The sequence below is a fragment of the Camarhynchus parvulus genome, chromosome 1 (genome assembly GCF_901933205.1).
Source record: "Camarhynchus parvulus chromosome 1, STF_HiC, whole genome shotgun sequence".
Lineage (NCBI taxonomy): Eukaryota > Metazoa > Chordata > Aves > Passeriformes > Thraupidae > Camarhynchus > Camarhynchus parvulus.
Genome location: NC_044571.1, coordinates 23,442,157 through 23,586,335, shown reverse-complemented (window position 1 = coordinate 23,586,335; position 144,179 = coordinate 23,442,157). Strand labels below are relative to the sequence as shown.

Below are 144,179 nucleotides of genomic sequence, written 5' to 3'. Positions count from 1 at the left end.
GATTTATAAGGGATGAGATTCACAGAACCAACTCCACAAAACAGAAGTGGGAAGAGGACTATCTACATCTCTTGAGAAATGCTGTGCTGAAAAAGGGACTAAAATCATATCCTTTTTCAGTGTTTGTGTGTGTGACTTGGGTACTGGGAGGGGTTATACTGCCTAATCAGGATACGATTTTATAGGTGTAGACACCTATAAAACATTATCTGAAAAGTCAGTGATCTCTTCTCTAAGATATTGATGTTAAAGCAATAGAAAATTATGCCCTTTATTCTTAAAAGCCCTTGGTGAGAGTACTTTAGGAAGTGGCAAGCCAGAATTCAATGCCCTTTTTATCTAAATTAGTCAAAAATGTACATGTTGTTCTCCCAGGAAATAAGACCTAACTTATGGGATCTAAGTCTGGATATCAGAAAATGGAAAAAAAATTGTTTTACTTCAATGTCTGTTCAATTTAAAAAAAAAAGTGCGAACGGTTCTGGGAACAGGGACAGAATACAGACATGAGTTGGAAACAGAAGAAAAGCAAATGAAATTGTACTGGAGTCAGGGATCTGGTCTCAAGATTTGCCTTTGAGTGCTTGAACTGCACAGGCACAGCACAGGCTTCCATCCCAGGATGGAATGGAGGAAAAGTAGGAACCTGTGTGCTCACACTGGGACAGTTCTGAGTAGCTACAGCAGCAGAAATACAGCTATAAGTGAATTTTTAGGTGAAGAAGAAAGATGCTTAATGATTTCACGTGACTTCTCTGCCAGGTGGCTTTGGATCATGCTTTTGCTTGCATTACTGTCTCAGCCTTTAGTGCCTAAAATTAATTAGCTGGGACAAAAAAAAAAAATCTTGTTAAGAATTTGAATCCTCAGATAAGGGCACAATCACATTACATGTTGATTAGAATCTTCTTTTAATCTCGTCAAATCAATGGGGTTGCACAACTGCAATGAAAATAATGTTGTGCTTAGTTATGCAACTGATTTGGCATTCAGACTTCTTTCTGTCCATTCATATGTAAAACTGGAATGAATTCATGATTATTCTTTTTGTAAAATTGAAGGTTTGATGACTTTGCATTATTGTTATGAGAATAATTACAGAAGCCAAACAGTAAATTAGTAAGAAGTAAGTTGCATTGATATGGAGGAGTTCACCCATAAAGACATTTATGCATCAAATGAAGAGCAGTAGCTCATGAACCCAAAGTGTAGTCTGAAAACAGGAGCTCATACAGCATTCCTTTGTTTTTTATATCACCTTATATTCCCAATGCTCTTTTTGAGCAGTGACTTCTACTGTCCCAGAACTTTTGAAAGTCAGCAAAGTAATATCAGCAACTGAAAAAAGCAATAACCCTCGAAATTTTAAATGTGAACCAAGGCTCATGATAGCTATTGAAGTGTTCCTTCTGTTGCAGTAAGCATTGCTATGCATACCAAGGGATTTTGTCCTGTATGTGCCACAAATCTCCTACATGTAAAAAAAGAATAGGTAATTCTGGATATGCAATATTCTGTGAAATGCTTTTTGCCACCCCAGGCACATTTACTCCCAGCTTTCAATCTTAGTAGTGGAATTTTTAACAGTTATAGGTTTGGGGTATTTTTCCTGACCCTGTTTACCCCATAGCCACAATTAGATATTTTCCAATTGTGAAAAGTCCTCAAATGTCCTGGAAACAGATCAGGTTCTGACAAACAAAAAGTAATCCCTAGAGACTGAATTTTCATGCTCAGTGGGCATATCCAATAAATTTGTTCATTGTCTGTGCAAAGAAGTTTGACAATGGCAGAATAGCTTCATGAATAGCATACCACATGTTAAGTTCATAAACATGGAGTTGTCAGAACCAGAGCAACTAGTCTAAGATTACTGCTCTCCTTGCCAGTTATACACATGTATGATATTTTTTGTACATGGCCTGACTGAAGTGTCTCACAGTCTAGTTCTTGCCTCAAGCACTACCTGCATTTTTTTGCTGCCCACTGTTTGAGAGGGACCATGGTCCTATTTGAGTATTTGCATTCATATGTGCAGTCCTTAAATCACACAACTGCCCACCCCCTGCAGAATGCTAATAACTGGTGCTGTTCAATACACTGATAGAAAATGTACCATAACCCAGGGAAAATAAACACCAATTAGGTACAACATATAGCATGTGAAATTCATTAGTGAAAATTATCTCCAGATCAAAATAACATTGGGAACACCTTTTTATCTAATCTCTAACCAGTTTAGCTCAACAACCAAACTTACTTAATTGAGGAAGGGAGTTTCATGTAATGGTGTAGTATTAAAACCAGCCTGTTATAAACAATCTGATATAAATATATGTAAAGCTTCAGCACTGATGAATGTACATAGCTTGACATAATTAATCCTGTCTGCCAGCTTAAATGCATAGGAATTACAGTTCACTCCCCAGGTGATAACAGGATCTTGCCATCTTAACAGCTTGTTGTGAACATGGTGTTCAACAGCAAAATTTCATTAATTCAACACTCTTCAAATCTGCAAACTTTGTCTTCAATTTCAGGTGCCAAGAGCTAAGAGAGGGTGAGCAAATTTGTTATTTGTTGGTGTGCCATTTTTTTCTTTCTGCTCTTTGTGTTTTTATTTATTCAGTGATATATGAATATAAATTTTAGTGGTTCTTTCTGACATGAGCTAACATACCAGCATAAAGCAGATGCTGTAAGCAGCCATCATAGCCACAATGACCATAACCTCTGCCAGACACACACTCTTTGCAGGTGACTTTTTCTCAAAAAGAGTCTAAAATAAAAGAAAAAACTGCAGATGAGCAAATAGAGGGAAGGGAAGGGAAGGGAAGGGAAGGGAAGGGAAGGGAAGGGAAGGGAAGGGAAGGGAAGGGAAGGGAAGGGAAGGGAAGGGAAGGGAAGGGAAGGGAAGGGAAGGGAAGGGAAGGGAAGGGAAGGGAAGGGAAGGGATTTACTTTGTTACTTTCTCTCTCTGTCTTACCTTCATGCTTTTTGCATTAGGATACTTAATCTTTTTTTTTTTTTTATCTAGCTGATAGCTTCTTTCTAAGAGTGATTTGAAGGAATACCACAATTTATTATTAGTTTTTAGTGCAGAAAGAGTCAAAGCAATGTTGGCCTCCTGAATCAAGTAACACCGTAGGATTTTTTCCCCCTGGGAGAGGTCCTGTTACGGCTGCTCAGCCCTGGCAGTGGCACCTGATGGGTCCCAGCTGCCCACAGCAGCAGGGGCTCAGATCAGTGTGTGGGAGGTGAAGGGAACACATGCTGCTCTGACAGCAGTGGAATAAACCTGGCCCCAAGGCTGGCTGCAGTGGTACGGAACTGATAAATCAGATTTTGATCTGTGTAGAGATGAATGGAAAAAAAGGAGAAAAATACTGAACTTTTTACCTCACCAGAGGGGAGGAAGGAGCTGATCTACATCTCACATTCATCTGCTCTACAAAAATGTGAAGAAAATTGTTACTTTGCAGGGCCTCATCCCTATCTAAAACTGCGAAGTGATGCGAAGAGAATATGTGAACACAGCAGAGATAAAACTGCATCTAACAGTAGGATATCTTGTTAGCCCCTGCCTGTATCACACACAGCCTTGTTCCACATCTTTCTCCTGCTGTGAGCACTGTCAGTATCCACTCACATGGGCCTAGAAACAACCTTAGCAGCTGATATTTGGGCCCCTGGGTTCATCAATGGAAAAACACAGACATCCTGCAGACATGTGTGAGATGTGGCCACAAGTGAAGCAGGTGACTGAACTTCAGAAAGGTCAGTGTGAGTTTTTTCCAGTCCAAACTACAAACTTAAATCCCTGAAAAAATGTGGATTTTGATAACCAGCTTCTGAATCCAGAGGACTAATGAGACAGATTGTCTCCCGTGTCTGTAAATACGGAAATAAAAACTATGTTGTTTACCCTCCTCCTGTTTTGACATCTCAGAATAGCACAGCATCCATTCCTAATAATACAGTAATCCCCCATCCTTCCAACCAAAATATCCAGAGGTGGAAACAACTGGCAGCTTCTCCCTTCCCTTCATTATTATAACCTGTCCACTTCCTCTGGGAAACACGAAAGAGGATTGTTTTGCTATGATTGTGTGAAAGGGAGCTCCAGCTTGCTGCTTGTGGGTCAGAGGGTCATCTCACCCTTCAGGAACAGCAGCGAGAGGGTGGGGGAAGTTGGTGTGCAGTGAAACACTGAGCAGAGGAGTTATTCAATGGGGGCAAAGAGGCAAAATCATTCACTGATCCTTACATCAAACCTGTGCAAGTTGTTGGAATCAGAAAGAGAAAATTTAGTAGAAACACATAATGGTGTACACAGACAGGTAAGACAAAGGGTCAGTCTGGGAAAAAGGAATGTCAGGGAAGTAAATGAGCTGAGCAGTTTCTGGTAAATAGGGGGTAGAAAAAGAATAAAATGTTCTGCAGCAGAGGTTATACATTCATGTGAAGAAAAAAAAATTCACTGAAAAATGATGTCTGTAGGAAACATTTCAAAAACAAAGGCTGCAGGAAGTTGAGAAAAAACAAGACATAGAAGGTGTCATTGAAAATCTAGTGAGCAAAATTTCTGTTATTTGCTTTTCCCACAACTATTCCCTCACATATATACCCTTTCCAATATGCAAGCAATATTTGGTTCTTAGGGAAGTACAGTCTTCAAATCCTGCTGAGCCCTTTCAAGAACTTGATGCTTAATATCCAGAGGATCCTTTGAAAATCCAGGACATAATTTCTGATAGATGTACTATCCCACTGAAAAACAGCATTTACTCTACAATAAATCATAAATGCTTTTGCTGCCCCCTCTTCTGATTTATGCCTTGAATGGTATCTTATACCAGAAATCACCAGTCTGTAATTGTCCTGGAGTAATACACCTGGCAACAGTTTAATGCTTCTTACTCTTAGGCTGTGATTTAACACTGAGGTTCTGACTTTTGAGACAATAAGGAACATGCAGAAGCAATATTTGATCTCTTTCCCTCTCATGAATCACCCACTCTTCTTAGAGGCAGCCTGTTCTCATTCTATTTGATCCTTGAATTTTACCTGTGAGAGCACAGACCACAAATGTGAGGATGTTGCATTGTAGAGATCATCAGTGACTTAACAAAGCCTTAGTGACTAAAAGCTTCTGTACAAGTATAGAATTTTCATTAATTTGATGCATTAAATTTTTCTTACATCAGGAGAAACACAATAAATATTAAAGAAAATTCACTATCCTCTTTGACCATCTCACACTGTCAAAGGAGTGGCAGTTGAAAACTGATATACTGTGCAAGTAAGAATCATAGCATAACAGCACATCTCAGCCCCTAAATAAATGAACTTTTGTCTCCAGGATTCTCCAGTAAGGCAAAGGCACTGAAGGCTGCTGTGTTCTGCAAAGCAGTTGGTTGAACACAGAGATCAAGAAATAACCAGAAGATGGGTAGCTTTCAGTTAAAGAACTATTTTTTATAGAAAAGAAAAAAAAAAAGAAAGGAAGAAATTAAAAAATTCAAGGTTTATCCTTATATTAATAGGGGTCTCATTATGACTTCAGTGAATCCCGCATGAGCTTACTTGAGAAATATTAATGGATAAAAATTAGTACTTTTAAAACTTCCACTGTGGCTAAGATCTTGCCCTTAGCGTAAGAATTCTGAGAATGGAAAATCTGTGCAGGATATCCCAAAAGGAAAAGGAAAAAGAAAAAAGATTGTATCTGGTGTCTGAATTCCAGTATCTTATATTAGAAATTTGCTATAATTTCTCACATGAAACCCATAAAGAAATGTGAAAGTAATCAGAAATCTTAACTGATGTAGATGATTTTTTTTGGTCCAATGGAATCCTACTGTCAATATAGATACGGGCTGAATATCTGCCCAAGTATGCAGCTATGCTTATATATGTAGATATAATAATGCTAAGTGGTCTACTGGTTAAAACAAATTCTTTCCATTCAGGATTTCAGGGATCTGCTGTTTCTAACACTAACAGATGACTCAATCTTACAGGATGCTCTGTGTTGTCAATTACTATTCAACTGGGATTATTGTGTGGGTAAAGAGAAGGGGTGGAGATGGAAATTATGTATATGCAGCTTCTGCCAAAGAAACAAGGTCACTTTTTAAATGTTATTTTTGCTGTGATTCCTGAAGAAATTGTAACTACTATAAGTAGTTAGCAGTGATGGAACCAGACGTTTTACTTGAAAATAAGTTTTTACTTGATAACAACCTCAGGTGAAGACCCAACTCCAATGAAAGTATTTGCAATGCCTTGTAACTCCAAGTACACCTTCAGCATAAATAATTCCTTGCTGAAATCATATGGCCTTCTCTCAAAATACACCTATTTGAAAACACAAATCAGACTACTTTGCTATTTTCATAACTTTAAAAACAAATGCTGAACACAGTCCATCTTATCCAGAAGTAGTTCACAGAGTGAACTAACTAACATGGAATCAGTTCATCACTTAGTGCTTCCCAGCCTTCTGTCTTTTGTCATGAAGATTTATACAACTCTGTCAATGGAAGTGAACGAGATAGAAAGGAAAACTTAATTACCTTATTGCCTTTTTAAAAACCATTTCCTTTCAAATTTTGCAAACTTTAAAACTAAATTTCATGAGAAATGTAAAGTCAGTTACCTACAAGCAGAATGTGTCTTAAGATTTTCCCCTGGGAAAGAAATCCAATTTTTCTGAGGTGTGTGGTGGCCCCTAGTGGCCCCGGTCTTCAGACCAAAATGTGACAGCTGTCATGTTTTAAAACATGCTTGTTGGGATGATTTATTTCAAACATATTATGTAAGTGCAAATGACATATTTATTAGCTTTGTTTATTTGCAACTGCACGTAAGTGCCTGACATTGTTTATCTTCTGGAAGGAAGCATGCCATAAATAAATAAATATTATATTTATATATATAAGTATGTATATTAAGATATATTCAAATCAAAGATTAGCTTGAATCCAATTCCTTAATTTAAACAACCTTGTGACAAGATAAGAATATTAAGTTCAGTTTCAAAAGGTTTTAGCTCTAAATATCTTCCCTGCAAATAGGTTTTTGATATTTCTTCATCTGAGTTTATTGCAATGTAGAGGATAGTTGCATAGAAAAAAAATTGCTGGTACTTCCAAGTCCAAGTATAAATCCTCAAAGTTTGGTTTTGTCTCATCTCATTCAAGAGGTGCATAAATCTTGGGAGAGCCTTAAATCCTTTAATATTATGCATTTTAAGGATTTTTAGAATTCTGGTTTGAGGCAACCCCAGAGTCACCAATGTCCTGTGGTGCTGAGAAGCAGAAGAGCATCACACACCAGCCATGAGGGTTTCAGCTGTGCTTTGGTCTAGAGTTGCTCTGCGAAGAGCCAATTTCATTTCTTCTTGTCCTCTAATCCTGAATCCTTCATGTGTCAGAGATCCTTATAAGAAGAACAAATTACAGATCTAGAACTACAGATCTTGCAGATTACATTACAGGATCTCTTCTGCCTTGGTTGGTTGTTTGTTTTATGATGACTGACAAGTATTTTTAGGTTTAAAAATTCTTTAGTTTAAAAATTCTTTCCCAAGAAGATATTAAACAACACAACTGTATGATCATTATAATAATGGGCACTAAAAGAGTGAAACAAATTGAGTTGAATGAGCTGTGGGAACATTTGTGTTCAAAATGGATCCTTTTGTCAGCAGTATTATTTTCATATAACAATGTGAAAATTCTTCCTAGGCTTTAAAAGACATTTTTATTGCTTCCTGCTGCCTGATGAAGACCAATCAATGCTTTGAAAATAATGTGATATGTCCTGAACTGACTGTTATAGTGCTTTATAAGTAAGCATTTAATATATTCAGATAATTCATAATTTTTCTAAAATACTGGTGGCTTTGTAATTGGTTGTATTTAAAGCTGGTTTGTATATGCTGTGGTATCTCTCAAAAAGCTTTCTTACTGAATATTTAGCAGGTAAAATCATCTTTGGTTATCCTGCTAGCTCCAATAACCGTTACCTCAATTTCAGAGTCGCAGCATGGAAATAACTGAAAATTTAATTTCACAGTAGAATCGTTTCCATGGCATTTAACATATCATGAATAATTGTGAAACAATAAACTGGGAAATGAGATGCGTCTATGGGGAGAAACTCATCTGCAGAGAGAATGAAAGAATGTCCCTCTCAGTGCACACCAAATGGCAAATCATTTACTGCCTTTTTACTGAGCTCTGATCTGCTGGGCAATGACTGTCCATATATTTCTGAAAGCTGTTGTTATCAGGACACAGCTGTTAATGACAGGGGCATATAAATCCTAGAACAGCAACAGAATAATCCCAGAAAGTTGCATGCTGACCCTCAGGAATTTCCCCTTCCAGTTTCCATGTCATTGCTGTCTGCAGACATCCCAGATTTGCATTCATACTCTAAACCTTTTGGGTCCTTCATACTGAGACAGGCAGAGCTTTCTCTCTTCCTTCTTTTCTTTACTCTCAATCTTAATCATTTAGTCTTCTATCTATGGACTCCTGTCCTATTCGTTTTGTGCCAAACAAATGTTTGTCCTCCAAGTTTTTCTTTTTAAAAAGTGCCCTTCTGTTATGTACTGCTACCTTCCTTTTCCACGTATCTCTCCTAAAGTTTTTTTGACCCTGCTATATCCCTATATACAGAAGAAGAGGAAATTTAAAAATCTAACAATAAAGGTCAACAATTCACATACTTTCCCACTATAAATAAACCAGATGATCTGAATTTTTAATATAAAAAACTTGTCTTCGTGACCTCTAAAGTAAGACTTTAACTCATCAAGGTCCTCATCCTTCCAATCCCCTAAGCTTGATTTACTGGGATTGTTCAACTGGGATCTACGGTGCTGAGAAGCTTTACCTTTAGAAACCAATAAAGTGGTAACTTGTTAGTGGCACCCTGGAACTTTATCAGCCCTTGGCAAGGTGACAAAAATTAGCCCCTGGGAAGTTTGTGAGAGCTGCATCCTTCACAGTGGATTCATGTGCATCCTTCACAGTGGATTCATGTCTGTTGGACCTTTTTACTTTGAGGCATGAGTGCCCTGACTTTGTCTCTGGAAGCCCAGGGGTGGCTGTGGCCATGTCTGTGTTTGCTGCTGTTTGGAGGGGTTGGTCACCTGCAGAGCCCTGTACAGAGGATGCCATATGCTGCCATATCTCTCCTGACATCCCCCACTCTCCTTTCCCACCTCCCCTTTGCAGAAATGGGTGAAAATTTCTTGACTTTTTTTTTTAATAGAACTTTAGAAGTCTGCTTATATCTGCTCAGTTGCACCACTTGCAATGAACCCTCTTCCTCCCTGAGATTTGTTTTGTGTACATATGCAATCAATTATCTTTGTAGGTCAATATTCTCATATAAACAGCCCTAGCATACGTCCATACTGGCTATCAATTTCTCCATAAATACATCTTCCCAAGGAAACTCACTTTCAAACTCCTAAGCCCTGAACACTCTGCAATGCTCATCAGTTCTCTGTTTCAACAGAGAAACTCTCCAGCTATTCTGAAATATAAGCCTTTTCTGTATACAAACATGTTTGAGATTAATTCATATAGTCACTAACCCTTGTACTAAATGAACATACACACTGTGTTACCCTGTACCACATTAGCAGGAAAGTCAATAAATCATGTAACAATTTCAAAAAAGTATTGTTGCCACAGCCCATGGTGTCACTACCCTGAATTATTTACAGAAACAGACCCAGGGAGGGTATCCAAACTTTTTTAAGGAACACAAGAAAGCAGATTTTGGACATACCTTGAATGAAATTGTAACTGCTTATTGCATTACAACTTTGCATCTTCCAAACAGAAAATTGAAATCAACAGTCAGGAAAAGCTCAGATTCAGAAACTACTGGTAAACTAGGTTTCTAGCGCATGCTGAACCATATAACTCAAAAGTGGTCTCTTACACTATTTAGGAAACGTGGAAAATGTTTCTGGCATCCTCGAATGGAAATTCAATCACTTTGAGTAAGCTCGCTCAGAAAAAATATCTTGGTCTGAAGTGTCTGGGTGTGTCTGCTTATACACGAATTTTGTATTTGCAAATGTCCAAATTTAAGTGTCCAGTGACACAGGCACAGAAATACTAATACTGAAGTCTTCTATGCAAACCTAGCTTCTACTCTTATTATGTTCAAAACCATAACATTTAGAGGTACTGATTAAAAAGCTTCAAGTCTTGAAGAATTTACCCAATTTCTGAGGGTAAATGCATGGCCAGGCCTTGTAACTTTCACAATCTGCCATTTGCTACTATTTCTTGTCCAATATCTTAAAAATACAAACTTGATTGTTTAAAAGCAGAGTGGGGGTAAAGATAAATATAACTTAAACAAACATATACAATAAATTTTTGATGGCTTATATCTACTCCACACGAGAACTTTTATGGTGCAAAAATACTATTGTTTTCTATAAATAAAAGCACAAAGCCTGATTCTTTCCCTGCTTTCCATCTTATGGTACTGTGACTTAAAATGAACAAGGAGAAAGTGTCAGACACCACTGAATCATGATAGGAACACAGTGAACTTCCTGCTGAGTGGGGCAATGGCTATTCCAGGTAGGCATAAACATGGGATCAAATGACCATCAGTCCACCACGCTTATCTGAAATACCTCTGAAGGAATTCTCTATTAGCTGTTGCTCTGTCACTCCTCACAAGTTGGAGTGCAAGGAGAATCCCATGTAGCCCATTCTTTGCTGGGCATATCACCTTCATAACTGCTGAAGCAATAACATGGAGCACTGTCACACATCATCAGCTTCATCCAGCTCTGAAAGCCATGTGCTGGCCAAGCGCACAGTAGCTGCTGCCACAGACAAGCAACTTCAATGGCAAACAATTCTTGTGCATTGCCACACTCCTCAGCTAAAGGTCTCACTTCATAAACAGTCAGCCCTCAAAACTGACATTTTACAGAAAATGATTTTGCAAAGTTACCAGTGTTGGCCTGGGAGGGTTGTGTGGATGAAAATTCAAATTCAGCATCCTTAGAATGAAACTGGAATTTCAGAGTTTACCATACAGAGAAATTCTGATTCATCATTGTTTAATTTAAGTTCAGTAAAATCCAATTTGGGAAGAAGGGACTTATAGTAGAAGTATATATAATTTTTATAGTAGTAGTTATATAAAATTTTATATGTATTAAAAATTACAATAAGCCAACCTCTTCCTCTGCCATAACAAATGCACACAGTTGGAGGTTCACATATGCTGAAAGAAAAAAACACATCTGTTTTACTACAGGGCTTGACTGCTTAAAATATATCTATGTTTTAGCCCTGTTAAAAGGTCTTATTATGCAACCAAAGCAAGCGTACATTTCATTTACATATTATATTTTGAGTGTTAGTATTGAGAAAACAGAAAAAATATGTTAATTTCTTCTCAAGAAAAGTTTCTGGCCTTTCTCATTCTCTCCCTCATGTCTTAGCAGTGTATAGTTTCTTAAAAACCAAAAGTGAAAACAAAACCTCTCCTGAGATATTAGCCTGAAAGCTGCAAATGGTTTTATGAGCCTTGTACATTGATATTCCACAACTGCTGCTATACAACACCTCCACAGAGTTACAATGATTTCTTTCTGTCAGTCTGTGGGAGGATGAGAAAGAGAACAATGAGGAATGCTTTTTTCTTCTCAAAAACATCACAAAATATTTATGAAATATTTACTATGAAAAATATATCTATTTAGCATTTACTTCTTTCAAAAGTAATCTCATAATTCCTGTTAAGACAATTCTATTTTTTTTGCGCAGTCTGCTAAGGTGTAATGTGCCAAATACATCAGATGGTCCTACAACAACACAGAAGATGTTTGAAAACAAGCCAGTTCTGAAGAAGTGACACAACTTTCTAAGCTTTCTTCTAGGTTAAATCTCACCCAAGTGCTTCCTAGGCCCAATCTAACCTAAATCCTGAGCTTGTGCAATGTGTGACTGGCTTCTCCTGACACACGTCTTATCTGTAGGGAACTGAAGTTCTAGGGTCTGCTTACATGGTTTTTGTTAAATTCAACCCAGGTTCATCTAGATCACCACTGAACTGACAGACTACCATAAAAATGTGCTTTGTCCCTCTTGCAGAAGCCAGTCTCCAATAAATTTATCATGCAGTCATACAGCCAGATGTATCAGGAAAGAATAATGGGCAGTGCTGGAGAGAGCTCTGGGTGATACTGAGATCAGTCTGCTTCCTCCAGCTGCTCCCACTTTACCGCTATCTTATGCTCATCTAAACTGCTTAGTGTCTCTCAGGACCTACTGCAGTGCTCTAAAACCTCCCTCTGTTATTCATGTGACATGCAGGGACATGGGAGTGATCTGCAGCAACCACTGGCAGACAAAAAGGTAGCAGGGAGCTCAGCAGGTATGGCCAAATGCTCAGCAGTAGCACACACCAGACTTGCAAACAGCCTGTTCTCAGAGCTGCTCCTTCCCCTTCCCATATGGACACAGACAAAAAAGCCAGCTGGAACAGCTTGAGATTTTATGCAAAAGATCATCTTACAAAATACTGAGCTGTCATACCTCTGCCAGCAGGGCAGACCTCTACTGGGTCCTCCTGTTCCAAAACATCATCACGGAGCAGACTTTTGAGAAAATTGTGGTTTGTAAGAAGCAACTGCACTTCACTTTGCTCCAGAAAGACACTGAATAAAAAAGAGTAAAGCAATTAATTAATTAATTAATTCACTTGTAGAGTCTGAGGCAAAATCAACTTAAAGCTCCTGAAATAGAAAGTAGAAAAAAACTCCCAAGAAGTTAATAAATAAAGCAAGACTTGTGTGTGTGTATGCTTTAATTGAGTCAAATAATCTCTTTATTGCTTTGAAACAATTCACCCTGCACTTGGGGCTTCATCAGGGAGAGGAAAGGATAAGGGCTGATCACAAATAAAAGGGAGGAATGAGAAAGAAAACATAATGAACAACTGCTGCTGCTTCCTCAGTCCAGACACTGAATCCAAATCTGAAACTGGATTGGAAAATAAATCAGTAAGCCAACACATTAAAACAGAAGGAAGAGACTGTAAATTCATGCTGCTCAATAAAAGTTTATTCTAATTGCCTCACATTCACAGTGAGTACAGTCTGAGCTGTGAAGGTGACCCTTTTGGGTACAGGAGGGGTTCTCTGACAATCAGTGCTTCTAAGGGTGTTTATCGAACAATTCAGCAAGTTTGGGTGTGGTCGTGAGACTGACAGAGTACAGGAAAACACAGTGTGACTCCCGACTTCTCATGTTTTCTTTTCCTTTTTGCCTTTTTCTTTATTTTGCAAGATTTGGAAGAATTTCTGAATTTCTCCTATTTATGCCTCTGCAGTTTCTACTCTGAAATGTAGGAAAGGGACAGCTTTTGCCTGCAAAAAAGTTCTCTGCTCTGAGATGTTTTAATATTTTTTCCTTTTTTTTAATAAAGAAATAAAAATGTTGCCTCTGCAGTTTATTGCAGAGGAAAAAAATCACTTCTATTTCTCTATTCTTACCTCCTTTCCCCCCCATCCCAGTAAAACCTGAAACACATTTACAGTCCTAAAAACAAATATCCTTTTTTCTTTCTTCAATTCAGTTCACGCCATCACCTTGTCTTTGTAATGGGCCTGAGTTGTAAATGCAAGTACAGATCCCAGATATCTGGGAGTGGGGAGTTTTTCTGATTTTTTTTTTTTTTTTGGTTTATCCTTTTTTCATGTATATATCAAATCCATATGGAAGTCTTGCCAGATGTTCCCCTTTAAATGCAAAGCTGTCTAAGTCATTCAGCTCCTTGCTGTGTTTTGAATGTTAGAGTTGTCTTTGTTTGCCACAGAAGAAACCAAGAATCTTAACCTCAGATATAAGCCAAGTAAAAAGGCAACAACATCCCTTTAATATCTTCATTTTAGATCACCTTTTCACATCTCTAGATTCAGCCATGTGAATATAGGCTTTAAAAACTTGTGCCATTTCTATAATTTGTCTTTTAATAAAAATGAAAAGTCTCCTTATCACAATTTATTAGAAGAAGTAAGATTTGGTAGGAAAAAAGAACTGAAAGAAGAGTGGGAAAACTGACTATAAAATTCTAAAAAACCATGAAAGCTAGTGACAGAGAATCACTATCTTAGTAATTTAGAATGTGTGGAGGAAAATTGCTAGAAATATGTGGTGCATCTAATAAGACTTTGGCCACAGCACTGGTGCTGCAATAGGGCAGCCCATTTATGTCTTAGTATCCTTATCTTACTTCCCAGACAGTTCTCTGGAAGTGCAGACTCACACAGAGAACTGTTGAAATAGGCCAGGCTCACTAAGAAAAATGATCTGTGAGAATTCTCCATATTTTCAAAAGCAAGTTTGATGTGAGCACATGATTTTCTTATATGACCTGTGTATACAAATAGGGGTTCCCATAGTTTTAAGGTTGACCCACTTGGCAAAACCTATAGCAGCTGCCTAAATGGGTGTTGCCATTTCTCCATGTTTAGTGAATGATTTAATATCAAAATATCCAAAATTGTAAAAAGAAAGACCAATGGTGATATCTTTTCCAGACATATAATACATCAGTGAGCCTAGGTCTTCCAGAAAAATTATAGTGTCCAGTTTAAGATAAAACCAGCTGCTTCCAGTTTTTCCAGAAGTTCCAGGGTGTTTTTAAACACTTTTTCAAGAGATAGTACATCCTCTACTTTCACTGCACTGACTGTATTTGTCATGAAAAAATGTACAGTAGTCAGGCATTGGCAGGATACAGGAGAAGAGACAAAAGACAGTCCACATAACAGTCAGGAGAAGATGCCATATTAAAAGAAGTTAATACCAGAATTTGGCAATAAAATATTTATTTGTTCAAACACTAACACGAGCAACAAAACAAATTGTGTGGAAACCAAACTTTATAAATATGCAGCTGTATAAAGTTTTCTTCCTTTTCCTCTTGTTAAGAATTATATTCTTAATAAAACTTTTGTGTCCAAATATCTTTTTAATCTAATACCTCCTCAAACTTTTTAATGTGTCTTAAAGATTTTAGCTGATGTGTACATAACTTCACACAGCTCTACCTAGAACAGATGAAAACAGATAACTTTTAGATTGCTAAAATGTACAATAAAATGTTATAGGAAAAGAACAGGCTTTTTGTTTTTATTTCCTCAATTTTTAGGAAAGGAAGACTAATGAAATCCAATTATATGCAGCTCAGTCCCTGGGATTAAAGCCAGCCAATCGCTCTGTCTCTTATCTTCTCCTTTGACTTACAGGGCTTTGAGATTATGTCTGTGAAGAATTAGTAAGAAACTTGTATGCTTTAATTTAGCTTTCTATTTATTTTCTCTACAAAATGCTGCCTCCAAACCATACCTGTTTTCTCACACTGCTATGGTGGTCTTGAAAAAAATTGTAAGCTCTGTTCTCATTTTATTATGGTCTACTTCCCTAATCATAGCAATAAGTTACACAAAAACTCCAACATCCATATAATTTATCTTTTCTCCCACATACTTTCTGAGATATTGATCCTTTTAAAAACAACAAGAGAGAAAAGAAAACCCTCAGTTTAAAATTTTCAGAATCAGACAACCACTTCTGTCTCCTGTAATAATAATCTGAATTCAAAAAACTTCCTTCTACTGAAGAAAGTCAGCACATCAACATTCTAAGAAACAGCCTCTAAAACAAGGTATTATGTTCATTGAGCATCACTCTCAGCAAAAACAATTTTAAACAAAGGCAGTACCAAATGGCAAAACTGTCATAAACTCTGTCTAGCCACACTTTCTTAACCTGGAATACAAACCTTCAGTTTCCTCTAAAAACATCAGAATAATTTTATTTAATCCGATATCAGTAGAGGTGCTGTTGGTCCCTAACCACACACATAGTAAGGATATCTGAAACTACAATACAGCTTTTCAGAGAAAAGCACTACTGTTTCTATGTTTATATGAACACCTCCCCTGAGCCCTACCAAACTTAGTTTGAGTAAGTTTAACTGGAAGCATTTCAGTGTCTTCAGTGAAGTTCAGCACATTTGCAAGAGCAGAGAAGTTGGTCATGGAATGCAGATCAACAACTTATGTGGCAATATTTTTAACAACTCATGAAGAATAATTTTTATATGACAACTAAGACAATTAGAAAATTGAGAGTCCCTTTCCACAAATAAGAGAGAATTACTGCATAATGACAGTTCAGAGATCCTGGGTGGATGCCCTTATAGAAACTACTTAGGGAATACTCCCAGAAAATCAACAAATGCACTGATCGTCAGAGGTAATTGTATGAAAATTGGTGGATTTTGAAGACTATAAATGTTCTCATTCCTTTTGTTATTCTTTTGGAGGCCTTATTTCCTCTCTTTCCAATTTCCCGAGTTTCAATGAAGGGACATCAGAAGGTGAAGCAGTACATTCTACTAAAATACCATTTTCTGGATGGCTTCATATAAAACAGGCAAGAACTTATTGCTAGCAACAATATCCTAACAACAGACTCTTCTGTACTTTCATTCCCCCAGCTTTCCCCTTGATGTAGCCACATTCATCTGCCAACCAGTCATTCAAATGGGAAAATTCATTAGAATATGATTTATAGTTCATCCACTGAGATCACATTCATTACTATTCTTGGGAGTTATTTCAGCAGTATAAAGCAGGCATCATGCTGACTTACTCTAGTCCAGTATGTTTTGGGGTCTATTGTATTATTAAAGCGGTGGAATGTAGTAAAACCACACCTATTTTAATGTTCATATAAAATATTCATCTCTGTTGGATAAAGGTTTTCATTTTTAATGCATTACATAACATTCCTAACTTTAGTGGCAGAGGCTATAACTCAGGTTGTTTGAATTTATTTATATTTTTTCAAATGAAAAGAGATTTTCTCTTTGGTTTCTGTAAAAACAAGCAAAACTATTGAGTCTACAGCTTCTGTGCTCGATAAAGAGTCAGAATGTCTGTTTAATAAAAAAGGCAGTTTTATTTAATATCTGGTATGTTAAAAGTACAGTTGTCAGTTCTCAGATATAGGCAGGTACTTTAGTTCTACTCTGGAATAAGATGCAGATATATATAATTTCCCAAGAGCCTGACTCCTGTAGGAAGGTAAATCAACATCTCCAAGAGATCTCCAGGATCAGAAGCCCGAGCCTATAGAGAATGCTGAGAGGTCACAGCCCCATCCCATCAGGGACAGAGACCAGCTTCTCTGAGCACTGTGCAAGTACCTGGGTAAGAAGCCCTCCCTGCTATCTCCCCTCTCTGCTTGAAGCTGAGGACACCTGGGCTTCTCTCGCACAGCTTAAGGATGGAACGAGTCCAATAATCCCACTCAGGAAGTGGACCACAGATACAGAGGATCTAGAGAAGGGAATTAAACAAATCCTCATATTGTGAAATATGCACCCCTTTCAACATATTCCCAAAATCCTGATCAGGATTTTGTAGCCTTTATGCATTACAGGCTCCCATTCAGCCAACATCAGACAAACATCAGGAATCAAACTATAATGATGTTAAAATTAATTACTTTCTTTTACCCTGTAATTGAGTCTATCAATTACAGTTAATGACAAGCAAGGATTTGAAGCTAATGCTTATGGAGAATTGGCCTCCTCTGTGTATTCTGCTTATTTTCTCCACTGGAATTTCCATATTTATGTGCTCCCTTTATGTAGCTTTCTTATCTGTACATGAGTGTAGGCTGTGGACTTTCTAGGGTGAGACAATTTGTATATGAAACTTAGTAGAAGAGGGTCTAGCCAGGATTTGTAGTTCTACTGTAAGAAAAATAAACATTATTAATAAAATAATTTAATTTTATTGAATTTTCCAACTTAAGAACCAAGAAATTGATTTCATAAACTATTCTGTTTACCAAATGTAGTATAACCAGAGATAGATTTTTTTCATCTCTGACATGTATACTACTGCATGTGCTGAGATTCCAGAAATATTACAGTAAAGGACAGGTTGCTTTTGATTTCTTCAAGCTATTTAATGTGTTCAACCCAACAGGATAGAAGGAATTTTTAAATCCTGAAATGTATGTCTGGTTCTTTACATAAAGTTCAACATCATACAACTGCATCTAAGGAATTTACAAGGTAAGAGGGAGTTTCAGAAACTTGTTTTGAGATAAAGCTGTCATGTTAGAAGAGAAAGATACTTCAATACACACACATGTGGTGGAAATGTGGCAGCATATCTGGAATATGTCCTCATAAATACCATTCTGTACTGACTGGGTGAAAAACTCTATAACATCAAAGGATGCTTTGGGAGAACATGGTTTCTAGGAAAGAATAGATTACTGACTTTGGATTTTAAGTCCCAGAAAAAAAAATGTCAAGATGAGGAAGGAAATTCGTGATACCTTTGCAATGTACTCAGATCACTTAAAGACTCCTTCTATTTAAAAACAATTGCTTTTGAATAGGTTTGAGTTTCCAGTATTGCAGTATTGACTTTTATACCTTTTTGCTTTGTGTTCATTATAGTGGTCATTTCTATTTAAAAAACAAATGACATGGAAGAGTCTGGTAACAATATGTCTAATTTGTATTTCATATTTTTTGCAGTGTCCTTCTTGCAGAACATGATTTTGGAAAAGAGGTTGGTGTAGAGCAGGTCAAAAGCTCCAAGATGGGCCTGAGGAACTGTAGCACAATGGGGTCTCCTTGGGGGCAATGATAATATAAATAATAATAAAATTATAACAATTTTGCCTGCCAGGCTTCCTTCTTCAGGATATTACTGCAGCGCATCTGAATGTGCTTTGACCTGCCTAATGCTTTTTGATTCCCTATCCTGGGAACTATTTGCTCCTTCATGCATATTTCTGACTTTCTTTTAGGAGAGACATTAAATGATAGAACAGATTTAACCCAATTTTTGGTCAGCAGCAGTCAATGAATTGCTGAATATTTCTTTTTACGTCTTGGTTTCACAGAAGCTTCAGATCCATCAGGATGAAATCCTATACAAAACTTTCCCTCTGAAATCCTGGGAAATGCCTACTTTTAGTCACTTACCTAAGTACTATCCAGATGCAGTTTCTGTAATACTTATAACCAGAACCTACCTTTAATTAAAACCTTATTGCAACCACAGAGAAACAGTGGACTTTTCCACCCAGTCAAGTGGAATCTGCACATTTTGTTTTATAATTCAATTTTTACAGTGCCCTTTCCAGAGGACACTCTTCTCTTTCCTGTCTGTCTTTGATTAATGCTGGGCTGGTGCCACTGTCATGGTCTGTGAACCGCAAGGCCAAATCTGAGATTTTGCAGCACAAAAGAGTGGGTCCAGCTCCTCAGTCACTCCAGACTTGTATCTGACAGCACTCTGGAAGCACAGACCTTGCACAAACTGCCAATAAAAGCCAACCTTCCCAACTACATTCCTTTAAAAGCCACTATTGTTCTCATTCATGATTGAACAGCTCAGCTTTCATTTCAAATGAAAAATAAGAAGTCCAGGCTGCATTGAACAACTTCCAGACATTTCCTATACCCTCAGAGCATGTCAGTACTATTGTAAGGCTTTTGACTGTAGCCCCCCTGAAATGGTGATGGGTTTTATTTCCAATAGGACGAAATCTCTCTGATTAATGCCAGCACAATATTTCTATGATCTTTTAAAAGAAATTTTCAGTATGTATTAACTTGCAGAATTGGAAGGGCAGAGCAGTAAATTCATGCAAGGCACAATTTTACTGGCAGACAAATAGATGATGGATTAAATCTGGTGTTACTTCAGCTTCTTCAGTAATGAGCCATCTTCATTGTGATCCCAAAATGTTTTTCTAAGTCACATTCTGGGCTTCAAGACAATACAAGCAGTAATAAATTATTTTCATTTTGCTCAGTGTTTTGGTAGAAAAACAATGAGCTCTGGGAAGATGTCATGAATGGAAGCGTTTTTAACACAGATGTCTTGGTAGCCTTTTTCATCTATTTCTTGATTATGTTTCTTAATTTATCCCTTTACTAGAATTACTACCTAAAAATGAACTACAAACTTCCAGTGTGCTAAACACCAAAAAGAGGGCATGGTCCCTTACCCAGGAGACATTATGATGTAAAACACTAGGCAGCTGGCCAGTCAAATTAGTGAGCTATAAAACAAACATCTGTATATTTTTAATATCGATATATTTTTAGAAAAGGTATAACTTGCCTCAACTCCTTTCATATTCTGACACATATATTTTAGGGAAGGACAAATAGAGATAGAGATTATTTATATTACACAAACAGAATCACAGAATGGGTCAGGTTGGAAGGGACCACAGTGGATTATCTGGTCCAACATCCTTGCTCAAGCAGGGTCATCCCAGAGCACATGGCCCAGGATTGTGTCCAGACGGTTTTTAATCAACTCCCATGAGGGAGACTCCATAACCTGGAGTCTCTGGGCAGCCTGTTCCAGTGCATGGTCACCCACATAGGAAAGAAGTTCTTCCTCATGTTCAGGTGGAACTTCCTGTGCCTCAGCTTCTGCCCATGGCCTCTTGTCCCATTGGTCAGCGCCCCCGAGCAGAGCCTGGCTCTGTCCTCTGACACCTCCCTTCAGATACTGACAGACACTGATGAGTTTCCCTCCCAGTTTTCTCTTCTTGAGGCTGAACAGGCCTAGCTCCCGCACCCTTTTCTCATACAGCACACCCCAGTCTCTAAACCATCTGTGTTGCTCCCTGCTGGACCAGCTCCAGGAACTCCATGTCTCTCTTGCCCTGAGGAGCCCAGAACTGCACACAGGACTACAGATGTGGCTTTGCCAGGGCTGAGTAGAGGGGCAGGATCACCTCCCTTGACCAAATGTCCTTCCAGATGCACTCCAGGATTCTACTGGACTTCTTAGCCACAAGGGCTCACAAGTTCATTGACATCTTGTAACCTGATATTAATTTAAATTTTATTCATATTAAGAAAACCCCAACACACTGCTTTCTCTATGATGAACTAGCAGAGGTGGAAATGGCCAATATCTATGGGCAGGTCAGACAGACTTTGGTGCTTTACTTTCTAGTGGAACAGGGAGCAAAGTACTAATGCTTCCCTCCATTGTGCAAGGGAAAAAATAGTTAGATTGAAATAAAATCATTTTAAAAATCCAAGCCAGTGAGTAGGAAAGTATTTACATGAAATTGTTAAGTAGGAAGGTATCTTCAGTCCTGCTTTCTGGTGTTTAAGTGCCTTTTTTATTAAAAAAATCAAACAAACAAACAAAAAAAAAAACCCCAAAAACCCCATTAAAAAACAAAAGTCTCTGCTAAATGTGAGCCTAGGCACAGTTTTTCATTAAGAATGGTCCATGGAAGGTATAAAGAAAGAGTGCTTCTCTTGGGCACACTCCTGTACAGAATTTCCATTGGTACTGGAGCAGTGAAAATCTCTGTCCACTTAGAGGGATTCAGACTCAAAGTTCCCATGAAGCTGGGGTGGCAACTTGCCTCAGATACTCCAGTGAAGCTGCACATGGAAGTCCCTTGAAGCTCGCTCGAAGAGGAAGCAGAGAGATACAGCGGAGGTGGGAATCTATAGCATCCTGATAGGATATTCACCTGGAAGCAGGAGTCTAGCACCAGGTGGCAAAGCCCAATCCATATCCCCAGCAAACATCATTCCTAAAAGCACAGACACTCAAGCAGGAGATCCAAACAGACCTGCAGTGAACTAATTTAGCTACCCAGGAATCAAACCCAACACTTAGGAGCTGTCCCCTGGCATTGGAAGCACCTGTTCCAGCTTTCTTACATAAAAGCAAATAAGATGGATTCCATTCCTCGTTTTCATTGATATGAAAGAATTTTATATCAAGTGTAAATAGCATAAATTTGTGAGCAGGAAAGGACTTTCCTCAGTGGTACATTCACTGGGAGAAGAGATGATGTTTGTTCACATTTGACAAGAAGAGAAGACACTGAATGGATCCTGCACAAACTGGATGAATATTCTCTCTACAGAAATACTAGGAAGCCAGGACCCACTGTTTTGGGCACAGTCCTATTCAATCTAGATACTCAGCATACATCTGTAAAATCAGTCCCTTGGACAGCATTAGCAAAAACATACTGATTACTGTGTCTGCTGGGGCTGTAATGGACCAAATGTAGCTGCCCTGTTTAGGCAGTGGCAGTTGCATGTCTGAGATAAGGTGGCAGCTGAAGGAAAGATTCGTACAGCTCAAGAGCACGTGATGCTGATGTAAGTTCTGTCATGGTAAGGAGGTGCAAGTTGGCTGGGGAAGTCTGTATGCAATGGGATGGATAAGATCTGCTATCCTAATCTCTCCAGACAAATAGAATAGTAAAGCATTGTCTAGATACATCTAAATTTAACATGAGTCTTTATTGTTTTTACTTAGTGGATTAGCAGCGACCTTATCCAAACATCCTCTTCCCTCTCACTGTTTCCTTCCCTATTGCCTGTTTCTCCTCTACAGCTGGGAGGAAACAAGCCCCACAGGACTGTTCACTGGGTCACACTGCAGTTGCCCAGGGCCCCTTGCCCCAGCTGAAGCTGAACACACATATCTTAGAGGTGTTAGAAAACTAAAATATATGGGCAATGGTAAATAAAGATTAGGCACCAGGAAGCAGGGAGAGATGGAGGAAATATGTAATAAAATTCCTTTCCTGCCACCCACATCCAGCTCTCCTCTAGGTGCTGGAAGAGGATGAAGTGTTTCTTTCTTGTTCCCTTTCTCTCTTTCCCCCTGCTTCCCTTCCTACCTGGACAGACATCCCCTGGCCATTCTCCCACCTGAGCAACCTTCAGCAAATCCTAGGACTCGTGCTCCCAGGTCACTGGCACATGTGAGGGACTGGCCTCTTTCAGAAAATCCTGGTGAGATGTGGCCAGCCATTCCACACATAAAACTCTGGAAGTTCCTAATGTGTTCAGCATGTGCAAACTGATTAAGTTCTGACTACAGGGAAATATAATCGTCTGCATATAGTTGGAGGTAGTAAGAGGAGAAGTTATTAAACATGGTAGGAGGGAGTTTATTAGGAGTAATAGGATGGAACTGAGAAGGCAAACACTTGAACATATGGAAAAGCTGCCAGACAATGAGATCAACTCAGTATGAAAGACTAGTTCAAGGAGGTGGAGGAAACCACATTTAAAATTAGACTTAACATTAGAAAATGTGCTGTGGGGAACACGCCTGCCTGGCAGAGATGTGCAGAACCTTTTTCTCTCCATCCATAGCACCCTTGGATCTGAAAACAGCCCCGAGCACAACAGATCCAGACTCCCAAATATGAGGCTTCATGCCACCTCTGCTACCATCAGAAGAAAAATATTTTTAACATATGTTATGAGCTACTGGAAACTGTAGCTGAGTTGATAGTGACAAAGATGGAAAAACCAAACAAGGGATATGAGGACATCTTTGCGCTGATAAAGGCCAAAGAGGATGTTACAGGATTGTGATATTTATTTCCAGACTTACTATCACCCATGTCTTTGCCTAAAAATTTTCCTATGCATCCTGTATTTTCTGGGTAGAAAGGGGGTGAAAGGAAAGTAAGATGTATGAAATCAAAGAAGAAAGTCCTTGAAATTATGTCCAGGGTGTGGAAAGTTCAAGCAATATATTTTGCCTTTCAGTGCAAGGGAAAGAGAGCTGTTGGGAAAGTCTGGCATGGCTATTTTTACAGCTCCATGACTATTGCTAAACACAGCTTTGTAGACACCACTGACTGGAAACACCCACCCACCAACTACGTATTTATTGTGAAACCAAGGCAATAGCAGAAGGCACCAGGGCTGCTGTTATCAAGTCAGCTGGGAACACCAGCAATTCTCATGTCCTCTCAGCAGCCAGGTAATCCTGGAGCTCCAACTCAGCAGCAAAACATTGCTTCTCAGCTGTTTGAGCACTGCATATATGGGACTAAGAAGGCTTGAATTAACTGTCAGACATTGCCTCAGGACACAAAGATGCATAGATTTTTCCATTCTCCTTTTATTTGCAATCTCTCTGCTTAATCCCACACAGCAGTTTCAGTGAAACCCAATAGGTCACTGGTGGGCTGCTTCCCACAGCTCCTGTTTTCTTCCTCTGCAGACAGTCTCAAACAGAGCAGCTAAAACAGGTTTAAGTGTCTGACACACAAATACCAGAAAAGAGTAGAGATTTGTGTGGATATATTAATGAGCACATTGATTTGCATGACTGAATAGTGCCTTTTAGGGGGTAAACATAGAAATGGCTACAGCTACTGTTGCAGTTTGGTATTTTTGAAGGATATTCTGGTTTTAGAGCTAAAGACTTTTATTTCTAAAAATAGAATAGAGTCTGTGGCTCTACTCTATATCATGTTGCAGTTTTACACCCTCATACATGGTCCCTTGGTGGTGTCTTTATACTCTTGCACAATTTTAATGTACAAATCAAGAATATTTCACTGTATAAACACACATCCTAATGAGGCAAATGAACTATTTCTGTTTCCAACCAGCTGCTCTGTCTCAGAGTCCTTACAAGCAATTACACAGTTGAATATAATGTCTTTGATGCTTTTTCATTAGAGTGTTGGCTAAAATATTCTGAGTTTGTATTTATCTTCATTATTGTTAGAGACTTTGGCAGCAATACATGAGGAAATCAAATAAGGTCATTTTCATTATTTCATCCAAGTGATAAACATTTTCATCATGTGGCTTGGATAAAATACTGTAAGTACAAAGCTGTGGGGAGCTGATGAAATACTTATTAATCACAATATTGAAAAAAAATGGCAGGCAGATACTAAAAAAACATTAAGGATTATGAAGCTGTGTAACTTCACAGTTGAAAAAAACCCCAATAATATTTCCATTAAACTCAAACATTATTTTTCTCAATTATACCTCATACTCAATTGCATAGTTAAAGAAAGTCAAGAAACACTACAAGTTTGTGTTTGTTTTTCTGTAAGTGAGAAAATAAAACAGTGTGTGCTCACCCCAATCTTTTATGTTTTCAGACAGCCTGTAAATGCAAGGGATTTGTCTTCACTTCAAAAAAATCTGAAATACTATTACTGCTGCAGAGCACCTTCTTAGAAGGCTGTTTTAGAAGAATTACCTCTGTCCTGAAGTCTTTTTTAACTCAACTCCATCATATTTCTTGCTTTTCATTATAACTTAGGTGGACATGAGCACAAGCTACACGGTGCCTGTTTTTTTCTGCTGTGCTCCTGAGTCATTGATATTACCAAAGGATCAGTTAGAGAAAAAACAGGCTTTGGAGGTCTGGAGTCTTGGATGGCAGGCTGAATTTGACCATTTAAGTGACCCCTAGCAGGTCATTTAATTTTGCACATCAGTTTTCCATTGTAACTGCCAATTGTAATATCCAGGACACTGAGATTTCTGGGTAAATGACACTTTTATTAATTGTTTGCATGACTCACATCTAAGAGGCCTGGTCACACAGTAAACTCATCTGCACTGACCACAGTACAAAACTGATAAGCACACATATACAGACTGTAAAACTGTGTTAGGGGCAGAGTAACAATAATCCATAATGGCAAATAACATTAAGATTAGCTGTCTTTTATGACTCTTGCCCATGATTCATAGAAAATCCCGATGGAAGCAGAGCTTTGAAAATTACACAAATTGATAAAACATCCACTAAAAATTACTTAGTCACAACAAGTTCCCTGCTCACCAGCAGATTGTTTTGACAGGCTGCTATCTGGGATATCTGAGGCAAGGCAGCTGTTTCTAGTCATCCCCCTCCACAGTGAACTGTGCATGGAAAGTGTTCAGTGAGTACATGTGGAGGTAGTGAGTGCCTACATGATATCACCCTGAGGTGATCAAACCTCTGAGTTTTGTGTTATTTCATAAGCCTTTTCTCATTAACAAAGCCAAATGTCATATTCTGTTATCCTAGTCCTTCCCATAAAAGGGTTATAGCTGTCTAGTTTATCAGGATTCATTTTTTGCTAACAATGGGCAGATTTCCTTCTCTTTACAATATAAGACATTAATCTTCATTTTTCTACTAATCAGTCCAAGGATTTTAACACTTAATACTTTATGCATGGAAAGCAAAAGAACTGTCAGCATGATATAATTAAATTCTCTCTCATTGACCCTTAACATATTTAACAGCACCTCTTCCAGCAACATAATTACAGTAAATTGGAAGGAAAGTTTCCAAATTCAGTTGGATCTCCTGAATAGTAACTGCATTCTTCATTCCTGAATCTACAGCTGTCAACACTCCCGTTGAGATGTATGTAAAGAACCTTCAAAGAGTAACAACTACATACCCATAACAATATTAGGTAGAAAATCCTACTTACATCATTGGTGATTTGTTAGATATCAAAGACCTTTCTGCAAAATGTCTGATTTTCCATTTAGAACACAGCATCCAGGATTTAATCAAAATAATTTAGTAGATGTCTCCCTGCTCTACATTCTCAATGACCAAAAGTACACAAACAGATATCAATTGCAAATGTTTCTGATTAGAGATACTTAGGGGAGTATCCATGTCCCAGGCCATGGGCTTCAGAAAAATGAATACCATCTCAGGTCAATTAGAGGTGAGATTGAGGAACAGATATAGAAAAAAAAAATATTGACGCAAGTTCTAAGTCTTTCTGCCATTCTGTCACACAGAGAAAGGCAGAGTACAGATTGCCTTGGTCCTGGGAGAGTCCACCCTTCAAGTTTGTGAGAGAGCCACCTGGTATGACTGTCACAGATACCTTAAATGAAGACTTTTCTTGTTGCTATTTTCTTAATGTAACTAACTCTCAGTTTTAATCCCTACATGTACAGGATTGCACAGACAATTTCAAACTGAAAAAACCCAAGCTTTTTTGTTTAGTCAAATGTTCTCTTTCACAAGGCAAAACTTGCATGCAGTGACAGCTGGAATCATTGTATACATCAAAAAAATCCCCCTGCCAATATTGTCACTGAAAATAACTCTGAGAAGACACTGGATTGCCATCTGCATCCTCTGCAAGTCCACTTCCTATTGATTTATCAGAATTCCCTTCCCTCCATGAGCAGCACAGACCATGCACAGCTTATTCACCAAGCAAGTGAAACAGAGGACCTGCTTTTCAAGAGACCTCACAGCTGAGCAAGAGCAGCCCCCCTTCTGATTCACACCAGCAAACCTCTGTTCTCCACAGAGGACCTCCCTAGACTTCTTCTGCTGATCAAAGTATTGCCCAGTGATAATGTGGAGCAGAAATGGAGGTTTCCTGGCTGCTGGAGGCAAACATGATAGCACTCAAGGTTAACATATGTTTTTGCTCTATCAGAAAATTATCTCAGCTTCCACCCCCTAAATTTCTTATGCTAGAGGAAAATCAGACAAAATCAATGTAGCAGATATTTGAGGCGTGGGAGGAGAGTTATGTTTCCTTTAACTTAAGCACCATCAAGAGCTCCATCCAGTTCTGGCACATCCATCTCCCCTTGCTGCTGTGAGCTTTTCAGATGGGCAGAAGGCATTTTCCTCTCTGTCTTGATCCACAGTGTGCTCAGGGCAGATTTCAAGGCTGTTTTATGCTTCCTCAGCCAGACCTGAGGAGCTGGGCCTGGGGCCAGGAGTACAACTCATTGTCCAGAAATGTGATTCTGATTTGGACTTTGTGATGGGTGAGGGAGCTGTGCTGAGTTTCCTTGGGGAAGAAAAGAGTTTGGCCTTTGTAACACAATACAAGTGTAAACCCCCAAGCTGGAGAATGCCTTGTGATAGAAGGGGCTTCGACCAACCTCACCTGCAGCACTCCAGGACCTGCTGCTGTACCAGAATTGTGCTGCATGTAAGTGTTAATCATCACTGTGCTCACAGCCATGGAAGGGCACAGCAACTCTTCCACATACAACCGAGCACAAGAGCACAAATGATCCACATTCTCCTCACAGCTGTTTGCTCCTGCTTTGGGAGAGGATTAAAAATACATGGAGGGCAAGGAAATGGGATTTGTGCTGGCATCCTGCTTTTCCTTCCCTCTTGGAAACTGTTTAGTGTGGAAGATCAGAGAGGCAAGCAAGCCCCCTTTCCATGAGAACTGTCTCATTGAAAACTCAGCTGGATGGAGACAGTCAAACTCACTAAGACAGAATGCCAAGGCTTGGCAACACAGCTGTAATTATCTGAGCTGTTTGCATTTTGTTTATTTACTTGATTGTTATATAATTGCAAAAAATAATCTGGTTTTCATTATTTATTCCTTATCCTTTCAAATTTCTCAGGAAAGAAAGGAACAAAACAAGTTTAATAAGCCAAGACAGGGACCCACAGTATTTCCAAAGTCTTCTATCCTTCAGGCTCAGGAATAGAAAGAGAGCAAATTCCTAAGAGTTCAACTACAAATTATGACTACTACAAAAGTAGGTCGGATGTTGAGAAAGAAGGGATGTGTGCTTCCCAGCTAGACTGGTTTACCTTGCACAGCAATAATCTCTGGTTTGGGGATGGAATGCTAGACTCCTTACCAGGCTGCAAAACCCCATGCATACTTGATCCTTGCCCCTGTAGCATCATCTAGCTTCAAGAAAAAGCATGGTGAGGGATGAGAAAGTAAACAGTGGTCTTTGAACTTCTGTTTTCTTTTTATATTCTGGTTAAATAACTACTATGTTACAGAAAAGAACTTAATTGGGAGACTGTGTTTTTGTAGTTGCCTTGTTAATCTGTAAGAGAGGATCTGAGGCTTTCACTCAGACTGAGGCATCTTATGAGCACATCTGTCTGCCTACCTAAGCTCAAGAAAGAAGAGTAAGTTCCTCTGCACTATTCCAGTTTAAAATGTATGCTATTTCACACAAAACTACAGTAATAGATAAGTTTATTTAGGTAAATCACTATATAATAGAATAGTATTCACTGAAAACAAAAATCAAAAAACAACAACAACAAAAACAACAAAAAAAAAAAAAAAAAAGAAGAAAAAAAAAAAGAAAAAAGAAAGGACTGCAAGGAGAGGACAAACAACTGTATATTTATATTACAGCCTCCAAAGCAAAAACCAGGGCTTCCCAGCAGGGCAATGAGCTTTGCTGAAATGATGGCAGCAGCCCCCAGGAGCAGGAGCCCTGCCTGTGCAGTGAACAGGACTGCAGCTCTGCAAAGCTGTTTGAGGTAAGCCAGGTCTGTTTTGACTCCACAGTCCTCTCAGGAGAAGGGGATTTTTCTGCTGACTGACCCAGGCTGTAAGAACAAGCTTATTGCTAGGGAGCAACTTGCTAAAAACCCTTAAATATTTTTACTTTTTAAGGAGGCTGCTTTTTCATCTGAGTGAAGTGAATGCAAGGCAAATGAAATCTCTCTATCCAAGTTCTTTCAGCCTCATTCCTTTTTAAATTAATTTTGGCAGTGTGACAGCTTCCCTTTCCTGTCCCGTTGTTCTTTCAGATCTCACTTTTCCCCCCACGAGCTGTCAGAGCTCTGTTTTCACTCTCTGGCTGTCACTTCTTAGTGCAAACCCCAGATCACAGACTCTACCCCACAAGCTCTTTTCCTTTCCTCCCCTTGGACTGTGCTTACAGCTCTCATCTTACTAAAACACAGTGGAAAAAGACCACTCCTCATTTTGACTCCTGTGTTTATGCTGCTGTTACAGAAAGTCTGCAGAGAGGCAGAGGAGACATGTGGCTGTTTGGATCTGCACGTTGAATGCCAGGATGCTTTGACTCCTCCACCACACTCACAGAGATAAAAGTATCAAAGAATTTGAAGTACTCATTGTACTAATTTAAGGACTGATTTGACCCCAGAAGGTCATTTTCAGTGACTGTGCTGGATAACCACCTGGAAGGTACAAAGCCTTGACTCAGGCTGAAATAGGTGACTCAGGGTGCCAGGCTCCCTGCTCTTGTGTCTGACAACAATCAAAAATCCAGCGTACTGCAGGCCTTCAGAGCTTCTCCCACTGTTTGGATGTGTCTGTAGGATACTATGGAAAGCTCATATTGTGACAGGTCTGCAGAAGTTCTTTACTGGATTGTGGCACACTTGTTGTACGTGAAGATGACACATTTCCAGCCTCTTGAATCACACCTTTTAAAGACTCCATATGGGACCTGGATCTGAAAATATTTTGGTGTATTAGTAAAATATTTTCTTGTCTGTGAAATCATGTGTTGAGGCATTCTCATGAATCAAATCACTTGAATCACTTTGTCCTTAACTTCTCTTCCAGCCATTCCTCTGTGAGACTATTTAAAGCAAAAAAAAAATAGAAATTTTTATTCAACTTTGTTTTGTTTTTTTTTTCCTTCACATTCTCTGGTGCTAGTCCACATACTATACCTTTTTCCCCTCAAAATACCTGACTTATACATTCAATTTAATAATGACAGTTGCATTCAATTAAAACAGAAATATTATGATGTTTACCTCCTATGACTGGCTTAAGGGAGACAGATTTGTAGACATACAAAGAAACTGATGTTTAAGTGTTTGGAAACTCCTAAACTATTATAGGAGAAAGAATCTTTCCAATCTCATGACCATGTTCAAGTATTAGCCAAAATTCTAGACATTAATGTGATGACAAAACTATTTTTCAGCAAGTGAAGGCAAACTAAAAGGATAGCAGAGCATAGCAACATCACAGCCTTCTTAAATCACAACAGAACTACTTTTGTGATCTTGGCCAACCTGAATAAGGAGTCTTTAATGGTTACTCAGTTAAACAGTTGCATAATTTTCATCTGGATAAACCTACAAGTGTCACTCTAGGCTAGAACTTCTTGGAAAATACCAGAAAAAAAAAAAGAAGAAAAGAAATAAAACACCCAAAGAAAAACAAAATTACGCTTGTTTTATAAAATAGTCCCATGAGATGCCCCTCAGTTAAATTCACTATGTTTTGTATTATTACCCTCACTGACCCAGTGATGTTGTATTTGCAGACATAAATATCATAAACTATATATTTCAATTCTGTGAAGTTTTTCAGACTCACAAGAACATGACAAAAACTCTTGAAACCCCCTATACTCCAAGTCCACATTTAATGTCCTAAGCCTGTGATGCCCCAAGCAAGCAGCCACAGTCCCTCCAGAACCGCGGAATCTCCTCTTGTCTGAGGACATTTTGAAGCTCCCTGGCCATTTACTTAAATTCTCGGGGCAGAGTCCCCATCTCCTGATCCGGTTACATCCCTCTTTTGCGAATCAGGACCACTGGGAGGAACCAGAGCACTTGGTGTGTGTCAGCTGATGCTCCTGTTATCTTGCTGTGATGATTTTGCTGCTGTGTATTACACTTCCAGCACTGTGATCAGCAGCGTTAGAGGGCAATGTATAACATATTCAACACAATGCAAGCTGGAATTGCAACTGGTTCCATACCCAGTGGTACAAAACTACTAAAATGTTTTTAATAGTTCATTTAAATAGGCTCATTTGTAAAGACAAAAAAAATTACATACTGGATTACAAATTCATGCTTTGCTTGTGAGAAGAGGACATTCTGTGATCCTTGACTAGAGGGGTTCATGGAGGAGCAATGCATGCTAAATTAACCAAAGAGCCCAAATTCCCATCAATTCAAACAGGAAATGAGAGAGGAAGAGAGTTTTGTTTTCCTGCACATCTTTTTAAGATCAATTCTTTTAACTCCAAATTTAGAACTGCTTGGAACAAGGCCTAGTTGAAACAATTAAATGATTTACTATTGTTTAAAAATAAATATGACTCCAGAGTATACTTTAAAAGTACTTCTGTGGTTATTTTATTCCTCCTAATTTTTTTTTAATTTAGAGGGAGAACAATTCTTCCTCTATACTTGTGTCACCAAAAGGACAAAGAACAACTCAGGCTCTGTTAATTAACAGTGGAAAAATATTCCTTGACTTTGAAATGATTTATTAAACTATTACATGGAATTTCAAAAGAGGAGGATTAAAAAATATATGGTGTTACTAATGTATGTACATAAACTGATGCTTAAGTAAATGAGGAGTGTATCACAAGAAAGGCATGACTTGGAAATGGCATCAGTTTCACTCTGTTTTCAATTACATGTATTCCAGGCCAATTCCCATGGCAGAGTTTTCAGGGGAGGAGAAAAGAAGATGTACTCTGTGCATTAGCAAAAGCCAAAATATTAAAGAGAATTCTTTTGTTGACATGAGGGCCTCTGCATGATCAATATGGAAGTTAAACATTTGTGGTGCTTGAGTAAAACCAGGTGGGAGCAGGCAAGTCTGTGTCTTCAGACCTATGGCACAACTCTGTCCCCCAGCCCCAGGAACAGACGTGAGGCTGCTCCAGCCCTCACCCTGGACACCTTCCCTGACCCAGGAAACCTCTTTCCCAAGAAGTCTTGCTGTGCCTCTTTCCCATCTGCCTGGGAAGCCAAACGGGATCATGCTTGGGCTCTTTTTTGTGGCGACACGTTCCGTCCCCACACTCCAGCCAGTCATGTAGGATCAGCATTTATTAACCAGACAGACTGTGTCTGGTGAAAATGCAAGCACAACACCACAAGATGTGATTATTTGTCAGCTTGTCACACCACGGCAGAAAGAACTGGCTGCAAGTTAGTTTCTTGTGAAATTTCTCTGTCTGATAGAGGCGTGTTTTGTGCAACAACCAGCACTCTTAGGATTGAGTGCACAACCAGCAACTTGTGAGCACACCAGGTTTTGTCCCTCAGTTTGCAAAGAACTGAGTCGTGCATTGACTTCAACCTGCCTCTGCAATCCACAGGAAGGACACACTAGCTTTCAGACTTGAGAGAACAGAGGTTGAATGGCATGGCCATTTAGAACACCTCTGAGGTACAAAGATTTATTGACTACTGAAAACTGTGGTTCTACACTTGGAAGTCACTGAGGTAACAATTTTTTTACCGTGAACTTGCTGACCAACAAAATCATTTTTCTTCCAAATGAAAATTCAAAGCTGTCTATAGGCAACCAATCCAGCATCACCTTTAATCAGGACTTGCTTGTCATGAGGAACCAGTGTGCAGCAGCTGGCACCAACACATGGTCCCTTTCACAACTTCAGACCCGAATTAAGTACAGAAAGGTTAAAAAGTCCTTCTGTAGCATTTGAGAACACAAGGAACTGAACACAAAAGTAATACTTTGTAATTTCAACTCCACTGAAGTTTAAGCTGTGAGGACAATGAATTTTATTAGTAATAAATAACTTGTTATTAGTGGCTGCTTAGAAAACTTTAAAGTGGGAAAAATATTAATCTAAAAATAAATGCTTTATTTTTCAGTGAAATACAGGAGAAAAAGAGCAGTGTATATTTTATCTTCTCAGCTTTTGAGGACGGTTCTAAGAATGTCACCTAAGATGAGTACAAAATTTTGTTTTGTTCCTTTGGCTCCAGATGGCTCTACCTGAGCAGGGGTGTTGGGCCAGCTGACCTCTGGAGAGCCTTTCCAACCTCAACCACCTTGTGCTTCTGTGAGATGGTCAAGTGAAAGTCAAAACTTTTCCCAAGTATTTCCTTCCCCTGCTTCAAATTAATCCACCTAATTTGATCCTTGAAGTCCTGAGCTCCTCTGGTGTAACATAAGGTACTTGCATGAGATTCTGACAGAAAACTTTCAAACCCAAGGATATAACACTTCCTCTCCCATTCCCAAGACATTGCTGTTCTTTAGTTTCAAGTCCTCTCTCCACCCCTAGAAACTGCATCTGCCTTAAATCAACTACTGCATGGGTGGTGGAGTTTTTTTAGTTGGTTTTGGTTTTATTCTCATAGAAAGGGATACAGTATCAAAGGAAGTAAGTACTGAAGATTTTTATTTCACATAGTCTTTTTTCCAACTTGAAAAAAATTAACCCCTGAGCAAAGAAAGATACACTGCCTAAATGTGCTGTGGCGATACCAGGCAATAAATGGAATGCAGATATACTTTTTCCCTCTTCTTGCCACAGGTAAATATTTGTTCTGCAGTGTTACATTTCTATTACAGCATTTTGTAGAAGGTAAGGTTTTCACATTACCCAGACACCCTGCCTTCCCAGACACTTACATACAGCCCTACTATTTTCCCACTATTCAAAACATGCAAACTGAGATAAATTGGGTAAATGGAACTATTGACATTAATAGGAGAAATCTTATTTATTATTTCTTAAACTTTACATCTGTAAGGCCTTGTTTGAAAGAATTTTAATTTAATCATGCTACTGGAAATCCTTTTAAATACTCTACCATGATAGGATATGTTCTCTGGTTTGTTTGTCTCCTCATTAATTGTCTTTCACAATAATTCATTGTTTGAATCTGTAATGTATTGCTGCTATCGCTCATAACACCTTGAGAAAAAAAGAAACAGGATCAGGGATTTTTTCAATAGAATAAACAGAAGTGAACTCCACTGAATGTCACCCTCGGGGCAACAGGGAAACAAGCTTGAACATGAAGCAAGCACTTGCAAAACATTACAGGAAAATACAGCTATTGATGCCTTTAAGAGGAACTAGCTAAGAAAAGTAAATGCAAGAACTTTATTGGCAATATATGAAAACATATTATAACTCGAAGCTGTGTCTCAAGGTGGCTTTTGTTTTAGCTTCCAATATATCATATGCATATGGCCCCATGCAGAGAAAAGAAACCAAAACTCAACAAAACCCTCACACTTTTGGACAACATATGTTCTAAATGTCATTGACTGTTTCTATATTCCTCTTGAAGATTTTCTTCTTTTAGCTGTTTGAAGTTATGCCAATCTCAGATCAACCAAAGAGATTTAGAGAGAAAACTTATGGAATGAATTATTTCAAGTAGGATGACATCTCCACTCAATGTACAGAATAAACTAGAAGCTTAAAGACAATACAAGGCAAATGACCCTTCATTTGCATTTTTTATTGTATTAATTACTATTCTTTTCGACAGTTTGAAAACAGAAAATCCAGAACACAGACCACAACAAATTAAGTAACTTTCAGTACTGCTCATGGTTTTGGCACTAGCATGATAAGAAAGTCAATTTAGTTTTAATTTTTAATTACATTGAAAAAATAATCATTGTTTGATCATTCAATCGTCTTACTTTATACTTGGAAATATAAAAAGTAAGAATTCACAGAAAAATAAGAGAAAAATAAAAGAAAAATAAGAACTCTAAATCTGAACACATTCAAAGCAGGAATTTATTAATCTGAAGAGGTTACTGTTTATGGATAATGCATTTACATGAGATTGCTATTCCTTGATAATGCATTTACATTATCAACTGAAAGCTCAGCTTTATTAACAGGGAAAAAAAATACCTACTTCTGTTTACTTACCTGCTTATTTTTTCGCAAAACTTGCTAGTAGAATAGGTAAAAGCTTGACCAAAAACTAAGAACAGAATGTTAAGTCATCTAGCTAACATGCATCAAAGGAAACTGGTTATCAGTACAAATGGAAGACATGCCACTTGTGAATGTTTTATTTACTGTATTAACACAGACTAGCAGCACTGCTTCACTTCAATGGTGCTTCACAACCATCTTGATTTAGAAGAAGGCCCAAAATTCAACTACAATTTCTTTGTAACTGATAAAATAAAAGCAGGCCAAAGAAGCTACTAGATATTATATGCACAATTTGAAACACTCCATATTTTTGGCATTTGTTCACCAAACTTCAGAAGCATATAATAGCACAGAATATTTTACTTTTGTATTCCAAATCAAAAACTGAGCTCTCTAATGCTTAACTTCTGAAGAGTTGCCATTGCAAAATGCAGAGTTTTTCTATATCTCAGTCTTAACATTTGTTAAGTTGCTCAATTATACTCTCTCAAAGCTGGTCCTTCAAGGTGAAAAGATTTAAGTTTAGGCTCTGCAGGCTCAAGCAAGCTGCTGTTTTCTTCACGTGAATTGCAACAGTATTGGCAATGAAAGCATGGCCACCTCCTCTGCACAGCTTACACTTGGGCAAAAAATGAGGAGCATGATGATTACAAAGACTGCCCTTTTCCAACTCAGGGATTTTAGTATCAAGGATTCTGCAAACTACACTGATTACTGACTTAAATTGAAATAAACTCTGACTCCCAAAACTACATTTTTGGATACAATATTGAGAAAAACAGGAATTTTAGCTTTAAAAGACAGCATAAACCTAAGCGGGCACCATTTTTTCTACAACATTTAGTGACAGAAATACAACAGTTAGTTATAGATTGCATTTGCAACTATGTACTGGTCAGGCATATCAAGTTTTTTATTGAATTAAAGCTCATATCAAGCTCCCCCCCCCCCGCCAATATTTTTCTCCCATTAATTTGCCTGCTTTATTGCAATTGTCCAGAATAGGGACAATATACTGAAGAGAAGAATTAAAACAAACAAAAAACTGCCAACAAACAACTAAAAAAAAATCTGAAGTTGGTTATTTGCTTAATCTGACAACAACTACACTTTTCAAGGTATCTATCTATACTCTGTTTATGTAAAAACAAGTACAGTAGAGACATACCTGCATGGCACTTCAGAGTTCTGCATACTAGAAGTAAGACAGGCCTGCATTTTTGGTCTTTAAGGCTGCATATCAGTTTTGGGATGTGACTCAGAGACTTCAGCAGACTGAACTACAGATGCAATAAGAGACGTCAGACTCTCAACAGCCCCAGACACTTATTAGCATTGAAACAAGTGCCGTGAATCAGATAAACCTACCTTAAGTCAAAGTTGGTGTAACAGCCCCACTGACCGCTGCACTTTTCACAGAACAATAGTTTGAAATATGATTGCACAAAACTGGAAAAGTATTTGGATATATGGAAAATTGTACAATTCAGCTTGCTAAAATTTTACAGTATTTCTGGTTTCAAGGATAAATACAAAGCTTGACATACATTCATACGTGGTGTTTTTTTGAAGGGTAGATGGAAAGGGGGCATGAAGGACAGAATGGAGTTGGTCTTCTACTGAGAGCAGCAGAGGAGCCTTTTACTTTCCCTGTGAAAAGCCACTTGAATTCTGCAGCTGAGATTGAAGCAGCTAGCAGGGGTTTGCATGTGGAAGGGCTTGATTTGTGAATTATGTAAGAATTCACAAAGTACTGGGCAGGATCCAGATGTAACAATGCCAGCTGCTTTCCACCATTCCTTATAGTATCATACCTTTAGTGGTTAACAGGGGATCACAGAACAGTGGGCTACTGTCAAATGCAGTTTTAAGAGTGTTTTGCCCTAAAAAGGCCTAATGAAGCATGAAGTGAGAGATTTGGTGGTAGTGAACAAAACCTACCTGCCCTGAATGAGTGAAAAAGTGTATTTTAAATGGCTTCTACTGGAAAAGATAAAAGAGTTACATGTGTATTCAAAAAAGGTGTAGCACTCAGGACAAACGAACAAAAACTCAGCCACATGGCTGGGGGATGAACAAGACACCAAACAAAATTCTTTCTTGTTGCCATTCAAAAATTTCTTGTGTTTTAACTGAAAAGTTATTCTGATTCATGACAAAGACACAACTAAAAGCTTGCCAGGCCTCATTGCAGTGTTCCTTCACTTTCCATTAGCAGTCTCTTGAAGAACATGACAGTGGTTTACAAGAGAAAAACATCAATGCACAGAATTTAGAATGAAGCCAGGGAGAAAAAAAATCCATCTTTAAAAAGTGAACCCCTAACTAGCCCAAACTGTATCCAGTAGGTTCTATGGTTATGTAATTATCACCATATTATGATACCTAGGAGGTAAGAAATAAAATAAATTTGACAGAAGAGATTTAAACAGCTAAACAAATTTTGTTAAAAATGAACTTTTCAAGTTTTGATGGAAGATGAAATAAAGGGTAAGTCAGGTAGACATTGTAAGAATATTTTTCAATGCTTAAAGAAACTGATTGAACTGAGTGTTCTGGACAGTGTTCAGGTCATTAAGTTGTGAAAATGCCAAAGGAATTAGGGTCATATAATCGAAGTTTGATGAGAAGTTCAAATTAACACTTTCGATTATTGGTGCACTACCTGAAATGGATTAGAAAATGTACTTTTTGGTGCTTCTTTGACACCACCTGAAATCTGTTCCAATACTTGCACCTTGTTCTGAAAAGGATTAAAATGTGAAAAGAAGTTTTTCTGCTTGTTTTTCTGCTCCTCTCGTCACCCCTTCACCATTTTCTTGGATGAAGAACCCCAAACTCCTTCCAGCATAAATGGAAGCAAACTAGGTTTAAACATTTGAAAAGATATAAAGGTTTATTAAATGAATCCAGATTTGACAGATATTACATTAAATTAAACAGCAATAAAGTTTTACTAGGGTTTATGTACAGATCACAGTGATTTTTCATTGTGCAATGAGGGCTGACTTTGTAACTTGAACAGTACTTACACGTGAGCTACAACAAGCAACCAGCAACACACATTAGCCCAAGTGAACCTCGCAAGTCGAGCAGTCCAAACTGATTATGCAGCACACAAATGCCTGCTACCACTATCACTACTTTCTACACAACAGAGTATTTATAAAGCAGTCAAGGTTTGCCATAGAAAAGTGCAAAACATGGGAAGTCTGTACACAGTACAGTACAAGAAGGAATCATGCTACAGTCATTGAAAGCTGAAAAATAATTCTATAGCATAGGAAGCACTGCATCACAACTCTTCTGAATGGCAAGCAGATGGGCTGAGGAACAGCCATATCTTCATTGCTTTCAAAACTGTAAAATCCCTGTTTATCCATTTAAACATAGTTTAGTACCTATATTTGATCTGTAACAATGACTTTCTACAGTGGAAGATCACATTAGTTAAAGCTCAGTAGCACACATATTCATTGATCAAGCTCATTTACAGGAAAATCTACAGCATGTTCTTCATTGAAATCATGAAGCATTTATATCATTTGGTTACAAGGCAATCGAGTTTACAATTCATATTTATCACTTAAAACCTCAGACTGGGCAATTAAAATATATATATATAAAACTCAAAAATAAAGGTTGTTTTTTTAATGTTTAACATTCTTGTTCACTGATGTAGAATATCAAAGGCCTATGGGCTCTCTTGCGAGACAACAGTCCTTATGCAACAGTCTATATGCAAAAGTACACATTAACAGAAAGAATCAAAATAAAATGAACTTCAGAGAACACCCTACTTGAATAGGAACTAAAAAAATCTTCTAGTCTTCTTTAAAAAAAACCATAAATCCAGAACTCCTAGTGCAGTGTTTACCTGCATGAGCACTCAGACAGAACTACATTAGCAGGCCATGAAGTCCCAGTAAAGACTTAAAGCAGACTCACTCGTGCAAATAAATAAAACAGCCAGGTAATAACACCTCATTACACCCAGGACTGTAGAGAAAATAACTGATCGCTTAAAATAATGCTTCAAAAATGTTTTTGTTTTATTTTTTACTTAAGTATTTTAATTTAAAAAAATTGAAAGCAGTTTTGTACTAGAAAGCATGCTGACGAGGTCAGTAGTTAGGTGTATGTACACATGGCTTGGAAACAATGTAAAGTCAACAGATTATCATTATTAATAACATTGTATTCACTTCCTTAGTCTCCATCATGAGTGTCAGTGCATCCACTGCCAGCAATGGATAAAAGTCATAAAAAGAAAATTCACTATCTCCTGTTGTTCAAGCATTCAAAACTTCTAACCATCACTGTGGCAAATTACTCAATTTCAACTTCATTTCCTCAGATCTGAAGAATTACAGAGCAGCTTTGAAATTAGAAGAAAAATCCAATATTTAGCACACTTTCTTGCAGTATGTAAATTTTCAAATAAGAAATTGATGCATATAGTATTCAGAGTCCATAAAATACCATACACTTATACATCAATAAAACTCCCCAACTGCTTGCTCCCTCTTACACAAAGTAAGCTGTGTTTTATGTGTTTCAGTTTTTCCAATTGAGTTAGAATAACTAATTCCACAGATACAAATATAGTGGGGCCAGGTTCATTTTTCCAAGAGAATAAGGTACTTAAACTAGGCTAAAACTGTAATTTCCTATGGATTGTCCTGTTTTTCATTATACATTCCTACTCAATATTCACTGAGTGGCAGCTGGGGCCATCAACTTGCATAACATCAAGACACCTTTGTGATATTCCAGAATTATCATTTTGAAATATCCTGATTTTGTTACACATTGTGCATTTTTGACAAGAGTTATATAATCTCTTTTAGTAAGACTTGCTTTAAGAAGAAATAATCTAATATCCTAGAAGTTACAGGTTCTCAATAGCACTTCGGTACTGTTTAAACAAAAAAAATTGAGATCACTTTTCCACAAGGAGACTCCAGTAACAGATCTGCCATAAAATCATAAATATGGTAATTTCAGTAGCAATTACTAGAATGCCTACTTGGTAGGCATCCAGGATTTAGTTTAGAAAAACAAATCATCGGCCTACACTTCTTATAGCTTTCAGATCAAAAATGTGGAGAGTAGTTTTTGGAGAATACTGTCTGTATACTCTAATTAGACAGTATTATGTAGAGCCATAAGTCATAGCAGTAGAACTCCAGAAAGCTGATGTGTTCTGAGAAAAAAAAAGGTCTAAATATGGTAATTTCACTAGAAGTTATCTAAACTGACAACATCCTAAAAAATGCCATTGTGTTTTTTGTAATTGAAGCACTTCAAAATCAACTTCCTTATATTAAGACAAGTATCACAATATGTAACATGAAAAAAAGACCCTAAAAAAAGAGATTCCGCCTAGTATTCAATCTACCTTCATGTTTCTGTGCATTCATATATAGAGATACATACTTATGCACATACTGATATTTAGTGCTACTTAAAACTAAGCAATATTGCAAATACTTCCAAAAAAGTGTGCTCAAGCTGCTAGAAAGATGTTAACACATGATGAAAAAAGAGACTCTGTGCATCTAAGGTTTGAACTCTGTACATATGAAATTGCTGGCAGCAGGGACTAGGACATTTGCAAAAGAGGAGGAGGAGAAAAATAAGGCTGTACTATATATTCAGTCTTCCCTCTGATATTCTGAAGTGTTCAGCATACAACAACAACTATTTCACTAATGAAAAAGGTCTGTTATGGCTCATGCTTTACATTTGGAGAAGACAACAAGCTTGTGAGGGAACAACTCCTGTCAGAGCCAGTTAAAGCCCTTTTATCAGGATGGACTGACTTGCATGTTTACAGTTACTTTTCATGTGAGGAATCTCATTTCAGACAGTGTATTATCACTCAAAATTCTGGTTTTCAAAAAGATGTAATTGTAACAGAACTTCATAAATTAGTCATTAAGATACATCTTCAACAACAATAAAACATGCCCTGGTCTTTCTGCTTTCAAGTACTATGGTTGTAAGTGTGAGGCATTGGAAATTTTAGGTACAAATCTCTTTTAAAACGTAATTATTTCTGTTTTTTACAAAGAATTATAAAATGTATATAAGATGATGAAAAACTCATTTATCCTTTTTTAAGACTTTTATTCCTAAAGAACTTCTTGAAAAACACTATTTGAAAAATAAAAATCATAGACTCTGCAAAGTACAAAAATTTACATCTTTGCACAATTCCTGTGCTTTAGTTGTACTGTATCCAATATATACATATATACTAATTTGTGCTTTTAATTACACAACTTTAGTATAAACTTATAAAATTAAGTCTATGAGTTAACTATGCAAAAAGGATCTGGGAATAGCAGGAAACTTAATTCAACCATAAGTTAAAAAAAAATCCTAAAAATATCATTTTAGTTAGTCTACTTCAGAGCAGACTACCATTATTACAATTTAATAAACTAAGGTCAAATGTTTACAGCAAAAAATTATTCCTGCCTGCCTCCATCTTTTTTGACATTTACTTATACACATATCTGAATGCAGTATCATTCTTAGCCACAAAGAAAATCTTCCTTTATATCTGAACTCCATTGTTCTTCAGACTTGCTCTTAGCACTTCAATTTCCTTCCAGTTTCTAAGACAAAAAAAAGAGAACACAAAACTCAAGGTTGAACTCAGTAATAAGTATCAACCTATCACATTTATAAGAGAGAATATCCAGGGTACAGAATTAATCTGACAATCTTATTCCTCTAGAGTAGTAAAACCTTACAGTCAAAAACTATCACATTTCCTTATCTGTCAAATCATTCTAGGTATTTATTTTTACACGCTATTTAAAAAAATTTAAGGACAGAAGGATTTAAATATTTGTATGCAAATAAACCTTCATTAATGTAGAAAACCAAATCCTGTGAGGTGATTTTTGTCACCTCAAGCCATTATAAATCACAAAATGTAATTCTGCATATGGTTCTCACTTACAGGTCTGCAATGTTTTCACAGGCACTCTTGACACTTGGGACATACCTTGTTGAGTGTAGATGTTACACTCAGAAGTTCTTGAAAATTTCTAGATCTTTAGGAGGTACCGGAGGTGTCTTGTTCCAGTCATCTTCAGGATAAGCTTCAAAATTGGAAGTATCCCCATCATTGGATACTTTGGGCACTATGGGAGGCTAGTCAGAAGAAGCACAACAAAAATGTTAGTAGTCTCCTCAATGAGCTCCTCTCCACCATACCATTCTGTAAGAGATCTATTAAACAAATGGAGTACAGATTTAGAGTTCACCTTTTCCCTAACAATGAATGGCATGAGAGAGAGAAACTTGCAGCATCACATACACATTCCTACTTTTTGTCAATTTCACACTTAAATAATGTGGTTAAAAGACACTTAGATAATTAATACACTAAATATAAATACCTATTTTATTCACTAGCTTCTTTTCAACTAAGAATTTTCATAGCAGCATGGGAAACTGCTACCATATTGAAGGAAAAAAGCCTCCTCTTCACTGCTTTCAAATAGATTGATTTCTTTTAAAGAGGTTGAAATTACTAACTTCTGTCTACCAACTGTGTTTTTTCCTAACTTACCAATAAATTCAAGCAGGTAAAGACATTGCTTCACCGTCACTCAGTTCAAAAGGATGGTAATAAAAGCATCTTAATTCAAATAGACTGTTTTTATGAAACTTGAAGGTGGCCAAGAGAAGTATCAGTTTTTGTTTGTTTTCACAGAGGAGCCTTTCAATTGCTAGTGTTACTCATCAGCTTTACAATACCTGTAGTTTTAACTTGTCTGAAATCTAACATTGAGAATGCTCTGTACTTCTGGCCACAGACTATGAGATAAAGATCCCTTCAGGAACACTTTATTAATTGCAGGTATTAATGAAGGGCAAACCCCTTTTCCTCTCTCAAGGGACATTCATCTCTCTATCCTCTTCTCAGCAACTGAGAGCTTAACTACCATGCTGAATCCAACAGAAAAATTTAGAATGAGAAAACCCTATGGATGATCACTGAACTGGCTCCAAGTTATACCACAGACAGAACTATAAATAGTAAATGTTTATTAAATGTTTAAATGCTATTCTGCATATCCTCAAAAAAGATAAAAGTCTGGCTTCCACTAGGTCACGAGATCTTATTTGATCTTTTGGGCTTTTCAAAATGATGTCATCATCAGTTGGTTTTCAATGGGAAAGACAAGTCCCTGTATGATAGTACTTCTAACCTTCAGCCAAAAGCAGAGTGTTCATTTTGTGTCTGGCAGTCACAGTAATACTGCCCAGATGCTGAGGAAAATGTGCAGAATCTGCTCTGCCCCTGAGAAATGTCTGATCCACTGTGGGCAGTGCCCGTTATCCCTCCCCCCATAAGCATTTTCGCAGTAAAAAACAGTTTTGTGAAGCGACACATAGAAAGAAAAAAGAGAAAGAAAGGATGATTAATGAAACCATTTTCTCCCTTTCAGCCATTGCTATTGTTTATATGATATTGATATTTAGGACCTTATTCGGACCATGAATGCATGCATAATTTATACAACAGACAAATACACACTTTTTACCAGGAAAATGGACCATTGTATGCATTATTTCATATTTTCAATCTCTTCATCAGAATGAAATCATGAAAACAAATTCTACAGAGGCAGCTATATTCTTCAAATAATCCAAGTAAAATTCTGATCCACTTCACGTTCCTACCCTAAAGTTTAATTAAGTACCACCTCATCTTCCAAGAGCTTAATGTAACCATCATAAAGGTTAAGAAACAAGTTTTGTATTTATAGTAATCTGAATGCTATGGTGACTTTTTTGATTAATTTTTAAAATAAAAATGCCACATAAAGGATGTTTGGACCTGAGACATTTGATTGTATATCTAACAATTTTTAGTACTATTTGTTTTTTATTGCTTTGGTTCTCAAACTTCTCAGTTTATATATTATTAAACAGGTTATCATTCAGTTTGTGTTCTTTGCAGGTTTGTTAAACAGAATTTATAGTAAATACCTAGAAAAATGTGACTTTATTACAATGCATATACATAAAAATATCAACTGGTTGCAATAATGATTAAAAATAAAACAAACCCACACATTTAAAACACTGTAAGCTCATTTTTCTTAAAGAGAAAAGCCATCTACAGCTTTGTATTAAATATTGTTTACAAGAATACATCAAGAACATTTTAATATTATCTCCTTTTTTTTTCTTTTTTGCAAGAACTCAAGGTATCTACCTGGAATTTAATTGGAAGAAACTAATGCAAAGAAAATAAAAACAAATGTTTAATTTGTACTTGATTGACTGCATGTGGTAACTCAACTTCTGCTACAGAAAACCACTGCTGTAAGGTATTGTACAAGTTAGAACTCCGAGGAAGGAAAGAAAGAAACCAGTTTTACTTCTAAAGTACTTTAAAAGCATTTTGTAGTGTTGGTAGCTTTTGCAATCATCTGCCCTCATATAATACTAGAATTCAGTGCTATAAAAAAGTCTGTTGGAATTACATTCATAAATCCCTCTCTTTCACCTTCCCTATTCCTCCTACTCCCACGTGCTCTACATTTTATTAAAACATTTACCTGAATTGAACTTGGTACAAAAATTTAAAGCTCAGAAAAAAATACTTCCATATATGTAAGGACAAGGAAAAAAGAAAAACAGAATCAAACCAACAAATTAGCAATCCCCTCCATGTCCCCAAATAAAAAACCACTTACAACAAGTAATCACTTACAAAAACCTAAACCTGAAAACTAAATTCTGTATTAACAAATCATCTTCAGCGAACTAAAGCAGGGATTTTTTTAGACAGTTCGTATATAGACAAAAATGCAAACAGACACACAATTAACTCCACATTGCAAAAAGGCCAATACACATTTAATTACTAAGTGTGCATATAGACATGTGCTTATACACACACAAACACACAGATGCAACAGCCAACAAACCTTCAACAGATCAGCTTAAATGAACAATGATTTGTCCTTGTGATGTCCTATACAGTATTTGCAGAATGTACCTTTAGTCTCCTTTGAGGTACAGCATCCCAATCTATAGACCTGAACCATCGATGTCTCTTCACATCATCTGCTCCATTCTTTAAGGAAAGAAATCAAAATTATTACTTTTTAAGCTTACATGTATGCCAAACCATGTATTTCATTACAAGGACTGTGATATCAGGTCTATCCTTTTTTCTTTTTTTCAGGTGATAATCATGAAAAGATTCTAAAGGATAAATTCATCGTGTTAATTCCCTAGTAGATCCTGAGTTCCAGCAATAAAACCCAAGTAATTTTGATTTGGGGTTTCTTTGGGCTTTTTTTAGCATTCTTCTGACACAATGGAGATCAAGAACAGGCTTTAAAGTACCCACAAAACCATTCATTACCGTCCTATTTACTTTTGTTTTCACCAACATTTTAGAGAATGCCTTTTATTCAGATATACTTTCTAATCCTTGCACTATAAAAAACTAACTGAGGGTTGATGGTGTTTTAAATAAAAATAATGTCTGGGAAGCATATAGGTTTTTTAAATATTACAGGCATTTAATGCTGACAGCAAGAGGTTCTCAGTACTGTTACGAAAGTAAATATATTAAAACATTTGTTTTCATTTTAGATATACAGCTAAAGGTGTATTTGCCTTGTAATGATTATTCTCTCTGGGGTGCCTGTTTTATTTATGTACATAAGAAACAAAAATGTCTCTTTTTTTCATTATTAAGCCTGTTTCAAGCACAGACTTGTTCTCAAGGCATTAAGCACTGGGGAAAAACAGCTGTTTCTCTGTCTCAGGCCTGATCAAAGCACAGCACTCAAGACTATAAGACACACAGCTCCACAAAACCAAGCATTATCACACATTTGGGTTTTTTCAGATTTATGTGGAGTGGAACTATCCATGCTCATATCCAATGAGGCATCAAGGAGAACAGTTCACGTAGTTCCCTCAAAAGCAGATCTGACTGAATGTTTCACCAGAAAATGTTTTGTGGGATTTACATATTTTTAAAACAATTTTATGACAATGGAAAAGGATCAGACACAAGTCTGACCTAGTGCTCCCACCCCAAAATCTGCTCTTAATTAGAACTGCTTTTGATTTAAGAATTTTAGTCAATTGTAGGGAAAACCCCAAAACAAACCTAAGCAACCATGGACTAAAAACATCCCCAGAAAACAGAAAACCCAGCCAAACACATTTACCAAAGCCCATGTTTGAACAAGTCAAGATTTGCTTTTATTTTTGTTTTCCTTCAAAACTGTCCAAACATATAAAAGTTTTCACTGGTAAATGAATTGAAAAACTTTCAGCCTAAGAAATTCTCCTGAAAAAGACTACAAAGTACTCTGAAGGATAAGAAAAACATTATTTCCTGTTTTTTCTTACCAGACTACCTTTGTGCCATAAAAAAGCTCCAAAAGAAAACACTGGAGAGCTGGTTAAAGCATTTATATTAATATGTTAAGAAAACCCTGGATGATTGTGCACCTTTTACCATTTTCACCTATGTTTACCATTCAAGGTGCTTCGGGCCAAAAAAGCAAACCTCTAACATCCCTTCCTCAGAGAAATAAAAATTTTAGATGTCTCCAAAGAGAAAGATTATACATGCTAATTTCAGTATCTATTGTCTTCATAAATCTATTTGGATTAGGGTAAATAATTCCTCCTGGTGGAAGAGTATTTGACTGCGCTTAATCAGCCCCACCAAGACAATGACCAGGTATCACTACAATCCTTATATTTTTAAAATAATTTTTAAACTTCAAGTTGGATTAGTGGCCCTTCTGGGATTATCACTGCCACAAAAAAGGAATCAAATGAGCTGGCACCCTGCACTACAGGACTTAATACCATGTTTCTGGTCTAATCCAGGTTTTCACATTAATGAACAGGGTGGTAGTGAGGAGAGAGGAAAACCACAATCAAGAGTAGCATTAATCCAAATAGGGGAATGATTTTCAGAAACACAGAAATACACAGGTAAATTTGCATTTAGGACTGCATAACCAAAATAATGTATGGGGAAACGTATGCGTTTCATGCTTATAAAACCAAAAATTCTATGAAGAGCTGGTCTATATCTTTCCTACAGAATTCTTTCAACCTTGTGTGTTACACTAAAGATTTTACACTCACCTTCATATTTCCCAGTCGTCTTGTTCTGTCCACCACAAGCAGCTTCTTAATAAGGTCTCTGAAGTAGAGAAAACATGTTCTCTGTTAAACAGAAGTAATTTATATTTGACTGTCAAGTGTTACAGAATATAGACATGCTTCCCTCTGACCATTCATTTCCGCATATTTTAGGACATTTAAGAGTAAGCAATAAAAAAGAATCTAACAGAATTCTTGCAGAGTTCTTTTAGACTCTTCCAATAAACAAAGGGAAAAAATCTCTCGCTCTCCTCCCCTGCCCCTTGCCATGTAGCACCATTTTATTCTTTGTATTTTTGCATTTTGCTCAGCATGCCCAATCTCAAAACCTCCATGTTTTTTCTCCAACAGATCTCCAATCTGTTTGTCAGAACTCAACACTAAAATATATTAAAAAAGCAGATAAAGCTGCACCCTTATCTTTATGCTAAATATCCAGGGAAGCCATGGAAGAGCTAGTCATCTGCTTAAAACTAGTAACATCTATAATTTAATTGAAAACAAAAAGTCTCACTGAGATACTGGCTCATTGAACAGTTCTACATAAAACTAAATCAACATTTTAGGCGATTAAAAGAAGTTTAGAGACAGAAAGCTCTTCCATATTAATAGCAAAGTACTTCAAATATTAAGCCCCAAACAACTATGACATAAACCAAAAGTATCATAATTTATGGAATTAGCTTGATTACTTGCGAGTTGAAAGAAAAATACGGCTTCATATTTCTATAAGCAGGTACATTTTATCTCAAAGATTATTTTGCTATTTGATTTTAGAAAACTGGCATTCTGGACTAATTGCATGAAGTACCAATGACAAGAAAGAACAAAAGTTTAACCATCCTTATTTCTATATTCTCAAGTATTCCTGAGAGATGACATACAGCATGAAATGGAGATTAAAGAGTATGGCTAGTTCAAATTTTCAACAATATCAAAGGTTAAAAAAAGTCAACTATTTTATTTACAGAAAAGAACACACACACAACAATGACACACCTGCCTCTCTCCATCCCTACCTGTAGTGTCTACTATGCCTCCCAAAAATAGCATTGTGTCACCTATCCTCAAAATCACAAAAGTGCGTGCAGAATGAACATATAAACTGAATATGCTAGACTGTTTGAAAAGCTGTTGCATTTGGCAGGAATACAATTCTAAAATTCAACTGGAAAAAAATTAAATTACTAGATATACGAATAAAAAAGTCCATGTAGAAAGCAGTTTTTAAAACTCTTGTGATTATTCCAGACAATCAATATTTCAATTAGATTAAATCATGTGACCAACTCCTTTCACAGTCACCTTTGCAGAAAGATCCCTTTCTACTTCACAAAGACCATTCATCATGGAAGAGGCTACAAGGAGGACTATAAGCACACTTAAAACAGAAGTAGGACTGAAAAGAAATCCAGAAACACAAAAAGAGATTCACAGAGTTTATGGGCAAAGACACTTTCCCATTCCTATAAAACCAGAAAACATTTCATGGATCATTCTTGGCTTGCTTCAAAAATTCACCATAAAACAGGCAAGGGATGAGCTTACTTGCTGATACAGTATTGTTACTAAATATGATACTTGCTGCATTGGACCAGTGAAATATCCATTGAATTGAAACCAATAATAGTTTAGTAGTTCTTTATTACATTGGTTCTAAATACTCATTTAAAAATTATGTTAAAATTAATTCAATAGATATGCTAGTGCATGTTTTTGAGAACCAAATTCTACATGAAGGTCTCTGCAGAGCAATGATCAGTAAAATGCTGTAACAGGGACATTTCGTTTGGAGGTTTCCAAAAGTGGTTTTGCAAAGAAAACTTTAAAAAAGCAGTAAGAAAGAGTGACATTCATGCATCAGGAGGGAAAGCAGAAGTGGTACAAATTCAGAAAGTAAAGAGTACAGGAGGGTGATAAGGCATAGGTGAGTAAAAAATGTAAATGCCTGTAAGCTCAGGGAGTACGTATCCCTAGGGAGAGAAGTGCTCTCAGAGTTCAGAAAGGGAAACAGTTTTGCTGCCTGAGAACAGAGAGTTAAAACTTTGTATAGCACTAATACTTTAGACAGAGTCTGGATCTGACAGGATCCTAGACAGCCTTCTTTCTGGCTGAAATACTGACTTATTGGAAGAAGAGAGAAAACAGGTGGGTTAGAAGGTAAGAAGAAGACTGCCTTCATTAGACAAAATAATCTCGGCACTTGCTTTAAGGTAATGATGCAGAGATGTTCAAGGACTATCCAGTTCTGCATATTGTGGTTTAAAAGAAGGAAGAGGGGCTGACATCCAAGACACTGTGTTCACAACTCACTGCAGAAAGTAAGTGAAGCCACAGGAGTAGTGTGGCCAGCAGGACAGAACAGTGATTGGCCCCCTCTACTTGTCAGTGGTGAGACCACACCTCGTGTTTCTGTGTCCAGTTCTGGGCCACTCACTTGAAGAAAGACATTGAGATGCTGGTGTGAGTCCAGAGAAGGGCAATGGAGCTGGTGAAGGATGTGGAGGGTAAGTCCTACAAGGAGTGGCTGAGGGAGCTGGGATTGTTTAGCCAGGATAAAAGGAGGCTCAGGGGCTATTAGTCTCTGTAACTGCTTTCACTATATTGGATGGATTGGTTGTTAGTGATGATAACCTAATTTGAGGTGTTCCCCCTTCTGATCACAATATTATAGTTCAGTGCACAGAATACTACAAGAGAGATAATCAGTTTTCTTTCCAAGACCAATTGGATTAGGAAGACTGGATTAGACTACACTAAACTGTAAACTGTGTGGAGCTACTAAGAAAACTGTTACTAAAACACAAGAATATGAGACACTAGTCAGCCTAAGGGGAAGCAGACATGCTTCATTCAGTGCATCCAATGATTCAGTGGAGACTTTAAAAAAAAACATAACAAAACAAACACTTTCTCAAATGATTAGTTTTGCTTGTATGTTTACCCAGTAGTGACAGTAAGCAAGTGCCTCTCTGAAGTCACCATCAAAACATCACAAGTGATTAACAACAAAGGAGTAACTTCCTGTCTTCACTCTCTCTCATTCTCCCAGCTGTCACTTAGAAGAAACTTCATGTTTATAATCACATTTCATCATGTTCCAATGTTTACTAAAAATTATTTCAGTTATGGAATTTTCAAATAGGAGAAAAAAAACTTATTTCATCTGCAATACACTTTTAACAATTGCTAAATACTGAAAATTAAACCCACATTACATGTGTATGTAATACTCCATATTGAACTGGGCCCCTGCTATCACAAATTTAAGTTGACTTTACACTAGAACTTCCAAAGTACCAGAGTTCACGCAAGTAATTATGCTGAGAGTGATTTAAGTGGTATGTATCTATGGATAGAAACAGTTTTAGTGTCCTCTTCCTGCTCTCCTAATTTTTGCTCAGATCATCTCCTCATATTTCTCCTCTTGACCTTCTTACAGGACATGCCAGTGGGGTTTCCACAATGTGGAAAAGCATTTAATAACCCATAATAAACAGAAAAATAGGCAGATACTATCTTACAACTGTATCACCACCTTGAAGTCTACAAAATATATAAGTTTATTTGCACTGAAACTGTAAATGTAATATCAAATATTTTCCAACATGATGTTTCAGAAAATCAGAATCTGAAATCAGGTCTTCTAAAAAGATTTTTTAGAAACAGTGCTCAGGAGGTATTTAGAATAGAAAAGACAGTGTTGGGAGTCATGGACTTACTTTACATATAAATCCAAATGCCTCGGGAAATCTATTTTGCCAGCAAGAATCTTCTGATATATACCAAATGGATTGTCATCAAAAAATGGAGGAAACCTATTTTAATATAGAAAATTTTCAGATGTTAGAAAAAGAAGTTCTAAAAATTTTATAAGCAATATTATGTTATAGCAATTCCCCTCAGAAATAATTGATGATGTTGTTATTTTTGGTAGGACACTACCAATCAAGTACTATCTTGAAGAATAATTTAAGGCTGCCATTGTAAAACAGAAAACATTTTTGTACGCAACACACTGAATGCAGAATTAGAATTTAAATATAACAACAGGACAGAAAAATATAAAATTGCTACACAATTGCCATAAAAATATAATTTTTGAAAAAAAAAATCAGTTTAAAAGTAGAAAATGCTTTGCTTTTATCTCTAAAACCCAGGGATATACTCTCCAAAAGAGCATCACCATTTTTGATCTTGTCCTATAACTGCCGGCACACCCTTATTTATCAGTTTCTTTCTAAAGCGTTAAAGGACCTTCACATGAACACATTATCCAGTTCAGTTATTTGTTGTACGTCTTGAATTCAACTATATGTTTCGCTAGATAAGGTTTTTGAAACAGTCAGACTGCTCACAACTCTCCAAGTGCAGCTGCCTTTCTGTGTGGGACAGAAAGTTTTCATTTCAAAATATTCGCCATGATGAATAGTAAATAATATGTAATTAAAATTCTACATTTATGTCTTCTATGAAGTTCTTCATGAAGTTATGAGCTAACAGAGAGACTACTTCTTGTTGTACAGCTACAGTAAGAATTGAACGTTTTCTGCTGTGCTTCCTTTATGAGTACAGTACATCCCTGATGGCTGCAAGTGGTGCATCAGTACAGCCAGTACAGGCAGCTGAGCCCAAGAGCCGACAGCTTTCCGAGTGTCACTCACGCTCTTAAAAGTAAAACAGGAAACCTTCTAAGGGAATGGAATAACTCATTCAGTAATCTCAGTCCTGCTTTGCCCTCTGTAATATGACCAAAACAACCCTCTTACTATGCTTCTGCCTCAAAATCCCCACAGAATTAAAAAAACCTGCAGCTTATGAGTGTTGACCATATTAAAAACATCCAACCACTATTACAGTTTAATTAAAGTATTTTCACATCTCCCTAACATAATTACTTTCTCAGAGAACTTAACTGTGTCCATACGCACACAAATACAGCGCTTGTGGCTTTGGAAATCACCAACAGCACAAAAACAAGGATGAAAACAACATTTCTTCACTTCAGGCTCTTTTTTTAAATTTTATGGTAGTCAAACGAGCTTACTCCTCAACAAGTAATATACATTATTTCCATTATGTTTTCAGAAATATTAATTTCTTCATTATTCAGCTGATGATCAAGTGCATTAGCATTCCCTTTGAAATACTGTAAATTTCGGCCACAGGAATAATCAAATTCCATCAAAATAATTAAGTAAAGGTATTTGTAGGCTTATGGTAAAAAAAAAACAATAATAATTCAAAGCACTGAAAAGCATGACTAAACTATCTGTTTAGGGAAAGACTAAAGGACATTTTTTGTTGGTTTTCACAAAGAGTACTTTCTTTATGAAAAACTACTTCCCAGCTAACTGGAAAGTGGAAGAATCTCAGGAATAATACTTGTGCTATTAAAAATTCCTGCTTTGACACTAAAGAACAAGGAAAACATGATTGCTATTTAACATGCACAAGTTTTTTCACCACAAGAAAGACTATCATATAGTTTCTTTTTTATTCAAGCAACATAAATATCATTCACATTCTCCACAGCAAGTTGACAAACCCAATTTTCTATTTATTACCTATTAGAATCTATAAATGCATAAAGCAATTAGAATATTTTTAACTATGTATTACAAAGCTACCAGCTGCAGTAAGCAGATGATTGTACATTACTGAGGTGTGAAATCAAGAAGAATAGAAGTATGTATAGTTTTTTCATATTTACATTGCACTGTTTTAATTTGCTTTTCCACTTTGAAAATCCAAAATTACTATGTCTAGAGTTCTTGTGAAAAATTTAAATCACAGTTGGCTATATAATAATTTTATGGCAATTAAAGTGCATTTGAACTCTATGCAAAATGACAACAGCTTTGAAAGATTGCAGTTTTCTCATGGACAAACCAAGTAACTTGATTTTGATGCTTTTTATAAATGTCCATCTTCTACACAGCACAGATTTTAAACAAAACAACACAAGTATTGTGCTGGAAGCTACCTAATAAATCAGCAAAAATCCCCGAGTTTCAGACCTTCTTCACACCACAACACAAATACAAACAGCTGCCTTTCCACCAACTGAAAAGAAGCTACAAAAAAATATCATCTCTGTAAACAGGAGAACAGCTGCAAACCATTCCTTTTGCTAACTGAAGCATAACAATGGCACAGACATAAGTTTCCAAGACAGTCTGAAGAAGAGAAGTTGTAAAACCTCAAGGGAAAATATACAGGTCTGAGAATATGGAACTGCAGACAGGAAGCATTAACCTACCTAAAATGCCAGATCACCACATCACATATGACAACCAAAGCAAAAGTAAAAACCACAAATCCATATTAATACACAAAATTTGTATTAGCTGCATACCTGATAACAGTACAATTACAACCTAAATTATCTAATGTTAAATAACAAGCATATTTTTCTTTGCATTAAATTGTAACAGAACTCATTTACTCAAAAAATTAGACGTTTTTGTTTCACTTGTTTAGATTAACTCAATGAACTTGGTGTTATTCATCTGTTAAGATTTCTTCTCACCCTTACTTCTCCCTGTTCATTCCCCTTTCTGTATCTTGCTATGTTAAACCTAAACAGGACCTTGCCCTAAACCCAGTTTGTGCAGAAGAATTCAATGGGCCTCCAGAGATTTAAGTTAGGGAAATAAGACACTGTGGAACAGGAAGGTGTGGGTTTGTTTGTTTGTTTGTAGAGAGGCCATTTCCTTACATGCACACCTACCAATTCTTTTCAATTGCTTTTGGGCTTCAGAGAGACTAACTTCAGGAAATAACTATCAAATGTCTTACATTAATTTACTTGCAGACAATAACTTAGTCTTGAAGTCAGGTTTTGTTCACCTTCAAAATATTTTCAGATTTCTTATATCTTCTTTGAATTTTGAATTATAAAGTTAACTAGGACTGCTTCTGTAATAAAAGCCTTGATAGTAAATATCTAGCCAGATCTTGAGCTGGTGAGGAAAAGTGCTGCAAAATACTATTGCCAAGAACAGTAAAAAGTTTATAAAATGCTAAAAGCATACATTCATTGTGACAACCTTCCTATCTAAAGGAAACACATATAAGCCATAATCCCTACCCTTCTTTAATCCCCTAAAAAAAACCCCTAAGAAAGTAGTATATCCCCATCTTAAAAAAGCCCAAATCAAACAAAAAAAATCCCAAAAAACAAGCCTCAAAACACAAACACCCCAAACATACAAGCTTGTATGGAGTCCCTATTCCAGCTTTGGAAAATGACTGAATGCTGCTGTGTTTAAGTTTTTAGTCTTGGATCCAGTCCCTATCCAAAGCAGCATTCAATTATTATAAAGAGCATGTCTATACAAGTACTGTAATAAAAAAACCTTAGCAAATCACACACAACACGCAGCTGCTCTGTCAATCCGCCTATATAAAACCTCACTTGACTTTCAGGACAGTGTAAGCTATCTCTATTGGTTAAAAGTCTCTAAAAGCTAAAGTGTTCATTTTAAGCCACCCACTCTGAAATCGAGGTCTCATCCCCTGAGCCAGACAGTGTCATGACACAGAAGATCCTACACAGAAACAACAGCAGCTGCTCCCATTTTTAATGAACAATATATACCAGTCATGTTTCAGTGGAATATACAGAAGTCATACTTCAGCACCCTGAGGTCTTGAGGTCTCAATGACTCCAAATATCTTGCTTGATCGCCACCTGTAGTCTTTGTTAACTTTGTAAACTACATTTCTATTAGTGATCTAGTGGAGAGAATCCTCCCAACATCTCTGTAAGGCATGCAATAAATAAGGTCCAATATCCACTCACACTGAGACCACACAGACCTAACAGAGAGTAGTCACACTGAAACCCATGGCAGGAAGGTAAATCACAGCTGGGTGACTGCAGCACCTATGCTCATATTACAGCCCAGACACTTTTATCTACAGTCTGCCTGCTGTCTAAGGCTAAGATTAGTGTCAAGAAGCTTGCCGGGAATCTCTTTTTTCTCTCTGAGAAGGACTCTTTTGACCAACTTGGGCTGCTCGCCTTGCAGGAAGCAATGGAAAAAAGGTGAAGCCTGGTCTCTACAAATCACCTACATAAATAACAACTTCATATTAGACCAGTCAGCCAAGCTTGCTTGGGTCAGCTAGCAACTGTGTTTATTGCTTTTCTGTCTACAAATTGCAATAGATTCAAAGTCAATGCATATGTAAGCCTTCAGGACACTAAGAAAGCAAGCAGTGGGTAGCAATGTTGTGCTAGGGAAAGGTGTGTTGCTATTGAGTGAACTTCACAGCAGTACCCCACAATGAAGTAGAGCTCTGAAGTGACCGTCCTTTCAGCAGGGGAGCTACTTGCTCACACAAAATTACAAAAAAGCTTGTCCAAACACTGGAAGAGTCAGCAAAGTCACTTTGAAATGACATAAATACACAGAGAAAAGGATGAATAAATCAAGCAAGGACACTGTTCTGATCATTCTACAAGGCTGCAAATTTGTAAGGAAAGGCCACAGAGGACACCTGATGCACCCGGGGACAAAGAAGGTGTAGAGCACAGGTACCAGGCAGAAGGTATGAAACTATGAAGAAGGTAGAACTATGAAATCAAACTCATTGAAATATCCTGTGTTTCTTCAGAGGCTATGAAAACCTTGCTTTCACCTGCATTTGTCCTATAGCACCCACCACGGCAAAGCCAATTGCTTTCAAAAATCCAAACCTTTTTTCAAGTACCCTCAAACAACACAGTCAAGACAAAAAGTAAGAGGAAAACCACAACGAGTAATGAACAGGCTATTATATTAATGCCAGAAACCATTTTTTCAGTTTGAATTTGTATGTTCTGAAGAAATTGCTTTATCACAAAAATTCCAAAACAGCAAAAGCAGCATTTGAGCAAACCAATTTCAAACAGACCTATAAAGCTTTTCACTATTCTTCTTCCTCGGGTTTAGAGAAAAGCAGTGCTCCGTTATAATACAAATTGTATTAATAAAAGTCTTCCTACTTGCCACTGTGCATTTTTACAGACTAAAGCTCCCACTGTAACTAGGATTTCCCTATGTTGGAAATTAATTACAGAAGTAGTCCTGTTCTTTACCCTTTAAATGTAAAGGACCTCGTGAATAAAAATCTAAACTTCAGCAAAACCTGAATTTCCAAACACATAAGGAAAAGAGAAGCTGTTAAAGTCTTAAGAAAAACAAAACAAAAAACCCAAACCAAACAGAAAATACAAACCCAAAACAAGAAACAAAACCAAAAAACTCAAAACCCTAAAACATTCCCACAACAAGTGATATATGTAGTTTTGTAAAGCTTCCCAATTCCTTTCTTTAAAGGCAGAAATTAAACCAGTAAATCAATAATAAATTTGGCCCAAATTTGCTTATCCCAATATTGTAAACAGAACTAGCAAATAATTCTGTATTACATAATATTGCTGTGATATAGTAATTATCACTTACCCTGACAACATCTCAAATATAAGAATTCCGAGGGCCCACCAATCCACAGCTCTTCCATGGCCTTTACTTTGTATGACTTCTGGTGCAAGGTACTCAGGAGTGCCACAGAGAGTCCACGTTCTGGTTGTAAAAGAAGGGGGGAAAAAAGCACAAAACAAACAACAATAGTAGATCAAAGTGGAACTGAAATAACAGTTACAGGAAAAACCAAACACACACATAAGAACTACCCAACATATACCTACCTATGTATTTACTATACAAAGGAGTAGAGAAATAAGAAAGGCCTGTACAAGAGTTAAACAGACTGCTTTGATGATGTTGTCCAATTCTCCTGGAACACAGATATGTGCAAATTAAGAAACCTCCTGTCTCAGAAAATACCTGTGCATAGAGTTTCCCAGCTGGAGCTGTGATACTCTGCCCATCAAGAATACACATTGTTTTGAATTATTAACAGTGTTTTTTGTAGACTCCTTCTGACAGGCCCAGCAGAAGACAAGCTGAATGGCTTTTTCCAGAAAAACAAAGTTTCATTTAGAAAAAAGAAAATGAAAGGAGGGGGTTTCTAAAGCAGTAGTAGTTTAAATCAGTAAATAATAGCACATATATGAAGATTTGTTTTACAATCTAAGTAAAGTTTTTCAAATAGTATTGAAATCTAACCTGTCATCACTTCCACAATATTCATTAAAAGGGAAACATTTGTATTTTTAGTTATTTAAAATGTTTACAAGGTGTAGTCAAGCAAGTGTGAGATAAGTAGGCAGTACTTTTTGATCTATTTTAAAGTCATTTTTAATCATAGCTTTCTATGGTAAGGTCAAAATAAAACTCTTATATTGCTAACTAACTGAAGCTCAAGTTATATAAAGACAAGAAACAAACTGAAGCTAAGCAGTTACATTTACAAATACCAAATTATATTTGAAAATAAGAATATTCTGATGTAATTTCTTCCAGAAATGTGAACTTTTCATTGTAAAAATGTGCATGTAGAATTTGCTTGGCTTCACTCCCTTGACTTAGGTTTAAATATACACTTGAGAGAAAAAGGTCCTCTCATTTTGAATAAATTACCCTTCCTTGGCAAGTCAGAAGATGAAACTTTGAAAATGTCCTCACCTATTCAAGAGAAATTGAAATCCCAGCACAGAATAAGAAAGAAAACTGTACCAGATTTTAAAAGGAGCTCTAGTAAAATATGACAAAGACTATAATCACAAATGGTCACCGCACGATTTCTAACTTGCGCCAAAAAAACCCGAGTGTTTGTTAGAGGAAGAATTTTCTCCAATCAAACTGGTAACATGCTCCTGAACAAATGCATTAAGATGAACAGCAATCACCTTTAGAAGTAATACTAATTCAATTTCTTTTTTTCTGAGAATGCAAGGAAGATGATTGTTCCACCCAACTCTGTGCTGATGCGGCCTCACCTTGAGCCCTGTGTGCAGTTTTGGGCACCACAATGTAAAAAAGATTTTGAGCTACCAGAGAGTGTCCCAAGGAGGGCAATGAAGATGGTGAAGGGTCTGGAGAAGCCTTATGAGGAGGGGCTGAGGGCACTTGGTCTGTTCAGACTGGAGGAGACTGAGGGGAGACCTCATTGTGGTCATCAACATCCTCACAAGGGGAAGCAGAGGAGCAGGCACTGATCTCTTCACTCTTGTGACCAGTGAGAGGGCTCAAAGAAACATAATGAAGCTGAGTCAGGGGTGCGCTGGCAGTTTATATACAGGCATGAACGGAACGGGACGGGACTACTGATGGATGTGTCGGAACCGTTTATTATCAGGAAAAGGTTCTTCACCCAGAGGGTGGTTGAGCACTGGAGCAAGCTCTCCAGGGAAGTGATCACAGCACCAAGCCTAAGAAACTTCAAAAAGTGATTGGAAAATGCTCTCAGGCACATGGTGTGACTCCTGGAGATGTCCTGGGCCAGGCCAGGAGTTGGATTTGAGGATTCTGATGGGTCCCTTCCAACTCCGCATATTCTATGACTCCTTGCAACATTTTAAAGGGAGCTTTTGGTTTTGCTTTTTTTTTTTCCAGTTGGTTGGTTTTTTTAAGCCTTGAACATTTGATTCATAAAAATAAGATAAAGGAAGGGAAACTGTACAGTCAGTTAAGGCTTTAGCTGAAGAATTATGACTTGAATTTCTTTAAGCTTCAGTTTACTATGGCAAAAGCCAAATTACTCCAGCTGAAATGTCAGAAGCCTTAGGCACACTTTGTGCTTCAAGGTTCTTGAAACTACATTTGTAAGTGTAAAGAATACACTTTTATCATGAATTTATCTAAAAAATTTAAACTCTTTTTTCCAAATCAAGCATACTGAATTTTTACATACAGTGCTGCTTTACACTACTGCCATCTAGCAGCTACCTAGATCAGGACTATGGAATCAAGACTAACAGCAAAGCTCTGTCATCTTTTAAAACAAAGTACTTCTCCCTCTCCCAAATTTAAAAAGCTGTATCTGTCATGTAACTTGATCACACTGATTTAGGCAGCTATGCAAATGGAGCAGCTGACAATTTTACCATGTTTTTATTCAAGCAAGAGGAAAATTGTGAATGTAACTTGCCAATGCAATTTGAAGTTTCGTAGCTGCACTAGGAAATAAGATTTATTACCACCACATTAACTACTTCCTTAATTTCAATCAAGAAATATATATTTATTAACTACACAAAAACTTGGAACTCATGTCCTTTTTTAAGATATGCATTTGTGCTGTAAGATCACGACTTGTGTTTCCTCTTTTGTTGGCCATGAAACAGACCACTTAGTATTTTGGAAAACACATCAAGTAGATGCTACAAAAAGATACTATTTTAAATTAATTTTTATCATTACTATTTTATGGCTACTCCATATTTATCTGAAATTCCAGATACCTTTTTTCATTGTAATTTGTCTTCAAATAAGTTAAGAATAGACTGTTCCCTTCAAGCTGCTACAAAATATTCACTCTTCTGAATTTTCAGGATAAAAGTTGAAGTACAAGAAAGTGCTAATTTATAAGCTTGAATATGTAATTTCAAAACATGAAATATAGAATCTACTCTGGTTAAAAAGGTAAGCTACAAAATAATTTTGTGAAACTATTAAAGTTTCTGTGTGAAGAAGTTCAGTCTTGATGGTTAATGTGTTTCAGCATTCTATACTATTCAGCATCCATCTGTGTACCTGACAAGCTTTTTGCATATGAACCAGATTTGTTTTGGTATTCTGGCAGTTTCTCCATAATTATATTTAACAAAGATTGTTTTGCATGCAGCCAACAAAAATTTGTTCTGCAAGGCATTCTTGCTTGCTTCTACAGTGACAAAAGGTACACTTTGCAAACTAGACTTACTATGTCTTACATAGTCTTTATCTCTTTAGTCCACTGTGTGGAACAGTCATGAGGCACATCCAGCCCATGCAACAACTCAGAACCTTCCCTAATATGTTTAAGATTAATCACTTTTCAAGTTTCTAGAAAGACTCACAGGTAAACTTCTTTTTTAGGAATGTAAACTGAATAAACTAAAATTAACAGTTCCAAAAAAAAAAAATCACTCGAGTCTTAATGTTACCTAAAACATTTATAACTTTCTGAGTGAAATCTGCCCATTAAAAACCCCATAAAATTCCATGCAGATTAGTTTTGTGCTTCTCTGAAAGAACATGGGAATTAAACACCAACCACCCAAAAATTCCCAAAACACCCAAAAAAAAACCCCCAAAAAAACAACATCCAACCAAAAATCACACAAAAAAGGGAAATCAGAACAGAAAAAAAAGTCAATAAAAATACTATACCCAAAAAGTGGTACATGCATTTCAGAAAGAGAAAGGTCTACCAATGTAACAGCTGTAAATTTCAAAGGAAAACCTTTTAACCTTTTTACCGTCTTCAGGTAACAGTAATTCATAAAAACCCCCTCCCCAACTTTCTTCTTGACATTGCCCTTTTTTAGAAGTAGTGGCACATCTATTTATATGAATGTACTTACAAGAAACTGAAAAGGTTATTAAGTCTTCAGTTAAGCAACCTCAAGGTGGAAAAGAGAAGAAATAAAAAGCAGCTGAGGCAAAGACACACTGTTTTGGAGAAAAATTCAGAATTTTTAAACGTACACTATGAGTGAAAAGGGAGGAACAAGGATAAACAGAAGGATATACCAACAAGGAACAGAAGGAGCAAAGAAAACCTCCTCTGTCTCTAAAAAAAAAAACAACCAAAAAACATTAAGAGTCTAGCCCTTCAGAAACTGTTGTAATAAGAAGGTACAGGTGCAGGCTGCTTTCCACAGTGGGAACGTGAGCTATGAGCCAGACACTCTTTCTGAAGAGCAGCTTAACTGTAGAGGGACATGGTGAATATTTCATCCCTTCACACATGGCAGTGGGAAGAAAGGAAAATGTCTACAGAAAAACCCCAATTAGGCAGCTACAGAATCATTCAGTGAAGTATTATGTATGTGAAATGTGGGATTGTATCCAAAGTCTTCTGCAGACCATGTTTTCATTTACATATTATGTCTTCTTTCTAGGGATGTCACTGCTGATCCTGAGAGCAGGTTACCTCACAATGTTTGAAGAACATAAATACTTCATGTCTTCTTATTGCCATTCATGTATGCTGCGTATATGCTCATATCTGTACACTCACTGACACCCATACACATAAGATTCATGTGTACAGATATTTGCCATGCATAAAAATGACAGTATCTCCTATAATTTTGAGCAAATAGGCTATGCCATAAACAAAAGCACCTACTGGAGGGCACTAGTGAATAAAGGGTTGATAACTGTGTATTTTTACAGTGACAAAACCAACATTGTGAAAATGACTTTAGCTAGTGGGGAGAATACAATGTAATTTCAAAAAAAAAAAAAAAAACCAGTAACATAAAAAACTAAACCAGATTTGCATAGGTGCAACCTGTGCAGTCTTTGCCACTTGTGCTCTAACTGATAATGTTTTTACTCATTTCAATTTTATGTTCTGCCTTTATGTTACCTGTTGTACATTTGAAGGAAAATCAGCTATGAATATAAAACTACTATAATAATCTATGATTCAACACAAACTGATCAACTCCACTGCCCCCAAACAATATGGAAAACACAAACCCAATTAAAACCAGTAGCAATAACTAAGTTTGATATCCTAAAATATATTTGAACATATTTACTCTTAGAAATTAATCTACCAGGTTGAAAAATAGACTCTGATATGAACTATCACCTTATTTAATGAACAGTTACTTCTCTTGTGCCTTAAACCCACAGAAGCACAAAACAAGAATTACCACTAAGTGGCAGTATATACATATAAAGAGCAAGTCACGAGTACTTGCATGAAAATGTCTTATAAAGAGATTGCACTACTTTGTTACATGGAATATGTTAGCACTACCTGCAAAAAGGTTTTTGCTTTAAAAACAAAGTATTAAAATGATAGTCCAGCATTTGTAGGCCGTTTTACTTGCCCAGTGGAAACTGAATTAATATACTCATAATAAAATCCTATGGTTTTAAAACAGGTTTTCAGACCTTAAAGGTGAATAGAACTTTTGATTCTATCTTGTGATTTCATTGGTCTCAGCTGACTTTTACTTCATAAGGGATGCATTAAGCAGCTTCTTGTTACCGATAAGTAAAACCTTACAAAAGGAAGGCCTTGTAAAATCATGGCTCAGGCCTGTTACTTTGGTTAACTGGAAAAGGACTGTGGGAAAGAGACTCAGCTGAATTAGGGGTAGAAAAACAAGTTATGTAACCATGGTGTGTTCACATCACGGTGTATGGTGGTTGAATTATGTTTGTTATGATTTAAAAGTACGTAGCTGATAACGTGCTAACTGCTCAAAAAGGCCTGTTTTTTGCAATAAAGCAGCTCTCCTTTGCACCTGCCTGGGGACTGCATCACTATGGACCCTCACCCACACACTCTCCTTTCAAATTGACTTTGTAGCACTCTCCTCTCACACACAGGCCCATTTGTTGCTAAAGCAGCATCAAACAGGTTGATGACTGAAGAGGATGAGCACCTATGTAGCACCTAACTCAGCACTGTGCTGCCTCAATCAAACAAATCAAATAGAGTCTCCCTCAAGAGATGACTCAAAGGCTTAACACCAAGCCTTGTCACACCACTCTTCTGATACAACAGGCTGGTTTTTACCTCCCTTTTCTTGAATCCCAATGCTATTGTTTACTCTTAAAAACATGTATTATGGTATTGAAAGAGTAGTCCAAACAGAGAGAAGAGAGAAATCATTGGGAGGGAGCCTCTGCATTACCAAAACTCACATACGTAACTAAAGCTAACAGTAATACAGAAGCTAGATTTAAATAAATCAGTTCTGCTGAAGCTGGCCTTATGGTTTCTGTCTAGGTTTTCACAGTTTCATTTTTGCCCCAGACTAGTGAAAACTCTGTATCCAGTTTTAAAATCACTCTTCAAAAATCTCTAAAAGGTAACTAGAAGGAAACATGAGTTATTAAACATATTCAGTATGTATGGAGGATTAATTTATGTATCTTAGTTCATATTATTTTCCTGAACTCCCTTTTTACAACATGACCGCTGAAAACTTAAATATACAAAACCAGCCATATAAAAATATTTTTCTGTCATTGCTTATGTGTGATATTGCTCCTGGTTATACCTAAGGGATAATACTGCTTTCCATTCAGCCATTTAAAGATTATAATTTCCTTCATATTAAGGGATTTGATATGTGTGAACCACATGGAGTGTTAAATCAAATGCTGAGCACCTGAAATCAAACATTTTTTTCCTAACTGTTTAGCATGCAAAATGTAATTACCAGAACAAAACCCAACTTACCTGTCCACCAGTTTTTTTGCAAATCCAAAGTCAGTAAGCTTGATATGTCCTTCTTTGTCTAGTAATATATTTTCAGGTTTTAAGTCTCTGTAAACTATTTCTTTGGAGTGCAGGTATTCTATTGCACAAATAATTTCCGTTGAGTAAAACAGTCCTGTGCTGTTGTTGAAACGCCCCATGTTGCGCAGGTAACTAAAAAGTTCTCCTCCTGGTACATATTCCATTAGCATATATAAAAAACGTTCATCGTGGTTGGTCCAAAATCTGTAACAAAAGTATTGTTTTACTGAATAAAGAAATTATGTCTTTGACTTGCTTTACAAGTAAATGTCTGTAAAATGGCCTCTGCTACCTCAACCGTGTACATAACTAATTTCTGATTCCTTGTCTGCAAACATTAAAACCTCCAAGAATCCAGCAGGATTATGTAAGACATTGGAGTAACCAACTTAAACTACACAACAAAACCAGATAGCTGAGGGTAAGTAAAGCACAGGACAAGAAAAAACACTAATTGATAGATTCTGTTTCATCATGCAAAACAGGTCTCTTCTAAGCACCAAATAACTGACCTGATATAAAGACCAGACATCTTTTACACACCTTGCATTTTATATTATCAAGCATTACCAAAGTGATGGGGGTAAGCAGAATCTGTTTTTTAGAGACTTCCATGACAATATGTTCAAAACCAGACATCAAAGAGTTGCCCTCCTGTCCTATGCCTTCCTCCTCAGAGATACACAATCCCAACTCAAGCATCAGATGACAATGTTTGATCTTCTATGGCATCTTTCACAAAAACAAAAATGATAGCAGAACAAGATTCATTTCTGTACCTCAAAATGAATCCAAGGATAGGTACCCTCCCATTCCTCAGAATATCACCTTTAATTTAAGAGCTATTTCTGTGGTAGCCAGAGAAACACAAAGAACCAGTATAGAGGAAAGAAAATAGTTATATGTGGCTTTAAAATGCTTCATTACAGAATATAGGACTCTTCTCTTCTACATTCCCCTAAACTATCTTTTATTTCATTCTACCTACATTAAACAAGTCACCTTACACCTAAATGTAGCTCAACAGTTAAGAAGAAAACAAATAGGTGGCAATATCTTGAAGAACACTGCCATTTAAAACAAAGAACTATCCCTAATACCGTAATAAAAGATAGAGAACACTGTATCCTTACCTACCTTATTGATACAGTGATACAAGGACTAAAGCTACTTCAGCTTCTAGTCAGTGCTTCTGCAGTATCACAAATACCTCACGGTTAATCAGGGCATAGAGCCTCAGGAAAGGTGAGCAGAAACTGAGCTCCACAACACATGAATGACTTTTACTCCAGAAGATTTTATTTTCGACAGTAGCACTGTGGCAACCAAGGAAAAAAGACAGACTAACAGACATAAGCTACAGCCCATCACTGATTCCCTCAGTGATGGAGAAATCGGAGCCCAGGCTTGTCTTCTGCTTTTATGGAACTTCTTCCCTATCACAGTCATCAACATCATTAATTGGCTATTGATGATGTTCACAGCATCTTTACAGACTACACAAAAACACTCTGTACTTTACGTAATTAGGCAAAGTTATATCTACAATAAACAATGAAAGAAGAGCAGAAATGGGTGAAACAAAGCAAAACACATATACAGAGGAAGAGCAAAATCTGACAATACAGAGGGAAAAAAAACTGGAACTTCTGCATCATTAAGCACAGCATTTTTACCAGAATTAATTTCTTAAAAAACTGACTCTTAAAGTTTTGTCTATCCACAGAAAAATGGATACATTATTTGGTATACGTGAAAAAGAGCAAAATGAAGAATTTCTGTACTTGCCATTCAGACTGCTTTAAATGGCAATGTAATACTAAAAGAAAAGGAAAAAATCACAGAAGCTGTGATTAGAATAACATGTGGTGTCATTAACTCTACAATTCAGCTTGCTACATAAACTTGAGATGCCACTGTGAAATCCTACAGAGAAACAACCTGTTTCAGCTCATACAGTTACAAGACACAGTTGATTTTTATTAATTCTTCCTCTCTTCAAAAACATGTCAATATTACATCTCACTAAGAAGAGCTGCACCACAGTGAATATGACACATTACTCAATTGTCAGTAAAGATTGCTTAGGAATCTCCAGTGATCAGTTGTTGTAGAAGCACTTAGGAAGCATTTAGAAAAAAATTGCTTAAAAAAATACATAGATAAATAACGCCAGTGTCTACAGAAAAACTGTACCTCCCTATACTTAGAATAGGTATTTGTCAAAAGCAACAGGTAAAGGAAAAAAACCCCATCCTTTACATATAGGAAAACTTATGGAATTTCCAAACACCAGAAAACAATCATGTGCAGCATTACTTAATAATTTTCCATCATAAAATCCTGAAATACTATGCTGCACTGACACCAAAGGGAAATGCTATCTGTGTTAAAGATGGTGAAGCTAACTAAAAACATAAAAACCAGACCATGTAGATAACACACTTTAAAGGCATTAAAGCCGTGCTATATAATTTTTCCCTGTTTTTGTTAAACACTTACAGTAAAATAATTAACAGATAAAAAAACCAAACACATATTGGGCAGGAGGTGGCTGAAAAACAACTTTTAGTTACACAAAAAACCGCAGAAAGTGTTATATGTCATACAATCTAGTGATAATCATCCACAAAGGTTTGTTTAACCTAAAGCACATGAATATCTTTGTGACTTAAATTTTAACTACCTCACTTCAACTATGTTGCTTGGAGTCTCCTCTGACAAGGGAAAAAGGCATCACATGGACAATTACATGAACACAGCTGCTGATGCAACATACCATTGTACATTTCAACAGAAAAAGCAGAGCTCTAGAAGACATGAGAAATGTTTGCTTTGCATACAAAGAGAACTATTTGAACTATGTCCTTTGGCAACCTGAAAAATCTGATATTTTGTAAATAAGGTGTGAATGAAATCTAGGAAAACTCCCCTGGTTTGGATTTTTGATGACTTCTATATGAACATGAATCCTCCCTGTCTCTAACATATCACCCAAATTTCTCTACTCCTGACACACAGACCTATCGACATGGGGTTTGTCTGGGAGTTTGCTTGTTGCTTTTGGTAGAGTTTTCTTTTCAAGAATTTCAAGATGTACATAGATATATATACAAAATCCTGTTCCCCCCATTCCATCCATACTTCAATCAGTCTAACCAGATGTACTCAGCTTCTCCATCTTGCATTCTTCCATGAATCTCAATCTCTACATATTCTAGAACTTGTCTTACTGCTACTATGCCACACACAGGATTTCTGAATGCTAGGTGGAAACTAACAGCATCATGATGCTGGGAAAAGCCAACACCACACCAGGGAAAAAGCCTCCTCCTACAGGGCTCATTCCATCCTCTGAGTGACTATCACACTGTTCCCTTCTTCTTTTCCCTCTGATACTTGCCTAACCCTGGCAGGAAGCTGCACTCCCTGCAGCTAGATTAACTAATGCTAATTTTGTCTAATTCTATGTAAAACTGATTAAGGCAGGTACATGGAAACAAATCTTAGTTAATAGCCAGCTGTGTATCCATGCATGAGAAAACATAAATGGAAATTAACCTGCAATTACCAGAGGTTTAGTTATGCTATTAATAGATACAGACTGAGATATACAAGAAGCATTGTCGTGCTGTGAACAGAACAGTATGATACCTTCTCTCTTTAACAATGGGACCATTGGGATCATCAGAGTTACTTCAATTCTACTAAAAAAGAAGTATTCTTTATGAACTGTGTTGAAATAATGCTTTTCAATAGGTTCCATCACTTAACAACCTCAAATACAGGAATACAAAGTCCAAGAAGTGCTGCAGTCATTTAAACTCTATAAAAAAAAGTTCGCAAAAGTTCACTTAAGTTTTTAAAAACTAGCTACTTAAGTCTGGGAATATCTTTAGCTATTTACCAATATCTACAGCACATACATGCAGAAATACTTTCATCACAATTCTAACATCAAGAATCATTCTAGAAGTCATTCTGATAAGCCAAAGCTAACAATTCTTCATTAGTATTTTCCTTTCACTTCAGAAAATGTCTCTTCTGCAGTGTGAAGATAAGAGAGAAAATACCTTATAATAAATTGTTTCAATGTTTAAATAATGCCTCTTTATTTTAAATTCTTGACTCTTCTGAATTATGTACTTCATTCCAAAGTCTATTTTAATCTAGATTACATATGAGAAATTAAATACTCAGTGTTGGTAAAGTACCTAAGAACTTGCAATGATATTCTGGAGTACTTTAACTGCACTTCCTGTATGAGTGAAATGAATTTAAAAAAATAAAACTACTTACAATCTGATCAAAAAAGGGTGGTTGACTTCTTTCAAGACAGACTTTTCATTGTGCACGTGTTGCTCTTGCTTCAGTCGAATGACATCAGGAATGCTCATTACTTTCAGTGCAAAGTAACGCTTGGCCATTTTTTCCTTCACCAGATGAACACGCCCAAAGGTACCTGTGCCTGAAAAGTTGGAGAAGAAACATCAACTCAGCATAAAAAGGGAAAAAGAACAATGATAATTTGCTAAATTAAAACCTACAGGACTCCAATTATTCAGGTGAGGAGATTATAAGATTATAAACTTAAATGTGCACAGAGAGGCAAAAAGGCACAGAGAGATAAGGAAGTGATGGCAAAAAACACATAATATTTGCTGATCAATCTAAAAATTAATACATTTTTTAAAATCTGCTTATAGTGCTCAGTGCTATATCACTTGGAAACAGCAGCTGTCTGGCATCCCTTTTTTTTACAGTTAATGTAATCCTTTTTGAACTCACTCTAAAAAATAAAGAAGGAAAATAAAAACGTAGTGACTTTTAAATAAAGCATTAGGCATTTCTCTATTCAGCAGTCATTAAAGTTCCTTTTTTTTAAGTACATTGCACTCAAGACAATCACATATAACTGAACTGAGTATCTCTTTTAGTTTGAAATCAAAGTTCATACTGGCACATTTAGCCAGACTGCTATTTGTTGGGCAGCAGTTTTACACATTTGAAGACCAACACAAATTTCAGCTTATTAGGTTATTGCTTACTGTTTTTCTGCTCATTAAACAATGACACACAGGTTCCATTACAACAGTGCACCTGTTATTTTTAATGCCATTCTCATGTACCACTGTAAAGGACACCTGGCATTAAAACCAAGCACCTAACTTGTGAAAGATCCCTCTCTCCAGAAAAGTCAAGAGCTTATAGTTCAGCTCACTATCATCCTCTTATTTGCACATACCCTAGGAAAGGCAGCACACAGACCTGTTACAGTATTATTCACTGCTTTGTTACTTGATTTCAGATTGTGTTGATCAGTTATGACCAATTTATAGTAAAGACAATTTCCTAAGATGTGCAACAGGTACAGGGAAAGAAGTGTGTATGTGAAAGGATATACGTTTTTGAGAGATAGGCAGGAGCAAGAAACCAACAAATGAACTTCTAAAATCGCATTATTGGGGAGATGCGAAAAAAACAAGGGAATTTTTGCTTCTGCTAGCTTCAATTTATGTTTGAAGAATTTGTTTTCTGTATGTGGATTCTCAGCTAAAAATTTTTATGTTAAATTTAACAGTTTTTCTTTCCAATCACTTAAAATGTTGTTTAAGACAGCATTTACTAAAAAACACTAAAAACTACTAACTCCAGCAATCCAGTTTTATTGAATTTGCAGCTCCACTACCAATACAGATTTCAAAGCCGGTTTTCAAGATAAAAGTTCTCACTACACAAATACATCAAGCATTACCATTGTCCAAGCACAAAAGATTCTATCAAAGAAGTTTTACATTCCCACGTGTCCTGCGTTACAGGTCTTTAACCATGAAAACTATACAGATCTCAGAAAAAGCCTGCTTTTATAGCAAAGTAAACCATCAGGTTACCCTGGAAAATTTATCATGCAATGAAATCCTTTAATAATGTAGTCACATTACGTGACTATACCTGCAAACAACTGTATTTGCTCAGGGACAGGCTTCTGCAGTAAAAAAAAACCCAAACAAATAACATAAACCCAACAAACAAACACCAAAAAAAGGCCCAAAAGTTTCCAAGCAGAAACGTCTGTTCAAACTACATTAAATATCGATTACTTACATTTACATTGCATGTACAGACAAAAAAAAAAAAAATTAACTCTGTTATTTCTGAATTAGGAGCTGAAATTTAAATTTTGAGTAAAAACATTTTGAAAAATAATGATAGTCATATGGCACACTAAAACTAGAAACCATCTTTCATTTTTGAGACTTCCAAATGTGGACTCAGGGAAATTAACAATACTAACCCCATAAGCAAATGTGGTTTTACATGCATTTTGATACTTGTACAAACAAAGTGCTTCTACAGACATAACAAACAGGAAAGTCAAAAGCGAACACATATCTAATTGTTCCTAGATCTCTAGTGATTACATGCTTCAGGACTTGTTCTACTTGTTTAAGAAATTTTTATTTTAGAATGCTTTACTTTTCCTTATGCTATTAGTTTCTCTTTACAAACCACTAGTCAGAAATAACAACAACAACAATAGAAATCACAAACGCCACCTAATTTCAAAGAAGAACCTGACAGAGACTTATTTAGCAATAGTTCTAACTTTGGAAACACTTCCTCCATAAAAACACCTCTGCCAGGAACAGCAAAGCCTGGCAGGCTATTCCAGAATAGTGGCAAGGCCCTAATCTACAAAGCCTCTGGGAAAACCAGACGACCACACAGACAGGCACAAACACAGAACCTCCTTAACCAGTTTTATTGCTGAACTGATCCCAGGCGGTCTATTTTCAAACATCTTGAGCACACTTGCAAGCAACTATGAAAATCAAGACCATAAAGACGGAGAAGCCATCTAACACTTGTTTTCAGACATGTCTTCTCAAAATATACATTTTCTCCCCATCAAATCTTCTAAGAAAATCCATTAAGCCTGCATTAGCTAGCAATACCCACAAACCCACCACTCTTCCATGGGACTAATTGCTATGCCTTTTTCTTGTTTCGTTTTATGTTTAGCCAGTCTTCAAATAACCAGATAAAATTTGCATAAATTACTGCAATTAAAAATCTCACTTCAAACCCGCTCATACTTTTAGCCATTTCTGCTAACATTTTTTAAGTATTCTTCCTTGCAATTGATAGGGAAGGTAGGAGGCTGTAACAAGATGTTATTGTGATTGTTTAGCATAGTCAAGTATATCTGTTTTATAAGAATAGATTGCTGCGTTGTGAGTAGATGGAAATTCTGACCCTCAGATTCATAAAAAGAAAACTAAAAACCTGAAGCAGTAAGTGGCACTGAGCAAGACAAAGGCCCAGCTCCATAAATTTGAGGTAAGATTATTGGCAGCAAAAGGCAGTGTTATTAGTCTTCCATCAAAGCCCCACTCCAGGTGAAGAGACACCTAACTCATGAAACAATTTCTGTTAATCCCTATGAAAGAACTGTTCAACAATTTCCCCTGATCACCTCAGAGTTCAGCTGTGTGAACCAATGAAGTTGACCTTTTGTGACAGATAAGTAAACATTCCTTATGATTACCTTAAAATGGAAATATTCTATACTTGTCTGCAAGAATTAAGGGAAACAGTGTTCACAGATTTGCACTTTAGTCTATTCATGTTTATTTCATATTTAGTTCAAACCAAGAGAACTCAATCATTGTACCATTCTGGATTAGCCCTGGGATCTACCAAGTACTATCCTGCTGAAGGAAGAGCAATGGCTTCACACACTCCCTACATACATATCCCTATCTGTCTGTTTGATTTAGCACATGTTACCAGAGTTTCAGAGCAAAACAAAGCACCTACATGATAAGATCATACCTCAAGAAAACAGCTGTTCTTACCAAGTCTGAAGGTAGAGTAGTAGTTAATTTGCACAGGCCCCCTCTCCCTGCTAAGGCATATGGTAAGTGAAGGTCTCTGGCCACCAGTAACAACAGCAAGAAGAGCGCCTGTGCTGTTTGCAACACAATTCAGGATTTTCAGGACTAAATGGGCAAACAGAATAAAATACGCAAAATGCTAACCACTAATCCAGTATAATCTGTTTACAACAGAAACAATAAAATTCTTGGATCCCATTGCAAATTTTATGTGGTTGCAGAGCTTGAAGGAATGCCTGCAATCTTCTCCATTAGGTAACCTTCTCATGTTAAACACAAAGAGATGAGGCCAAAATCTGCAGAGGACTGACTTGGCCTATGTATCAAACACAGTTGGGTATTTTCAGTCTTACAAAACAAGCTGGATTCCCTAATACCATTCAAAAACACCATAGCCAGTTTCCATTTTGTTCTCTTTGAAGCCTGGCAGAAAAGAATAAAGAATGTGGGAACATTTCTGATGCAATTTCAGATACTTTTGATGCTAGGTAAAACAATCCTGCAACTTTTGATCAGCTAAAACAATTTAGTGAGTAGTCATGTAGTGATTATTTTGCTATTCATGTAGATGACTAATTTAATGCTTAGATTGCCTCTTTATTTGCTCCCATTAATCAGACCCAGCTGTTTCAGTTTCCCATCCTTTTAATCCCTATCTCCTTCTTAAAACCAAGTTCGCCTTGCTCAGATACCATCTGTTTTAATGAAGAATAAACTAGGTCATGTGAGCTTTGTGACCCTGGGGGCTGCTTTCTGAGTCCCAGAAGGGTTGGCCCAGACTTCAACAGATGCCTACAAAAATCATCAGCTGCATTCACTTTTATTTACAGTTAGAAGAAACATTTCCTACTATGACACATTAGTCTTTACTAATAGCCACAAGCACAACAGACTTTATTCTGTTAAATATCAGAGATGAACTAAGTGACATGTATCAGATTGCAAACTAACTACTGAATGTCAAATTTTGTCTGCCATTTAATCGCTATCTTATTTTGGGATTGAACTTCAACAGCCTAGACCAGGAAAGGGGGTTTGCTAGTTCTTGATAAAAAAGTGGAAAAGTGGCAAAGGAAAACCAGCCTGCCCAAACAGACTGGTAATCAGAAGATTAACACTTGGGAGAATGATTTAGGGAAACCACAAGGCACAAGCAACTGTGGGCTTCTACAACAAAAGATGTGGCTGGTACATGAATAGGGCAACTCAAAATGAGGATGATGAGGATTTTGGACATCACAGTAGCGAAGTTCAGATTTTCATTAATGTGTCAACCCATCAACCAATGTCACTGAAAATGCCAAATAGTGTCTTCACTGTTCTGCAAGCCAGCTGTGGATTGTTCACTGTAAATCCCAGATCACTGCTTTTACAGATCTTTATTACTTTAGAGGGTTCAGATTTAACACTGAAAAACATATTAGAGAAACAACAAGTTAGAGGAGGTTTTATAGGATGCCCTTTTTTTGTCTAGAGCTGTGGATCTCATTATGCTGAATCAACAAAAGAAATGTCTGATCACAATTTTTGTAAAGGTCTTTTTGTATCCTTCAACGATACACACTGAAATCAGAGAGTCTGATTAAGACCTTAACAGCATAGAAAACAGAGATGCATGTGTAGTGTTCACCATGGGCAGCCCTGCCAGATGAGCTTGCTTCTATGCTTCTTATTCATTTGTTGTGTGTGATTCCATTTCCACCAAGCACCCCTTGAAGAGAGAAAATGACTTCCTATTTAGCAATAACTTGAGAGAGTACACAGCAAGAACTATGCCCATCCCATTCCAGGCACGATCACTGGATTACCTGTTCCACAAATTTTATTGGCACTGGCATACCACTGGTTTTCTCTTCTGTTTTGGATGACAGCCACACCCCTTGTCAAACCAACTGAAAGCTCAGTATCATTAATTCTTTATCCCAGCTCAGTTGAACTTAAGAAGAAAATAGCAATGCATGTTCAAAGTACAGCCTACCTTCTGACTCAAAGAGGATGCTGCAAAAAATTTCCAAAGATCCCAAAGACCTGGCAATTTTTAGGTTCCTTCTTACTTGGTATATAAGGAGCCTGTAACAACACACCACTAAAACTACATTTAACTGCCTGGAATTCAGTTTAGTCTCTTTTTAATTTCATGCAAGATTCACACAAGTATGCCAGAGAATACCAAGAAGTTGTGTCAACAACTCTTGTTGTTTACCCACTCATTTAAATCTTACTGAACTACAATCCTTAAGAACTAAGGACATAGGAATCACCAGGCTAATTAACACCCATCAGTCAAGTTTCCTGTTTTTCCACATAGTTCAGAGACATTTCTGATTTCCAGAAAGTGCCAATCAACTGAACATTAATGATGCAAGTTCCTCTGTAATTTCAGGTTTTTTACTTTTTTTTTCTCACAAACTGTCTCTCTACAAAAATATTGTAAATATCAGGATGCCCTTAAGCAAAACATGCACAATTCTTGAAAGTTTCTTCTGTCTCTTCATTCTTTCTTTTCTAATTTATTTTGAAATACTAGGGACCAATAAATAAATAAAACCAGAAAGTAACCAGATTGCTGGTTATGATAGCCATAAATCCTCTCAATTTCTAAGCAGCTTTTAGAACACTGATTCTAAATGCATCTCCCTTCTCAAAACTTTTAATATCCACAATCTTCAGAACAATTCTCATAAAATCAATATTTTCCTGTTTGGTTCTTCAATGGTATTTTTGCAGCTCTCTCTATAAAGTCTTCCACAACCTGCAATTCGTGACGTTGACCAAAAAAAAAAAAAGAACATTGATAAAAAGAAGATGAACACATAAGTGGATGATAAAGCTTTTCTTCCATATTGAAACTAGGACATCACAAAATCATTACTTCTGCTACTTTAACCTATTTAAGTATTACACTTGAAATACAGATAGATCACAACTTCAAAACTGGGGTTTTTATAAAAACTGCTAAAATAGAAACCTTTAATGATGAACTCCTTTTTTACCTAGAACCTAAGTTTTATACTACTTCCTCAACTAAATTAAGGAGGCCTATTCAAACAGCTTATTTTAAATGACACCAAACATTTGCTAGAAGTGAAGCTTATCAATCTATTTTAATATAATTTTTAAAAACTTGGTCTACCATGTTTTAAAAGACAAGTATATTTAAGCTAAGAATCATGCACCTGTCTAGCTAGTAACACTTGCCAAGCTAAACACTGATACAGAGAGTATCAATAAATTCTCTCTTCCATCTGATGAGAATTTCAGGTAATTAAAGCATTATCAAAAAGTGTCACATTTTAACAGCTGGAGAAGAATCTGTAAATTGGAAATTGTACAAGAAAGACAGACCTTTTCTGGAATTTAAAAAGTTGAAACATTCAAATCCTATTCACAGAATTCTTTCAGGTAGGGAGAGGTTAAAATAAGCATATGAACTACTTCTCGCAATGTAAATATTAAAGGGAAGAATTTTTAACCTATTGGTTTCTTTCCAAATAATTTCTCCCACATCTAGCCTCCTGTACATTAACTGATGCTTAAAATTCCCATCAAGTTTTGAGTAATTCAGGACTCTTTCTAAATAAATGTGTTCAAAGTAAATACTTTCTAGTAGTGTTAATTATCTTTAAGTGTTTAAACCGACTACGAAACAGCTTCCTTAAAATGGAAACTAACACAAACAGACATTTTGCACAAAAGTTACTACATTTAATTCAAGTGTGTTACACTTCAAGTTACCACAAACAAAATTAGATACAAAATAACCCACATTCCAGCAAAGAAGGAAAACCAACAAGAGGAGTGAAGAACTACGCCAGGTATCACAAAACCCCAAATTCTAGTCTACAAGATTTGTCTTGACTGTTTAAAAGAAGTAATAAAAAATGTTATGACAGAAACATTTTCCAATACAATTCAAAGTAATGAATCCTGATCTTTCTTCAAATACTCTTGAATTTTGTGTCTGTGAATAGATGTGAGTTGTGAATACGCAGCTCTTGCTTCTTGAGCTGGGATTAGAAGTACACTCAGTATTTTGAACTGGATGTCCCAGAACCAGTCTAAGGCAAAAGACTTCTAATTTTCTACCAGGATGAATAACTTGTAGTTTACCTCCGGTAGTACATAAAGAATCAATTCAAGCAAATCATTAACACACCATTTTCCATGTATTCTGTTCAGTTAATGAGAAGTGTTTCTCAGTATTTTTTTCCCCTTCCAAAAAACGGTAAGTAGGGAAAAAAAAAAAAAAAAACCTAAGCTGGGACAGTTAATATTGGGGAAAAAAAAAAAAATAAAAAAAGCTCTGTTTCTAAAGTTTGAGTCTCATAACCAATTTTTTAACCCACAAGGAGAGTAAAGCTCCCTCTCATAACTTATCAGCAGTTCTATCTTCATCTTCAATTTCCCTGGTGACAGGAAGTATTTACAGAACTGTTTTGGCTGGTTGCTTTACTCAAATTCAGCATGAAGAAATTCAGTTCATTTTCCACAAAAAAAAAAAAAAACAACCAAAAAACCCAACAAAACAAAACAAAAACAAACAAACAAACAAAAACAACAAACCAAAAAACAAAATAAAACAACCAAAGCTAAACAAATTGCCATGTCACACCAATAACAAGTTTTAGCAGACTAAAATCCTTTTCAGGTAACTTCAACTAAAAGAAACAGACATTAAGGTCTTCTAAGTTTAAAACAGAACCTCTGTAGGAGATACATGACTGTTCAGGTACTTGAAATATTGTTCCAACATCTTTTGCTCTTTCAGTTGCCACAGCTGAACTTATGAGGTCGCATATATCATCACCAAACAATTACACACATCATCGCTGTAAGCTTACAATTACCCCCAAAGAAAAAAGAAAACCTTTAAAATAAAACTGGCCAGCCAAACAACTACAAAACATGGCTCAAAACTCACGTTTACATCCCAGAAAAATAAATAAAAATAAAATTTCGATGACTAAGAAGCAAATGTAACAGTGTAATATTAACCAATATTAACTAATGTAATAATCCATAAAGGATTTAGAAGCATTTTGTTCCAAAGAAGTTCATGCTACATAAAGTCCCACAAAAATCAAATCCATGTAACAGCACAGATAGAAACTTTAGCAGCAACCCCCCCTGAACTTGGTTAAGTCTAAATAGGGGTATTTGGTATCTGACTAGCAACCTTTCTTTTCAACCCAGAAATACTTGTATCTACCTACTTGGATGATTTTACACAATCATCATCTTTTAGTTTCTCCTGAAACTCAGATTTTCCTAAACAGGTACTTGCTGCAAGTCAGTCCCATGTTAATGCAAAGAAAGCATGAGCTTAATACCCTTGATAGTGTCCTTTTAAAAAGCAAACAATAAAGTCTTGTGAAGTACAAAGGTTTATTACTGCTGACCCAAGGTAATAAAAGCCACATTGTTTGTACTTGACCGATTTCCTCCTTCACCAGTGCTGGACAGAAGCCTTTGAGGGACTAGTTCCTCTTATAATACATTCCTTTCAATTACATTTCACTTCCATCTTCACTGAAAGCAGTGCTAAATCAGACACAAATCAAGAGGAGGTATTCCACATAGTGCACAAAAACTGTATTTTTAAACACTTTTCAAACAGATTGTCTATTTATTACTTAGTATGTACTACAATGATCATAAAGCATAAGACTGGAATTAGGTTGAAGAGCTTCTGCTTGAAGACAAATAAGACTTACATTTAAGACTTAAAGTCCTGCACTCAGGACATTTTATTTCTCTCATGTGTTTCAGGAAATGAGTAGATAGGCAACTAATAGAAAAGTGTTCCAGGATTACCTATTTCCTGTTATTTTCTGTGTTACCACACAGAAGGCCCTAGTCAAGAAACACGCTTGAGCACACACATATCAGCACAATTGAGAAAGCTGGAAAGGCCAGGTTGAAAACCTGATACACTAATATTAAGAAAGCAAAATGAAATCAAAGTTCAGCTGTGGTCAACAGCTATTTTTCAATATTTTTTTCCAATCAGACTTTTCACTTCCATTTTTAAATTTTAAACTGACCTAGAGCTAACTCAGGATGTGCAAAAACAAAACAAACAAAAGCTCTGGACATTCCCACAGAAGACAAATCCTGACCACGGAGTAGTAGTTAAAGACCTCAATTCATCAGAAAGTTCAGTCTTCACATTATATCTTAAAACCTTAGGACTGGCTGGAGTAAAACTTCCACTTTCAAAGATAGATTACCACAAAGCACCATGTAACTCATACCATATTCTTCATGATTGCACATTAAAAGACACAGTAAGTGTATGTTTTGAAAGAAATACCATTATTCCTGGCCTGTTCCAATTTATGATAGAAACTCATAAAAACTCTTTGTACAATACAAAAAAATTAAAGTTGCAGGCTAAGAGTATGTAAGCTGTTATTGCATATATATGCAACCCAAACACAAGGTGAGAAACACATTTTCTCCCATCTTTTAGGCAAAGAATTAACAGTCTCCACACTCAGAGCTGGAATGTCTTCACTTCTTACACAGCTTAAATTTGGACCAGCCAAGTGAAATTCCCTGCAACTTAACAGAGGAGAAAAAAGGCACTTCTGTATTCAATAGAGTGGTTTTACACGTTGAGTTTATGAACACAGAAGTACTTATTTCCCTCTGCTAGCTCTACACATAGGTTTGATAGTTGTTTACAGGGCATAGGTTTACAGTCAGACAGAAGTGACCACCTAAAAGTCACACAGCCTGATAAGTGCATAATATTTATGGCACAGAAACTACTGAAACAGAATATGTTAAACTGTGTAAGGAAGTATATAAATTTGCAAGGCTTGAAAAAGAATTGTTGGCAACTCACTGAATTCTTCAGGCTCCATGTCATGAAACCTATGCCAAATGATGTGGCAGCATACACCACAGCATATGTTGCAGTTGAGAGGCCACAATGCACACAGTATCATCATGGAATTTCAGAAGACTCCAACCCATACAAAGTAACACCACACCACTTCAGAAGACTTCAAGCATCAGCCCTTCTTGTCCTTTAGCCCAACCTTTTATACCCCTCATGTTCATGCATTGCACCTGTGTGCCTTCCATTCCCTTCCGTGACTGGTCAGTGCACCTGGGCCCTCCATGTCTCTTTGCTTTCAGTGTTTCCATGGCTCATTGCTCTCAAAGCTTCTCACCTGCTTTTCACAGCTGTAGTCCACTGGGGATGAGGCTCAGCCAGAGCTCCACTCCCAACTACCACAAACTGTGTGCCTACAAAATGATACCTATACTTTATAATCTTCACTACTGTTACCTAACCTACTGACCCAGTGTCACAAATGTGGTATTCACAGTGTCAGTTCATTCATCTGGCATTTTTTTCAAAATATTGATATAGTTTAACATTGCACACAGGAAAGGATACCGTGTATACAAATAATCATGGTTCAAAGCACATCTGATTTGCAAGCTTGAATTTATCTCTATAGTCTGTAATTTTACATATGTTATTCAAGTTTATATAGCACAATAGTCTTAGAAGGTATTTAAAACACTGCTCTCAAACTTGAGCTATTATATCAGAAATATTTTTCTCTATCAGTATAACTATGACCATTTCTAAAAAATCTATTTCATTAGATCTTTGTTTTGAATGGATTGTAGTAAGTACTAGACATTTTATTATTATATGCACAAATGACTCAGCATTGTAATCACAGCAAAAGGAAAGCCTTTCAAAAAGATCCAAATAATTGCTGCAGTGCAACTACAACCCTGCATTCTATCTTCTGTAAATGAAATTTTACAAAAAAACTACAAGCCCACAAGAATTTTTTCCTAAAACACTATCTCAATCTGGAATAAGCACTGCAAATATACTTTTATTTGGTTAAAGGTTAATACACTGAGAACTCATGAGTGGAACAAAATATTCCTCAAAGGGAAGGCTTTGTTTATATTCAGAAGGCAGTATCAACTGATATTCCTAAGAGACTACAGAATAACAATGCCTTAGGTATCTAGAATTTACTTCATGTGTTCCATTACCTTTCCAAATTCTCACATAGTATACCTTACAAAATTAGTGTAACTCTGTACAAGATAAGGTGATGAAATCACCGTTGTTTGGCACTAGAATGAATATCGCCATATTCTCCACATAAAGAGCTTTTATCCAAGAAAGAGGAAGTAAGTCTAGAATATCCAAATAAAGTTGTATTTGATATGGAACTAGAACAAAAGCCCTAATACAAATATTAAGTTTCAAAATCCCAGTCTCCAAACTGCATTCTCAAATATCAATTAAACATATTGGAAAAGATCTTGATAGTGTCCAAGAATTACATTACTAATGGAATAAAGACTGCAAATATCACTTGTATTAATACCCAATGTTACTGAAGACATGCCAATGCCAATTTAACATTTAAATACCCTATCAGAAAAGGAACATGGTTTGAATTTTTCATGCTATTCAGGCTTGTATGGACCAGCCACTGTTTTTTCTTTACAATGCAGAAAAGTAAGGCTAAACTTAAATTCTGTTCTAACTTCATATCAGCCAGCTATGTGAACACAGAATGGATGTAGTAGTTTTTTCTGTTTTTACTGTGCAGTTCCTTAATAGGAAAGAAAAGCCACTCTACCAATCTCCCAGTTTCACCCTCCCCCGAGTTTTATGCACACACTTTCCATTCCTTCCTGTATCAAAACTGGGATCCAATCTCTCTCAGTTATTACACCTATCAATATCATGCACAAGGAACCCATCCAAATCAACAAATAAGACTTTAAATAGAACACTGTACATAATTGACATTATTTAAATGGACCAGGAGGAGAACATTTGAGAATTTGTGAAAAAGTAAAACAAAACAAGCTACAAGTAAATTCCTTTCACAAAACAACCCTGATTTTCCAAACTACTCTTAAGAAAGTAATTCTACCAGAAAAAGGAAATCAAGTCAATGTTAGAGTTAGTTTCAGAGGCTATGGCATATTTTGTAACAGTATCATTAATTCGGCAACAGTAAGGAAAGATATTTTGGCTGATAACCCGATGGCATTTCTGTGCTGGACACTGTTTCTGTACAATTTTTCCATTTGTCTTTCTTTAAGCATAACATCATATGAAGTCCAATATTTATTTTTAAAAAATTTGTTTGCAAAATTAAAAAAAAAAGTTTGCAAATTTCATACAACTGAAGAGACAGGTGGAAAGATGTAATATATCACAAGCAGGCAAGGATAGAAGTGAACTCCCTACACAATACCTTTGTTTCCACGCAAAAGGAAGATTGACATACAAGATTACAGAATAAAGCTCATTTGCAATGACTAGTTGCCCTGAACAAATATATTTAAAGAGTAAATATATGTGATTAATAAAGAATTGATCAGATTTGAAATTATTAACAAGAAATGCATGCTTGCAGCCCAGAAGATCAACCACATCCTGGGCTACATCACAAGCAGTGTGGGTGAGCAGATCAAGGGAGGGGATTCTGCCCCTCTAGTCTGCTCTGCTAAGAGCCCACTTGAGTACCCAGGTCTGGGGTTCTCAGCACAAGAGACACAGATCTGTTAGAACAGGTCCAAAGGAGACCTGTTCTGTTAGAACAGGTCCAACAGGGCTGCAGCACCTCTCCTGTGAAGACCGGCTGAGAGGGTTGCTCAGCCTGGAGAAAGCAAGGATCAGGGGAGACCTTACTGAGGCTCTTTGGCAGTTAAAGAGGGCTTAAAAAACCAAAATAAAGCACCACTTTTTACATGGGCAGATAGTGACAGGACAGGGGGAATGGCTCCAAACTGAAAGAGGGTAGGTTTAGGCCAGATGTTAGGTTAGATTACGCAGGCTGCCCAGAGAAGTTCTGGACACTTCATCCCTGAAAGCGTTTGAGACCAGCTTGGATGGGGCTTTCAGCAACCTAGTGAAGAAACCTGCCCAGAGCAGATAGGTTGGAACTAGGTGGTCTTTAAGGTCCCCTTCAATCATTTCAAAGCATTCTCTGATTTTATGACAACTCAAATCTTGAAAATAAAACCAAGTCCACTTTTTCCCTAAGAATCGACATTTCCTTTCAGATTTTCTGTTATTTCACTCAGCTATTTCACTCTTCATCCTAGGTATGTCTTCATCATATATTAAATTTCTCAGGTAAGCAACAGATATATACACATGCACCCATTTAACAAAACTCAGGTTAATTTATTCTGTTGTTTACTGCCATAGCTGCTTCTTACTTCTACTCTCTACAATTCTCTCACCCCATACAACCTCAGAATTACCTGCACCTCATCTGATACACTTAAAAACAAGACCACAGTCAGTAGTAAAGGAAGTAATGAATAGCAAATCCAACACCACTTTGATAGGATAGATTCAATTACAGCTGATTGAATTCATGAGCTATAGTTCACACGCCAAGAGTACTTGATGTGCCCTTTGCAGACTGTGTTTCTCCAAAATTGAAACATCATTGCTGAGGGTCACTCACTACTACAGCTGACACAGCACACAGCTCAACAGAAATATATTTGTTTTCAATTTAAGGAACAAACAGTTCAATATCATTTATAATTCAGAATCTACATTTCAGGAAACAGAACACAAGCTCAAAGCTGCTAAACTTAGAAGGCAGGGACAGAATTTAAGATCAGAAATAAACACAAATCTATCTGGGCCTGCTCATCAGCTCATATTTAAATCAATCGTAACTGAAAGCTACTGGTGATCTGATGGTGATTATATTATTATCCATTAACACTTTTTACAAAAGGTGAAGCATGTTAAGTTTTCGGTAGCAAAGCTAAAAGGCATATTTCTTCCCTGAAGACAGATGAAATAGCCAAACAAGAAACATTATCAGGCATATTAGGTATTTACTGTTACTAAAGCTTGTTTCAGATGCTTGCAGATTTCCTAGGAACAAGTCTCAGGAGACAAAACAGAGCCTGATGAAATTATTGTGTCATATATATGAGGTCCTCATACATCGCTAATGGAAGAAGAAACTTGCACTGCAGTATTAATATACACCTCCTCACAAGGTACCAGAGGAAAGCTCTGACAATGACTAATAAAATTTCAAACTTCTTGACATAAAAACTAAATGTTATCCTTTGTAGGACATGCCAGTACACAAGCTAAGTACAATCAATGCTTAAAGAGTCCCTAAGCGCCTGTTTTCACTATAGTGCCCTTTTAAGTCAAGTTTACTTTCAGTCTTTATTCAGTCTTTAAAATGAGGTCTGTGTACAACATACAAAACTCCTTAGAGATGACTGTACTTTATGGCAAATTATTAAATAGTTTCCACCTTCCGTCCCCCCCAAAAAAAAAACCCCTATAATTGTCTGCTTATAAAACTTACAAAACTATGCTGTGGAAGGCTCTCCAAAGTGAAGTGACCGAACGCAGTCTGGCTTTTCTCCTTCCCTCAAGTGGCCTTGCATTTCTAGGTGGCTCTTTTTTTTTTTCCTGTCCTATTATTACAATCAGTGTTTTATTCTATATCAAGATCCACATTTCAGAGAAGCAGAGGAGGCCAAGCAACAAAGTTGTGTTTGTTCTCAAACAATGCAGCTCGTAACATTTCTAACAAAAATGAAGCAAATCAGACTAGAAATCTCAACTACAATGGGAGGACCTGGAGTTCTGAATCTCTCCATAGGTATTATACCCAACTGCCAATAGGAGATTTTTCTCCCTTGTACAAATATTTTAAATGCCAAAACATATCAAAGATTAGAGAGAAGATTATCAATACATTTTATTACAGCCCATAAACCATCCATATTTCACTCAGGAGTGCCCAACTTGAACATATCAGAAAATCCATAAAAAAAGCACCACAGCTCACTCACTTCCACATGATTAGATAACACTGCACACCCAGTATAACCTAGCAAAAACTACATATTCAGATTCACTTATCAAATCTAGAACTCTAGAAGTTTCTTCACTTACAATCATCTAGAATATCCAACTGTGCTTCTAGCTACACTTTCATTCAGTTCTACTGGTTTTGCTCTGAAAAGAAGCAATTATGCAGGAAATACAAGCCCACCTAAACAAAATGGAAGTGTGTCAAAATGGCATTAAGCCTCCTTCTCTCTTCTTTTTCCAACATCATTTTTAGTAGGAATTTGAACATTTTGTACCAAAGGTATAGCCTCAGATATGCATTCATCTCCACTGCCTTCCAAACTTCTCTTATTATTAATTGATTTTGATAAGTCCCCATTTCACCAAGAACCCTCTTTTTTTAAAATGCAAATAGCAACCACACAAAGTCAGTAAAATTCTAAAAGAATATTTAACACAGAAGTGTAAACCCTGTCTCCAAATACTATGCCAAATCATTTCAATTGCAATTCAAAGACAAAATTAACTATATTGCAAGCTTTTATCACCCAGGTACACTCACGGGAAACTCTTAAAGCAATGTGAAACAGGTAGACACTAAGCTATGAAATTAATAATTATGAAACCAACTCCTGCCTTATCCTTAAGTTAGCTGGGTTTACCTGCAAACGTGTCAGGAAAAAAAAAAAAAAAAAAACAAAAGACTGCTTGCTGAGACACTGATTAATTAGTCACAAAACCAGTTGTCTTCCTCATTTATCATTTCACAGTGTTGCCGCTCTACCTACAATTACCGTGTATTGCAAGGTCTTCTTGACAGATCAAGAATTCACTGATAAGAAACATCCCTTGCAGACAGCAAAATCATATGTATTTCATGTTAAAAATTATTTTTAAAGAATTGTTTTCACATAATTATGCCAAATCAAACAAACTGAGCTGTACTCTGTCTAACCCTCAACCAACAGTAGTCTGGGAGCACTGAAAAATTTAGGTCTGCCTAAGAACCAAGGCAGCAAAAAATTATCACCACTGCCATCACAATAAATCTTTTACTTTACAGTACGTCATCTGTTGCAGATAAAGAGTTAAGATAAATCTAGAAACCCTTCACTTACTAGAACAAAGAACATAATTTATTTTCCTAAAATACTTAAAATGGATAGATGTCATAAGCTTTACAGCATCAGGATTGGATGTGCCCAAATTTGTATCTATTTTTCAACTGATGAATGTATAAAACCTGAATGTGTAAAACTGAAATGAAAAAAAAATTACAAAACCTCTTTTTTTTTCCCCCATAAGAAATATATATTAATGCATTTGAAAATATTTTGCACCAACTGTTAGGGGTTTTTTTTCAGATTCTTTCCAATTCTCTTCCCAATTACTTTTGCTTTTCCTTCTAATGGCTCTGTCTTGTAGGACACACTCTTTCTCACAGCTTCTTCCCAGCTGGCATTTGTAGAAAAAAAAAAAAACCAGAACAAAACAAACCCAACTTTAATCAAGAAAAACTTTCCATAAACAAATCCAAGGAACCACAGCTTTCAAACAAAATAATTTTAATTAAGGTGCAATACTGGGAAAATTTTAGAAATGTTTTTTAAGTTTATTATAACCCAAATTCCGCTATTTCCAAATATACGAAAGAATGAACAATTTCTACAAATATGGGAATTAAACTGTGCTGGTTACTAAAAAAAGGAGTAAAAAAAACATTGCTGCTTCACCATAAATTCTAAATTCACCACTTCTGAGTGTGACAACTGGCTGACTTAAACAAAGACATACTGCCAAAGTTTTTAAAGGCCTTTGAAAGTCACAGAAGTCAGGGAGAATTTAATGGCCTCAGAACACAAACTCAACATAGTGACATGCAACTTGAAAAATTTTCATGAAAGAGGGGACAAGAATCCCAATTTAGAAACAGACTGACCACCATTGTCCTCACTGTTCTCCAGGGACAGACAACAAGTTACCCACTAATTTTCCTGAAAACAAACAAAAATTTTACAATGCATACTCTGAAGCTACTTTTGGCAGGCCACGCAAATTGAAACTGTACAGGCTATCATCTCCTGCACCCAAGAGCTGCAGGAAGCCACTCCAAGCTGGCAGGGAAGAGCTCTGAGGCTAGAAGTCTGTCATCAGTTTTGGGGCAGGTGGCACAAGGAGTCTGCTACATATAGCACCTGAAGTTGAATACGAACACAGTCAGACACCAGCCCCTCCAAATTTTTCTATTTGCCATACATACAGCTATGACAGTGCATCCTCATTAGCAGATCAGCAACATAAAAATCTTATACCAGTTTAGCCTGTTTTTGGAAGAGTCTGTAGAGGGATAGTTCCCTTAACATCTACCTAAAGCATTTCAGAGCATTTAATTTACTGACTGGAGTAATACCTGAGAGGCATAAAAGGCAGTACTAACTAGATATTTTATTTCCATTCAGAGAGCACCCTGCGCCTTCAACAATAATGGCAGAGTAATTTCTATTAATATTTCAAATTGCTCTGAGTCACCATATTCCCCTAAACAAACATAACGACACTTGAACAAATACCAAGAATACTCTTTAAGAAGCTACATTTTAGCAAAGAACAATTCCAAAACTCATAAAAAACACAGCATAACGGCAAACTCAAACTGTCATTTTACAGGATTTTGGTAATCAGCCCTTACCTCTTCGGAAGGAATCATGAAGAATAATGAAGAAACAAACAAACAAGAAATCAACGAAACAGAAAACAAAACAAAGCAAAAAATCCCACACCTTGGCACCTTCACCTGATTTCCTCTTGTATTAGACAATGTCAGAGGTTCTATAATTGCATTTTCCAGGCAAAATAATTTACCACATTATTAGATTTAATGCTTTTAAAAACATGCCTTAGACAACATCAAGACTACATACAAAAAACAAGTCTAAGTCACAGGTTACAACTGTTGATAATTGTTTATAATATACAGCTCTTCTGCTCTGAGTTCCCTTTCTCCAGCACTCCAATAAATACAAAATATAAATAATTACACCTGAATATACAAATTGCATATTAGAATCAAATTAACAAATAATAGCTACATCATCTTTCATGCAAAAATAGCTCAGAACCAATCCTTTAAGGAAGTAAAAAACATACAAGATTAAAAATTAAATAAAAAACCCACTCCTACATATTGTAGGTACTGTATCAATAATTTCTAGAAACAAATATCTGGTGTGAGGGCCATTAAGAAGCCCAAATATGCTGACAGAAAATGAGCAGAAGAATTACATTCTTACTCTTCTTCTATCAAGCCGCAGAATAGTAAAACTTAAAATTCATGAGTTTGTGCAAACTTAAATATATATACATATTTACATATATAATGTATATATGTATATATCCAATATAGAAAGATGTGGGGATACTCAAATCAAATATCCAGGAAAGAAACAAGAGCAAAGATTTCACATAAAAATTAGTTTCTTGATATACAGACAAGATAGTGGGTTGGCATAAGGGCTATGAAACACTCTCCCTAACAAATAAAGAATCACACAACTAGAAAATCAGATACTTTGGGAATGGTTCCACTGACCAGATCAACCCAGCAGACAAGTCTCACGTTCCATCACCACCAGTAGCATACAGAAATAGGTTGTACCATACAGTTCAGTGACATAAAAAGGATGCTTCCTTCATTTATATTTAATATGCATCAGTTAGCAATAAATAACGTACACACACACGATTTGTCTGATTTGAAACATGTCAAAGCAGACCAATTGATTCCCTGAAGAAAAAAGACAACACATTTACACAAAAGTTATGGTCAATCAATTAACAGACCAGCTAGCAACTGCTCCAAGCTGGGGTGTGAGTAAAGAAACAGACCAGAAGAAAAAGGGCAGCCAAGTGGAAAGTTTTCATGACCAAATTCTACAGATCACCACCTTTGATCCACTCCACTATTAAAAATAAGGATTAAAAAAATCCATATTTTATGCAACAAACCAAACCAGTGCTCTAATGTGAAATGCAAACAGTGCAGTTCACAAACTGAATATTATTAGCAAAGACTGTTGTATCATATATCTCTCCCTTCTTTATTAAAAAAAAAAAAAAGAAATCAACACTTATTCAGTCATTTGAAAGACAGTCTCTCTATGGGAAAGCAGAAATAGTCTAATTTTGAGAATTGTTCTACCCTAAATATCCCAGGTGCACACTAACACACAGTACTCAGAAAAATTTTATGTACCAGTTTGAAGCTGCTAAAAAACCCTCTAAAATATTGCAGAGTTTCAAGGATGCTTTCCCAAGTAAACATAACATGTTAAATTACTCCCGAGTAGTACAAGCGAATACTGAAAATGTTTTACACTGGTAAGTCTCAACAGTAGGGGAATTACACTGAGCTAAATAATTTGGTTAAAAACAGCTTATGCTCAGACAAGACCTTGGAAGGTAAACACAGGTTCCTATCTTTACAAAAAAATAACTCCTCATTGCTGTATACACCTCTATGTCTCTCATAATAAACAAAACAGTACATAAATTTCACCACACTTGTCTTTTTTTTTTCTAGTTACACTGACTATCACCCTTAAAAGTGGACTAAACCAGGATTAAACACACTTTGGGAGAGATTTGTTTGGCTAAGTTTTCATTACATGAAAGCCAAAATACCAATGCAGTCATGTCCAAAAGGCTGTTCTCTCTGTCCTCTACAAGCAGTCCAGACATGCATGCTCAAGAAGCTAAACATAGAAAAAACTGAGTCAAGCCCTAAAAGCCTACATGCTTTCAACCCCTAGCACTTTAAAGTTCCTGTTTCTTCCCACTGAAAAAAGAAAAAGAAAAAAAAATAGTTAAAATCTCAATTTCTCTGCAGGTTTCTTATCTTCTTCAGTTTGGGTAAGACAACACTTAACAGAGGAGTTTTTCCCAAAGTATTTTCACCTGGTAAATCAGGGGTTTTTTAAGTGTAAACTTGGCAGGGGAAGGTATGGTGTTAGGTGCTTTTAATTTTGTGGGTGAATTTTGCATGTTTCTTATTCCTGAAACATTAATACCAGTTGTGTCCCAGATTATCTGATTATTTGCATTGCAAAAAGCACTTCTGGGCATCTCTGGGCTATTTATAGGACTTTACAAATTACTTATCTTTAAGAAGCATATTTGAGTGTCAAAGCCTATTCTATAACACACTGTCAAATTCACAACCTCAGATAAAGAACACTGAATTTCCTTCTGCAATCAATAAAATATCTAAACTAGATTCAGACAAAAGAAACAGGTGACAGGCAAACACTAACAATTTACCTCAAGACTGATTTTAAACACTGAAGATAGAAAAACAGAAATGTGAACTTTCAATTTTCACATGTTCAGACTTCTTCCATACACTCTCACTTTTCTGACCTCTCTGAAAGATAAAAGAGAATACTTGTTTCAATCCATTTTTTTCCACCCTAAAGAGAACGAGAAACTTATGGGCAAGAACCTGTTGCTGCCTAATCTACAATAAACATTATGGTATTGAAATTCACCTCAGCAGTGGATAACAGGAAAAGCAAGGGAAGAAAGATGACCACACACCTGGTCATTTCTCTCTACAACAGCAGCTATAATAATAATGATTTATTTTGGGACAAGTGTCATTTTGTGGGAGGGAAAAATGAAGTAAGAAATACAGAGAGTGAAAACAAAATCCAAGTCATTTAGCTTTATGACTAAAGCCTCAAAGATGTACAAACGTAATGGTGAATTCAGGTCACCATTACAGTCACAACATTCAGAGCATGTTTTCTTTCAAAACTTGTGGTATTCAAGAACATTGCCAAGTAAAATCATGGATTATTATTTATCATCTCAGTATCAAGAAAATGTGACAAAACAGGGAAAAAATGCTCATACATTCCTTAGAAAATTTTAAATAGGTGACAACCTTGGTAGTGAAACCAAAAATAACACCTGGTAAGAAAGTGAACTAATTTAAGCTTCCAAGAAAAGGAAAGAAGCCAGCAGCCTTCTTTTCATGTAAAGAACTTAGCTACTTTGGGGCACAGTTTCTTACTTAGACAATTCCCTGGCCTTAAACTACAGCTGTGTACCTACTGTCATGCTGATACAATGCCACTTGAAATATATTTGGCTAGCATATTTTGTGTGTGAACATAGAGAAATTAAGTATTTGAAAATATGTAGCACCTCATTTTTCCCATGAACTTTTTTAAATTTTCCCATGGGCATAAAAATGAAAATACTGGTATGCCCAATTTTTTATTCTGCATTTGTTTAGTGTAACGCACTTCATGGGAAAAGTAGTTTAAAAGAATCTTTTTGCATAAAAATACTCTAATTAAAATATTTCAATCAATTGAACAGATTCACAACTCCAAATTTACATTTACATAGTCTGCTATGGAATTCACTGCACTTTGAAAAATGGACAAGAAACAGATCTCATAGGAGAGAGGGTAAGAAAAAATTTGTCATCTTTCTCCTCCTGCTGCTCTCTTCCTTCTCCCTTTTCCATCACTATACATTTCAACTGCGAATGTAACACCTTTCCCACTTTTATGTATCCAAAAATGAAGAAGTACCTTCTGGTTTTCCTGTATTACTTATTCTAGTTTACCTAAACTACTTTTTCATTACAGCATAATTAAAAATTTAGTATCTCTATTTCAAGATACGTGTCAGGTGTCCAACTGCAGGCACTCTGGCTTCTGGAACAGGAAGTTTACCCATATTAAATGCCCATCACAACGAAGAATGATTCAGAAACTATGCCATTAGTGTTCAGTCTCCCTCCTTCACTGACCAGACTTACAAGAAGTTTGAAATAGGTTCAGATAAGCACAGGTCACGAACTTTGAATGAACATGGTGGTCATGGCATATAATTTTTTTGTTTCTGTACAGCACAGAACTAACTCAATCTTGGCACAGTTGAGTATGTAGATTCACTGAGATTCACAGAGTATTTCAGCCTGGCCTGAACAGCAGTTTCTGAGTGTGCTGAGCAAACATTTGTATTTCAACCTCCTTTGAAAGGAAAATTAATTCAAAACAATATGAGAACAACCAAGCACCTTCAATGGCTCCAGAGCAAGAGTCTTCAACTTTCACACAAGGAGACTAGTTAAAAAACCCATATACTTCAAAGGTTCAAAGCCACATGTTCAACCCCTCAGGAAGTACCTTCAAAGAAATATTTTTCCTGTTTAACTTCTCTTACTGCCAGAAACCAGTATGTGTCCCAATCCTGTGCCCTCCCCAAAGCCATAACTTCACTTTATCAACTAAATATTAAAGCACTTCCCTCCAAAGCAAACCTGTACTCCAGACTCTGCTCCAATTGCCTTTTAACTAAGAGCCCACAAACATCCAAACAAAGGTTGAGTCCTGGGATGTTTGGGGGAGATAAATGTCCTCTGAATCATTACACTAAACTGTACTTCCCTTTTGCTCTTCCCACCTTTACATGAAGTTCTTTGCTAAACCAGGCACAGCATCCCAGCAGAAATCACAGAAAATACATGTCACAGAAAATCCATCCAGCATTATGGTGGTCAGGTTAACAGAGAGATTTTAATCCTCTGACACTATGAAAGATATTTAAAACAGTAGTTGCTATATTCAAAGCAGGCATTGTGTTCAGCTTTTTATTTTTTTTACATGGATTTTATTTCATCCTCAGAGAGAAGCTGCATAAAGTCATAATGACTACAATCTCACAGACACCAACACAATTCTGTTACCTTAAATATTAATCATAAACAGCTGCAAGAGCATGGAACCCATGACCATAACTATTTCTAAGCCTGGGAATACCTATAAGCAATGATTCCAGTAAAGGAGATACCCGAAAATTACATAACAGGAAGTTCTGGTATTTCCCCTCCCATCCCCAAACATCTCCAATTATCTCAGAGCATACAGCTTTCAAGAACATCAGCAGAAAGAAAATCGTTATCCTTATCAGAGCAGTCAAACTGCAGACTACTCTAAATTGCTGTAGTGAAACTGATGACATTAATGCCATCTATTTGTGCAGGGAGATCAAAATGGAAGATAAGGTAATACTGACTTAAACCACTGCTAAAAAGAACTGTAGACATACTCTTTCAGTACACGTGATATAAACCTACAGTGTACTTAACTGAATTAAAAAAGGTCTAAGCCAAGCAAAAAAAGTTTCTCAAGGTAAAAACCAAATCCACTCTACCACCCTGCAGTATTTTGCACCTACTTAACTTGCAGCCCATTTAAATCAGGTCTCCAATGCTTTATGTTAGCAGGTGCACACAGAGCTGCCCAACCTCAAGCAGACTTAGATCTGACTCAGATCCCTGACTAATGCACTACAAAAGCATTTGTGGGGCACTGCATCTTTTATAAACTTGGCCACTCAGAGCAGGTACTCACGTGTTCAGTTTCAGTATCACTTTGAGGCTGCAACATTGCTTCCTAGTCATGAGCAAGATACACAGGCACGTCATAAACTCATTTTTTAACCCACTTAAAATAAGCCAGCTCTGTTTCTTTGACAAGTTAAGGCCTTATGTATTTATCTGTGCACAGTTTTATACCCTTCCAGTTTTATCTTTTTTTATCTTTATTTTCCCTATTAAATGACCACTGACACAGTTCAGAAGAGATGCAAAGAATGGTCATCTTTTGAGACAGAGCTATTTGAGAAAAAAAAATCAAGCTGGGGAAGACAGAGAATGAAGGGACACTATATATTCTGTCAGTGCCTTGTCAGGCAGCTATCTGCTCCTTTTACCTTTTATTTCTTTCTCTGTTTCTTCAGAACAGGCAGTGTCACTTTTTTTAAGTCTCTCTTTAAATCCTGTGGAATCACAATTTTCCCTTTCCTCGGCCTCTAAAGAGCATCTTAAAGAACATTCTAATAAAGGTATACTGTTTAAGGTTGACACCAGGATTACTTCCACATTTCTTCATTGGCCGCAGGAATATTTCCATGACTACCCTGCCTTGTTTAAAAATTACTATTTTTCTGCAATCTGTGTTTCACTTGAAGTCTTAATCCTCAGTGATGACTACTGTATCCACATGGTCATGATGTAATGAAGAGAAGCAACCACTTCTGGAGGGAAAAAAACATTACAAACCTTTCAAGAAGTCTCTTAATAATCTCAAAAAATATATCAGTAAAATGTCTGCCCACATTTCAAACTGGAACACTATCTCAAAACACAATGCACTTCAAGAGAAGATAATGCATTCTTCATTAACAACAACACTCCTGGGCCTTTCCAATTCCACGTTTAAAGCCATTAACTTCACTAAGAAAGGGTTTATATCACACCTTTTTGGCTGAAGAGAGCTTAGGGGAAATTAAGATTTACATTACATTACTTACTTGAATAAATCTATCCAAAGTAATTTCACAGTCCTATAATGAAAAAGTGAATAAAACTTCCATGTAGTTGAACATACAAGCTTTCAAACCAGGTGCAAAAACATATGCAACTATCAGTATGTATATTCAAATACAATACAGAGATACAGCACACATGAACGGATGTCTGAAATGCCCATTTATTAGGCACATGCATTTACACTGCAATGCCACCGATTACAGGCAGTTTCAGTAAGCGTGGTACTTGTGAGATGAGACCTTACCTTCTACTAAAATTCTACACACGCAAGGCATCTTTGCATCAATATTCAGGGCAACAGCGTGTCGGGGGTTTGACATAGACTCACCTGCATTCGGTTAACCTGTTTGATCTCTTCCCTGGCCCGACAGCTAATTTAAATGATGAATTTTTTATCATGATGCAGGTAAATGAAGTTAAACCAGATAAACCAGGTTTTATACTAAAAGGTCTTTCAGCTTCAGCAGTGGCAGTACTCATCCCAGAGACAAGCCAACCCCATGCCCGGGTGCAGGCTCGCTCTGCAGCAGATCCCGCAGCCGGGGCCGTACAATGCCCACAGCCTCCCGCGGCCCCGCTCCCGAACCGCGCGGAGGCTGCGGCGCGTCCCCGCCAGCCGCCCACAGGCACCTACAGCCACCGCAGGCAGCCCAGCTGCCCTCACAGTGGCCAGCGGTGGCGCGGCGGGAGAAAAGGCAGCGGAGCGGGGAAGGGGAGGCGGAGAGAAAAAAAAAAAAAACAACAAAAAAGAAGGCGCTGGGGAAGGGGGCAGCCAGCTGTTCGGGCACCTCCTCTCCCCGGCCACGGTCGCAGACAGGCACCTCGGCAGCTCCTTTGTTCCCCTCCTTCCCACACTCACCCACGGTGGCCAGGGTCTCCAGGTCCTCCAGCTTGTAGGCAGCGGGCTCGAGCGCGCCGGGAGAGCCGGGACCGGCGGGGCTGGGGGCCGGCACGGCGGGCTGAGGCGCGGCCACTCCCGCCGCCGCCGCCTCGCCGCCGCTCTTCGCCCCCATCTTGGCCTTGGCAGCGCTGAAGGCGTCCATAGGGCCGAGCGGGCGCCCCGCGGCCGCTCAGCGCATGGAGAAGGGCGAGAGGAAGAGGGAGGAGAGGGAGCGGCGGGGACGCAAAGTTTCAGTCTTCAGCAGGCGGGGTGGCTGCTCCCCAGGGCTAGAGCCCGCTGCCGCGTCTGAGGGGGCGCGCAGCCCTTCAGCATCGCGGCCACAAGCGCCGCGCCGCCCGCCGGTGTCCGCAGCAGGCGAGGACCGCCGCACAGACAATGGCGAGGGTGCGCCCAGCCGCGCCACACGCGGGGCGGAGGGCGGGGTTTGCCGCTGCCGCTGCGGCACCGTCCCGCTGAGGGCTGGCGGGGCGGGGAGGGGCCGGGGGAAGCGCGGCCCCGCCGCGCAGCGGGAGCGCGGCTCTCGACCCTCGTCGCGGGCACGGCCCGGAACCGTGTGACAGCCCCGGTGCTCTCTGCTTCTCCTTCCCCGCCCTGCGTCCCGCCCGAGGGGCTGCGCGGCTCGGCGGCGGGGAACGGGGTGCAGGGAAGTGCCGGCGCCTGCCGCGCCTGCCCCCCGCTCCCCCAGTGTTGCAGGGACACCTGGGACGGTCCCGTCCGCTCCGCGCAGAAAGTTAAAAATGAGCGGTGGCCCCCCTCGGCTGCACGGTAACAGCTCTGGGAGGAGCTGGTCTTTCCCCACGCGTGGGAGCGCGTTCGAGTAGCTCCCCCCGCACGTGCCAAAGGGTTTGTCACGCCTTATTTTACTCCCCGATTCCAAGCAGGTGTGGATTCCGCACCGGTCACAGCGCGTCCTGCTCCAGCCTGCAGGGTGTTCGTGTGGCTGGGGATGGCTGGGGGTAGTGCTGGGCTGCGCTCGGCCGAAGCGAGCAGACACCCGCCTCATGCAGCAGCAGCAGCAGAGTACCGAATATAGCTCCTTCAGAGCAGCCAAGAAGCTGTTGACGATTATGCTGAAAGACAAGGCAAATTGGTGTGTGAATCAAGTCACTATGAAGCGTACACATCAAAACTGGGAAGGAAATCCTAGTTTTTTCCATGCCTTGTTCTGGCCCAGTTTTACCCTATTCATAGCTACTACCCTATGCTCCCGTGAACAGGGTGTCTGCAAAGCTGATGTGTAAATGAAGTCACACGGGTGGCATTTGGTATCTCCTTTTTATTAAACGTGACATCATGAGAATTTAAGGCTTATTAGTTTCTGTGTGGAGTAGGTTCAATAATATTGAGAAATAATTGTGTATATAAAAAAATGAGTACAAATATATAAATTATTAATAAGAATTAAAAATACATGTAAATTTATCCTGAATTTTAAAGTATCCTTAGAGTCCAGTTTATAGTCATAATATCAGGGAATATAAAATGCATTTTTATCTTGTAGCTTGTTGACATGAAGGGCTATGACTAACTCAAAAAATCATTAGGTCATCTCTGCTTCCTGTCAGCCTTTGAAAAGTCACCAGTCAAGGAGGATGACATCACTTTTTCTCCAAAATTTCAGATTTCATCTGTTAACTCTTTGGAATGCAAGTTTTGCCCTTCTATATTGCTTTATTACTTTACTGCTTTACTTCCCTTTCTGCTTCTTTACTGCAAGGTTGACTGAGCACTAGAACTAGGTCATACAGCACTAGGTCATACAGAGAGGTTGTGGAATCTCCCTCACTGGAGATATTCAGAAACTGTCTGGATGCAATGCTGTGCCATGTGCTGTGGGATGACCCTGCTTGAGCAGGGAGGTTGAACTAGGTGACCTGCTGTGGTCCTTTCCTGCCTTACCCAGTCTGTGACTATGTTCTGTACATTATATATCAGATTTACTCTGGTTTAGGACTTGAATGATGTATTTTGAAGATTCCTTAAACTGCAAATTGTAAATGTTCTGTCAAGCTGTAAATTTAATTTCTGTTTGGTCAAAAGGTAAGCAAGCCAACAAAGCTCTTTTAATAACTGAAAATTTTGTTTAAGATAGCAATTTGAAAAATACGTATCAAAACACTGAAAAAATCTTAGTGTGTGTAAAAATCTAACTTTGTTTCTCTAGCCAAATAATTGCAAATTGAGAAAAAATATATAAGCTGATTGTGCTAATTATTTTCAAGAGAGACTACCTTAACTTTGGTCTAGCTAAGAAAATTCTTCCTGAAACATTTCCATTTCAATTAAAACTAAGAAATCATTCACTTCTCAGATGTTAAAAAGGGCATAAAGTATTTTACTTAAGGTATTGATTATCTTCAACTGGTATTTCCATTTATCCTACAAATTTGGCCTAATGTTTAAATCACTTGCGTTCAGGACCATAAAACTTTCTTTTAAAGAGCCTCCTACTGCCATGCTTCAACAGCTGGTGGCCTGTATGACAGCACCCATTCAAAAGAGCTGTGATTCAGCAAGGCTGCTAAACACAGGATTACTTCCATTTGATGCAGTGTCTGTTCTTAAGATTTAAGTTTGCTTCCTTCCTTTGCGTGCAAGGCATTTCCTAGTTGTAGCTGTAACAACATAATTGCAATGTTTATATTTAGAATGTCAACATATTATTAGTGTGCTTTGCCACCTCTCTATAACCATCTCAGAATTTATCTTGCAGATACTGATTATTATCCACAATACTTCAGGGAAAGAAAACATCGTTCTTTCTACGTACAATGATGTTGAGAATCAAAGTTCCTAACTTCATAAATTGCAAGTGAAAGTAGAGCTGGCCACTAGATTGCAATAATGGATATGAAACATTGTTTCTTGCCCAATTTGGGAACAATTCATAGGCAAGCCTGCAGCCCTATATTCCTCTTTTCTTTCTTCTTTGCCTTTATTTTAACTTGAAGTGCCACCTTTTTGTCACAGGTACTTTTTAATAATCTTGGTTTTTCCCTCGATAATTCATAGTTCTCAGTTTTTCACTTTCCCCACACATGCATTTAGGTGCCTACAGCCAGGTTCCTTTACCTTAAAATAATTTACCCCCTTTATGTTTCTAGTCCTTTACCTTACAGGTGCTTACACCAAGAGTTAGTTCTATTTTCATTGTCTCTTAAAAGCACCAGATGTTAGAGATGAATCTTTCCAAAGACAGTTAAGATCTTTTTAAAAGAGATTTTACTTAAAGAAAGCCCCCCAAAAAACAGAGAACAGTAGTATAAATAGTTTTCTCAATTCATTATTTTCGTGAGGGCTTATTCTTCTATTTCAGTTGCAAAAAATGTTCTGTGTATTTATATTTCTTTATAAACTCAGAATTTTCAGGGACCAGAAGGGTTCCAGGTGCCAATTGGGTTGTTCCCTGTGGCCTTTCATATATGTGCATTTGCCAAACTTCAGCACATAAAACCACACTGGTAGTTAAATGTTTATTTGGGTCCTAAATTACTAAATTTCTTCCCATTCCTTGCCTTTTGTTTTGTAGTTTTGTTTTGTTTTTTTTTTTTTTTCCCCAGGAAACCTTTAGTTAACAGTATTAAACCAATGGAAAGGATAACAAAACTTTCTGCCTGTCAATGAGTTGATATAGCAGATCCTTTTCCTGTCATTTTGGGGGAACATTGTGGTACACATTCCGTGCAAATGGAATATGATTTAAGCACCTAACTCTCTGGGAAAGGAATCAGTCATTTAAATGTCTCCATAGCTGCAGACAAAAGTGTCTTTCCTGTAGTCTGAGGAGGTTTGCATTTGTCTTCCTGAAAGCCGCCTTCTTTCTTTCCTGCAAATATATAATTTTCCTTACAAATCTTGTTAAAGCATATTTTTACCATCACCATCACAGTAAAACTACTGCAACAAGTTGGCAGGAGAACCTGTTCAAACCTGTAGGGAGGAAATGGAGAAGTCCTTCAGTGGTGGTTATTACTAATAAATAGCTCCATATCATCTCCTTTAGTCACATTACATACGGTGCTTAAAAACGTGGGACTGCTCTGAGGAGGAAGAATAACTAGTAAAGATAATTAGTACTGGTATGTGTTTTTCATTTGTTTTGTTTTGCTAAAGAAGTTCATGATCAGGCAAGTCCTGTGATGTAAACCAGCACCCTTTCGTGCAAAAAATCCCGGCCTGTGACAAAGGAAGGGGGAAATTATTCCACCCATCTGAAGCAGTTCCTTCATAGTATGGAAATAAGCCTATCTGTATAATGAGCAATCACACAGCATGTGAATGTACCTACACCTTCATAAAGCAACTATTGCACTTTTATTTGAATATGATTACATTTAGCTTTTTTTAAAAGCATTTAAATTATGATGAGCATAGTGGCAGTATCCAAATGAGAATTTAAACACAAAGAATTTAACGTTGTTGCCTACATCCAAAACCTTGTTTCTGATGAATCTTGCTGAGTTGATTCCTTGCTTCAGAAATGCATTGGTATAGCCAGTTCAAACATGGAAATGCTGTTACTAGGGTGTCTAGACTTTCTGCCCAGTCTGAGCAAGTTTATGTCTAGCTTCTGCCAAAACTAGATTGAGATCTGGAAACAAGATGTTGCTTTGCCTACGTTTGCTGAGGAACTTGTTCTGTTAAACATTCTGGAGGTATATCTCACATACATGCAAAACTGCTACCCTCACAAAAGTAAGTTGTGGCCAATTTTTATACAGAAAAAAAATGTTATAGGAACACTGTATTAGCTGATAGAAGATCCTGAAGCACCAGCATGCTGGACAAGCTCTTTGAAGTCAGGTGGTGATATTTGCTTCAGTTCAAAGATAGAATAAAGTACCAATGCACTAGGACATCTTTTTATTCGTTCTTTTCCCCAGACAAGTAATTATGTCCATTGACACTGGCATATCTCATTTTGAATTCTCAGGATAGTATGCTGCTTATAGCAGTCACCCAAAAAATGGGAAATCCAGAATTTTTGTTCTTAATTGTATGAGAAGAACGCTCATTCTAGCCTCCCTTCTTTAGGCTACTGAATGCAATTGTAGGACCTCTTCTCCCTTACTGTGCATTACTACTTCACAAATACTCCATATTTACTGTGTCAATGGAAGGATGTGTTTGCTACATTGCTGTGTGGAATTCTGCAAAAGTTGTATATATCAAATACAATTCTGTTCACATTTATTTATACAATTTATGGTATGTAGCTGTAGTGTATTTTTACAAATTTTACCACATTTCTGCAAAAATTAGTATAAAATAATAAATTCCACAAACAAGTAAATTGGTTTGAGCTTTGGAGCTTTATTTTTTTTGTTGTTTTTTTTTTCTTCCTAGCAAGATGTGCAATGTGAACATTATAGCTTTCAGAGTAGTCAGAATAATAAACTCTATCTGTTGCTGCCAGCTTCAGGGAATTAAGCTTTCTCAACAATGAGTTCTCATTTAGATAAATGTAAAATTTCTGTGACAAAATATTTTTTCCCCTGTATTTAGCATAGTTAAAAACTTTTTAAATGAAATTGCATATGTCTTTTTTAAGGCATGTTTATCTAATGCATGAACAGAATAAATCTTTTAATTCAACATTTTTTAAAATTTTATTTGGTTTCATATTGGTATCTTCATGTACAAGACTAAGGATTTGGTGAGAAAAAAGAAACAGCTAAAATCTTCCTCTAGTCATGGGCATCGAAGTGAGAATGTTGTCAGGCCTCAGAGTGCATTGTATCTGCATTGATTTAGCATCAAATTTTCCCCGTGTGACAATTTATGTGGGCTTCAGGTGTGGTTCATTTTAACCTGATCCAAATCCAGGCTGCCGCTACTCTGTTATTCTCCTCCCTCTCTCCCATCAGCACCCACGCCCTTGCTTTTGTTTTTGACACTCGGGTAGCTTCCTGGTGAGCCAGTTCAGGAATTAGTTCAGGGAATCATTTATTAAATAAAGTTATTGGGGTTTCTAGCCAAATCACTTCCCCAAACCCTCACCATGCACAAGGTTTTAGGGCATTTACAGCTGTAGGGAATTCTGAGCCAGATTGCATTTCTATCAAGCTGATTTAGCTTTATACAGCACTTTCTTTTGCTTATACCTTTACTGTTTCACACACTGACCCTTGAAAAATAATCAGCATTTTAAACACTTCATAGATATACAAGGCTGCAGCTGAGGCTCCCATTAATAGTTTTTAAAGATACCTTCATTCATAAATCTTTTGCAAACTAAATGATTTTATGCTATGCATGACTAAATCACTTCACAGTGGTGTTGAAACTGGCCATAAAATCAGAGGAAAGAGATGGGCACCTCATTTAGATTGTCACATGGTAGGTGGTATTCTGGATTCCTTTCTATCAGAAAAAAGCAGTTACCTGGGTTCCAGATGAGACTGTCATTCTCTTTTACATCTATAGCGCTTAAAATCAGCTAAGCAAAATCTATTTACTTCCAAAATTCATTAACTTCCAGCTTAAACAAATCTTTTCAGATCTTTGCAGTTCATCTCTAAAACAAAGATGAAATCAGAGCCTTCAAACTTTTACAAATTGTATACAAACATGTTCTATAAATATTTATATTCATGGGTAAATGTAAGCAATTCTTGGGTTTTTTTTTCATTGAAGGAAAAATGCTTGAATGCATGATAGCTACATCTTTAAAATTGGAATTGAATTGCTAAAAGGAAGAACATTATCTTTTAAGTACAACAATATGAATTATGTGTTTATTATTTGTAACTGGTATCTTCTGCTCTGAAGTAATATATTCTTAATCTGCTCTTAATGTAATTAAAATACTATAAAGAATAAATTCATTCTGTATTGTCATGCTTACCACTTTAAAACTTCAAGATGGCCTAATTTATAGGTTTTTTGTCAATTAATATCCTCACAGAAAGTGGGCTAAAGCAGATAGAAAAGCCTTCCAAGTATTTCTACTTATACTCTTACAATCTGATTGCTACCAAAGCTGAAGAAATAGATTTTAGATTTCTTAGAATTCATTTTTGTACACTTACATATGAAATAAAATTTATGCATTATATTCAAACTCTTTTTCTGCTACGCAAGTATGTTTTACTGAACAATTACAAAGTGATATTAACTGTGATTCATTCGTCTGTTTACAGTTCAGTTCATGAACTGTTCAGTACATGAGAGTCATTGCAGACTCATTAAGCAAAGTATTTAAGCACCTACTTAGTTTCTATTAGTTTTATGCAAGTGCCTAGATTCTGTTAAAGCCAATGGAATTAGTCATAAGGTGCAGTGATTCAATAACTGCTGTTGAGTTACATGCATGGTTAAAGTCATGCATACACTTACATGCTCTATGAATGGGAGCATAAACCAAAAGCAAGAAACTGCTCAAGCACTGAAGCTGAGAAGGAATCATATTTAAAATATAAAATGAAAATAGAATAAAATGAAATTTCTTAGGCATCATGTTCATTTAAGCATGAACTTCATCCAAAATAAAAAGCATTGTGGCATTTAGGAAGAGTCAAGGGTCAATTTAATATAGGATCATTACAGATCTGTGCAAAATCTAGGTTATGCCCAGGCATGTAGGCTACATAGCTGGTCACAATAACTCCTGAAGAAGAAGGGCAATATAATAAATTTACATATGAATTCATTTAATGATCTCACTTTTTTTTCTCCTTTATGGTACATTTTATTTTTTTTCCATTGTGTATTACTTTGATGTAGTATCAAATCTGCAAAGTAGTCAACATAAATGTTAAATATTATGAATGTTGAGCGATACAGAATATGAATGTAGCTGAGTTCAGCAGCATATGAGCAATCCAACTGTTCATTGATCTTGCAAAACAACTAATTACATAACTTTCCAACTATTCTTAGCAGCTGATCTCTGGCCTTTGAGTCAGCTTGGTGTGTGTTGGAAGGAAATGGATAATTTCTTTACATAGCTGGAATAGATCACTCATTCATAGTTTTATTAAGGATGAAAACTTTTACAAAGCCACAATTTGGCACACAGTCATTCTTCTCTTCAGGTTTCAGACTTAAGAAATTTTACAAGTTTTATATAGATGAAATTGGATTATTTAATTAAATGTAAAATCCAAGAATTCAAATTCAAGCCAATAGCATTTTCAGGGGATAGGTTACTGCATCAATTAATATAGTGTCAGTGCAGTTCCCTGCAAGTCTGAGGGGAATGAGGAAGACAGTGTTTTGAATCAGAGGAAATATTGATTTAGGAAGAAAAGATGCTTTAAGTAATCTAAAAATAATTTCATTCTTTTCCAGCTTTGTTTTTAGTATATTAAGAAATCGTCTCATCATTAATAAATTCACTTTATTGAAGTTTATACCCAGTGTCTTGCAAAATTTCTCAATGTGTTTATCTGATTTTGCAATGATTATTTTTCATCATCCATTCATCTACTTTTCATAGTCACAGGAATGTTTCTGTGATGACAGAGGCTTTGCATCTGGTAAAATCTACATACACTTGGAATTGGTTTGTTTGTTTGTTTATTTGCTGTGATTAGTTAACAGTGACATGCTTGAAGTATTGGGAAAATGATTGCTTAGATACAGATTCCAACCTAGCAGAAATTAACAGGAATCAGGAACTGATGTCTGAGATTAGTAGACAATATATCAAAAAATATGTATTAATTTTGTAAAAGAATATATAATTTTGGGGAGTCTCAGGTTACAGGAAAAGGATCTTTGCTGGTATTTCCCTCCCATTCTAGTTTTTCTTTCTCGGTACATGAAAGAGAGTCAGATACATACAATTTATTTTACTAAAATATCTCTGACTATATATTTTTATTAGAAAGAAAAATAACTCAGTTTTTAACTTGGGCTGCATTTAACTACTTGGTAGGTCCTGTAACGGGGGAATAGTGTTTTGATCTTTATTTTGTTCCTCCTTTTTTGTGACTGTTACTATTCAATACTTGACTCCCTTAACTATTTTATCAGTGGTGCTGCTTTCATGAGTATAAGAATCATGTTTATATATTGTGAGTTTCTTGTCTCTTTCTGTTTTTAGAAATTTTTTCATCAGGGAGCCAAGCAATTTCATTGTTTTCAACAAGGATAATATCTCCCAATGACAGCTGTACAGTTGCAAAGGTTACTACTCAAAAATTAATAGAAAACTCTGCCAGATGTCATCACCTTTCTCATAATCTCCATTGCAAATGGTTCCCAAATTCATTATAAGAAAATACAATATGTTAAAAATGAAATATGTAAATTATAAGTACTAGCAGACATATAGCCAAGGAGAAAGAATGTTTTCTATTGGAAAAGTGAGTGCCATGTGGGGTGGACAGGATAGTGGGGGTTGGAGCAGCACTTCCAGGTATCATGGCTAAGGAGGGAGTCTGCTGGGGGTTTCTGAGCCTTGGGGAAAGCCTTTTGAAGGACAATGTTTGTAGAGTTTCCTTTTTCAGCTTCCTTCTGAACTTCTAATGGGGGAAAAGCAGATTTACATTTCACTGGGGACTGAGAAACCCAGTCTATAGAAACCACTAAAGACAGAAATTGGATTTGATCATACCATGGCTCATGCCATGACTTTCCTGGACAGCTCTGTCCTTTTCCAGTCCTTTAGGAGAAATGGGTAATAAATGCACATGTGGTAGTGCATGACTATATGCATCTGTTTCTAAATCTAATGTGGAAAAAATAAAGTTCTTTAGCAATGATTTAGTAGCTTCATCAGTTGTTTTTAGTATCTGCATTTGAACAGATGGAACTTGGGGAATATTGAAATAAAGAAAATTACTGTAATTCAGAAAGAAATGTGGGTAAGGTGATACAGGGATTTCACAAAGAAATAATGAAGAGATTAAAGTTCTTCCCTAAAAATGCCAAGGTACAAGTTTTAGGGTGCAGATGACTGTAACACTGGTGAAGTGTTTCTGAATGAGCATATGTGCTTTAGTTTGGACAGCTGATGGCCTCATTTTTCTGTCACTAGTAATATTTGACTGCCCCAACCTGTGCCCCCAGGGACTGTTGTGTAGGAAGAATGAGGAATTTAATGAAGGGGCATGCATAAGGTTTTCAGAAGTTAGGAATTTAAAAGCTGAAAGTGTGAGAATCATATTGTGACAGTGTTAGAGATAGTGAAGTAACAAGGCTATATTGGATGATGGAGATATCAAATGTTTCTGCAGGTTTACTCAGTACTCTTCTATTCTGTTATTTGGGATGGAGTGCAAGTTACATTACTGCTGGTACCTTTTTGACTCATTATAAATATTCAAGATCTTTACTGGTGTAGTGGTCTGTTCTATTAAAATTTCGGTTTTAGTGTTTGATTGTGAAAAAAAAAAAAAAGCCCAAAGATGACTTGCACATTTGAGAGAAATGTGAAAATACTTGATAATATTATTTTCAAGATTCAGTGAGAAGTGGTTTTCACTAGATGATTTGAAGAGCACGGTAGCATTTATTTGGCAATATTACAAATAGTGCATATCTTAATCTCATTACATTACAGAGGATTTTTATTTCTTCAAATCAGTAGTTATTTGCTGAACATACCATGAAAACTTTGATAATTGTTCAACATTTTTTGAGAGAAAGGTTTTAACTTTAGATCAGGTTCAAAGGTTGAAAATTTTATCTCCCCAGCCATTCCCAAGGACTTGAGAAGGGAAAATCTTAAATGAATTGTAATTGAATCAGATCACAGCTTTTCTTGGATAAGTCCATTTGAAATGTTTTTTGCAGTTTGGTCTTGTTTTATGAAATCAATTATATGCATTTTCCTTTTAAGCTTGTGTATGATTTGGAGTCAGTAGGAACAAAAAAAATGTTAAAACGCTTTGTTGACTAACAAAAAGTTAAGCGCATACTTAAGAGTACGTGCTTTACTAAATAGAAACTCTGTGGGAATGATTCAGGCAGAAATCAGCAGTGAATTAGCCCTGGCTGACCATGCAGAAGGCATCAACTTAAGGCCTTAAGAAGCAGAATGCTAAGAAAGAAAACATCTAGATATGTTATGGTGAGAAGCACGGGATTATGGATTACGTTACTATAGGTTAAGCTGTAAGTCTCTGTAAAAGGTAATGTGTTAATGACTGGTAAATTGGTTTTCTGTATATAGTCATGTTGTTGTTCATAGGTTCTTCATTCTGTTACCACAGTTGTATAATGTTCTGTTCCCTGTAAGATTGGTCTTCTGTTGGCTGCCCCCACAAGGTGTTACCTCCTAGGGCTACTGTGTTCAGCTTCTGTTTTTGTTATCCGCCTTAATAAATTACCTTTTGGGCAACCACGGTTGTACCCCCTCCTTTTACTGCACAGGTGGCTGCAGTGCTCCTCTGGCAATGCTCACCTTGGTCGAGCCAGCGATCCAACGCTATCACCAGACTGAAATAAAGCTGCCAACCCTGAATCAGAGTGAACCCTGCTCCTCAAATCGGGTCAACCGGACCGCGACAAAACTCCTCTACTGTCTTTTCCAGTTGTGACGAGACTAGAGTGAAAGAAGAAAAAAATATTACCTTTGATCTCACTGAACCATTAAAAAAAAGAGGTATGGCTCTCTAGGAACCTATTGTACCAAATCAGGACAATTCAGCAGAATGAAGCTTCAAACCACAGATTCTTATTACATGTAGCACTAATTTCACTGGGTGTGAAATTGTTTTTTTGCTAATCCAAAAAGCATGAAATAAGCACTGAGCAAGGAATATCTCATAGAAATAAAATGCCACATTGATGGTTTCTGACAGTAAGTAATGATTCCTTAATCATTACTTACCTCATCAGAGGGAAAAGGTGTTCTCACGACACAGGATTGCTGCAAACTAAAAAATTCCCTTTGCACCTCCCCATTTTATTGTTTTCCAAAGGAGTACTAAATCTTGATTTTACAAAGCAGTAAAAAAAAAGTCAAACTATTGATGCAAAGCGAATATGATATTAGAAATTCCTATTTTTGTGGGTTTATAGATTTGCTGAAAATAGGAATAAATGTCTTGCCAAATGAACCTTACGGTGCAGTGCAGAAATAAAATGCTGGCAAATGATGCATCACTGGCACATGTAGATCTCTGTGTTAAGGCCTCCCAAATATTTTCTATTAGTTCACACATCAATATAATCTAAAAGAAGTGGGTTCCTTCTTATTACATGTATAAAATAATTTGTCACTAGATGTGACTATGCATCAGGTATCTCGAAATATAATAGCAGTGATAAAAATATCCTGAAAAAATTCTTTGCATGAGATGAAGGTCTGCCTCAATTCTGAGAATTCTCAGTGTTTCTGCTGAAGCTGTGGCAATCTGTCAAGGTAAAGCCTCATAAATTCTTAGTCGGGAATTATTTTAAGATGGGGAAAACTGTGACCTCTGGAACCCTTCAAAACCTCTTACTATGTACCACAGAAAAGATTTCTGCTAATTTCTGTTTGTCTTTATTTAGCAAAGCTTTATATCATTACAGTAAAGAAATGCTCATATCGTAGCTTTTATGAGATACTTATATGTTCCTCCAAAAAATAACTCAAATTATTAACTTACAATTTATTCTTAGATCTCCGCTTTTGTAAAATGTAAACACAAACATAAAATAGTATACAAATTATTTCATTCTAATTCAGTTTTCCTGGTTTTATCTAGGTGTGCACTAGTGAAAATGAGACATTTTCTTAGTAGTTCATTTACCCAACCCAGGCAACTTTAAAACAAGATTAGAATCACTATTTATATTATCATGTTGCAGTTTGAAAGAAAATGTTTCAAATTTAAACCAAACATTTATTAAGGGTCTAAAATTTTCCTTCTGAAGACATATTAATTACTTGAGTGTCTCTTTGAGTTATGCTTTCCACTTATAAAAAGTGTATAATTGTGATCTATAATGCCATGATGTATTTTTGTTTATCTTTTAGAAATCTCATAGAAAATTGAATTTTTTCACTGGGTTTTGAAAACAGGCACATTTATTTCATATAGAAAAAATTTTTCTGAAAATAACCTAACTTAGTGAGTGCGAGTGAATTACCTGTTTTCTGTTATTCCTCATAAAATTCTCTCTGGTCATCCCTGAAGAACATGATTATTTCTGTGGCATAAAAAGAAGAAAGAGTTAGCACTGCTAACAGCACTAACATAATACTGAAAGCAGAGTTGCAGACCCCAGTGTGCTGAGCAAAGAACTAGTAGTCATCTATGAGAGAGTGCAGTTCAGAGAAGGCAAGGACAAGTGTGGTGTGGGCAAGGCTAAGAATTTACATTTGATCGGCAAATTATTATTATACAAAGTCAAGATGGAAATGCAGGTGCCTTGTCATCTCAGCCATTGGGGTAAAATGAGATTCAGGCCAAGTTAAGCAGTCATCAGCTAATTGTTTCTTTTTCCCTCAGCCCCTTCCACTTGTCCCCTCAGCTGTGCAACCACGCGGTGAAGAGTCCTGGCGAAGCCATCAGAGTGAAAAGTGATGCCATAGAAAGAGAAAGCTTTTTCCAGCCTCACCAGTTCTATGGTTTGGGACACTACACTTCTACAATAACAGCTCTCCCAGAAAGATGGAAGAGGTGATCAGGAAAAGTGGAGGTAGGTGAGCCATATATGATGGTGTTGCAGCTGAAGAAACCCACATAAGATAATGACCTAACAGACCATTTTTGTCAAACTATGTCTTGCTGTTGACTCACTACAGGATAAAGTGGAGTCAGAACACTTGTATTCTAAGTCTAGATGTAATCCAAATCTGGTTTTAAGATCCAGTGTTCTTAAAACCAGAACACCTTATGTTTGCTTATTGACAGTTGTTGTACCAAAGAAATAATCTTGTTCATCAAAATTAATCAGAATAGTCAGAAAAGACACAAAGGTAGTGAAACCTGTTTTTAGTGATTTCTTAGGACTGCCTTCACAGTTGAATTGTAAACTGTAGCTTTTGACAATAAACTCCATGGTTTCATTCCAAGTGATTTCACTTGTATTGTATTTCTTTTGCATTACTCTGGTACATTATCCACCTTTTGCAACATAGACATGGTGTTTTATTTACTTTTCTTCTTATTTTAGCCTTATTCTTGAAAGTATTTTCAAAGACCCTGTCTTCATGTCATTGAAAAAGAAAGCTCACATTTTTACATCTATTTTTTTGTTGGAGTCCTATTACAGCAGTATCTCAAATTTAACTCAAGATCTTGCTAATCTTGACTTCTTTTTGTTATTTATAGTTCTTTACTAACTTCCTTTGAAACACATTGTTACAACTATTGGACAGATATCCATATTAATCTCTCAACAGTCATTATCAAGGTTCTATTATATTTCCTGTGGATTTTTGACATTTTTCAATCTTCTTCCTTTATTTTATATCTCTGTTTTTCTCTATTTAGCAACCTATTTTCTTCTGCAATTCATGTCACTATTTATAATAATATAACATAACATATGAAATCTATCATGGTTGTTGGTTTGAAGCTTAAAGCCTGTGGTACCCATCTGTGTTATGTTCTTCCTCAGGAAATATTTGGCATTTATATTTCTCTATATTTCTCCTTAAACTTTCATCTATTTCATTATTCTGGAATATAAACATTTTGTTGCAGACCTGTCACTATTTGTTTTTTGGTAGCCTAAAACCTTACTTATCCTGCATTCCATCTACTTTTCAGTTATGTAAACCTTAACAATTTCTGGCATATTTCATTCATTTCCACTCACAACTGTTTTTCCTTCTGGTGATTTAGATTTATTTCACCTTCTGTAATCACATTTGTATCAGTTTTTGTAATGCATATGTGTATTTAAAAGGTGTTGGTATAATGATAATTCAATATTTTAGTTAATTTGCAAGAATATAAATATTTAACAGAAGTTCTATGCCCCGGTCCTCTTCTGTCCTCATCCATTTCACATATATATACATATTATCAACTGAAACACTATTTTTTTCAAAATGTGTTTGGCAAATTTCTCTTTGCGTGATTATTGAGTTGATTAATTATTGCTCTGAGTGATGATAAATGAGCATAGAGTACAGCTGTGTCTTCCTAGAAAGTATATAAAATACAGAAAAAAGTTTTAATTTTTTTTTCACTGTGAAGTATGAAAGAGAACCTATACTTATCCTTAATCGAGATTTTGGAAACAGTGAAGGCATGCAAATACCCAGCTGACAGGCCTTTTCTAACTGTGGTGCAATGGTGGATAGTGCAGCAATGCTGCTTCTGTGTTCCAACAGGTGAATTTAATAATTATTTAATTAAAACTATATTAAAAGTTCAGTTGAAGAGTAGGAATATGCTGACAGAGTATGCTATAAGCTATGTATGTGATTATAAAGTCAGCTGCTTTCAGTGCATCTTGCAGACCAAGGTATCCATTTCCCCCTCTGGCCTCACTGTGTTCTTCACAAGACTGGAGTCACCTCACTACTAAGCTTTGTCTGGCAAAAGACCCTGAAGAAAAGCCCTGCACAGAAGATATGAAAAATTAAGAGAAAGAGCTTCAGGCTTCCTAATCTTCTTTTCATGTTGAGAACAGGCCTGGTTTTTGATCCCTGCATCACTAGTGCTAGAAAACGGACTACTCAATAATTATTTCTTCTTTTCTGTGGGATTCCTCTGACTATGACATTTTTGTACCAAATTAAAGAGGCTGGGTGATGTCAGAGGAGCAACAAAGCCAGTCTTGTGCGCTGCACAGAGGTAGAAATGTACATGCCGGGTCTCCTCCCAAGTTAACTCTCAGAAGGAATCAAGAAGTTGTAGAGTTTCAAAAATAATTCTTGCCTGGAGTAATGGAAGATTCACAGAATCAAATTATATATTTCCTGGTTCTATGAGTGCTCTTCACAGTTTTTGACAAATGCTAATTGAAAAGCAGAATTCAGGTACAATTCAGGCACAATTTCTTACACATCTTCCATAGGGCTTAGCAGCACTGGACAGGTTAATGTTGTCTAGCAGATTCCCAAGTCCTTATTAATGTCAGAATGAAGCCAATGTCAAATTGTTTGCTTGAGAACAATTCTTTTGATCTTGTTTAGCATTTATAACTAGAACTTAAAAGTGAAGCTGGTTCAGGCAGCTGCAAGAGTGTTCTAGACTTTTTCATATTATTTCTAATTAGATGTTCTTTCCCCCAGACCTGATTTTTTTACTAGCATTTAGCTTTTATATTCTTCTGATTAAATTATGCTGAATGAATGCTGTGTTCCTTTTCCTCTTTTGTTCTCTTTTCACACTTGTTACAGAGTCTTGATCAATTTTTAAGATCATTGTTACTGCTTTGGATTGCAGTAGGAAGCAGACATTGATAAATGGAGTGGCTATGATAGTGGCTGGAAAAATGTTCTCCTCTAATGCCTGGAAGTTACCTACTCTTCTGGTTTTTCCAGGCAATAAGTTATCCTTGTTTTAAAATAATAATATTAAAATAGTGCTTTAAAGTAATTTCTTGTGACGGTTGATTTTAAAGCTGCTATAGTTAAGACTGAAAGTTCACTTTGGGTCCTAAATTAAGGTCTGAGTTTTATTAATGCTCAGTGTCTGCCAGTTCCACCCAAGACAGTTGCTGTATACTGAACAACACAAGAAAATCATTTATTATTCTTCCTATGTGGATATAGGAAGCTAGTTTTAGATTTGATTAAATTAGAAAATCTCATGCATTTTATTTTTGCATTTTCAGAAAGATTTCACATTGGGCTAAAATTTTTAAGGATGTTACCTCTTTTGAAAGGACAGAGATGGTTCTATGCAGTGATCATTGGAATTAAGTGGAAATGACAGTTGCAAAAATACGATGTTCATCCTACTCCTTAGGCTTTAAAATTTTCACTGATTTGTCCTTTTTTTCAAGTTAACACAAATAAAGCAGATATTTTTATTACAGTAATTCAATAAATCATGACTAGCATTTTATGCTAAAACTTGTGTGGATAAGTTCCTGTGTGTTTTTTAAAAATAGTTAATATTTATTTAATATTTAAATTATTTAGATGCCTTATTTTTTTGTCTTATTTTAGAGAAACAGATATTATTTCTTTTAATACCCATGTCTGATCATGTATACAATTGCAGGACATGTTCTACCTTTAACTTGTGTACTTTTTTGCCAGAAGATTCAATGGTCCTTGGCATGGAGAGCCTTCACATTGCTACTGTAATTAGTCACTATGTAATCTAGAGCCTAATAATCATATATAAATTCCCTACTAATTACCCTGTAATCTACTATTTGTTGATTAGAAGAGCGTGAGATGAGTATTTCTACTATTATTAATTTCAATTTACATGATAATTATAGGGCTGTAACAATTTTTCTTGTTTACTCACTCGGCTATGCTGTGCGGCCTTTTGTTGTGTTAATAAAATACTGCCTTTTTATGTTCATCCATTTTAATCCATACCCTGCCAGCTTCTCCTTGCATGCACTTCTAGCCTGCATTGTTCTTGGGCTGGTACACAGACAGGTCACTACAACAGGTCATTCTTTGTTTTCCCTGAAAAGCACCCAGGCAAGTTTATGTGAAATAGTTATAGTGCTCTCTCTAGTTTAAATATAGAGTGAAACCCTGCCCGTGCTGAAGGAAAAACACAGGGAACTGTTGCTCTGTGGAGCAAGAATGTACACATACCTGCTCTGAAGTTCAGGAGGAGGCAGTGTGGTTGGATACTTGGGTGAAGATGAAAGGGGAAAAAACAAGGTTAATTTAATCGTAAGGATATACTATAAACTGCCAAACAGAAGGAGTAGGTGTGGACGAAGCTATTTTTGTGTAGCTATGTAATGCATCAAAATAGCAGGCTTGATGGTTTTAATTAAGTTTGTATCTTTGAAAGAGTAATTTTGCTTTTCACACAAGGAATAATAACTAGTCAGATGGACACAATATTTTTATTAGAATAAATGGTTGCTACCAGCAGTTTTAGGTGTGATTCAAACTAGCCAGACAGTACCACTTGAAAATCTAAAGGCAGGAGACATGGTGATGTAAATGATTATGATGTATTGGTGATTCTAGGAAGAGGCTGCATGTATGGAAGAGGAGGATAAAGATGAAAGTATACTTCAGCAAAGAAGACAGCAAATTTAGTGTTGTTAGGTAGGGTCTCATGGGAAGATAGAATGAAAGAAGGATAACTATCAAGGTAGAAAGCTATAACTTTTAATTAAGGAATTAAATTTTGCTACAGCAAAATATCTCAAATACAAGAAAAAGTGAGGAGGTAATGAATATGATAAATTAGAGAAATTATCTGAAGTCAGTTACATGTAATCCAATAAAGAAAAATGCATAGTAAGACACTAGAGGATAAAAAAAAAATCAATCCAAAGCCAAAAAAATCACAAAGACAAAATAAGGAATCACTCTTTAGGCAGAAGAATTGCAGAGAAGCATTTTGAAGAGATGCATATGCAGCATAATACATGTAAATCAATAGTTTGATGTGGTTAAAGGAAAAGCAAATTTCATTCTAGGAGGTATTAGCTGCTGTGCTGTACATAATACAGATAGTAGCTTTTCTGCTTTTTCCAGATCTGGTGAGGCCTCAGCTAAAATAGCATGTCTACTTTTAGGAATTATTCTCTGTGAATGATGTAGGCAAGTTAGAATAAGTTCAGAGTAAGCTAGAAATGCCAAATGAATTAGACAGTATGATCTCAGAAGACAATTTGAAAACACGGAGTTAATTTAGGAAAATAGGGCTGTTTAAGGGTAAATCCTCCAGCATATGCAGGTTGTTGCATTGTGGTTTTCATCTGACTTCCATGTTCAGCATAGTACAAGGACAATATTGACTAAATTTGCAACAAGAGAGGGTTAAGTCAAATGGGAAAAGATAGTATTTAAAACACAATGATAATTAATAACATGAACAAGCCGCCTAGAGTATAAATAGGGTTTCTATTATTAGAGGCTTTGAAAGAGAGTGTAGAAAAGCGTCCATTAAGAGTGGTCCAGCCTTCTTCAGTAGAGGAAAATAAACTCCGTAACTTTTTTGTTCTTACACCATTCTAATATTTCCAGGTTGGTTGTGGTGGGTTCTTTTGGGTTGATTTTTTTTTTTTTGGTTTGTTTTGTTTTTTGATTAATGGCAGTAACACTTTGGACTTCGGAGAGTATTTTACCTCCTAAGGAGGCTGATATGACTAAAAGTGGACCTACAAACTAGCTCAAATACATGGAAAATGTAGTGGTGGAATACATGAGTGAGTTTTATGCCTCCTTTGTTCTTACCAGCTTTTCTATTAAATCATGGGATATAGTGTATAACCTCAGAAACTGTGTAATTAGATGGAAAATACACTGAGTGTGTAGTATGAAATCACATAGTTCAGTTACATCATGGTATTTGAAAATTTTTGTAATTATGGGAGTTCACATTGGTGTTCACAATTTAAAATTAGGTAATTTCCACTTGAGTGCCTACCTTCAGATTCAAATTATAAATGAATCATTCAAATAAAATTTATTCTTTGAGTGATACATTATCAATCTTATGTGAACCATAGTGATCAAATGTGGAAATTATCAGAAATAAATTTTAATTTATTTAAATATAAATAAATCCATATGACATTATACATTTGTTGATCAGATAATGTTCTAAATAAAAAACCTCACATATCTTAAATATCAAAGAGAGACTGAATTTCATTAAAATTTTTGGAAAATCTGAACTCTAGAGCCTTTTTTATCTTAAATATTTTCAGTGTAAAAAAAATTTTGCTTACATCTCCCTATCAAGTAAGTATCAGTCACGAATTATTGAGACACCATCACTCAAGGGTTAGCACTTTACAGTGGTAGCCATCAGCACATAGCCAGGGTTATAATTAATACAAGGATCTAATTGTTGGTTTGCTCTGAATAAATGGAAAAATGATAGCTTCATAGAGTGGAGGTCTTTATGGAATAAGGGGTATATTAGTGCACTCTTATTGTTTAAGATTTGGAGAAAGATCACATTAAGATACATATTTAGGATAATTTTACTTTTAACTTCTGTCATGTAGAAGAAAACAGGTACATTTATTTTTATGATAAATAACCGATGTTTTAAAAGCAATATATTCATTAGTAATAGGGTGTGAAAGTAATAAGATATTATCCTTAAAATGCTGTAAAATTTATTTCTTACAGACACTCCACCTATAAGTACGGCTAATTGTTTAAATACGGTAGCAATAGTCACAATGTTCCTTTTTGAACATTTGCTTATAAAAATAGAGGTAGTGCACTGTGCTAAATTTCCCTCATCTTTTGCTGTCCCTTTCAAAATCCAGCCATTTTAGATTTTGAAGGACTGCCATTTACAACCACTGGGTAGATTACCCACATTTCACCAGTAAAAAAACTTCAGATTCTATCACAGGATAAATAAGGGAACTCCCCTCATTGCTCTCACTGCCCAGGCACTCTAGATTCTAGCATTTGCCAACTAGAATTAGGCTTGCAAGATAAAAAGCCGCTTAGTTGGAAAATTCTGTGAAGTTAATAAAGAGAGAAATCTTCTGTATTAGGCCTCTTCTCTGAAACAGAAATAGTCTTATGAAAACCTGTCTTTGACTTCTGGCCTCAGATACAGAGGTGGAAAGTCCTGGACTGTCAGCTGGAAGAAGAGGAGACTGATACTGAGCTCAGCAGACCTGGGCCAGGGGAGGGAGGAACCCAAAATTGTCAGCCAAGATCATCAGGGACAAATCAGATTATTAGGGAAGTATTGAGACAAAATGAACAAATTAGGAGTAAAATGCTGAAAGAGGGAATTCATCATTATGGAGTCAAGAAGAACTGAAAAGGAAAAAAAAAGGTAACTCATGGGGAAAAGTCTGCTGTGGAAAAATTGGAGAAGGAGGAAAGTAGTGCGTAAAGAGAGCAAAAGGCTTTGTGACTACAGTCACATGCTCCTCTTCAGAAATCAGGGTCGAAGTAGACACACATTGAATGTCATCAGCCTTCTACTGATGGCCTATACAGACCATCACCATGATACAACAGTTTCTGTTTTATTTTGTGTTGCTTCAGTTTACATTTTAGAAAATACACGCAGACAATGACGCATTAAGGAGTACTCAAATTTAAGAGGTACAAAGCAGAGGCTTGTGTCTTATGTTAAAGTATTACCTTTATTTGCATGACCCAGGACCTGGTCCCATGGGTCAGCTCTTGTAATGGAGGCGATTGTCATCACAGTGCCTTAAGTTTTATTTTAACTGCAGCTGGAAGGTTTGAAAAATTACTGCCTTTCTCTCTATTAAATAAACACAATCTACACTATGTACTGCAATTATTCATTGTATGTAGCCAAAGAATAATGAACATGTAACAACATCAATGCTAACACAGATGATAGGGTGGGAGACTGAATCAAGATGGCAGAGTTGACCTTAATTTAATTCTTTGGCCTTTTCTGACAACTTGATTTTGTCAATTGAGTTCTTCTAGCCTGGACTATTCTTTGCCTTGACCTTAGATTCAGCAGTGTAAAACTGCCTGTGAAAAGTATGAATTATCCTTGATAAATATCTCTCTGCAGTCAAACTGTTGTGTTTTTTATGCTGAAGAGGAAACTTTGTTTTACAAGCTGCTTTCTCATTCAAGCTTCACCAGAGCACTCTGTCTGGCAGAGTAATTTTGCCTTAGTGGCTGATTTGTATTCTTCTTACACCTTTATTGCTGTAGTACAGAGTTTTTACTAGTTGCACTTGAAATGTGCATCTTGATTGTATTTGTGAATGCAAAGCACATATTTTTCATTCAATTGTGCTCTATATCCTTTACTTTTCCTTGATTTGCCCTCCTAGAATCATGGACAAGAGAAGCGATCTATCTGTACATTTAGGGTATCTCATGATACCCCCTCAGTAAAAAAGGAAGAAAAAAAAGTATAATTGATTGAAGAGATAGCAGAAATTCATGAAAATTTCCTTTAAAATGTAAGAACAAGTACAAAGTAAGAGTGTAGATGAGGAAAATAAAATGAAAGAAACCTAGTGAAAAGATGGTGTCTAATGGAGAGGGGGAATAGAAGAGCTTTTCTGATATCTGGAGGCCTCAACATTTGCAGAATGCAACATTAATTTTTCATGAACATTTCTTGTGTACACAGCTGGGGGAAAATCTGTCATGATGTGTTGTTGAAGCTGTTGTGAAAATACAGGTAAATCAAAAACACAGACTAGCAAAAAAAAAAAAAAAAAAGAACTGTTCTCTGGAAGCTCTGAAAAGCCATGCTATCCAAAACTTACTGCCTTCCTCTTTCATCTGAACATCTCTCTGGCCTCTGGGAGTGCTGCTGCCGGGGGACTGGAACTGTAATCCCAGAAGTCTGCTCCCATCATGAACCAGTACTATATTTTGGTGACTATATTTAGCTTGTATACTACTTCATTCAATGTACCAAACACAAGTATTAGGGTTAAAGGATGTGACAAGACAAATGATCAAAAATCCTCTGTGTAAATGCAATTTCACTCATGTTACAAAAATAGCTACATCAAAACCCTGTGGACAGTAAAAGATAAATAAATAAATAGTGCCAGAATAATTCATGCGCCGGCAAATTTACTGTGTGGGAAGAAAGAAAATAATTGAATGTACCATGATAGCTAATACCACTGAATGGGAAAACCAATAAACAGACAGAAGTTGACTTGCTAATTATCACTACTAAGAAATGGTTAGTGAATTGTCTGTGTGTCAAATACAACTTCCAGAGGGTAGGGTACAGTTTATTCTACATTGCTTGCTCCATCCTTTCTCCCTCTTTTTCTTCTGTTAAACAAATGAAACAAAATTATTTTCAAGAAGGTGGCAGCATCTGTTTTTAGTAAATAATGCTATTCCTCTTTTTTCTTTTTTTCTCCCAACAACAGAGTAATCTATTCAACTTTTCTTCAGGAAAGCATGGTCGTAAATTTGTCAGAAAACAGAAAGATAACTGTGGCGCATTGTATTTATGCAGCAGTATTCATTGCACATTAGAAAGCTGGAAAGCTTTCTGGGGAGGTGAGGAAGATTTATGTGCTGTCTCTCTGGAGCCAGCAGTAACCTCTACTGATGCAGTATAAACACATGGCCATCACTGACAATTTAAATACAACAGGTACACACTGCCTTCACACAAAAATTGCATTCAAATTGTATGGTAAGCACCATGAAATGCAGTGAATATCTTTAAACTCACAGAGCAAACATTTGCCAAAAGCTGTTGGTACATCCAGTGTGGATGATTGGATCATTACTTAGTAGTGACACTGTAGAATCAGTAGTGGAATAATTGATGTTAAGAGAATTGTCACCAGACTTCAGCAATAACATCCCCCCAGGAAATACAAGGCAATTTGTGCTGTTTCAATCCATTGTTCCAGACTGTAAACTCGCAGAGACATTGCTTCATTGATTCCACAGTCATTTTATGCTCTACAACCGTGGTACTAGAGGCATTTTAAATATAAATCGTGAATCTGGAAGATGGCATTAAAAAAAAAAAGCATCTGACATAATACACCAATGTGCTCAGGTCTGTAATCATATTATAAACTTTCTCCGGCCCTAATACTTAGGCAAAGTAGATAGGCTATATCTGGCAGTCATCATCCTTGGCCTTGTGTGAACAATAGAAAAATTAACATCATTATGACCAGCCTGTCTCATACTAATGAAATTGTGGAACTTGTGGCTAATTATTGTCAGGCCAATGATGACTTTAATAAACTAAGTAAGGTTTTGAAAAACTTTACATTTGGACAGTGCTCTGGAAGTCAGAACCAAAATCTGCAAAATCAGACACTTGGCTCAGTGGAGATCCTGTGACCTCAGTAACTGGTGGTCTGGCTTGTTACGCGTATAAGCATGGGTCTAATTAACTAGTGTTAGATGTACAAGTTTGACATTTTAGAGCTGCTTTTTAAACTTATTTCTGGCCTTGCATTTCATTGTGGTATAATTTTGCTCTGGTGGATGAAAACAATAGTAGTGACCAAATAACAAGTGACATTTTCATTCCATTAATTTTCTGCAGCCAGGAGAGAGAAGACCAATATATCAAAGCTTATTGTCACCTCCAGCTACTCCTAAAATTATCTGTCCTGAAGAAAGATGTAATAGGTAGACTTACACTATTAAACAACTAATAGTTAGATATAAATCACAATAAATCTTTTGTTGAGGTCTGTTTACAAGTAGAGTAGAGACAGTATATACCATGCTGAAACGAATTTGGGACTAGAAGCTCCCAGACTGTTTTGTACACCCACAGGCCCGGAGTAAAATAAAATGAAGTCTGATAGCTAATACAAAAGAACAGGAGGCACTGTATTTGGTTATGTATTTGACATGTGACATGTCAATGTCACCCTTTCTGTCCCTGTGTTCTTGGAAGGAGCAAAAAGGGAACTACTTCCATGTCTTTGCTGGACGGGTTCTCCTGGCCAAGGCAGAGGCAGAGAGCGCCAGGTTCCTGACCTTTAATTTTACATCCATTTCTTTGTGACAAGGCTCTGGCTGTTTTCACTATTAAGTTTAAACAAGCTTTATGAGTGGGAAATCCACTTTGTATTCTGATCGCCATGTCTTATAGGATTCCTCGAACTTAAGTTATGATGTTAAGTTTATGGTTTAAAATACTGACAATTTCAGAATCATGTAATAGAATTAAAAATTAAGGCACGTTGTTATTATTAGACTTTTTTGTATTCTGTTAACTATGAGTATATTGTCTTTTGAGGCCGATGTTTACATTAAAACTCTTATTGGTGCCAACAAAAGCAAGGCTTGCCCGCTTAACAATAGGAACCCTGTTATTACATCTTGATGAGTGCTAAGAGAAAAATGTCTCCCTGCTGCCATTGCTCAATTAGGCTGGAACAAGTAATGTGAAAGAAAAACATGGGACTCATCACAGCTTATCTGTGAATGTGGCTGTATCAAGAAGGTGGAGGTGTTTTTTTGCAGCCTGTGACACAGAAATATTCCAGCATCTCTGGCTATTATTAAGGAGCTGTAGGCATCATGATAGCCTGGCTCCACTAGATGTCCATCCAGAGAATGGAAAGGGTTAATGCAAAATAAAAGAGATGGCTATTGGAAGACAAGATGAAAGAAATGAAAGCAATTAATCAGCACAAGTGGTGCTGAGCCTCCTTCCAAAAATAGCAGATTTATTATGAGCAAGAACAGAAGTATCTTAGTGACATTGGCTTTGCGGTAGAAGAAATATAAATAGAAGCAAGCAGTTATGAAAGCAGTTGAAAGGAGAACTAGGAAACACATGAAAGACATTGAAATTACTTAATCTGATTACAAAGAGGTAGGAACCTCAACATTAAAGCTCATGTTAATATTCTCAAAATTAATTAAGAAAATAAAAATTATTAAGATGAACTAGGAAATAGGCATCCTCAGTAACCAACCTAATTTAGTTAAAGGGTTTTTTTTTTGTTTGGTTGTTTCTCTTTTTTTTTAATTAACAAATTATGAAAGCCAGGAGGGTAGATGGACTTGACTTATTTTCTTTCTTCCTTTGGCTTATGTGGACTGTAAATCAGTTGTCTGCTTACCCTTTCTCATTAGAATCACCTCTTTGTTCATTGGGAAAGGGTCTAAAAACTTCTTCATGTCCCTTGTTTTCTAATGGATTGTATCATTGAAATTTTATTTGGGAAAAAAATAGAACAAGGGAGATGATGGTACACACAATGCAGAGTCTTATTTTTAGATCCCTGTTTTGTTTTGGCACAGCTCAAAACAGAGTTCTTGGATGTGAACCAGCCCTTTGAAACTTTTGATGAGGTTTAAATCTGATTAATTTCTCTGAAGCATGACGCACCTACCCTGTTCACTTTGAGCCCACATTTCTCCCATTATATCTTGAGGCAACATGCAGCAACTTTCTGGGAGGAAAAGTCCTGCACATTGCTGCTACCTTCCCTTCCTTAAGAAGAGGTAACCCATTTTTATCAGTCGTGTTCTAACGTAGTCTGAGGTCTGATGCAAATCAACAAAAACACTTAGAGTTGACATGTGTTTGGCTGAATCTTTGGTCATACATTACTTTGGCACTGCAGATGGCTCAGATACACTAATGAGGTTGTAAGGAGAGTGATCAGCATTTATGGATGTAGGTGCGGTATGTCCATAAGAGGTATGGTTTTGGGTTTTTTTAAAGTTCTCTTGGGGTTTGTCTTAATAAATTATTCAAAAAAAGATAATGAGTACATCAGTTTTTAATGCAAAAAGTCCAGCCTCTTTGCCAACAATAAATATAATGGTAATAGTTAAAAAGAGAAGAACCTAATAAGTAACTCTGCATAAAAATGTAGGGGAAACAATACTTGTCTCAAACTCATTGAAGAAAGAAGTATTAATATCAGTAGCAGAGCAAGGAATGCTGAGATGTCCAATGGATAAAAAGGCACCATAGAAAAATAGCTCTAGTTTTCTCCAGTGATGAAGGACCAACAGACAAATGCAACCTTAGATAGGAATGGAACCTAATATGAGGGGTTTCCCCTATGTATCATGCTGCAGAGAAGCCAAAACATTGCGCCATAGCCTGGATATACTGAGAGTCAGGCAAGCGTCAGCCTAAGTACTAAAGCTTCTCAGAGCACAGGCAGCCAGCTAACTCCCTAAGAGGTCCTCACAGCTAGAAATGTGGGTAAAATGCAAGTGCTTACGATTGCAGAGAGACTAAAAATAGCTAAATATTGATTAACTGAAATTATCAAGTACTTGCTAACTGATAAATTGTAGTAAGATGACTCAGGAAAAGTCCCAAGATTTTCCATTTAAAGTGCTGCTTGTGATAAGCAAAGGGAAATAGGCAAATGTAAGCTCTGTATGTTTTCAGTTGAGTCATCCTCATACTGCATCTTCTCCTGGATTTACAGTGCCTCCTAAATGCTCCAACCAAATTTACAATTTGTGCTTGATCAGTGAGACAGTTAAAACTCAATGTTGGGGTAGGCCCTTGTGTTCAGAAGGAAAAACTTTCAGGTTTCATGGTCTGTTTCCTGTCTTTCCATAGTAAACTCAGAAAAAATGACGGGAAAATGACCTGTGACAGGGAAATCAGTCAACAAGTTGATGTTTAATAAGTTGACGTTCATTTGAATGAAATGGAACAATTAGCCAAGTAGTGTGATTTGCATTCAGCCTGTGGTCTAAAGTAATGAATTTTGGCTATTGAGATAAAATTAATTCTGCTAAAATGAGATAGAATAGAACTACTAGGATGTAATATTTTACATTTTCACATGCAGTTAATAAGCAATTTTCAGCTGCAAATAGGATAATTTTCACTATACCATAATTACACTTTCATGGATATCTTTGATTGTTCTAATAGAGCTGCAAAGTGGATTGCAAAGCTCACAGCCCATTTACAGTAGATATCTTCAATCTAATCTTCAATATCTAACAATCAGCATGTGTCCACTGCATCCAAATGGATCTTTCTTTGTATTGAGAGAAATGTTTGACTTCTAAATGACTTCTAAACCAAGTGACAAGTACAACAAACTGAACCCTTAAGGAAAAAAAAAAGAGAGAGAAAACCAAATATTTTTTTACTTTTGTCCCCTGTTTTCATTGCTAGAAATAGTCATTCAGCATCAGTACATGAAAAGCTACCTTTCAATCAAGCAATTATCAGTTCAAATCCAATTGCAAGTTTCTAAACCATTTTCCTGTTAAAAACTCTCCTGGCCATGTAATCGCATTAACTGTTGACTGGCTTCTATCTGGGCAAGGCTGAATGTCATGATTGATGCAGAAACTTGGCACATGCTGGCTCAGGCCAAAGAGCATTTCTAAAAGGATTATCCACAGAACAGCCCTTGATACAGGATCACAGAAGAATCCACAGCTGTGCTCACCCATCTCTACACTTAATGCTTTTTATGGCTATTCTATGAAGAATTACTGAAAAGCATTTTGTAGAGCTGTTCTCCATCTCTTGTGTATATGTTTTGGCTTTAAGTTTTCTTTGTGGATGCACAGTGGATCTATACCACCAGATGCTCTTTTTTTGGTCTAGCTATTATTGCACGGATTAAAGCAGGAAGACATAAGAAACTGCACATTAAGAACATATAAAAAAATATGCAAAATATACTCAAAAATAGATGAAAATGTACTCAAAAATAGAGGGAAGTTTGAATTCATGATGTTTAGATTGTCATCTAGAAAATAGCTATGTGGTATAGGCAGGTAGACCACATCAAAGGTACAAGATAGATCAGTTCATGGTCATCCTGTTAAGATATGAGGGTGACTGTTTAAATACATACATATTTCCATGCATTATTCCTTCCAGTTAGTACCAGAATAAACTCTATTAGCATAAATTTGCATATTCTGATACACCTCTCCCCGTGTAACTCTAAATTTGTTATATCAGTGTTTCCAGTGGGACTGAATCCTGATGGCATCAGTCACATTCTGTAATTTTTGTGGTGGTGGCTTACCATTTGAGGACATCTCCAAGCTTCCTTCTCCTTTTGGGGTTCTGCATTAGCATTGTTTTTTTTGTGGTCTTCAAGGGGGTTAACCTAAATTGCATATCTTGATCCTGCCAGTGCCAGATACATTCACTTCCCGGACCACACCTATAGACCTGGAAATATAATTAGAACACTCCAGCAGCTCAGAATTTTCTGCAACGACTTGCCCTTCAGAAGTGGGGTATAAGGAGAATCCTTGTTATTCAAAGGAACTCTTAACAGGAATCAGGATGCAGCCTGACGGAGTAGATGACCCTCTCTTCTCCAAGGTGTGGCATGGAGTGGAAAGAAATTGCACAGGAGACCCAAACAAACAGAAAAAACCAGGTCAGGAGAACTTGTGGAGGAGACTAGCAGGCATACAGACCATAGCAGACACCCAGAAAGGCAGTGTGCTGGCAGGGGCTTGGCATTGCATCTAGGTTTCAAGAGAAGGGAATTTTTAGCTCCTTTAGAAGTTTACTTATTGAAAGAGCCTTTATTATGCTAACTCTGTGATCACTGCCCTCTGAAAAATTACCCAAAGAATGTATTTGGAATTAGCCGGTGAACTTTGTTCTGTGTTGCCAGCATATTTTGTTTGAACTTCATGCACAAACATGTACATTTCTCTATATAACACTCTCAATTTTTTTTTTCCTTCTCATGTAATTTTGCAGCTGCCTGAGAGAAAAAGCAAAAAGAACCACTTGGTCTTGAGACTTCTAAATGCCCTTTTCTAGTCACAAGAAGAACAAAAATCAGTAATAGGGTACTCAGAATGTATTTAAGTCATCCAAGACTTTAACTATATCTTTCACTAACATCAAAATTAAAGTGTGTTTATGTGAAAAATTTTCCTTACTCTGTGTGTGTATAAAAGAAAATGCTTAAATCACTGAATATACTGGAATAGAAAACTGATTTTCCATTAAACATTGCACTGACTCTAAATATTTCTAGGTTTATAACTGGCATAAAAATTAGAGAACAAAATTAGGTGAAAGGATGAGAGAAACTTGACTCATGCAGTAATGTGGTTTTTCAAGGTTCAGCATGTGGATGCACTGCCAGACAAAATTGCATTAAGTTTGTCTTTTGAAATGCTTTCCAAAATATTTTCAAAACTGTTGTGTTACAATATAATACAAATCCAGCTAATTCTGAAATAGATGATAAACATGATTAATTTTGTATTGGAAACTATTCAGAAATCTTTAGGCAAAAACTCTTGCCATCCTGATGAATTAAGAAGGGATAATATCACTCTAATAGATATTTTTGTACTAGTGTATGTCATAAGGCTTTGTAATTAAATAGTCCCTGATCCAATTACATATGCCAGTTTTGACAGCGTGTTGTTTAAAAATAAATTCCCTTTCATCATGGTCTTCAGACACCTACACACTGATAATGTGTAGATAAATTTCCACTCTGCCCCTTCAAAGAGACCATGCAAACCCCAAGTTTTCTGGATCAAGATCATGTACAACACCCCAAATTTTATTTTATATAACTTTTCTGGGTTTTGTTTTAATTATTTTCCTTTATTTTATTTTACTGTGCACACAAATAGACTGATGGGCAATTTGAACAAAAATAGCCTCAATTTAAGCCATGACTGTGAATCCAGATTAGATTGTCCCAGAGTGTTTTTGTGTGTACCTTGACTATTGCTACAGATTGCAGCTAGTATTGCTATATAGGGACTTCTTTAGCTCAGAGGAACCTGGATTTCAAGGTGCCCTTGTGATACTGGAGACTGGTTTTAAAATGAGTGTGATATTATACAGTGCTAGATAAAAAGAGCTGATTACAAAGCTTTCATTCTTGTCAGTACCTAGGAAAATATCAGTACCAGCTCCTGTAGCCAAATCCTACCACTCTTAACTACAGAAAGAAAGATTTTCCTATATAGTGTCTATTAGTTTCTTCAGGTTGTATCACAGGGAGTTAATTTCTGTCTATATAAATAAACAATGCATTATAAAGCAAATACCCATGACAACAGTGATGGTTTTTCTTTGCCATAAAGGTCTTATATTTCAATAACAGATGAATAATAAGTACATGTCTGTAGATTCAGAGAGGTTAAGAACATAAGACCACACCTGCTGCCTGGAGATTCTGAACTCTCCACCCATGAAGCTGTTCTAACCTGGGCTGGATGAAACCAGAGCAACCACACCCACTTCAGAACTTTGATTTGGGACCTCCAGAGTTCCCTTCCGTTCTACATTCATGCTTACATTTATATGCTTATACATAAATATACATGTATATGTGTATATGTGTATATATGTGTGTGTATTTCTTAACAGTTCATCTTGACAAAATAAGAACTCTAATGATCAGACTTTTCACATTTCCACATTTTCAACTATGTATATATCTGGACATTTAAATACAGGTTTAATATAGGGTTTTTTTTTTGGGTTTTGTTTTTGTTTTGTTCTGTTTTGGTTTTGGTTTGGTTTGCTTTTTTGGGTTTTTTGGGGGGTGGTTTTTTTGTTTGTTTCTTTGTTTGTTTTTTGGTTTTTTGGCTACTTCTGTATATTCTTTTCATTGCTATCCAACTAGCATTCCAGTCATCTAACAAATAGTGTTCTGCTACTTTTGCTGATCATTCTTTCCAACTATTTCTACAGCTTTAAGCTGCCTTTATTCAGTCGTGCAAGACCACAGACAGGGACACTTTGGTTATGTAGTTTAAAAGACTATTTCAAAGAAGTTGTACTTGGGGACTGACTGTGGTGCACAGGAATTCCTTTTACAAAATTTAGTAATTGGACAATAGTATGCTGCCACTCCTGAGCTCTGTAACAAGAGTGCCATAAGACCATTCTTTAAACCTGTGTATGTGACAGGAATCATCCCAAGCTGTTCAATAGTTTTTGTACATGCCCTTTTGCCCAGCTGATAATCGATCTCTTTTTTCTAATTCGGTTTTGGTGAAAGGTGACTGACTTATGGTATAGGGATAACTGTCTTTCTGGATTCTAAGATTTTAGCCTGTTGATTTGGCAACCACAGAAAGAGATATTTAAAGGAAAGAAATTATGTCTGTGTGGCAAAAAGTCCTTGGGTAGAAGAGGACTGTTTCATTATTATGTCACCTCTTACGAGATGACATTTGATTTATATTGCTTCTCCAAATTGCTTTCAGCACAGAATAAAGTGGATGTAATAGCACTCCATGTTGGTACAAAAAAAAAAAAAAAGAAAATTCATTGTCAAAGAACAAGAAGTGAAAATAAATCCCAAAGTAGAAAAGGCGGTGATGAAGGTAGGCTGCTGTAACTTCAATTTTCTACCTGCTTGTGAAATATAATACTGTCTCCAATTAAATAAGCACAGAGCTGTATTTCTAAACAAGGCAAATCCTAATTCTGTTTTACTGCAAAGTTTAATGGAGAAGTCTTCCCCCTCACTCCTTTCTCCATTCTTCCCCCTGCTCTCTTAAATAAATAGTGCCAGAGATGTGTTGCATCTCCACAAGTTACCAGCTGTAGTGACCTTGACATGCACAATCTAGGTGGGAAAATAGTATATCAAAGTTCTTTAGCTATTGAATAAAAGCTCTGATTAATTTTTTATATTGAAGCAATTAAAAAAATGCTGTAGCTTAAAAGTAAACTTCTTTAATAAAAGGAAAAGGTGAAATTTAAGATTGGGACAGTAGATTTTACTTGACAGATGAGAAAAAGCAGTTGTTGGACTCACTGTCATTCATCAGCAGTTTGAACCTCCATGGATAGGTATTGGTTGATCTTACATAGGAAGCATTGCATTATTTTGGACATTGCATAAAAAAAGTATGGCTTCAGTAAAATATTTAGGGATGAGTGTAGATCTTACTTGAAATTTAAGCTAAAATTATGCAGACTGTTGCACTCCTTAGAGGACAATTACATCCCAGTGAGATATTTCAATTACAGTAATAGTGTGATTTTGTTTATTTGGTTCATTTATTTGAATTTACTGCATTCTTGCTTTATCTTTCTCTGAAAGTATTTAAGATAAGTATTTCATACTGTTTGTCCTTATTTTGAAATACAGTAAAATCTGATAAATTTTATACAATACTGCTGACCAAATTGAGATATTCTGACCTCTAATGGTGAAAACCATGCCAGAAAAAATAGGCAATAATCTGTGATTACCATATTAAATGACATTTACAGAAGCAAAACAGAATTATAAATTTCCATCTATGTCCAAATAAATTGTTCAGAGGAAATGGCATAATAAAAGTTCAGCACCTTTCCTGCTGCTGTAAATGGGTATATTCACATTTCAGTAATTTTGGAGGAAATGAATATTGAATTTTCTTACTTGTGAGTCTGCATGCACTTGAATACTATTCCTTTATTTCACTGCTTCAGAAATCTTAATTCAGTGACATTTGTGTGAAGTAAGAGCAAGTATCCATTTGACCAATCCAAGTATAAATGTGATGCATAGCGCATGCCAGAGCCTGCTCTATTTTTCAGTCCTCTGTGCTTTGAAATAGGTTTTGTTTTTCATTTGACAAACTGGCAGCACAACTCCTTACAGCTGTTACAACATTTTCATGGCAATGCATATTATTGTGGACTCATAGTCTGTGTCTTATATGCATGACAGATGTATTTTTAAAATTCTCAGTCAGTAGGATTTTTTTTCTTCTTTAAACAACTGAACACCTCTAATCCATGTGCAGTAGGTATTAACATACATAGCATTTTAATGAAAAATGATCTCTGCATAATAATCCTATTGTTTCTTTTAAACACCAAAAAAAAATTTTACACTTGGATTTTAATGTATGAGAAATTTGGCTCTGCTGACTCTCTTCTTTATGTTAATTTTCCACATAATTTAATGGAATTGGATCATTTAGTATAGGATTATTAAACCATCCCACAATATTTTTTTGTCTAAAACAGTTATCTACTAAATCTGAACTGACTTAACTGCTATAAAATATGTTTAGCATGCATAGAAACACATACACTTAATTTCTAAGACATTTTTATCAGATTTTGCTCTAAGGCACAGTACACTAAGGAATAAACAAACAAATAGATTGGTTTATTTATAAACAATAAAGTCCAAAGCAAGCACCTAAACCAAACACTGATTAATTCTTCCATTCCACATATTCTAAGCTCCCATAGGAATATATGCAGCTGGGAGGCATTTCTGAACAGGGACATGCAAATGATTGTTTGGGTTTTCTGTTTGTTTATTTGGCTGCTCTGTAGTCAAAAAGCTCATTTCAGCCTTTGTGCTGCTCCAGTAGAACTCTCTGTGTTTCTTTCTTTTCCATAGAAACAAAATGGTGGCCTTCTCATTTCAAAATACATTTCAACTAACCTACTCCCCAAAACTGCCCTTTCTACATTTGTTCAGCTGTTCTTGTGGTAATATGTAAATTCATTTTCTTAGGAGATACTTTGAAATAATTGATATGGCCTTTTTGCTGACTAGAGCTATATTTCAGGAACAAGAAAATCCCACAAACAGACCTCTTAGAGGGAATAACAGCCACAATTATTTTGGCTTAGCAGATATTAATTCAAGTACTTTGCCTTGTGCATGATCTAATAATCTGGCACATTAAAACAATAAAGATTTCAGCAGCAGAAATGTGTAACCATAAGGTTGTCTGGCACAAATGCATGCAGCAGTGATTATTTTTGTTTTCTCCTCCATAAAACTTCACAGATTTGAAATATGGAAATACTTTGCTCTTCTAGAGACACAATGCATCTTACACTTCCTCAGTACACTGGTGTGTAGGGAACATGAATCTACAGTGTTAAAGGACCAGTGAAGCTATAATTAATTTTCCTTAAATAAATAAGTCCCAAACATTGGATAGATCTGTACATTATGCAATTATATATTTAGCTGACCCAATAAATATTAATACCACTAATTTAAACAGAGAGAGATAAAATATGTTCTGCCTGAATAAGCAACTCATTACAACAGTTTCATAGATGAGGAAATACGCTAAGATAAAATCAATTTTTTGTTTTGTTTTCCCCTTTCTTCTTATCAAAATAGTTTTTCACTGTAAGAACAGAAGAGAAAATAATGAAGGAAAATAATGGTCCTCCCAAACAGTAAAATCACAGAAACTCTTATATTTTAATTACATATTAGCCCACCAGCAGTCTTTGAGGAGATTTAGAGATGAGTTTTATGCACATTTGGAATGCTACATATAGACTTCAATGGATTTTTTTTACATTATGTGACTCTATGTTCATGAAAATAAAATTTCTTTTTCCTTTGACCAAGGTAAATGATTTAAAATGACTTTCATACAGAGAGCATGTAAGCACACAATTTTGTATGGCTGAAACCTGGGAGAACCATATTCATTTTTTGCCAGTTGCAGCAGTCAGCTCTGCTACTGACTGGCAGAAAATTTGTAGGAATACTTCCATAATCCATGGATTTTTACATTATAATTTTCCCTTCTGTATTTATGACTTGGCAGAACTAAAATATGAAGAACATCCAGAAAACACTTCACAGGGAAGCTGTAAAACACCAGCCTAAAAACTAGAACAGTCCAAACTGCATTTATTTTTAAGGGGAGCCTGGATATACCAGCACATTTTCAGACCTACTGAAACCATACTGAGGCTGAAGGAATAAGGAAAAGTGCCTGTAAAAATTTTTGTAATTCATAGGTTCTCAAGAACATAGTCTGTTGTATCAAAAAATTCACAGGTGCTAGACATGTTTTCATCCACAAGTTTTTCAGAGATACCAGAGAAACTTGAATGACATTTTTAAATTATGAGTTCATTCAATAGATTCAAGTGTTACGGTGCTGGAGAATGTTTTACTGTGTTTTTGACAGAAAAATTCTCATCTTTGTGTGTATATCTTGTAGTCAATTGTGGTTGCCATAAATTGTGAAATTATTTGCACTGCTGTTCAAGGCATCTTTTTTATGCCTGAAGGTGTAAGAATTCAATCAAACAGGGACTATGAAATCTTCCATTTACAATGCAGAAACCAGATTGTGTAACCAAAAGAGCAAGATTGAACAGATTGAACACTCAATTGTTCCTCAGAAGTTTTCATTGTCAGCTCTGAGTCCACAAAATCTAATCCTGACCCTTGCCCCCCCTCATCTGGGGTGATAGAGGGTAATAAAGCATTGGATAAAAAACATATTTTGAGAATGTGGCATGTATTTCATTAGCAGAATAGCTCTTTCAAGAAATAGGTTATTGAGAGCTAGTCTCCCACTTCTGTTGCTAATATATTTTATATATATACCATGTGTGAATTTTCAGAGTACAGGTCTTGACTAATTATTGGGACATGATTTTTAATCAATCAAGTCCAGTTAAAAGGCAAAATTCTCTGTGTATCTAAGCCTGTAAGTCATATAAATATAAATGACCTATGTTCCCATTGTGTTTTATTTTGCTAGCGGTCAGAACAGTGCAGATTATTTTTCTTTATATAGATTGGTATTTATTGTATTCTTTCCTGTGATTGATGATAACTGATGCTGTCATTCCTAAGGCTGTATGCAAAAATTACAGGACTTACTTGCATTGGCACTGCAAAATAAGCACATTCATTTCAGTATTTATGTGTGTGTGATACTTTTCATAATCTATGTCTTCTAGAAGAATAATTTATTTGACATATGAGAAGCAATTTTTCTCAGACTGCATATAAACATTTCAGAATGCATTTGTTGAAGAACGAGCAAAGAATAGAGGTAGATTGACAAGTAGATTTATTTAATTATATGTGATTAGTATAATTAAAACTTTTTTTTTATTATGAATAATAATAGAGTAATATAGAAGAAATATTTGTGAAGAAAATATTATCTCTTGGCTATATAGTTGCCCAGCTATAAGACAGAGGCAAAGTGTGCTCTCTCTTGGTCAATTCTGTATTTGGGGTGCTGGACACTTCCCTAGAAGAAGACATCACTGATTAAAGACAAGAATCTCATCTAAGTATTCTAACTATGAGGGTATTGAAAAGGTGAATGGTTACATACATGCCAAAATTACATCCTCCTACTTTTTACAAAGCACGACCCCATGCTAGTTTTGGGGCAAAGACCAAGAGATGACTCTGGTTTGGATTCACCAAATGGGACGGGCTTAACATATCCTACCAGGTAGCTTCAGGCAGTTTCCTTGTTAGTGTTTCCTTGTCAGTGTGCATAACTGCTGAAGTGTCTCATCAGAGACATTTAACTTTTTGTTTGTATTGTGGCCTAACTGTGTTTGAAGTCTTGACAAGATGGGCAAGTACACATATATAAACTACTTTGTTCCTTCTCTGGGATGTCTGGAAACACACAGGGAGAAGCCCATGTTTAAACTGGTACTGAGCTTTCTGCTGACTAATCAAGAAGGCATGTAGAGGGGCTGTCAGGGTGATTTGCAGTGTTAACAAAACAGTTTAAAAAGTCCCACTTGTTTAGCTGTATCAGGACTCACCTTCCCAAGGACGGATGTCCATGGTTTAGGTATTGCAATGGTTGTCTGTACCTTACGCCAGCCTTTAAACATCTATCAAGTGATGAAGCAGGTTTGAGCTAAACTTTGTGATACATGAAGTTTAATTGGCACTCTGGGGGCTCTTGTTCATGTGTGTAAGTATATGAAGGGAGTTTATAAAGAAGAAAGAAACGGGCTGTTTTTCAGAGGTGCCCAGTGACCGAGAAAGAGCCAATGGACTCAACATGAAACAAGGAGGTTCCCTCTGAATATCAGGAAACATTTTCACTGTGACGGTGACTGAGCATTGGCCCAGACTGACAGACTGTGGAGTCTCCATTCTTGTAGATATTTCAAATTTCTTTGGACATGGTCCTGAATATGGGTCAACTCTAGATGGCCCTGCGTGGGCAGAGGGATTAGACCAGATGACCACAAGATGTCCCTTTCAAATCCAGCCATTCTGCGAGTCTGTGACGACATGATGTGTGTTTTCTCAACTGGATTTTAGAGTTCTGGCTTCTTTCACTGATTCATTGTTACAGAGATTGATATCTAGGTCTTAATACCATAGGGTGCGGAGAAAAAAAGCACATGGCACTATTTTTATCTTATAATTTAAATAAAGATTTAATCTCAATGCTTGGCTGGGTTTCTTGGGCAGGAATGTATCTGCTAAGCAGTACAATCATTGGAACAAAATATTCTGTGCAAGTTAGAACAAGAATTAGGACAGGAAGTGCAATGGAGTTTTCCCATTCTAAAGGTATTATTTTCAGCTGATAAATTCCAAATTCATTAAAATTTTCACTCTACATTTATTTTCATTTAATATTAAAAATAATATTTTAAATGGAATCATTAGACATATTTATGTTGTATGGTCAGCTTGAGCTTTAGCTAAGTGTATTCATTGACAGAAGTCCTTTAATGGTAATCTACAGAAATGTTATTAGAAGAAGCATACTGTGAAACTAGTATTTGATTATTGTTGAGTTGCAAACATGCAACATCATCTCTACTGTGCAAATGTCTGTGGATTTTGCTTATAAATATATGACAGTTAACTTTTATTGCACACTTACGCTCCTCAACAGGCTTTTTAATTTTTAAAGCTGAAAGCTCTGATCTCAAATACTCTGCAATTTCCTTGATGTCTTTTCTCTTAAATTGCTTGTATATTTTCTTAGTCCCGTTTTCCCATTAGAGTAAATGAATTAAGACTGTTCTGTTCTACAAGGATCAGCTGCACTGTCCTTTCTTAAAAATATCAGTAAACAGCACAGAATTTAGCTGGTATATCAGTGATGTACCACTGTGTCACAAACACACCCTGCTAAGCAAAAAAATTTCATTCCACATAAACCTTGCTCCTTGTTTTTTTGTATTTTACTAAAATACTCATTTTAGTAATTTTGATCACAATTTCTTCCTCACCATAATTTTCCATTACTGTGTTTTGTAAAAACTGCAATACTCTGATTTTAAGAGTATATGACTGCCTAAGAAGTCCTTGCTAGCTTTGGTGAAATTATTTACAACTCTGCAACGTGACCACAAAATGATAGTGATGTATGATGGTTTTTCTTGGATAACACTTAGCATCCTATCCTACTTGCTTCAAAGAGACCTAAGTGATCACTTAGCAACAGAGTTACAGACCTTAGGGGATTAAGAAAATCACAGAATATTCAGTATTTTTACTTAAATAAGACATACCAAATAAGTGGAGAGGAAAAACAAAACCACTTGGACATTTTTGAAAAGTTCTATTTTGCATGTAATTTGTCATTTATAATCACAGTGATTTAAATAGTATTAGGGCAGATTATCGTTCTCTGTACTTCCTGCAGACATACACTCACAAATGTACACGTGCACACCTGTCTGTGAGTCTGAGGAAAATACACCCTGTGACAGGATGTTTGTCATATGGCACAGGCTCAGAGGGGCACAGTTCTTCCACTGAATGGAAATGCATGAGTTTTCCTTACTACAGTTCAAAATGTGACCAAGCACCAGACCCCCCCTGAAGTTCACAAGGTTTTTGAGGTTTGCTGAACTGCTTCTCAGTTAAGTTATTCATGAACAGCTTGGCTCATGGGTGAGTGTGACTTGTGTTTGCATGTGCATGTGATTTACACAAAATGTGATGCAACATAGAAAAGTAAAAGAACCCCTCATCAGCAGCAACCAGCCCAACAGAGCAGGGATGGTGTGACTTTACAGGAAATACACCTAATGCAAAATTATATGTTTCAACAGTGGGAACATTTCAAAACCTTTGGCTGTGGTTTGGCATGTGCTAATGAAATCCAAAGAGAAAACTCTGTGTTTCTGTTTTGTTTTTATTTTCAACCCCTTACACTGATCTTAACAGTTGCAAAACTGATATTGGATATGCAAGATTTTTATGTGAAAAGGTCTAATGTTTTTAAAAAGAAAATTAATAGCTCTCATTCCCCAATAATAACATCGTTACAAGCAGGTGAGTTTTGCTGGGATTCCCTGAAAGGGAAGGAGGTGTAATGATGTAGTGACAAAATTATTTCTGCATAGGGTGTGCTGTGGAAACATAATGGGCAATATGCAGTGAAGTGAGAACAGAGCTGCTGCAGGTGTGCAGCTTTGCAAGGTGCTAATTAAAAAGCAGGTGAACACAAGTAAGGAACAGATTTGGCACTTACAGAGGTGGTGGGGAATGAAGTTATAGTGCAAACTCTATGTCTTGTAGTGGACAATGATGAAAGGTCCTGATTCTTGTTTTGCCTGATGTAGCTACAGCTGAACAAATTTAGTCCAGAGTAAATGTTCAATTCTGTGTCTTAGAAACAGCAATCCTACCCTGTTATAAAATGCCGACAAGAAATTGAGAAAGACTTCTCTTGTTAACTCGCGTGTGTTAAATTTTAAAATCTGTTGTGGGAAATGGAACACTGACAAAGGTAGACTTGCTTTTCCAAAATTTGTGCTATAGGCTGCTGAATTTAAACTGTCATTTGAATGCCAGCTGCCAAATAAATCAAACCTGGTATTTCCTAGTGAAAAAAACAAAATATCAATTTTAACTGTTATTAGGAAGGCAAAGTAGGAAGAAAATCTCTCCCATGCTTCAAGTCTAAAATAAATTTTTCCATCAAGACAATAAATCAAATTTCCAAGAATTTGCATGATCCAGTAATAAATCAGAAAATTGTAATTGACCAATTTCATTTTGATTGTTTGAAAGTCCTGAATTCCAATTTTTCTAGGTATTTACGTTTTTTTCATAAATATAAAATTGAAATTTAAAAATTGTATTCTGGATCTGAAAAAGGAAGTTTTTACTGAATTCCAATTTTTCTAGGTATTTACATTTTTTCATAAATATAAAATTGAAATTTAAAAATTGTATTCTGGATCTGAAAAAGGAAGTTTTTACTGAACTGTGAATTTTAAAGTTCAAAAAATATGGAAACGTGAGGTTATGTCCGCTTTTAAACTTCATGTTTTTCAACATCTCTAACACTTTTTCCAGAGCCTAATTTTGAAAAGAATGCCATTGCTGGGCATTGATGCATAGACAGAGTATTTTTGCTTTGGGGAGTATCTTTTGCATATAGTATTTTCACATTCAACCACTGTAACAGGAGTTTGTGAAGACAATCAAATAAAGCTGAATGAAATAAATTAATTAGTCCTTTTTTTCCTCATAAAAATTCTATGGAGTAATATATTCTATTGTATTTTGAAAAATTGTGTTCGTTGCTATTGACAGATTTATCCAAAAACCTCTACTACTTGGCTTTGCTTGAATGTTTGAGATAGTTCCTTTGTGTGTTACTTACAAGCAGCTTAAGCTGTTTGTAAGTTTCCTGAATTTTAGTGCTTAGTTTTGATTAGTTATTCATATAAGATCTTCAAGTATGAAGTGCATTGATTTCAGCACCTAAACTTGATTAATATAAATTTCTCTGATGGAAATGCTTTCCTTCTTGCAACAATTTAGTTAAAGTCATGCCATTTTTTCAAGCAAATAAAAAAGCAGGGAAGATTTTAGTTCTGATACACAGAAATGAGGATTTAAGAATAAGTAAGGAGTAGAATAAGGTTTTGAAAGAAATTGGCTTTGTATTAATGCAGATCAAACAGTAGGCAATACCAAGGAGACATTTGTGAGCAATGCTATAGATAGAGATTTATTTTTTTAAGTGGGATAGGGAATATTCCGAGATATCAAACATCCTTGCTTATTTTCATAGGGTTATTTTTAGTTCTTTGATTTAGGCAACTGACTGAGATTAAACAAGATTTTAACAGCAGAATCTGGGTATATATGATTCATACATAGTCACAGAGGAGATGCCTGGAAAAGCAGGGAGCTGAGCTGCAGTCTCCCAAGGCCCAGATTAATGCTCACTCCATCCAACAGCCTTTCCTCCTAAAGGTAAATGAACAGAACTGGTCATGTTCCCAATTAGAGGGACATTAAATCTTTGCCCTGTGATTTCGTAACTGTACATTTCACCTTCAAGGACTTGTATATAAAAACTTGAAATAAAACTCTGCAAAATTTATTTTTCTATTAAATCTTTTAGCTATACTTAGTGTCTCATTCAGATATGTGTTGCGAGTGATCTCAAAAGATCATGATTGGGTTAAACTTGTATTTAAGGGACAATTATTTTGCAATTCATCATACTAGATAACAGTACACTATGCTAACACAGAGTTTTCCACTACCGGACCTTGCAGATTTAATGCTAATTAGTTTAATAACTGAGAAAATCAAGGCAGAGTTTGGTGCTCAGTCTTAAAATCAGGATAACCACACAGTAAGGGGGAGCATGAACGAGGCCCAGAGAGCAGGAAACTCTACTTGAACAGCTGCTGCATCTGATGGAAAGACCACTGAGAAATCCCAAGTCTTTCTATGGACTCCCAGGGAAATTAGCTGATTTTGCCTTCCAGTTGATTTTGCCTTTGCTGGCTGAATGATAAGAGCAATAGTTTGGAGGTGGTTTTCATGTGATTTTTCCTCATAACAAGCAGTGTGATCACATATATAAGCTAGGCAGGGCTGCCCTGAACTGAGAGAATGTTCCTGAAGTCAGTCTCAGTTGTATGTGTTCCATAAGAGAGGATTCACAATTCTCCTAAGCCAATAAAAAGAGCATCAAAAGAAGAGATTTTGAATCAAGGCCTGTTTTCTAAAACTGGAATACTCTTTATCTCTTTTGAGCACACATATCTTCTTATTACTTTAGGGATTTAAAACAAAATGATTTTGGTATAAATATATAAATGTATGTGTATCCATAAAGGAAAGCTATGCAAATTGGTCATCAAAAGATGACATTTCATCCTGCAGTGATTTAAAGGGAATTAAAATGCAAGAAATTGAAAAAACCCCAAACAAACCAAACCCAAACCAGCAAAGGTAGGACACACAAACCAGCAGAACTGCTCTTCTTGTGCTTTTGAATTTTCAATATATTCGAGATACAATAATTTCGCACAGAAAAATAAAGCCAGACCCACTGATATGCAACTTGCTTCTATAAAATACATGATAAATGAATCAAACATACAAATGTGATTTTGCTACTAAGGTAAATTTCTCACGGATATTTTCCCTCTGCTTTGTCTGATGACACAGTAGGAATCAATAAGTCGTATTCCACTACCATTAGTTAAATATATGTTAGCTACCATTTATTTGTGAAGTTTGTGAACCTCCAAAAAATCCAAAAGTTTTTAAGTATTATCCATGCAGCCAGTAAACGGTGTCATTTTTAATCTGTGAAGGGTAAGAATTCTCTTATATTTTACTCTAATTTCACCTTCTCAGGCATGTATGTATCTTTAAGAAGGTCAGAACACAAGACTGTAAGGTGTTTCATTTTAATGGATTAGCAGTTGAAGAGAAATAAAGAACCACAGTGCAGAGATTCATCCAGGTGGTCCACCAGGTGAATGTAAATTGTATATATTGTGAAGTTTGGATGAATTTACATGCTGCTCCTAGGGGAGGGTCAGTATTGCATAGCATTCCTCCTAGCTGGAATAGGAATATATACCTCTGATCTAAATTAATATTTAATTCTCAAAAGTAATGTACCATGCAGTGGTGGAGCCTTTGGTTAGTGTGGTAATAAAAAGAAGCTTAATAGGAAATTCTTTTGAGAACTTGCATGTACTGTACATTGTTAGCCTGGGGTAGGTCATTCTCACCTCCATTAGTTTTCTAACTGATAGAACACATACACATTCTCCAATCTCTGTTCAGTAGAGAATATCCCCCCCTGCCCCCACCCCCAATATTTTCCTAAATAGCCTTCCAATATTTTCCTGCTCCAGTAAAACAGGATGATGTAACAATTTGGTATGTATTGCTTAAAGCTACTTCCATTGTCTTTGGACAGGTTGGCTACCAGTTCAAATGGATTTGTTGAAACAACGTGCTTTTACCAGGCTACACTTGCTTCTTCTCTTAGCAACAAGAGGTTCTGACGTTAGCAAGCTTATTTTGGAAAGCTCTGCTCTGCTCAGTGTGGGACCAGAGAACCCCAAGGGCTTGAAGTCAAACTTTGTAACTTCTAGTTTAATCAACAAGCTGCAGGAACATCCTAGAGACAAAGAAAATATTTGCTTTAAAAAAGAAATAAATCTGAGAATATGGTAAATAATTGCTTAGGGTAACAATGAAGATGCCATAATGGCTCAAATATCCAGTTTGCTATTGATTTACACTGACACATTAAAATCAAAATAGTATTAAATAGGCTAATGACATTGAGAAGCCTGTAGCTGAAATTAGGCAGTTTATATTAAAAAATCAGTAGGATGCTCTGGTAAAAATAGGATATGGCAGTTCTAGAAAATCAATTGATATAAAAAAACAACGAAAACCTTATCTTGCCACTTTACTGACCCCCTTTTTCTCCTTGAGAATAAACTGAAAAATGTTTTATTTGTAAAAATGTTTACAGGATGGATAAGGCTAGAAATGCAGATCAATATTTCTGAGAATTCGAAGTCCAGGGAAGCTTCTAAGGGCTTTCCAAGATTGTTCTGTGGATCTCAGGCAAGTGGAGGAGAATTTGGCTAGAAAGGATAGAGGAGAGAATGAATCTTAATGATACATTAATACTACCCATTTCAGCGCTGAGTATGAGTGTTCACACACCTAACTTTAGGTACTTGTCTCAAGTGTTTTGCTGAGCTAGAGGCTGAGGACAGCCTTGAGGAGCTGAGAACTGGCAGATTGACCATGAAGGAAAATGCTCCTACTCTGTGTCTGAAGGTGTGCTTTGTCTGCACCTCCACATTTCATAGGGAAGGCTCCTTGTCTCCGTGTTAGTGATGACTCTGACCATCAGGATAGGTGTCCCTTGGGCCAGGCTTTGATCACTCTTAGAAGAAAAGTGCACTTCAGTTGCCACTGACTTCAGCAGGGCTGGAGAGCACTGAGCATTTTAAAGGTATCAACCCACGTAGTACTTGTGTAAGAGGTGGTTCCCAAGAATTGGAAAGTCTTTGGGACTTTCTTTGGGAAAAGAAGTTTGACACAATGAAATGTTGCCTCTGTTGTGCCATCAGATGTGTTTCCCTTTCATCTCCTGAGTGCGAATATATTAGCATCAGCACTAGGGGGAGAGCAGACTTGATAAACCCTTGAGGGCTCTATACTCACAGGACAAATATTGCCATGGAGAAGTGCAGTCACTGACTGCAAACGAAGCAAATTCAAGGAGAAAACCCCTCTGAGCTAATATTTTTCAAGTAATCCTTTTAAGACTTAGTGTTACTTCTGTATTAGTCAATTTCTTTTTTTAAACATGTAAGGGCATAGTTCCAAGAATGTTATTTTATAATAAAATAGACTGGTATTTCCAGCATTGTTAATGAGTGAGTTACTGCATAAACCTACAGCTCCAGCTGCTGGCAGATTCTTCTGTTTTTTTCTCAGCCATAAGAGGTAAAAGAACTCTAAGAAAAGCATCTTTTTCCACATAGAAAAAATACATAAATAATAGTAATAAATATTAATATTTTTGCTGAAACCCACACATATTTTGAGACCTTCCAATTCCCTTTTCAAGGCCAGCCTTGCATTGTGTAACAAAGAGATATACAGGATATATTACTAACATGGCACAAATCACAGGCTAGGTGGATACACTGAGTCACAAAGTCACAAGGCTGAGATTCATATATATACAGATATATGTATATGTATGATTGATCTTGATATCATTAAACTCTCCTGTGTCTGACTGTCAAGAGATATTAGTGGATTGTAGATTTCAAACTAAAAGATAAAATGAAGCTTCTAATTTAGATAGAAGTCATTGTTTTTATTCTCTTGACCAAAAAAAAAAAACAAAGAAATTCTTGCATATGGGAATACTGCGCTCAAGCCATGTTATCCAAATGATAAACCAAACCCACAATTAAATTATGGAAGTTGTTAAAGATAACAAGGGAAGTGACAAGGAGTAAAATGCTTTCCTTGAGGAATAGATTAGCATAAAATGTAGCAGGATCTTGCAATTGTCTTATTTTTAGGCCAGGTTCTGGAGTGCACTGCTGAGTACACAGTGATTGCCTAGTGGATCTGACTATATGAAAGATAAGGATTTTTCTCTTTTTCTCTTTTTTTTTTTTTTTCCCTAAAGGGATTAGTATTACTGCTTTCATGAAACTTTACTATAAACATAGATGAAGTCGTAGGACAAATGTTGGAAGCAACTCAAAATGTATCTGATCAGCAGAGGGGCAAGTTCAACATCAGGGATCGTATTTGGGAGACTGAGTAAATCAACAAAGTCTCTTCAAACTGAACCTGTCTGAGCCTCTAATGCTTAAAATCCCCGTGAAACCTGCTGATGAAACAGTGTCTCTAGCAACTCACCCACAAAAAAAATCTCAACCCCCCAAAACCTATCAAACAATCAAAACACTCATCATGCGCCCCTCAGATAATGCTACTGCTTCAGGTTGTGGTTCCATATTAGCTATCTGCTGTGAGTGCGTATTCATCCAGAAAAGAAACTGCAATTGCTTTCCTCTCAGGTTTATTGTAGCTAGCAGCAGATGGGTCTAGACCTCTGCAGAAGCACAGCCTGGGGCAGCCAGATATTGCAGGACTCTATTGTGAGGTCAAAGAACTGAGACCCTCCTGATGACTCGCATGAAAGTCAGGATCATGAGATCGAATGAAATTTCTTTTTCCTTATTTTGTGGGCTATTAATCCTACAATTTTCAAATATTAACTGGATTAAAATATGTAATTAAGGACCATAAATTTAGTTTGAAAGATTAGGAAATATCAGAATTACTTCTGCTTGAATAAGGCTCTTTTGGCTCTATCAGGAACCTGTGGTATGACTTAGTGTTTAATTACATGATCACATGCTATTTTTCCACAGTAACCCTCCCTCATTTAGTTAATAGGTCATCTCTCTTCCAAGAATGGTCCCAGCTTGTGTAGTTAAAGATGCTCATAGCTTACACGTGGAACCACAGTTCCTCATGCCTTAGTTCTCCACATGTAAATTAGGTATAATAATAGCATGCTGTCTCACTGGTATGTTGTGAAAATAACTTAATTGTTGTTTGTGCATCACTTGGTGACTACAGCAGGCTACAGGAAAGCCCAGGAGGAAAATAATAATTTTGTATCTAGAGAAAACCTTGAGTCACATGCATTATACAGGGTGTGGGACACATTTTGGACAATGAATAACAAACAAGATGTGGAAAGAGAAGAGATCACCAGTGGCATCAGCTATCACTGTTGGCGCTTGATTTTAGCAGGTTAAGTTCATCTTGGCTCATCTGCTTGAAAGTAAAGGAGAGGAACGAGCAGGAGCACAAGAACTAGCACAGTTCAGTCTGCACACTGAAGAGGATACCTACTGGTGGGAAAAGAAAAGATTATGTGGCCTGGGAAATAGAAACTGCAGTGTAATCCAAGGTTTGCACAGGATACATTACTTTGCCGTTCTCTAGCTTTTGAGTGCTGGAGCTTATAGCTTAACCACACTCCTCTGAACATATATGTCTATCTTTTGATGTACCTTCTTAGATTCCATCTCCTCAAAGAAACATCCTAACTGCTCTAGACTCTTCTCTGGCAGTCCTTAAACAAGCATTCATGAAACACAAACCTCATTCCACAGAAACCACCGATAACCAGAAGCATTCAAGATCCGTATCATGATCCATCCCTGCTAACGGAAACCTATCTGGTCTTGCAGCAGTCCTGGGAGCTCCTCAGCTCAGTCTTTAGTCAGTCATGCTGATGAGATGGCTGATGAAAGAAAGCCTCTGCAAAAATGAAAAGCCCTTCAAAAGATTAGGCTGTCAAACTGAGACATCTTCGAGATCATAACTGGCAGGATGGTTTCAGATGAGCCTCATTTTTAGGGAGTTTAGGACTGTAGAAGACAAAACAAATCCCTAAATATCCACTTGGGGTTTTTTCAGAAAGCCAGAGGCAAAGCCAAGTTCTGCATCAAAAATAATACCCTAAAATTCCCATAATAAAATATGACAAGGAAAGCAGTTAAATCTTTCACCTCTTTTAGGTATCAGTTCTTGTATCAGTTGAAGTGAAAACCTGTCGCAGCAGTCCAAATGCAGTTCTATAGAAAAAAAAATCACAGTTCTCAATCTAGAAATTAAAGTATATATAAAATTACAGCTGTAAATTCTGTATTGTAAGGAAACTGATAATGTTTAAAAACATTATCAATTTCATCCTGGTTCGGTGTTCTTATGTAACTCTTCTTCAACTACATTTAATCCTATTAATGCTTAAAATGTCTGAGATTACTATCTGAAAGATAGGAACCTTATTTTATCCCTTCACTGTATTCTTATCCAAATTTACAGTGAATTCTATACTCTGTATATTTCTTACACAAAATCTCAGCTAAAAAAGCTACTTAGAAATTAAAGTCTTAGATGACTTTTGCTGCCTGCTATTAGAGGTACTTTGATAATTATTTGTAGCTATTCTGTCATTCCATGAACATCAGTTATGATGCTGCCAGAGGCTGGAGTAGATTCAGGATACAGTATTTTCTTGTAATGAGTACCAGAGCCTACATCAACTCCATCAACCTTCTTTATTGTCAAAGGAGCAAATTCCATATTTCACAACTGTATACCTCTGCAAGTATGATCAACACCCCCTTGACCCTGAACTTGTGCAGGATCTGCTGCTCCAGCTGGATCCCTACACATCTCTAGGGCCTGATGGGATTAATGCAAGAATCCTCAAAGAGCTGGCTGATATCACCACAAACCCTCTCCTGAGCGTTTTTGAACTGTCTTGGGAACCTGGAGAGGTCTCAGGTACTGGAAAGTGGTTGTTTTGACTTCCAAGAAAGGCAAGAAGGATGACCCTGGTCTACAGGCCTGTCAGTGTCACTTTAGTGCTGATAAAAGCATAGAAAAGATTATTCTGAGAATTATTGAAAAACACCCGGAGGACAACGCAGCCATCAGTCACAGCCAGCATGGATTCATGAGAGGAAAGTCCTGCTTGTCATCCTGACTTCCTTCCACAGCAGGGTCACACACCTGGCTGATCAAGGGAAGCCAGTAGATGTAATCCTTTTGGACTTCAGCAAAGCTTTGGAAATTGTCTCTCACAGCCTCCTTCTGGACTCAGTGGTCCTGATGGGTCCCTTCCAAGTTAGCATTTTCTATGATTCTATGAACCTGTATGAGAGGAACAACTTAGCAGTAGCTGGAATGAAATGCTCTCAAAAGCTCACCCAAAGCAGGGAGGTTGGATTGGCTTTCCACATGGCTGGAAGCCATGGAGCAGCCTTAGCTTCTTAGTTCTTCTGGGCATATCAAATGTGTTTCTGTATCTTTCCTGACAATTCGTGAGTATTTCTTGTTCTCAACAGTAAAAAGCTTAATAGAAGGGAGCATTTGTAATATGATACAGTGATCTTCTACCTCTGATAACACTTTGCTCTGTTGCCAAAAGGATTATTCGGAACATTTTTGCAGTGAATAGAAGTGACATTCTCCAAAAGCACCAGATGCAAAAAATGCTTTAAAAAAATATAATGGGAAAAAATATTAAGAAAACAACCCTCCCACCCCTCCCCATTTAGCAATATAGGGAAAACTTTGTAACTTTTTATAAATAGATTTTTATTCTCAGAAAATATTCTAAGAAAGTATTCTAGTGAAGATTGCCCAAAAGCAAAACATTTAATTGAAAACTATAGAAGTATTTTGCAGATATGCTCATAAAGTTTCTATTTTCAGCTGAGTGAAACTGAGTGAAAAAAATCACTGGTTTGTTTGTTTAAAAACAATTTTTCTCATGCAACAGTTGACTAATATCATTTATCCATTATTATCAAAAAGTTAATGCAAATACTGGGATAGAGTGCTGACATGGATATAAGAAACATTGTTTAAAACCCTACGGCCTCCTACAAGTCAAAAAACCAAGACAAACCGGATGGAACACTATTTGTTGAAAGAGCAAACCAAAATAAAAATAAATATTTCCAGTTAGCCCAGATTTTATTCTGTCCTGAATTCCTTTCAAACTTTATTTTCAAAAATAAATGAAATAACAAAAACAAAATGCAGAAACTACAAGTGAAATGTTTCAGCTTCTCACAATTACCCATTACTTCTGTAGTCCCAAATCTGTGAATAATAATTTCAATCAGTCCAAATCCATCCTTCTGGATTTTTCTTTTTCTTTTTTTTCTAATAAATTAAATGAAATATTTGCAACAAAGCATAGTTTCAAACAGTGCTCCCACGCACAGATGATTATTAAATTCTTCCCCCGTTGTGTGGTCAGTGAGGATTCAGCCTATTCATGCTGGCCCCTGGCACATATGGTTCTGAAGTAAGTGAAGCAGCAAGTCTCTGCTCCAAAGCTGTGCTGACAGCACGTGCTGAAAGAGGATCTGTCTTGGTGTGCGAGATGTGAGCAGTTCAAAAGGCCAAGCAGCTGTCAGACATGCAGGAAGAGGAAGAAGAAGACCCAGTAAAAGGCCTAGTATCAGACAAAAATCACCATAATGTACTTTTCAGGGGAATTTTCATCTGCTGGCTGTGGAAGGGTTTTTTTGCTACAGTGGTTTCTTATTTTGAGGAACTTGTCACACAGGAATGGGGAAATGGCATTGCAATGGCTGTTCAGTACAACAGCAAGGACCCAGCTCCTGTGTAGCTGAGATCTGCTGAGCTGGAGAGAACTGAATAAGACTGTAAAGATACTGGAGAGCACAGCTGAACCCTCTG

General features: G+C 36.7%; 1 protein-coding gene across 1 annotated transcript; it reads right to left on the bottom strand.

The window, feature by feature from the left end:
• Nucleotides 1–38,202: 38,202 nt before the first annotated feature.
• On the bottom strand, nt 38,203–94,331 carry PRKX (protein kinase X-linked). Its single transcript, XM_030970547.1, has 9 exons — nt 93,897–94,331; nt 68,179–68,347; nt 63,820–64,083; nt 56,964–57,083; nt 51,231–51,326; nt 47,491–47,548; nt 45,362–45,439; nt 42,347–42,495; nt 38,203–41,951 (listed from the first exon to the last, which is right to left on the bottom strand). The coding sequence occupies exons 1-8, from the start codon at nt 94,078–94,080 to the stop codon at nt 42,370–42,372; spliced, it is 1,095 nt and encodes a 364-aa protein (XP_030826407.1). The 5' UTR covers nt 94,081–94,331; the 3' UTR covers nt 38,203–41,951; nt 42,347–42,369.
• Nucleotides 94,332–144,179: the final 49,848 nt, after the last annotated feature.

What these genes read in the sequence shown, in the direction of transcription:
- PRKX (XM_030970547.1), bottom strand. Translation starts at nt 94,080, where the DNA reads ATGGACGCCTTCAGCGCTGCCAAGGCCAAGATGGGGGCGAAGAGCGGC. An exon ending in CACCCTTTTTTGATCAGATT is followed by an intron (nt 64,084 to 68,178) that starts GTAAGTAGTTTT and finishes CTTTTGTTACAG; the next exon opens with ATTTTGGACCAACCACGATG. An exon ending in TACCTCAAAGGAGACTAAAG is followed by an intron (nt 42,496 to 45,361) that starts GTACATTCTGCA and finishes TCTTCTGACTAG; the next exon opens with CCTCCCATAGTGCCCAAAGT.